Source organism: Phaseolus vulgaris, chromosome 2 (assembly GCF_000499845.2).
Source record: "Phaseolus vulgaris cultivar G19833 chromosome 2, P. vulgaris v2.0, whole genome shotgun sequence".
NCBI classification, from domain to species: Eukaryota; Viridiplantae; Streptophyta; class Magnoliopsida; order Fabales; family Fabaceae; genus Phaseolus; species Phaseolus vulgaris.
In genome coordinates, this window is record NC_023758.2 from 3,375,090 (window position 1) to 3,498,303 (window position 123,214).

A 123,214-nucleotide genomic window follows, 5' to 3' on the forward strand; every position below is an offset into this window, starting at 1 on the left:
GTGCATTTTAATACTTCATTCCTTATAAGAGGTAGCGTGTGTCTACGAATCAACCCGCATAAAGAAAATATTTTAAAAGTAAAATTCATTAATTATAAAAAAAATCATTTTTCCTACTGAAAAATTAAAATTTTATCTATGTTTTAATTCATTCAATTAAGATAAAATTATGAGTTCAAGTATGAGAGTAATTATTAAAAGACTTAATTAAAAATAATTAAAGTTTTGTTTTGCATCTATTTTCTCTCTAAAAATGTATCATATGATCTTATCAAAATTTTGGTAAAAAAATATTTTAATAAAGATAACTAATTTTCAAAAAAAATCTTTTATTAAAATCTTTTCTTTATATTAATTTTTTAATAAATTTTAAATTAAATTTTTACACTTAACAACTAAATTTATTTTCGGTGTTACGCGGAAAGTCCAACAAACCATTTTCTGTCCGGTCCACAATTTCAAAACATCGGAGACGAGTTATTTTCCTTAATAAAACGAATACATATACTATGAATACTTTCTATAAAAAAAATATATGCACCTTTACATTTTAAAAAATTAATTTTCAAATCACGTAAAATAATGTATTTTCCATTCATATTATAAAATTCTACACTATGTGTTTATTAATCTCGTAGTTTTATTATTAAGAATTTATAATTATTGCAAATCTAAAATAATTATTATTTAAACTGTGATGATTAACATAACTTATTAATAAAAAAACATTTTAGGAAACCGTGACTTATGGTTTTTCTGGATGATCATTAAATTGATTTACCAATATTGAGATTGTTTGTGCGTAAATAGAAGTGTGAAAAAGTGAAGAAAGTGTTAAATATAATTCTCCAGATTGAATGAAAAAAAATATTTATTTTTTTAATCTGGGAAATCGTCATTTCCTTCACTTGTTAAATATATAAAAAAATTATTTTATTCGACTTGACACCATGATCAACATGGATTTTATTTTGATCAACACCTAGTCTGACACCATGATTAACATAGATTTTATCTGGTTCCAACATCTACTTTGGCATCATGATCAACATGGATTTTCTTTGGACCAAACATCTAGTTTGGCACCACGATCAACATAAATTTTCTTTACCCAATTCTTACAAAATATATTTTAAAATAATTAATTTATAATCGTATAAATTCTCACTTCTAATCGAAACACGTGTGACCATATTTATTCTCCAATTTGTAACAAAATCTTACTAATTATTATATTAAATTATAATAATAATTTTCCAGTTTATTAATATGATATCAAATTAAGGCTTTCCTCTTTTTTTCTTTAAATATTTAATTATTACTTAAATTGTTTCAATCAACCTAATAAAAGGTAAAATAGGACGTTTATAAATTATTATCACAATAATATTTTATTAACTAAATTAATTTTTAATATTTTAAAATAGGGAATAAACAAAACATCAATGGCATAAACTTATAACAACAGAGTTGGACACCTAATCACAAAACATGATTTTCTATATATGAATTTGTTTGCACTTTATTTATGTTGATATTTTTTTTGAGTTTTAATTATCAAGAAAATTTCAGAATAATTTTATGTCGCATAGCATGAACAAATCATCAATAAATAATATATAAGAAACGTATAATGATGTGACCGTTTTACTATATTTAATATATTCACATGTTTTTCCATTAAGATGCGTCGGTAAAGGAAAAGTAATGATATGAGAAAGAAAATAATGAATATTTATTCACATCAAAATCAACACATATTGTACAAACTATACAAAATCAACCATTTCATAGTTTAATTTTAATAATGCAATACTTTACTAAAAAACAAATACTAAAGAACAAACAATGTTGCAAAAATATTGAAATTGATGACCACGTCACCCCACATCAAGATATTCTAACCTAGGGTTCTATTGAAAATTAAAACTAGCTTCCTTTAGCCAATTTTGAGTAGGTGTGCTCACAAAGAGCTTTAATCTTACATGATCGAATGATAGCTTAACTTGCACCGCAAAATCCTAATTAATTATCTAACCATATCACTAGGACTCCATATAGACTAATTATGAAGCTAAAAACACCACATGCAACCCATCTTAACCAAACAAACTTAAAAAATCAAACTAAAAGGAAAAAAGAACAAAAATGGACTTACTCTAATTAAGATTCTGATCAGACAGTCTTGTAGTGATAGTTGTTAGGAGTTTAATGACAGACTCCGATCTTTAATCTCATGAGAGGAGAAGAGAAACTCAGAGAGAAAATAAAGGAAGTAAAAAGAGATATTGTAGAGAGAATATGATTTTTTAAAAATAAAAACTGTTTAATTGAATTTTTTTATTTTTTATTTTTTACTTTAATAATAAAATATTTAAATAACATTTTTACTCTGAAATTATTTCTAAATCCTTCCATAATCCAAATATATAATTAATAACTTCATTGAAAAAACACTTTATTTTTCAAAAACTTCATTATAATTGAAAAATATTTACACTATTTTAAGGATCCCTCTAAGACATAAAAGGTTATATCCACTGTGATACTTTTAAAAATTAAAATGTATTAAAATTACAATAATAAAAATAATTAAAAATTATAAACTAAATATCTGTACATGAAATACTTAACTAGTTTTAATTATGATTTGGGAAGGAAGGAGCCTGAAATAATTAATGATAAATCATAACTATTTATAAATTCAACTATTCATTATTTCTCTTTCTCATATCTATTACTTTTCAAAACCTATGCTGCCTATACATTTGTTGAGTGCCTATCCTCTTTATTACATTTACTTACTCATTTGTGTTTAGAAAAGACTTTTAAATATTAAAGTGAAAGAGAATATTAAAATGTCATGCAAATACGGAAACGTCAGTGTTCATATAATGAGGACCAGAATGCACGAGCGATGCCAAAAAGGTCACTTTTTGTTCACTCTTTCACGCATATTTTCATTATTTTACGATTAATAATATTTTGTTTAGTATTTTTTAATACTATCTTATAAATATTAAAGTTTGAAGCTTGTTTTACTTAAAAACAAGATACGAATTTTGTTTTTATTGTCCTAAAAACGTTTGAGAGGATTAAAGAAATAAGATATATATATATATATATAAATTGTTTCCACCGTGAATTCTCTACAAAAGTTGCAGGGGTCGTTGATAGAAGATGAGATGACAACTAGTTTATCTTATAAAGAATAAAATAAAAATTTACACTTTATTTTATATATTTATATCTAAATCAATCACATTAATTAAGAGTTGTATAAATATATTTTTCAATGAATTAATAGAGATGGCTATTAATACAAGAAATAAGTCACCCCCTCACGCCGAGAGTGATAGTTAGAAGCTCGTGCGTGGGACGATAGCAGCCCGATAGCGGGTGGCATGATAATGCCAACAAATACTCGCTAGGATAGGCTCGAAAACATGCTCTGATACCATGTTAAGAAGTGGACTTTAAGCCTAACTCAACTCCATAAAACCGGCTCATAGGGTTGAGATCTGCACCCATTTATATATTATGAAATGCCCTTATCTCTAGTCGATGTGGGATCTCCAACATTGGGAAGAGTAGATGGCAGCAGGTCTGATAGTTTAATTTTGGCACGCCAGTTATAGAGAGTTCTGCTTCTGGACCAGTTTTGATTCTTTTCTTAGATCACATGCAAGCAGAGAAGAACTCAGTGTTTGACTGCACTTTTCAACTTCCTACCTTATCATCCTTACCGTACGTTAAAGAATCCACAGAGATTGTTGTTCAACAGGATAAGTAAGGATACATCAACTTTAGACGGGTCTTTTGCCATTTAAAAGTTACTTATTCCATGCATATTCCATGGAATAAAACCTTAAATTAAGGAGTATTTAGAATGTAAAATCCATCGTACACATTCTCTAGTTCTCCATAATTCAAAAGTGGTTGTCTTGGTTCAAAAGAATATTTGTTTTTTGGTTTGGTTCAAATGAATATTTGTTTTTTGGTTTGTTCTCTTTTTTCAAGTGGTGTCTCGAACTTTTGATTTGTATGACAATGATTTCTTGATATATCTTTTAGCTTAGGTGTTTATTTTTGTCAGTGATACTAGACGACGATGCAAGTATTATGATGAAGTGTCTTATACCTTTTATTTTGTATAAAAACTGGACCATCCTAAATAGTTTACATTTATTTATTTTTATTGCTGATAAAAAAAATTATATATTCAGAGCCTCGAACCAAACTTACTTTAGTGAAAATTATATTTGATTTGGTGTTAGTTTAAAATATAAATTTAGTTAATGTGATTAATGGGAAGGATGTGAGCATGTGTAAGATATTAACCTCTTAGAAAAGCACTATTAGTGTAGAAAAAAATGGTGATGAGAGAGTTCAGAGTGTGTATATAAGAAGAGGAAGCTCTCTCTCTCTCTCTTGTTCTTTCTTTCTTTATAGACCATGGACGCAGTGGAGTTGAGCAAATTGAAAGCAGGGAAAAGAAGCATCGTTAACAGCATTACCAAGACACTTCGCATTCTCCAACTCTGCGTCGCTCTCTTCTTCCTTACGTGGTTCTTCACGCGCCTCCCTTTAGCTCTGCGACTCTCCGCCGACTACCTCCGCAGTCCTCTCTTCGTCTTCGCGGTCTTCAACGCCATCATCGCCGCCCTCCTCGCCCAGTCCCGCCGATTCACCCAATCGAATTCCGATGATCCGGTGGCAGAGGCAGAGCACCGGCAGATCGCAACAGATTGGCGGAGTGTGTCTGAGGAAGAAGAGGGCGAGGATGGGAATAAGACGGCGGGACGAGAACTCCGGCGATCGGAGACGGAGAAGGGTTTGGAAAAGTGGTATCCGCAAGATAAGCTGACGAACGAGGAGTTCCGGCGCACGATAGAAGCGTTTATTGCAAAGCAAATGAGGTTGCTACGAGAAGAGTAGTCATAAAATGAAACATGAAATTGGCCTTTGAAACCAAAATCTCCATCACTGCACTAACCAATCAAATCAACTCTTGTGTCTATTCATTTCTTTCTTTTCTTCTTCTTACTTCTTACTTCTTACTGCTGTGTAAAAATAAATTTCATATTTTACAATTTGTATTACCATGTTTATAATCTTTTTTTAGTTTGAATAGAAGAGAGAAACGTGATTCTCTTTTATATTCTTTTAGCTGCATATCCCATGGTCTTCCCACCAATAACAATCATAAGAAGATAAAAAAGGATGGCAATGGGATCCTTTTAGTTCATAAAATATGGTTGAGTTTCACAATGTTGATTTTATTGGTAACGTATGATTACTATTTTAATTTAAAAATAGTATAATATATATAATATTATATTTAAATTTTGTTATAAAAAATTAAGAAATATTGTAATTTAAATAATATATGCATTTCAAGAAAGATAAAAACAACTATTAAATATTAAAAACTTATTATCGATTTTGTGAATATATTTTGAATTAATGATTAAGGATACTTTCTCCATACACCTTAATGTATTTTTTTCTTGCATTTCATATTTCAAAAAATACTTAAATTACAATTTGATATTTTTCATTGAATGTTTTTTCTGTCCGAATTAGCTCGTCAGTGGTAGAAGCTGGTTCATTGGCTTAAGCCAGTCATCTATCCAAAGAGCCTACCCTACTACGCCTCCTATAATAGATTCCGCTCCAAGCTTTCTTTCTTCATTTCTCTCTTTCATTAGATCATCACACAAACAACAAGTATTAAGGTAAGTTATTGAAATAAATGTTCGTCGTAACATATGTAAATGAAAGAAAAATATTATAATTAACAAATCCACGAACCAATTCAATACAAAATCATTCCATCAATACAAACATATCAATCAAAATAAGCCGCAAATGAGTCTATACCAAATGTTATTCAACAAATAAAATATCAATTGACACCATATGAAAGACATGTGTTAATTATGTTTCATCAGAAACTAACATTTGATCAAAACCAAGACTTAAATTTATAAGCAAACCTAAGAATAATAAAATAGGGTAAATTCATTACAATCCAAACTGCACATTTACATATGTCACAATGTGTAATAACTCCTTCATTAATTTCTCACCATGTAATAGCTTGTTAATAATACAACATATTTTTAATTATTTTCTTCAACTTATTAATAAGATAAAAATATTTGATCTTTAGAGTCAAATTGTAGTTGTTATAACTCTCAAGTCAATAATTATATAAAAGTAAGCTATAAGTATCTAAGAGAGAGAAAAAGATAATTTAAAGTAAATATTTTTGTTGGAAAAGTGCTTATATAGGTTTTTGTAGCTTTATATATTTAATAGGTTAATTTATGGAGTTGTAATTGAATACCATATTTGAGTTATAATAAAATATAATTGAAATGTTATGTTTAAGTTAATTAATATTAATTTATAAGATACTTAGATTATAGTATAAGTATGTTGTCCTTTATTAAGATGTTTGAAATATCTTTTCCATTTGATTAACTTTCCCCATATATTAATTGTTTCTTGATTAAAAAAAATTCTTTAACATTGAGAATGAGTCTAATGAGAACGAAAATCCAAATTATTATTTTTTTATTGTCTTGAGAATGTTGTAAATCACTAGAGATTATGACATTTCATTATATATAAGTGGATGCAAACCTCACTCTATCCTAGCTTGTTGGGCTTATTAGGTCACCCGCTATCGGGTCGTTATCGGACAATCCATAATATGTAATTTCACGCACGAGTTGTCACTCTCGACGTGAGGGGTGTGTTAGAGATTCCACATCAACTATAAATTAGAACATTTTATTGTATATAAGTGGGTACAAACCTCAATCTTATAAGTCGATTTTATGAAGTTGAATTAGACTTAAAGTTCACTTTTTAATAGAGTAATATTTTTATACTTAGAAAAATAAATTTACAGAAATGAAAGTATACAGAAGAAAAAAAAGACAAGAGTTTGGTTGAACCGTTCATTGGCTTGACAGTGTCAAATAAGTATTATAGTTCACCAAATATGAAAAAATAAGCAAATAATAAGTTTGTACGCAGAATTCCAAGGCTTTCGTTTTCAAGCAATGTCACTTCACAAGAACAATGCAAGTTGTAACAAATCGCAGACGGCAAAATCAACATAAAGAAAAGAAACATCAGGTAGGATTACACACGCCAACAGAACAAGAGACAAGTTTAGCCGAGGACGGTAAACAACCATACAAGAAAAGCTGTTAATAATTTCCCCATTTTTGTTTTTGTTTGGTTCACCTGAAATGATACATCTCTTAATATTGGAACACCAACGTTGTTGCTAACTTCACAAAACCTGTTAGTGCGATTTCAGAAGAAGCAGGTCCATGGTTAAGAAGACGGTGTTGAAGGTTGACATCACTTGTGTCAAATGCAAAAGGAAACTCCTCAAGACTGTGTCTTCCCTTCAAGGTAACCAACAACCCCAACACTAGTTCTTAATCTTTGTTTTATGGGGAATTTTAATTTTGATTCAATTTTAGGGGTGGATAAAATTGAAGCTGATGAAGGGAAGGGTACGTTGACCGTGACAGGGGATGCAGACCCATATGACATAATAGTTCGCATTAGGAAAGCTGGGAAACATGCTGAAGTTGTGAGTGTTGGGCCTCCCCCGGCCCCTCCGAAACAGGACCAGAAGAAGCCCGAAGAAAAAAAGCCCGATGAAAAGAAGAAGCCCGACCCAGTGAAGCAGGAGCAAAAACCGAATGAGCCCTACATGCAGATGCCATATTACTACCCGCCACACCAACCGGTAGTGGTATACATGAACAGATACGAGGAGCCCAATCCATCTTGCACTATATTGTAACAGAATGCTCAATTTTCAGCCAAAATCAGGACTGTTTCTTCCTGCACCTCCATACCTTCTTCTCTCACCTTCAGAAATTTTCGAATTTCCAAAATTATCCTTCTATAATATTTCGGATTACGTAATCCAGAGGTCATTTTTTAAATTTGTAATTAGCTTTCAGATTACATAATCTGGAAACCTTTTTTTTTTAGATACATGACTACTTTCTGTATGGCATAATTCAGAAGTCTTATTTAGCTTACAAATTATGTAATCTGAAAGTCTTTTTTTAAATGAGTTTCCGTATTACATAATCTGGAAACTAATCTATGAGGATGACACAAGAAGGATAAAAATGTATTTTCATGTTATGTATGGAGGTGACAGAAAAAAATATGGAAGTGAAGGAAGAAACAGTTAGGAGAGAAATAGAAAAGGCATAACCTGTGGGACAAAATTGAGAATTTGTTTGGGCTGATTTTGAAGAAGAATTATTATTGTTTTCATGTATGTTTTGCTAAGCTGCTATATATGGTGTTTTTGTCAACGATACATACAGAACAAATTAGTATGCAGAACACGAAGGGTAATAGTAGTTTTTACTTTCTACAATAACATTTAATTTTTAACTAATTTTGTTTCGCACCTTTTGCAACATTTCTTAAGTTGAAGTTTAATGTTTTTGTTCTTCTAACCCTCAAACCATAACATAATGGATTTTGTTCACGTCTTAATGAGTAAACAAATAACGAATGAAGACAGTGATTGATGTTAATAATATTTATTAATAAATTTTATTTTAAATAAAAAATATTCTTTAAAACATAATTTTAAATAAAAATTTGAACTTAATATATAATCCAAACAATTTTTTTTATAAAATATTAGAATTTTCTTTTTATAAAATATTAGAAAAAAAATAGTTTTCAAAAAACAAATTCAAATAAATTGCACCACTATAAGTTTAAACAAAATTAATCTCTACAAAATCAATTATAATTCCACAATTCTAAATAAAAATCCAAAATCTATAAAATTATATTCTAAAGAATTTATCCGTTGATTTTAAAAATATATTAAAACAAAAATCATTATAAAGGAGTAACAAATACTTGCAGGTACGACTACTATAATACCGTATTTACGTCGTAAATAAGTAGGTAGATAACTAAAGTACAAGTTTCCGTTACCATTGGAAATTTGATCCGCAGAAAGGTACATCTACAAATTCCCTAAGAAAGCCTATATTACTCCACTGCTGCATAAGAACTTACAACACAAAAGTAGTCAAAAGAAGTAACACTGGGTAAAATGAGAAGAGTAAAGCAGAAAGCACAAAGTTAAAAGGGTAAGTGAAAATATGATAAACTATTATAATGGTGCAAAATAGAGACAAGTAGATAAGGTGCTGGAAGACTCAGTCTTTATGATGTTAACTGCCTCAGATTGTACTTGGAAAGCTCCTTGTATTTCTCAATCACCCCGATCAAGCACACAGTCTGCCAAGTCAAAGAAAGAGGATCATTATGTCAAACTCAGAAAAACATACAAATTACTTACAATGAACAAACTCATATCCCTCTATATAAATCAATTTTAGAAATAAAAAATAATTAATCACTTTATTAACTAAATTAGATATTATTTTAAAGACTAAAACAATACAATTATTGGTATATAAAATAGTTTCTATTATTTATAAAGTATATAAATTAGTTTCTAAATTAGTATCTAATTAATTACTAATTAATTTTAATTTTAATTACTAATTAGTTTAGATTATAAAGTTGGTACTTAAAATCTAAGTATCTAATTAAATACCAATTTATAAACTAGTTTATAAATTTTATTAACAATAGAAACTAATTTAAATACCAATAATTTTTTTAATCTCTAAAGTAATATCTAATTTAATTAATATGATGACTAATTATTTTTTATTTTTAAATTTGATTTCTATTTATTAATTTTATTGTAGTAGTATTAAAACATAATTCACCATTCAAAGAAGAAATGCATTTGTAACATTTTGAGGTATATTATGCCCAAACTATGCAAGTGCTTTTAGGTGACACAAAACAAGACAAAATCAGAAAAACTGCCACAAGAGAAGCCAGAAATTGGTGGTTTACAGCACTAGTGAAAGTACAGGTACAAATTTTTATTTTCCAAATATAGAAATTTAGACAGTTTTTCAAGAAAGCCATTAAATTATGGTTTTACATCAACGTTAAGAGGACAATTTGATGGGGCCAATTAAGCAGCTAAATAAAACAGCAGTCAATTTGAAAAGAAAAATGTAAGACAATAATGTGGCCCGTCATGACATCCAGTTCACAATATTGCTGAAGCTAAGGGAGAAAAAAATGAAATTCATACTTTGACAATCTTTGGAGAGTTGTATACAGCTCCTAATATGATAGATTTAGAAATAAATATATATAATAAAAGATAAATTTATAATTAAATGATATGAGAAAATATTAAAATAGTAATATTTGGAGTTGTAATATGATTGTATAAAATATGGGATTGTCGATGTATCATTATCCAGAAAAAATGACGTGATGAGCACACAAGATAAGCAGAGATGACGACATACAATTTCACTTAAACTCCAGACAGAGCATGGCTTTCTTACCTTAGCAATTTCAACTACTATAGTTTTATCAGGATTTTTTAGGTCAACTTTATGGGGTTCAGGAACTGACTTCGCCACAGCATCAATGATTTCCATCCGGTCAACACCTGTGTTCGCCCGAGCCTCGTACAGTACAGCAAACTACATACAAAAAGGCATGTCAAATTATGTAGAAGAGACACTAACACAGATATTGATATAACACGGACACATTTATAAATTATATAAATTGACAATAAAGATTTATGTGTACAAGTATATTTCAATTTTTCTTTTGTAGCAGAAAGATGTTTCTCATTGCTGGTTCAAAAGAATTTGTTTCTTATTTTTGTAATCATAATAAAAATTTATACAATAAATGAGTTTTTAGAAAATTAATATATTTATCCTTTTAAAAATTGTGTTAGAACCATGCTAGAATTGTCAGAAATCTTATTTTTTGAATTGAACACTTCACCGATACGTGTCATATGAGTGTCGATGTTCGATACCATGTGTCCGACACGGACACACCATTTAAGAGACGTGTTTGAGCCTCATAGATGTCAAGTACTGACAGTAGAGCAAACAAAAGGACCCAACCAGACAAAGAATTGAGCATAAACTTAGTCAACATTTGTATCTTGTAGAGATATGCATATTAGTACATAAATGAGTAGTAAGTCTTCACTAATGAAATTAGTTTTCCAGAGTGCTTGAAAGCAGACTCCTTATGCAGACAGACATAAGAATTGGAATTAAGTTTAAAATAACAATTTCAAATGCAATTCTGACAAGTCATTCGGAATCATAAAATTGGATTAGATTGTATTCTATACACAGTCACCACTGTGATTTTTAATAATAATATCTCTCCATTGCTTCTGTAAAAAAAATTATCATCATTGCCATAATCGAACTTTTAATAGATACAAATAAATGGTTTTATTGTAGTAATAGCAGCAAGGAATGGTGGTGGTAAGCAGTATAATTAATATTGGAAACCATGAATGGGAGCAGGTAGCTTTTGCAACAGTGCCAACACTAAAAGACACAATATAGGCAGTGCTGATGGAGACAACAATGAGCGCAAGTGATATCACTGTGTTGTATCAATGTGAGAGATGAAAACAGTGGTAAGTAACAACATTGAACTTAAACAGCCATGTGCAGAGATTATATTTTTAACATTTGCTTCATGGGTCTGGGTTCAGAATTGTGAAGGATTTTATTTTGTTGTTTTGAAATCAAAACCAATCAGATTCCAATTCTAAAAATCACAACAAACATGAAAAATTACAATTTGATAGCCCTACATCTAACTTCAAATTAAGATCCCAAGGCACCCAAATGTAGCCCCACTTATTTCATTCACCAGAAATCAAAACGAAATACCGTTGCCCTTGCCCCCCTCTAACAACAACAAAAATCATCTTTATGGTGTTAAAGAAAATTTAAGCTCTTGAAAGCCAGATAACCAGTCATTTTATGGTGCGATTGATGAAGCACGGGTTTGTGTATAGAGTTTCAATAATTTTTTAAGGCAACAAAGCTAGCTTTGCAAGCTTGCAAATAAACATAACTGAGTGTAGAAGTAGGAGCATTAGATAAAAGAGGAATTGTAAAATGCACTATAACGTACCTAGTACCTACTCAGCTATATTAATTTCAAAATATTAACAATGACAACATTTGTGTAGTTTGGAATGCATGTTCAAAAGAAAATGCAATACAAGCTTAAACACTAACGCAGAGTATTACCTTGTGAGGATTTTGAGTTTCCACAGGGAAGTACTGTTCCACAAGAGGCTTCATTGCTCTTGATATTTCCTCCTTTGATGCGTAACATGAGACTTCAATTGGCAAAATTCTCAAAATAAACCTAAAAGTAGTGAACACTGCATTGGTGTTTTTCTGTGCTTATGCTATATATATATACGCATACACATACATAAAGAGAGACTACAAATATACCTAGACATATGTTTCTTTGTTGATGCTGCTGATGTCACTATCCGATGAACTATGTCCTTGGGGCTTCGGTCTCCATCTTTCTTCTTCATTTGAACAAACACCACACCATTACAACCCGAATCCAGCTTGACAAACCGTCTCTGTTGGGAGAAAAAAATCACCTTAGCAAAACACAAAAATTCACAATTGAAAGTTGTAACAAATCCTAGTGTCAGATGTCTGCCACAGTACCCTCAAATCATACTCCAACACCATGAACTGAAGAATTGAACTTAGTGTCTATCTGCAGTTTTAATTTACTCTTTCCTTCAACCAAAAAATAAACTCTACCGAGGAAAAATGATAAATATAAAAGCTGATCCTGATACTACTAAATAAAAAATGTCATAAGCAGTAATTTACTCTTGAAGTCAGTTTTAGCCACCAAAGCATCTTTTGTGTCATTTTTTTATTTTCAAAAGTTTATACAAAAACAGCAAAAACAATCAAAGTTATTTTCTTTGGAACAGTGACCAATACTTACACAAGATGGCTTTTTCTTAATTAAAAGCAAAATAAGAAATGAAAATAGAAGATATTTTCTAAAAATAAGCATGTCCCGGATACAGAAATCAGCATTAGTTGCACGAGTACCAGCATATGCTAATGAATGAGCCACTTGTGGAGAGAATTATGAGAAAAACTATCATTGTCAGATAGGCCACAAAAAATGATTGGGTGAACCCAGTAAATATAAGAACATAAGATCTGTGAGCCAAGTTTTCCACTCACAGAATAAAATATATGCAGAATTAGTCTTATCAAGTCACCTTATTTTTGTCTCCCAATTCTTTGAATTCTTCTTCAATTAACTTATCAATAGACTTCTCTTCGACATTTGTTTTGCTGCACTGTTTCACAGCTGGTAGTTCATCAGCTGCCGCCTCTGTAGTCTTAAGATTGTCAATGTCTCCTTTACCCTCACTATGTTTATCTAATGCCTGAGTGGGTGGTTCATCAACTTTACAAGGATCTGATTCTCCGCCAGTACCACCATCAAGACCAACTTTGTCATCATTAACAGTATCCAATTTGGGCTTTTTCTCCGCCTTTTCCTCATCCCCCTCGTGCCGCTCCTCCGCCTCAGCAGCATCATCATCATCATCATCATCATCATCATCCTCACTACTGGAAGAGTCAGAGTCTGCAAACGTGATCTTTTTATTTATAGGTTTGCTGGGTAATTCCTTTACACTTGAATGTTCCCCATCAACTAACTCTTCATAAAACTGCATGACAAACAAACAAAAGCATGATATTTGTATTTGAACCCTTGCACTAACGGAAATTTGCATTTGCATAAATGCCAAAACTAAAAGTTAGTGGATATTTGTATCTCCCTAAAATTGAAGGTAAAAACTCAAGTTCATAAAATTCGGTCCATAAACATCGTGTTTAATTTCGTAAGGTATTTGAACTGTGCGACTATAGATTAAGACATAGGTGTAAACTTTTCAATTTTAGAGAGCAGTACATTTCATAATATATAAATTGATACAAACTTTTTATCAGAGTTAGTCTTAAAATACACTTCATAATTGGTTATGAGATAATTATGAAATGTCGTAATCTCTATGAACATGAACAATTTGAATTGTAAAATTAGAACGGTTATGACGAGGAGAAAGGAAAAGGAAAGATGAAAATAAAACAGATATCATACGGAATCGAGAATATTGAGAGCTTCCCGAGAGGCTTGGTGTTCCCTTCCACCGTCACAAGTGATGAAAAACCCTTGCACGCCAGGCCGCAGAGGATACGAACCCTTCTTCACTGCTTTCTGAAAAAACTCATGAAAACAAACTCAGCCAAAAATTCTAGAAACTTCGAAATGCATAAACTACAGAAGAGAAGAGACGAGAAGACAAACGTTATAAGGAAGATAACGTCTTCTCTTTCTGCCGTTGACGGCGGCGGCGGCTGCATCGGAACTACCGTGGGGCGCCATTGCACACCAAAATACAAATTCGCAAAGCTAGGTAACGGTTCTGCGTCACTTTAATTTACGATTCACGCTCCATGAGGACAATAAATAGATTAAAAATATATTTCATATATTTATTATATTAAAAAAATAAAAAAAAATATATGATTAATGTATAAAATATTTAAAAATAATGTTTGTTTTTATCTGATAAATATATAAAATATTTTAAAAAATAATTTGAATAGAAAATAAAATATACTACAATGTGATCAACTGTATCTACTAAATCATGTAAATAAATAAATAAAAAGTGTTAAAGTATTTTTGGAAATAAAATAAGTAGAAAAATTAAGAAAACGTGAGAATTGAGCAAAGAAAAATGTATTAGGTTAGTGTAGTATTTATTTTTCCAAATATTTGTATGTATATATCTAATTTTGTGTTATTGTGATTGTACTAGCTGAATTAATACGTTAATCTAATTTTTATCTACCAATACTATTATGAATAAAAAATCGGATACAAAATTTGTGAGTACTCGATAATGTCACCTTAATAAATCTAATTTGATAAAGAGTTTTTATACATAATATGTGTTTAATAATGTGTGTTTAGATTGAGAAATAAATTTGTGAAAAAAGAGAAAGTAAATTTGTAGGATTAAAGAGATTATGTGACATTATTTGGATTAAGAGACGATAAAATATTTGTAAAAATAATTTATTAAAATTTATTAATGATATAATAGTTAAAAAAATTAAAAATTATTTTAAAAATAAAAAATATAAGTTACAAATTTATCATTCTTATTAAAAAAATATTTGAAATGAATGAATAAATTTCGTGATATATTTTTATTTTAAATTTAAATTAGTTAAATTTTTCTAATACATAATATCCAAAATTTCTTGTATTTTTTAATAAAAATTAAAAAATATAATACAAAATAATTTTATATTAAATTGGAATAAATTTTTTGGTATAATAGACTCAGTCTGTTCTTAGAATTCTTATGAATAGGTATAATCTATATATGTATCGTTTTTGTTAACATATGAGTTTTAGTCTAGTCCCTCCATATTTTTGTATTTTCTTTCTTTTTTCCTTTTTTTAATAATTTTTTTTTTCAAAGAAAAAGAAAAATTGGAATAAATTTATTAAATATATTAATAATTTATAAATATAATATTTATTATATATATGTTATTTTATATAACTATGTTTTTTTTATATTATAATTTTGTTTTATGAAATAAAAAAGTTATAAATGTGAAATTGCAATTACCGTGGGACTAAATGAAATTAATAACTCTTTTCATAGTAGATATTTACCACTTTAAGTTTTAAATAGGACACTCTCAATTTTTTTAGTTTTTTAATAAACATTCATATTTTTATGTTTTCAAAAAATCACACCAATATCCTTTATATTTTAATAAAATGAATCTTTCTTTCCTTATTTTATTTTAAAATATTATATTGATTAGTTTTAAATGAAAAAGTATAAAAACTTCAAAATATAAAAAAATATTTTTATAATAAAAATTGATTTAATTAAAAATATCATAAAAAATATGTTTTGACTTATAAATATATTAAAAGTTATATTCTAAGAAATGATTTTAATATAAAAAATAAATAAATGCTATAAAACATACTATTAAACTTATTATAATATTTACATATAATGTTGATATAAGTGTATTTGTAAGTAAGCACATCTCCCCCTTCCACTTTCTTTGTTTCACAACTAAAAATCTATTTTAATAAACTCAGTTCTATTTTCTCTATCTAACCACTCAAAATATGTACTCTATAACCTCATAAATAAATTAAAGCTTAAAATAACTGAAATTTAATTATTAGTTGTAAATCATTTGATACATGAAAAATAATTCAGAAATTCAGAAAGATGTTGCTTTACATGTATACCAGACCAACGTTATAGATGATATCTTCCAATATTGAGAACGAAAACTGTTAGGGTTGCCATGGACAACACCATTGAGGCTCTGTACTTGATAGTAAACTAGCAATTGTTAGAGATAACAGAAAAAACATTAGATTTAATATTTTTTAACAGAGAACAAGACAAGCAATTTCAATCTCCTTCCAAAGATTCAACTGACCAGAGATCAATGCCACAAACACTGCGTTAAAAAAAATAATAATCATATAAATGAACATAACTTGGTCAAAGAATAGACGAAACCTTTCTTTATACACAAATATTTAAAATAGGGAGAACAAATTTTGATTTACATGGCTATACGTGTGTGTGTGCCTATATATAAATATATATATATATACATATATATATATATAAAGATATAAATATATACATATATATATATAAATATGAAACAATTTATATATATTTATAGCGGTGTACCCTTTATCCACATTTAGGATGAATAGGAGGCAGCAAGGAATGCGGCCCCAATGCCGGATCCATCTTCAGTGACCTTTAGAACAACGTGCTTGGCAATATCTTCCCCCAATATTTCATCTAGAGCTTCACGCAAGTATTCCCTAAACAATGTGTATTTAGAATACAACCCCCCTTCAATTGCCACCACTGTTCTTTTCATTTTCGTATCACTTCTACTCCGGCCACCAGTGATGCCGCCACTCCCATCCCTACCAATCTTTTTCAAGATACCAACAATACCAGCAGCTGCCAATCGACCAGCTCTCCGAGTCACCACATCACACACCTTCACCACTATTTTTCTTGCCTTCAAAGGAACCTCTGGAATCTGAGACAGACACTCAAATACAACAAAAATTAGTATTACTATTACACTACAGCAGGCAAGGGCAAAACATAAGGTGCGTCGCTTCTTTACCTCAAATGTATCAGTGAGGATTCTTGCTACTTCTCTCAAGTCAGGCGAGTTATCCTCATGCATGGCAGCCATCAAAGGAGTCCTGAATTTCCATCGGGTCATAGTTTTAGTTCGAGATTTGGAGGAGAATGGACAAGACATGCCAATATGCTCACCATTCCAGAAATGGAGCAAAACACAGCATATCTTGACCATCTACATAACTTCTAACACTAAGCGAAATTTTTTTATCAGGCGATCACATCAGGATCAAATAAATGATTCCAAGTTCACTTAATAAATATATAGCAAATTCACTTTCCAGAAGCAATAGACGCTTGCTTGTCGTGTAATTAAAATCATGTAGTTACACAATCTTTACCAACATGAGGAAAAAGTAATGGACAAAAATAAATGGACAACCATCTTTAAGACATTAAAATTGGTTAATAGCAATCAAAATGAACTTGAACGGCTACTATAAAAACCAGACTTTAAAATAAATTAACGGATAGTACATTACACAAACAGAAAGAACTCGGTACTCACCTCAATATGAAAGGCACTGAAAGCTTTGGAGAAATAGGGCCAAACATATCGGACTCTAATGACATCCTGAGAATGACTCTCCTCACTAAGTCACCAAGATACATTCCAGATATCATTTTCTCAAAACCCTGTATCCAAATCTCCAATATTTTAGTCATGACAAATCAAACAACAGAAGTCATCTGATGCAGAACCTCACCTGATCATTTGGATTAGGGCTCTCAGCATCCAAATCAATGTCATACGATGTTCTTGGCAAGTGAGATGACCAAAAGTTCCCCCATTCCATATTGACAACCTAAAAACCGGAAGAGTTAAACTTGCAGAAATTACATAAGCAGCAAAAAACAGAAGTGAAAACAAGAAAGAGCAATACCATGCGTCCAGATGTCATAAGAAGACCTTGACACTTGATAATAGCATCAACTCGTTCCAAATAACAGGCATTTGTACCAGTACCAATTATAATTGCAGCAACTGTATCTGGATCGTGATAATGCCCAACTGCTAATGTTCCAACAGTATCATTAACCTGTTGAAAACAAACATAAAATTATGTTTCACATAATAATAGTAATAATAAATAAAGACACCAAGGCAGAAATTCATTAAACATACATCATACCCAGTTGTGTAATTATTAGACATTGTTCTGGGCAGTACATTTTGGAGTTGGAGGATAGGAAATATAACTGGGGGTTAAAAGAAAGTACTTCCTTACCAAGGCAGCTACCCGAACATCTAGGCCGTTCCGTGTCAAGGCTTCTTGCAAACATGCTGCAACATCTCTTCCTACCTGACAACCCACAGTTTTGTTCTTAATATAACATGGTTATATATTTACACACTGCTATTGTTAGATCTTGTGCAAATTGAGAAGATTCTTTACTTCTATTTTGTAACTGTTAAAGTGGGAAGCACAAACAGCCATTTAAAAAGAAAAAAACTAATTTGGCCTATACAGTTAAAAGGCTGCACTGCACTGAGATCTAAGTGACAGATAACCGAACAAGAATTAAATTCAACTACACAACTAACTAAATGCATTGGGCTTATAAATAATTTTTTTATATAAAGTACAGAACTAAACAAACTATTACCCCATTCAAAATCATGCATTTTTCTCTTAAACATACAAAAAGTACCATTAAAGTTAGTGATCTGTTTTATGAGGAATAATGATACAAGAATTAACCATCTAGCACAATATTCCCTAGGAGTATAAGCTTTTCTAATTCCCAAAAAAGAACTTCTTTAAAGTCACCAGACTAACCATATCTACAATGGAAAACCCTTTCGTCCATTTGATTAAAATGCCAGAGGAAACAGACATTTGCTTCACAGGAAACGAGAATGTAAATCCAAGTTCTCTTCTATCCTGTGAAATATTGGAACCCTCTCCTTCTTTAGCGATGAAATCCTTCAATGAAGATGCAATAAAATCAAAGAGATCCTGCAGGCAGAAAATCCAATCACTTACCTCTACTATATTAAAAGATCACACAAACACCACATAAGTCCAAAATTTTAGAGTTTCGATCATGTCACCTCGCTTGTGCTGGTCATTACATTGTAGGGAATGGGTTGTCGCTCTACTTCATGTTCCAAGTCTGAAGTTGGTTGACCACTTAATTGAACCCGCAAAACCCTAAAATTTGTACCCCCTAGATGAAGTGCATAATAGGTTCCTCTCTCGGTCCTGATAATAGAAATAGAAAAATATATAAATACATCACATTCATATTGAACAAAACATATCAAAGTGGAGACAAAAATTATAGAATCAAATCTATTTAACAAATACCACTCTGCATTCTGAACAAAATTATGCGCAGGCATGATAACTCGTATGCCTCGCATCATGTGCGATCTGAGCATTGTAACTCAGGTAAAAACAGATATAGATACGATCACAGCCAAAACATTTGGATTCTGTAACTCAATCTTGCGTGTTTTCGATTTACCTTGATTATTGACACAAATCATGTGTCAGAACATGGATTTTCAAAACCGTACAGTACACACTCGCAATGCATTTGGATGTTGCAAAAGAAAAGTTAAAGTTCAGCAGAAGCACCGGTTGAAAGAGGAATTTAATTAAAAAAAATGACAGTACTGTTAACCAGTCATGAGTCACAGATTGTCATATCATTGATTTTTACTATAAATATTCGAAAAATCATTCGAAATGTTATTTAAAACACTTTTAAGTTACAGCATATCAAATCAAACACATAAAAAAGAACGCCATTGTCATACTTAAAAGCAATAGATATAAATGCACACGGGTAGGAAATATGCACAAATCATAAGAGTGAAAGCACAAATAAACAGTAGCTTGATGTAATTAGACTACAACTACAAACACGGAATGACATAAAAGACAATAACAACAAAATGCTGAAAAATAGAAAGCGAAGAATCAAAAGAGGGGAAATGCACGTTGACTTCCAAAGAGAAGTGAATGGGGAGAACTTGACTCAATGGCACAGTTAGGGACAGTGAAGGGGCAATGCAATTTGAACCTAAAGAAGGAACAGAAGAAAAAGATTATTACCCATTAGGGAGATTATCGACGAATGTGAGAAGCATTTTGAGCTTGGAGCCACCTTCAGATGCCAAACCAGCGTGCATCTCCACAGCCATGGCATCCACCACTTGCCTCAACCTACCAACCCTAGTGTCGCACCCTTCCTCCAGTTCCCTCACCACATTCGCCACTTTCTTCCACTTCCTCCGGCTTTTCACTCTCCGCCCCACCACCACCGCCGCAACCGCGCACGTCGCCACAGCCACTGTCACCGCCACCCCCACGACCACTCTCCCCATCTCCCCCGATCAACCAAACTACATCCTACCCCACTCTCCCCCGATTGCTCACCACCACCACCAAACGCCGCCGTTTCACCATGCACGAAACGAAACTCTTACGAACCGCCGTCCTCAGACACGATTGCTCTCCGGCAAAGCCTTCCAAGTCGCCGGCGATTCAAGACGCGGTTGTTCTCCGGCGAAACACGCCGGAAAAAACCGTTGAGAAAAAGTGAGAGAGTGTGAGAGAGAGAGAGAGAGACGGCGGCTGGGTGCGCAGTGGTTTGGAATTAGGATGTGCTGGAATGGAAGAAGGACCTATATGGAAACTTTTATAACGTCTGCGTAAAGACAGATTTGCCCTCCAACTTCTTTCGATATTTCGGATTTGTCACGGTATCTCTTCGCGATCTTTTTACCGTTTATGACAGATTTTGAGGTTAATGACAACTTTGACTTCTGCTCTTCTTTTTCTCTCTTTCTCTTTCTCCCTTTTTTTCACCCTATCCAAATTAATACTCTTTATTTTTCTTTCTCTTTTTTACTTTTAAATTCTAATCAAAGCAAATAACTAAATAATACACAATAATTTTATACCTTTTAGTGTTTATTTTTACCCATTTAGTTACTTTAAATATATAATTCTATTTAAGTTTAAATGAGATTTAATTTCATATTAAGACACAAAAGATATTATAAAACTAATTTCTTAAATTTATGATCTGAGTTTGAATACTACTGTAAAAAATATAAATGTTATAATTATTTTCTTTTATTTTATTGAGATTTGAAAATACATTTTACTTGTTTTAAGAGTGAAATGAATTATAGCTTTTCTTTTGGACATTTTTTTACTAACTACCCACCTTAAAAGCATTTTTTTCAATCTTTCCATATTATTTATGTACACTTTCTATAATCCAATTCTTATTACTTTAAAAAAATTAATCCATTTTTTTTAACTCCAGGACAAAAAAGAATAATTATTAGTAAACTACCATGTAAGTTTCGGACAATATATATAGCATATAAATGCCATAGAATTTTTAAGTTAAAAAACAATCTCATTTTATAAAAAAAATACCATATAATAAAAAATGGTATCGGATAATGATAATATTTTAGTTTTATTATAATTATTCAATTAGTTTGGTTCTAAAATCCAATTAAATATCCTATTTTGGTGCATTTTTCTTTAATATATATTTTTTATGAATTTTATGTGATTCTGTACCATTACACATTTATCTCACTATTCCATTAAGCTTGAAAATTGTGTTACTCCATTTTTTTTTCTATCACTTGTCACTTTTTTTCATCACACACATTACATTTTTTTTCTTGAAGGTGATGGATTTTTTCCAATTCTAAACCCCTTTCATAATTCAGAATTTATTGTTCAAATAATTTTTTTAATGCCTATTTAAATATGAAAAGAAAATATTAGCGGTTGAAAATTAGAGATAATTATATTATGGTGTATTTTTCAGAATTTTCTATTTTTTATATTAATTACTGATTATATTTTTTTAAAGTTTTTTCAAATCCATTGCAAATTAAGTAATAGCAAAATTATTTATTTAATCTGTTGCACTTAAATTTCATTACCTCTAGTCTAGATGTAATCAAATTAAAATTTAGATTATTTAATTATAAGAATAAACTATATAATACCTATTTTTTTCAAAGAAATTAAACTACATTTTTTTCTGACAAAAAATGAGAATAATATTTTTTTTTACATTAAAAAAACACAGTACTTATCTAAGATGGTGAATTAGAGCGACACGTGTCAATCAAATTAAAGACCAAAAGTTAAAAAATAATGGGTATTTTGGTAATCTCACACACGACCAGCACATTGTTATAAAATGATCGTGGTTGAACGTTCAAAAGGGCAAGACTGTAATTTTTTAAATTTCCTCGTGGGACCCACCCATCACTTGGCACTGCACCAGTTTTTCCCTTTCACCCAACTCATTTTTAAAACTTTTTTAACCAAAATATTAATCACTGTGTATTTTTCTCGATAATTTTTTAAATTAAACTTTGCACACTGCATAGTAACTAACCAACCTCTCAAAAAAATATTTATAACTATTTTATTTATAATTAATTACATAATACATAATATTTAGATGCAGCTTTTTTTTTAAATATAAAAAAAATGAAAAATAAAAATAAAGAAGAGACAGAAACGGCGACGGTAGCTGCGTATTCAATCCGTACAGTAGCAGCTGGAATCCGCTAAGTCCAGCTGTGTGTGCTCACAGACGCACCAGGCCAAACCAACCAACCTCTATTTATTCACATTCTTCATCAAATAAATAAATAAATAAAATATTTATTTTAACTTTAAGTTATAGAGATATAGTATTTAGAATTAATCATTTTGTTTAAGATATTATTTACTTTATAATTTTTAATATCACGGTTTTTTCTTAAAAAATATTTAATAAATTAAAAAAATAATATATATTTAAACTGTTTTTGAACTCGACTTTTAAACTATGGGAACTATATTGATTTTAATTCTGAGAGATAATATTTAAAATCAATCATCTCATTTGATATATATTTTTTTTTAATTTTTGAGTTTCATCACGATTTTTCAATAATTTTTTTTTAATAAATTAAAGAAAAAATATATATTTAAACTATATCTAACTTGGATTCCTAAACTATGTGAATATATGTGAACTATTATTGGTTCTACCAGAAAATTGTGTATTATTTTATTTCATAATAATTAAAAAACTATTTTTTTAATACAACAAGTAGGTAAATAGTTAATTAAATAGTAAATTTATCATTTAAAGAGTTTTTTTTTATATAAAAAATATTTGAAGTTACTTGAGAGGGAGTGAGGAGATTTTTAGTTGTGAGAATGGGTGCAGTAATTGAAGAGGGAAGTTGGTAGAAGGAATGATCGTGACCGTACATTTATGAACTGTGTTTATGGAGCAACCAAATTGAAACCAGTTGACTTCATCGAGTGAATAAATAAAAATAAAAAATAAAAATATATTTTTGGAATCTTAATAACTTTTTAATTAATATAACACGTGCTAAAAATGAGTGTGGCCTACACCTAAAAAACAAAAACTTATTAGAGCTTGGGTGACCTGTGTCCCATGTGACAATGACAACAAACATCAACCTTTTTCTTCTACAATCACACTTCACACACTTACTACTATAATACTATCAACCTCCACATCACATTCCCAATAAATGTATATATTATATACTCATTAATACAACAACCATAGGCTTAATTAATACTAATCAAACCCATAACATTCAACAAATGGAAACAAGGTTTACCATGTTTTCTAACAATAAATTGCTTCCTTATTGGTTAGACTACTGAGGTGACGGTGCCAACGGATCTATTTTGTGTTTGATCTGTTTTGCGTAAGAAATATAAACTCATTTTATTGATTATGGTCAGTTTGTGTTGTTATTTTTAATTATTAATTCAAGTTGATTTTTTAGTGATGTGTTTAGGTCTTTAGTGTTTCCTTTTGTAATGAATAAACTACCTTTGAGATTCAAAACTATAAACTTTGAGTTTGGGTCATAACATGAAGTTTGGTGGAAGATGCATACACTATTTCTTCCTCACACCAAAGTATATTCATCCTTCTCTATGGTATGTTGTAAAAGTTTAAATGATCTATGATGTTTTTTTAATTGAAAAACATATTTTACACTGAATTTGAAATACCTTTTTTTATATTGTATAATTTAAATAAATGTATTTTTAAATTATATGATTCAAAATATATTTTTATATTCTGAAACACATTTTATACAAATGTAAAATATATTTAGATGGTGAAATATGAAATATATTTTTGAATTATTTATTATACAATCTCGAATATATATTTTTATTATGTAATTCATAATGCATGTTCATAATACATTTTTATATTATATAATTTAAAATGTTATCAATCTATTAACCGTTTAAACTATTTCTCAAACCTGTATATATGTAGAAAAAAATTGTACAAGAGTGTTAGTAAATGAATGAAATAGTATGTTGATAAGTAAAAATCTAATTTAAAAACAACTTTTTAATTTTTGTGCTTCCATAATTAGTACTATATTCTCGTATTTTTTAAAACAACTCAGTTTAACTTATTTGTGTCTCTTCCTTGTATTGGTTTTCTTATTTTTAGGTGTGTCGCACGAATTTTGGTGGTGACTTAAAGTTAATTAGCTTCGAATACGTACAAAAGGTATGAGTGAATAATATCAATGGATTTTTTTTAGTAGTTGTCGTGCAATGTTTTGGATCACTTGATCCAAAAATGATTTTTTCAAAAACATATTATGAAATATATTTAAAAAAACAAATATTTCGAATTGGATGATACATAATATGAATTTTGACTTTCAAGTATAACATTACAAGACAATGAGGTCACTTTATTTATATATATATATATATATATATATATATATTACAATATTTCATAACACTTAATCCATAGAGATATTATATGCTTTTTGGGTTAGGTGTTTTAGTATATAGTGTATACTTTCCAAAATGTGCAATAAAAAATGTTAAATATGTATTGACATTCTAGAACACATTGTTTGTTTTTAAGAATACATAATTCAAAATGTGAAATATGTACTTGGGATTAGTCAATCCATAGCACATTATTTGTTTTTTAGAACAAAAAATTTGGAATGTGAAATATGTTCCAATTGGGCAACATGGAAAGATGTTTTGGAATTAACAATCCAAAACATTCCATAAACATCCACACCCCCTTTTTGGATTATGTAATCCGAAAACATTACGAATTTAATTATTAAAGAGTTTTTAGATTAGCCAATTTGAAAGGTAAAAAAAAACTGACTACTTACAACCATTATTTGATGAAAAGAGGAAGAAGTTGTTGGAGAAGAGGATTGTCACTCAATAACGTTCCATAATAAAATTGTGTGCAAAAACGACAATGGAATGTAACAACAAAAAGTTGAACAATAAGGCATGTAACGAGGGAGAGACAAAATGAAAAAGAAAAAAAACATAAAATAGATGTGAAAATGATTAAGATTGAAGATTAAATTATAACTTAAGAATATTTTGTATTCGTAGAGTAAATGTGATAATCATGGACTAAAGGAATTAAAATGGCAAATTCTTAATGCATCTTCATACATTCCCCCTGCACCTCTGTATATATTTTTTAATTCCAAGAATACCATTCTGAGTATGGTGGAGAGTGTGATGTCTTCTTAATTTTCAAGTGGTGGTGGTTACTTGTGGTGACTGGTGGTGAACGTTGACAATTGAGATAAGATAAGTGGTGTTTTTTATGGTAACTGTGTTTTTGTTTGTTTATTTCCCCCCTTCCCTTTAATTAAAATTGTATTTCAAATTGTACCATTCGAAAACCATAAAACAAAAAAAAAACCAACGAGTTACAAAAATGGAATACAAAATTAATATTCTCACAAACTCTCTCACACATATCAAATGACGAATTTGCTCTATGAAACATGACGATTGGAGAAAAATGGAAGTTTGGAATTGCAACTGAAATTATTTTAAAAAGTGAAGTTATGCTTCATTTAAAATTATTTAAATTTTTAGAAAAAAATTAAAATTGATTTTTTAGAATTAATATATAAGTATGCAGTTAAAGATACAAAGATATGAAAAATTTGCCATTAAAAACCTTTAAAAAATTATGATTGATTTGATCCATCAAGACACCTTTATCTTAATATTGAACATGAGCAAGAACATAGACAAGCCTATTGAGGGCTTTACTTTTGGCACATCCCTATTTCTTTTTTCCATTCCCATTTCTCTAATTGAAATTTCTATTCTACTTATTCTTCCACTCCCTCTCATCTCCTTTTTTTTTCCTTTTACACCACACACTCATCACAATTCCTCACACCAGTTTTAGTTTGAAAAATAGCAAAACAAAGAAGTTGTAACATAGTTTTGCTCTCTTTTGACTTTGGTGGATGCATAAAAGTCTATAAGAAAAATTATAATTTATAATAAGAAAGTATTTTAAATATTCGCTCACATTAAAAAAATTAAAACTTAATCTTATCTTATCAGTTTAAGCTTTAAATTATTGTGTTATACCTTGAAAAATACATTTCCTTAAATTTTATTTTTTGATTAATTAAAATTAAGAATAATCGTAATGTAGAAAAAACAGTTGTTAGTTTACGATTATTCGAAGGAGTATGTTACTTGTCGTTAAAGGGAAAAGAGTTGCTACGACGCCGTTCTGTGTGTTCTCCCTCCCCGGTCAAGGCAAGCGTAGCGGTGTCGTTTTGCTGGTTCGGAATCGGAAATCGGAAACCGGAAATCGGAAATTGGAAGCGGAAGAAGAATAGTGTTGGTTACAGAATAAAGAAGGGAAGATGAGTAGGAACGATTCGAAGTACTTCTCCACCACCAAGAAGGGTGAAATCCCTGAGCTTAAAGAAGAGCTCAATTCTCAGTACAAGGTTTCTTCATTTTCATCGTTGCTCTTTCCGTTTCCACTTCTATTTCGTTGTCGTTTTTGGATCTGATTTCCATCTTCGCCACGCAATTTCATGCGTCTACATGAATTTATACAAATATTGATAGGCTAATCACTCTTTTGACTTCTCGTTTGAATGTTCACTCGCTGATCTATGGTAACGAAGCATCAATTCATTGGCAGTTGAAGTTTAGGACTCTGGTATACATATAGGGATTTTTAAAGTAGAGAAGAAATCTGAAAAAAATTAGACTATTTTTCATCTTTTTGGGAATTTGGTAGTTAACGTATGTAATGCCATCAACAATAACGAAGCGTTAGGGATTAGGCTGTTGGCTACATGGGTTAAAGGATGTCGTAAAGTTCTATCATGAATCGTGTTTATCGAAAAATAGTTGACCATTTAATCCTTCATCATGGTTTTGCTTTTGCCTCTAGCAATAGGACCATTCTTTATTTGATATGCTATTCTCAGTAGGACTTCTGCATGGCTACTTCTCACATGCACAAATCACCTAAGGCTAAGTTGTAGCAATTGTTTGTGTGGTGCTACCTCAACCTTTTATCTAAAGCATTAATTCCTAAATCCTATCTCGTTTAGTGTGTTTGGAACAGTCTTTGCAACACATTCATGTTTACTATTTCATGCTGAATTAGATGTGGAAGTTATACCGAATGGCTTCACTGTTGACTTGAAAAATTATGTCCCTGATGAGTGACTACTACTAGACACGCACTTAATATGCACTTGTTTAATGCATCATTGTTATATATTTGCTGCACTCTCTTTGGTTTATGCAGCTCAATATTTGACCACCTATGAGGCAATTTAGGTATAGTGTTACATTAGTGTCTCTTCTGTAACTTTTTATTTTCTTCAATTTAAGCACTGATCGTATGGTGGTGATCACTCATCACCATTTTAAATTCTCAGGCATGTTTTCTTGGACTTCTTTGTCTTACCTCTTTGCTGGCACCTCTTTTATTGATGTACCAGATATAATAGATGCAATAAAGTATGTGGATTGTGAAGCTTTTGTTTTTCTTCCATGTTTTGCAGGACAAAAGAAAAGATGCTGTCAAAAAAGTTATTGCAGCAATGACTGTTGGGAAGGATGTCTCATCATTGTTCACAGATGTAGTGAATTGCATGCAAACAGAAAATCTGGAGCTCAAAAAGTTAGTGTACTTATATCTGATAAATTATGCAAAGAGCCAGCCTGACCTAGCAATACTTGCTGTGAATACATTTGTAAAGGTAAAAACTGGAATAAATGCTATTTCCTCATGCTTTGTTGTTTATTACTTATTTTCTTATCCTTCACCATTGTTTATTTGTTGGCATTTTTTTTTTTACTATATGTTCGTTCTCTCTCCACCATCTTGTTATACCTATTTTTTATTATCACTTTATGAAGTTCTTTCCAAATCCACAAACACCAGTGTTGAGGATGTTGGTTTACCCAGGAGATGTGTATCTGAAAGTATAGCTTACTATTATATTGTAATATTTTGTACTCTTAAATCGAATTCTTCCCTTACTTTCCCTGATGGAAGTTATTCTGAAGTTGTAATGATGCATTTTTATCCTTTTTCATTTATAAAATACTGTCAGGATTCACAAGATCCAAATCCTTTGATTCGTGCCTTAGCTGTACGTACAATGGGCTGCATTCGTGTTGATAAAATTACTGAATATCTATGTGATCCCCTTCAAAGATGCCTGAAGGTAGGTACACGGCACTGTTACAACTTAGATGTTACAATTCCTGTAGTTCACAACAATGCCGAAGTTATTTTTTTGGTCCTTTTTGTTACTCATATTTTGTCTGATATATTTTGACAGGATGATGATCCATATGTTCGTAAGACAGCAGCTATTTGTGTTGCCAAACTTTATGACATAAATGCAGAGTTAGTTGAAGACCGGGGTTTTTTGGAATCCCTGAAGGATTTGATATCTGATAATAATCCAATGGTTGTTGCCAATGCTGTGGCAGCACTTGCTGAAATTCAGGAAAACAATAGTAGACCTATTTTTGAGATCTCTAGTCACACTCTGTCAAAGCTCCTCACTGCTTTAAATGAATGTACAGAGTAAGTTTGTTATATATTTTCTAACAAATAAAACTGGAAACTATACTGAATCCAGTTTTAACAAAACTCCCTTTATGATTTGTTCGTGTGGTTATTAATTTTTGTCATTTTGGCCTTTTGTTGTTCATCTATGGTTACATATTGGTTAACATAACATTACTTTTGCTTAACGTGCTAGATGGGGTCAGGTTTTCATATTGGATGCTCTTTCTAGATACAAGGCAGCTGATGCTCGTGAGGCCGAGAACATAGTAGAAAGAGTTACTCCTCGCTTACAGCATGCCAATTGTGCAGTTGTTCTATCAGCAGTTAAGGTGATTTTTTCCTTTTATACTGTTACCTCATGAATTTGTTGATACTTTGGAGATATTGTTGTCTTGGTTTACTAACTACTAATATTGACCATTAGATGATCCTTCTGCAAATGGAGCTTATCACCAGTACTGATGTGGTTCGGAATCTGTGCAAAAAGATGGCCCCTCCACTTGTGACCTTACTATCTGCAGAACCTGAGATACAATATGTAGCACTGCGGAATATCAATCTTATAGTACAAAGAAGACCGACAATTCTTGCTCATGAAATTAAGGTAATGATTTGAATATTATATGGTGAACTTGTTAGTGCCACAAGACCCATGGGCATTAGTGAAGAACTTTTCTGTCACATTTGGGAAGATGGGATGCTTATGGAGTGTATATTCTATCTGCAGGTGTTCTTCTGCAAGTACAATGATCCCATCTATGTAAAAATGGAAAAGTTAGAAATTATGATCAAACTTGCTTCAGACCGAAATATAGACCAGGTATTGTTTGCACATATTGTCAGTTCCTATTTTCCTCCCCCATCCCAAATTTATTTCATAGTTGGAGTTAATTTCTGTTGTTGTAGTGAGAACTTTGTGTTTTTGTAACCAGTTACCCTTTCACATGGATGAAACTCACAATATGAGCCATCAAACAATTTTATACTTTATACTTTAGATGTTTCCTTATTCTGGTAGTTTATTCCTGTGAACATAATATCTTCATTTATTGAAAAAGCAATTTGTTCTGTGACCTTTCACATGTATGAGATTCACTCTTTTTTTTTTTTTTTAATTTTTATATCATACTGTTTGCAGGTTTTATTAGAATTTAAGGAGTATGCTACTGAAGTTGATGTGGATTTTGTAAGAAAGGCTGTTCGAGCAATTGGTTGTTGTGCCATCAAATTGGAGAGAGCTGCTGAACGATGCATTAGTGTTTTGCTCGAGTTGATCAAGATAAAAGTAAATTACGTGGTTCAAGAGGCAATCATTGTTATCAAAGATATATTTAGAAGATATCCAAACACGTAATGTTATCATTTGCATTTATTTTTTGGGGAGAAGATAACATATTCAGAGATTACTATCTCACTTTAAAACTTTGATTGAACCTTTGTACTGCTTTGCAGTTATGAGTCCATAATTGCAACACTTTGCGAGAGCTTAGACACCTTGGATGAGCCAGAAGCAAAGGTACATTTTTCTGAGTTCCTTTGTAACTGTCATTATGCTCTTGCATAGGTGCTTATACATTCAAACCTTTTCCTGAGTCGATAGGCTTCAATGATCTGGATAATTGGTGAATATGCCGAAAGAATTGACAATGCTGATGAACTTCTTGAAAGTTTCTTGGAAAGTTTCCCGGAAGAACCTGCACAAGTCCAACTACAGTTGTTGACTGCTACTGTCAAACTTTTCCTTAAGAAGCCTACGGAGGGTCCACAACAGATGATTCAGGTCGTACCTCAAGATGCTTGTTTTATTCATATAGATATGATTAACGTGCCACTGTACAAAATGTTTTGATATTTCATGCTGGACATCTTGTGCTAAGTATGCAAATATATTCTTCTTCCCTCTTGTATTGAGTGACATACATATGCAATTTATAATTTTAATATCAATTGTCAGATATAATAAATAATTGTGTATATTCCTTGGCTTTAGCAACTTTTTAATTTTCTAATATAAAGTTCATAGCACGTATCTGTGTCATATTTCTATTTTGTAAATGTTTACAGATGGATAACTTGTCCTTAATTTCTACATTATTTATTTAATCCCTTGTTAAGATCCCACATTAGCTTAGTGTTTTGGCAAATTAATCCCTTATAATTACTTGCGCTAGCCTTTTTAATTAGCTTTTGGGTTTGAGATATGGTCATTTCATTCTTTATTCTAATATGACATGGACGGGCAAACGACCCCTTAAAATGGACTTGGAGTAACCCCCCCTTGCTTTTTGGGTTTAGATCCAGTCTATTCTCTATTAAAAAATATTTGAAAAGAGAGTTCGTTGTGTTATTAAAGAATGCAGATTTGAGATTATGTGTGGAAAATTTCAAAACTTATTGATTTTAGAAGATAAATCTGTCAATCTGTCTTTAGCTGTCCTGTCAAGACTAAAAATCCTCCCTTTTGTATTGTTTCATCTTTTCCAGCACAAAAGATTTTAATCAAGTATGATCTTTAGACTTGCATGCTAAGTTTCACTTAATTATGTATCTCTACAGGTTGTTTTGAACAATGCCACTGTGGAGACAGATAATCCTGATTTGCGAGATCGTGCATACATATATTGGCGTCTCCTTTCAACTGATCCTGAGGTTTTATTTCTTTCACTTGAATCTGAGTTTGTTTGTTTGCAATGATGTATAATAAAGTCAATAGTTGAGCTGCATATTCAGATGAAGGTTGTTTAGTCACCTAAATCATTAACTATTTATGGCGGACTGCTAAGTTTGAGCTATCATTCTGTGCTATCTCTCTAACCAAATTGAAATAATAGATTTTTTTACACCTTTTCTTAAGGGAGCTTTACATTTGATGAATCTAATCTGTTTTCTTCAGGCTGCTAAGGATGTTGTGTTAGCCGAGAAGCCCGTGATAACTGATGATTCAAACCAACTTGAATCTTCTCTACTTGATGACCTTCTTGCCAACATTGCTACACTATCCTCTGTTTACCACAAGCCTCCAGATGTCTTTGTAACTCGTGTACTATCTTCAGCTCAGAGAACAGAAGACGAAGACTATGTCGAGGGAAGTGAAACAGGGTTTTCTGAGTCACCTGCAAATCCTGCTAATGGTCCTGCATCATCACCATCTACTGCCAGGCAATCAGCACCTGCATCTGCAACTGGTGCACTAGCCACACCTCCATCTGTTGCACCTGTGCCAGATTTACTTGGTGATTTGATGGGCATGGATAATTCTATTGTTCCTGTTGATCAGCCAGCTACTCCTTCTGGGTGAGTGCATCTGGAATCATTAGCATATTTCTTTACAATCTAGTCTGATCAGTTGTGTATTTTACACATTGCATATAATTTGTTGTATGATTAACAGAATGTCACTTTTCGTATAACAATTGTGATTAATGATAAACTACGTTTCTCTGATATATTAAACATTAAAATTTTTGCGACATGAGTTCAACCTAGTTATCAAGATCCTGAGAAGTTTATGACACCTTAATTAACTCTGCGTGTGGAACCTTACCTAATTAGATCCCATGCTTTGGTTGCAGGCCTCCACTGCCTATTTTACTACCTGCTTCAACTGGTCAGGGGTTACAAATTAGTGCACAACTGACTAGACAAGATGGTCAAATATTTTATAGTTTGTTGTTTGAGAACAACACTCAGGTTACTCTTGATGGCTTCATGATTCAGTTTAACAAGAACACATTTGGTGTTGCAGCTGCTGAACCCCTGCAGGTTTGTTATTTGTATATATGGCTTTTATTTCAATATCTCTGTCAACCTATGTTTTAATAGATTATCCTTTTGTTCAGGTTCCACAGCTGCAACCTGGAATGTCAGCTAGGACACACCTCCCTATGGTTACATTACAGAATATGTCACAAGGTCCTCCTAGCTCACTTTTACAGGTTGCTGTAAAAAATAATCAACAACCTGTGTGGTATTTCAATGATAAATTCTTGTTGCATGTATTCTTTACGGAGGATGGTAGAATGGAACGTTCCAGTTTTCTAGAGGTATATCTTTCTCCCATTTGTTTGATCCTTTGACATAACTGCAATAGATTTGCAATTCACAACTCTATGACTTGTGATGCATACAATTTTCAATTTTTTTTGCATAGTTTCATGGACTTGATCAGTTTAGTCATCTGTGTTACACAGAAGGCCGTGTGCATTTGTGAAATCTTAAATAATTGTCAGTTTTGTTATTAATCCATAGAAATGGAGGATCTGATTGTTTACTGCGCTGCAGACATGGAGGTCCCTTCCTGATTCAAACGAGGTTTCCAAGGACTTCCCAGCCATTGTAATTGGCAGTGCAGAAGCAACTCTGGAACGACTGCCTGCATCAAACATGTTCTTTATTGCAAAGCGCAAGAATGGTAACCAGGACGTGTTTTACTTCTCAGCGAAACTCCCTAGAGGGATACCATTCTTGATTGAACTTACCACAGTGATTGGAAACCCTGGCGTCAAATGTGCAATCAAGTCTCCAAGCCCTGAAATGTCAGCACTTTTCTTCGAAGCCCTTGAGACTCTTCTCATGGGTTAAAGGGTTTTAAATTTTGCCTTTTCTTCTAATTTTGTTTATATATTGTTTTTTGTTAGCATATTTGATATACAGGTGTGTTATATCTTATATGGAAAGAAAAATTTCACTGACTCTTTTTGTAGTCCCTGGCTGTATTTCACTACTGCTATTCTTGTGATGCTTTTAGCTTTTTCTAGGGATTTCCATTTTTAGATTTTCATTGGAGATACGAGCAGTAAACAGGGGAGGGGGAGTGGTGGATGTGAAAAATCAAACCAATGCCGTCACACTCTCTAATGCTGGAAATTTTTCTATTGGCCCACTTTTGTTTATCAATATTGTTTATTGAAGGAATTATTAGCATTATTTGTTTGGATGAAAATTTTGCTAAGCAATTCATTAAATTAATTGCATTAGAGATGTTGTGATTACCCAGATAAATTGAGTGACATGGCCAAGCAAGAACATGGCTGAACAAAAGAAAATTCCAAGAACTTGCTAAAGCTATGATGGTGGTGGGGGGTTAATTGCATTAGGTTAAGTGTTGTAGATGCCAAATTACTGAAGATTTCCTCTCCAACTTGTATAGTTAGAGTTCCACTTGTTATGAAATAATGGGAGTCCACTTAAACTTAAATTGCAATTAGGTGACATTGTTTCCTCTGTACAATAATTCTGCTTGGCCTTTTAAAGTGGCAAAACCATGTTCATTTAAGTTGATTTTGATTTTCCATTTAAATCTCCATTCACTATCAATTGTACTAAATAAGTTTTAGGTTATATGATTAACTTTTTTCTGAATACCTAATATTTTTTAAAATTAAGTGTCTGATAAATTAAATATTTTTTGTTTTAAGTATGTTATATAAGTTTAATTATTTTGTATTTATATGTCATTATATGATTCAAAACATATAGATTATTATGATAAAAACATTGAAAGATAAAATAAAAATCTATAAATACTCACGAACTTGAATAAAATTAAATACTAAAAAAACATTTAACTTAAGAACTTAAATAGAAATGTTTACTCTATTAAGTATCCAATTTAAAAAAAAATATTTATTGAATAATTAAAGAAAAAAATAAAAATTATATATTAAGAATTTTGAATTTTATTTAAGATATTTTGTTCAGGGAAAGTACAATTTCATTAAAAATGCGCATTTTAAAACAAATACACCCCTAATCATTGACCTAAGTTGAAAAAAAATATCTACAATAGGACAAAAATACTTAGTAACACTATAAACCTTTCTAAATCTATATATAAGACGACACATACTTTTTGTGTTCTATTCTATAAAAAAGACACTCATCTTAAACTTCTATAATAGGATAACAAGCTTTCTTAAAAACCTCTCTAAATAATACTGCTTTTTGTGGTTTCTTCATACCCATACACTTCTTCTTTTGAGGTTTCCTCACACATGTTCACATTTCTAAATCTCCACAAATATAACAAATCTCTATTTTTTCATAAATAGGACAACACCTACTTCTTGTGTAGTGTCTCTTCACACACAAATTTATAAATTATTTTATAAATATTTGGAAGAAGATATTAAATCTTTTAAATATATGACAACTTAATAGTAAAAAGAATATTAATATAAAATAATAATAACAATAATATTCAAATATATGTTGTAGAGAATAAAAGTCCTTATATATTGGTTCTCTAATCTTGAGATTCTAAACATCAATTCATTTGCAAGTGAAACAGAGGTTTGAAGTTAACTTAATTGTGTAGTTAAGGAGAAAATGTAAATGTACAATATTTGCATAGATCCAAGGAGCAACACATGTTTTCAGGTCATTTGAAAAATTCATGTGGAATTACACAATTTAATGTAGTATGTTTGGTTGTTTGTGTGTATATAAACTTTCTGATAATAATAGATCTTTACACACCTAAAAAAATCAAACAATTTTCAGACTTCCTTTTCATTTGCTTGTTGTCATCCAAGCATATTTTCAGTAGTTAAAAATAGAAAAAAAAAACAAAATAAAAATAGAATGCAACCATGATATCTTCTGCATGTCAAAAGAAAAACTCTTCCAACATCCCAAAGAAATCCCAAGAACCAAGCTTCTCCAACTGCAATTCCAATGGTCTCAATCTCAAATCTCCCTTCATGTTGGTATAAAATGCATAAAAGATGAATACACCACCAAGCTTGACCTCATTCAATGAGTCAAACTGCAGTCAAGATTGTAGTCATGGACTAAAATTCAACTTTGGTTTTCCTTTTGCCTACTTGACAGACTAGCTTCAGAATCTTTGGAAGATGAGTTACCAAATGATCTCCAAACCCCTTTCCATTGTCTCCTATTGTCAGTTTGATCCATGGCATTATTTCTAGTGCTATTTCCTTGGTGTTTCTTTTGAGAATTTCTTATTTCTTCTTCAGAATCAAACTGTGATCGCTGCAAAAAAAGGGAATAATGAAGAAATAAATACTCTCTGTTGAATGTAACGGACTTAGCTCATAGATTATATTATTCTGTTATTATGTTATTGATTCTGTTATTATTCTCGTAGTTGGTTAGAGTTAGAGAGTAGCTAGCCACTCAGATGAAAATGCAGAAAATACCTTGGCAGGATCTGACAGGACTGCATATGCCTCTCCAATTATTTTGAAAAGCCTATCGGCATCTTTGCATACTTCTTCAACAATATCCTTCAATATCTGATCATCTCCATTGTCACTTCTTGCCAAAGATTGGACAGCCTACATGGTATTAAAATAGTTAAAATGATTTCTTATGTATGAGGAATTAACAAAGAGAAGAGACTAATCAAACAACCTTGTCTGGGTGATGTCTAAGTGCAGCTTTGTGATAGGCCTTCTTGAGTTCAGATGATGAAACGGAATGTTCAACTCCTCTGCCATCACAATCTGAATCAGCAGATGCCTTAAATGATGATAATATCGAGATAAATTTGCAAGAGACAAGGCTCTCTAGTTACAGCATGCTATTTCTTGCACAAAGAGTGATGACAAATCCTAACACAAAACTTGTTTAATTTATCAACCTAGAGAGTGAGTTTATGAAAATCTGATGCTCTGAAGTTCTGTCAATAATGAAGAAAGATTTCCCTACATTCTATTATCACAAACAGATGATTGAATCAACAAAAGAGAATGGGTTATACTGATTATTGAGATACTAAGTAATGGTAAATAAATACTTATTATTAGTAGAAGAACTTACAAAATGAGGTACACATCAAGATGTATCCCCTTTTTGGCTTCCTCCTCTATTTCAGAAAGCCAAATTTGGTTATGTTTCAAATCATTGGCATAGTTGACTGATCTATCAGAAATGCCATGCTGATTGCTATTATCCCCATTTCCTTGAATGAGAAGAGAGACAACTCTCCTTATATCTCTTGCTGCTTGGTCATAATCTCTGATCATCTCATATAAAGTTGCACGTCTGGAAAGTGCCTGGAAGAGTGTATATACATATACATTATCCTCATAAATCATTTTAACAAATGTGAAGATGAAGTACTAATCCAAACAAGTCATTTAGTTTCATGTAAAAGAGAATATTTGAAAAATGCTAAAAAAGAAATATTACAGTATACAAGGAAGATTGAGGAAGCTCTAATTTTTTAAAAGCTCTTATATAACTGATGAGAAAGCAATATCATTAACAATGACAAGTTTGTGAGGGCCTTTTCATTTTTGTTCCAAGGTAACCCTTGGTAGTTTTATCCTATGTGTCAATTTATCTCTCCTTGTGATATCATTTTTCTGATCTAAACAAAATTAGTTTCACTTGAAGATGTTGGAATAAGCTAAACTAACTCTTAAAACAATTAAAATCCTAAGCTAGTTATTTTGTGTTATTAGAATGTTTCTCTTTTCATTCTAGTTTGACAGTTATAAATAGCTGTACACTTTTGTTCAATACAGTCATGAATAATACATTTACAATTTCAATTTATATCAATTCCCAACAGAAGAAAGAAAACCTTGGAGTATCTTCCATCTAGAGCTATAGCCAGATTGCAATCTGCTATGGCATCAGTAATTTGACCTAGAGCTTTATATGCAGCTGCACGGTTACCAAAGCAGACAGCTGTAAATGGACGAGACTCCACAGTACTTGATAGAGCAGCTGTATAATGTTCAACAGCTTCCTCATGCTTTCCTGCCTGAAATGCTTCATTCCCAGCAGTCTACAGTTGAATACATTTTCATTAGACATATTATAAAAAAAATTCATGCTACAGTAAAAGCAAAAAACAAATCAACTACAGAAGACAAATGCTTTGAAGAAAACAATTTAGCACTATAGCTTATTATTAAGAAGTGAACTTGTTCCATATTAACCAACCTTATGATGCAAGAGCTCACGTACAGTTACAGCTAGTGGCATTAGGGACTCCAAAACCTTGCTTCCACTCCTGCAGGGACATTATCAAAGCTGATGTCCATATTAAAAATAGGTATCACCATCAAAATATGTCCATCTTTTCATTGCTTTACTTTTTGAGGATAGGCCGTAGGAGGGTGAATGGATCAGTTGTTAATAATACTTACTTGTTCATGGCAGATACCTTGTCCTCTTGTTCCTCCAGCAAAGAAAGACCCTCTTCAAGCTTTCCTAGGTGAAAGTAGGATTTAAGCATCATTGAGCACCTCCAAAGCCTGAAATAGAAGCCTTTTGAAAGCTGTGCACTGTCCAGATCTGTCACTATGCAATCAGCATCCAAAGGATATGAATTCTTCTCAGCAGAACCAAAGGTTTCATCACACAGCTGGGTCACTTCCTCATATCTACATAGCTGATAGTTAAAGCAAAAGTTATCCAACACGGGCTCACAAACAGCTTAACACTGACTTTGACAGTTTTAGTAAAGTGCCAGCATATTATAAGACAGAAATGCAGACCATAAAAAGAGCCTCTGCTTTCATTTGAAGCAAATTTTCAGAGTATGAACTTATCGCCAATGCCTCATTTATATGTTCCAATGCTTTTTCTGCATCTACAGCTGTTCTTCTTTGCAAAAGTTCTTCAGAATGATTGATTAATTCCGATACTTTCTGCCATCCATTAAAGATTGTTATCAGTTCAAGAAGAGAGAGGTGAACAAGAAAAGCTAATTATCAAACCTATCCACTATGAAATAACTATAAACTCTCAAACCTGTGTCTTTTGCAAGAGATCAGAAGCTTCCTCAACAATTTTTTTATCTAAACAAACATCAGTGCCTGACTGTCTGCACTTCTTGGAATACTTGGACGCATCTCCAACTTCTCCCAAAGCAAGGAAACAACTTAAAAATAAGGAAAAGAAACGAACTAAGGGGTAAATCATCTATTTTAATTACTAAATATTGAGCATTTTAGTTGACAAATGCAATGTGCTTAGACACACCACCATGTTTTATCCTACAACAAACCAGCATAAGACAATATTCACAATATCAGAGATGCATTATAGACTAAATAGAACATTTAGCCAAAAGTCCTCTCGAAATCTTATGAAACTTTCCATCACAGCCAGAACATCTTGAACATAAGGTTATAAAAACTAAAATATATGATCTACAACGTAATGGTTGGAATATAAGAACTAGATATGAATATCATTAAGCATGTTACTTACTTAGAAATATAACCATTTTGTATCTTTTTGGTTTTTCTCTTTCTAAGAATACATCAACTACGTAATTTTACTATTATAAGAAGGGCTTTACCCCAAGTCTTAATTACAGCTTAGAGTGGTACTTATTGATAGCTTATCAATAAAAGACAAGTTGCAGGAAGAATATGTTTTCCTCTTTCTGGTTGTTTTTCTGTTTCTCGACCATTATAATGCCAGCATATATCTAATGATTTCCTTTGGCACACATCATTAATATTCACATTGTCAAAACCCTAGTTGATGCTTCCTTCAATTTACCCTATAATAAAGAATACAACATCATAAATCATTAATCCTGAGGCTCTACTCAGCATGCAAACAGATACCAATCACCTATAGCCTGTAAATCACCATTACCCTCCATCAACCAAGCCCATTAAACCTTCAATCCAACTGTTTTCTACCCAAGATTCACACAAGAAAACACTGCTTTTAACATTTTATATCCATAAGCCTTATCCTACGGATTCCATACAACTTAAATCACTATCCACAAAGGTTAGAATCAAAATGGGACCTTACTTTGCAGCTCTAAGTCGCACCCTGAGGAAATTTGGATCAATTTCAGCAGCCAGCATACAATCTTCTATCCCATCTCTCATCCTACCAAGAGACATGCGTGTGGCAGCACGGTTGCTATAGCATAGCATCAACGCCCTGCGACATCTCTGAGATGCTTCTTCTTTAGAAGCACAGTTAACCCCTTGTGTGTAACAATCCTCAGCCACAGACAGATTCCCATTTTTATAGGCTTGGTTTCCTCTGTTACAAAGCATATCCAGTATCGTGAGTATGCTATCAAAATGAAAGTAACTACTGAAACTTTCTGTTTGCTTGCATCATGCAAGTCCCATTTTCCTGAGTGTTCACTTTCCAATAAATTCATTATGTAGTTTCTATTTGGTAAAAGTATTACAATACTAAGAACATCATAACCAAGTGATAGCAGGCAAACTAAAAATATACATGCAAACTAACCTGAGTCGCCACTTTTCACAGGCCTCTTCAGCTGCAATGGTTGAAGAAGAAATGGTAGCAAGTTCCTCCTTTATCCCTTGCACCTTATTCACCTCAGAACCCCTTGTTTTGGGATGAGGAGAAGATGCTTTAGCTTTCTGACCTTGCTCGGGTGTGAAAGGAGAGGAAGTTCCAAAATATGGTGAGCCAGTCATAGATGATAATGAAACAGGAGAGGAATTGTAAGTATCAAGATAACTTTGGCCAACTTTTGCCCAATTCATCATTTTGGGATGACGTTTCTGGCTAGGAGATTGCACTTCAGCAGAAAACGTGAACCCAACCCCACCATTATTTGTTATGCCCACTTCACCATTTGCAGACTGCAAGCTTCCACTTTCAATTTCATCATTTGGATCATCACCACCACAATTAGTATCCAAATCTTTACACTCTGAAGCATCCACCTTTGTCTCTCTCTCTGCACCTACATCTTCACTTTCATTCTTATTCAAAAACTGACGAATGCATGTGCTGTTGCCAATCCCATCCACACCAAAACCAGATGACTCATGGGATGTCACATAGTTTTTTTGTGACACATTCATCTTTGCCTTCAAAATAAAGTCATGTGCCTGGAAAGGGACGGAAAACTTCTGTTTTGCTCTACTTTTGTTCATCCTAGGGGTGCCACTTTGTTCCTTCTTTGCACTGAATTTGAATTTATCATGAGCATCACCGAAGAGATTATTTTTTAGCGGTGGTGTCTTAAACTCAGGGAACGATGACCCTGAAGAATTGCTTTGTTTGGATGTGAACACAAATCCATCATCTCTTTGGTTCTCTTCAATTTTCAAGTTGGTGATATCCTCCGATGCAAAGTTCAGTTTTTTCTCCATTTCAAAAACCGCCTCTGGGGGTCACAATCAAAGTTTCATTTCCAAAATTGAAACGATTGAAAAATGGAGAAGCGAATCGGTTCCATGATCCGCAGAGAGGTTATGGAGACTCACACCGGCAGGGTCATCGGAGCTCCGGCGAGGGTGAATTAACTGTGCCCAATTCCCTTAATCAAAGAGTTTTGGTGGCAATGACTCAGAAGAAAGAACAAATGAAAACTGGTATTAAGAGATTTTGCTAACCACCCATCGTAACAATGAAGATGAAAAGACCAAAAGTACAAATTTTTTCAACAGGGTATGTTCGGATGTTATTGTATCATAAAATCATTATTAATAGTATATATAATAATAATGATCTTAGAACCGTTAACCTAAAAATAAGCACTTTTGTGTCTGTATTCATTTTGTAGCCTATCTTTATGTAACGACATGTGAATTTATAAATAAAATGTAACGGAAATTTATAATTAATGAAACAGTGTAGTAATTTATACCAGTTGATGATGAATAAATATCTAAAAACGGGTTTACAGTTAAACTGAGAATTTTTAATTATATGATAGTATATTTTTAATACTAAGAAGACTACAAAATATAACTATGTTTTTTTATGAGTTCTTTTATTGATGAGTTTATTAATCATTTTTTTATAAGAATATATACTATTTCTTTCTTCAATCTTTGAGATGTATTTTAAGTATAAAATTGTGAAGGAAACACAGATCTTCAAATGGTGATTGATTCTATCTCTCGGACTAAGGTTGGAATACTGGTGACGTATGTGAGAATAATAAACTTTTCCTTGGAAGATTCCGAAAGAGTCAATATAGTTTCACATCGTTTAAGAGTCGAGGTCAAAAATAATTTGTATACTCCTTCCACCCTCAACCCCTTAAGACGCTTTTTTAATGACAAAACCAAAACTCAAAATCTCTAAAGTGGATAATATTTCGATTGCGGTGATCGATGATGTTATCTCAACGGACTTTAGAATAAAATATTAATATTTTAAGTATAAAAATATTAATATTAAAAAAAGTGTGAAAAATATTTTAAAATGAACAGAATATTTGTAGTATAATTTTTAAATGTTACTTTGAAAGATATCTCATCATCTAATTTTTTTTTTAGTTTAATTATCAAGTATTTTTTTTAATAAAATTGTCAATAAAAAATATTTAAAGCATTGAATAACAATTCAATATATCTTACAAATTTTGACAGATAAAATAAGTTTTTAAAAATTAAACCTATAAAAAAATAACTTAATTAAAAAATATAAACAAAATTTATGATAAGGGGAACTGTTACACTCCTTCCTATATTTGCTAGATCACTCTTTTATTATGAGTTGAAATAAATTATAATTATTAAGTGTGTGTATTGATTAGAGCATTTTATTTCAGTTTAACTACAAATTTTGAGTTTCATCAGCTTTAAATTTAAACAGTTTCTTCATGACTTTTTCTGAAAAAAGATTCATAAAATAAAATAAATTTATGTACAAATTAATTTGTGAAAATTCTCTTATACAGTTTTTTTTAAAATTTAAATTAATTATAACTTACAAATAATTAAAAAAAAGAGTTTATAGAGAAGTTATCCATAAGAATATAACTGTGCCAAAGGTTTTTTAAAAAAGTAATAGAATTATGTAAATTATAATAATTTTATTCAACTTAAATAGAATTATCTCGTATAAAATTATATTAGTTTGCATTGAAAATTTATTACAAATCACAAAAAAAAATCCATTCTTTGTTTTTTAAGTTATATTCTTTGTAAAATTAATAAATTTCAAATAATATATATTTTTTTGAAATACATTTATTAGCATTATTCCTTTGTGATAATTAAGTTTACAAAAATAGTAATTTGGAAAAGAAATTAAGCAAAGCTTCCATCAAAGCTTCTCTTACAAAAAGATGTTGGTGTTAAATATTTTTAACTTTATCATATTAATATGTCTATTGAATGTCATACCTTGTTATTTTTAATAGGATGAATATATCTTCAATTATAAACTTAAATATACATTTCTTATATTACGTAAATCGAGTAATTTGTTATTTTTTAAATCAAACAATATTAACAGTGTGATATTTTTAAAATATATTTTTTACAACTATATTCAAGTATAAAAAACATATGTTAATCGATTATGAAGAGATTTATTATTGATTATGAAAAAAATAGTATTATAATCAATCAACTACCATTCTATGGACATACAATTTCAAGATAAAGTTTATATTTACTTCATTTATTCCAAACTTTTTATGTATTTTTTTATAGGTTACTTTCTTTACTTTCTATTTCGGTAGGTTCAATATAGTTTTACATCCTTAGAGTTGAGAATGACAGTTTATATACTCCTTTCTCTTTTAATTTAATGAAACGTTTTTTAAGAACAAAATTGTGACGAAATACCGATCACCAAATTAGACAATAACTCATTTATGATAATTGATCATAACAATATTATCTCTTGACTTAAGTCGTTTCTCTTTTCTTACTTTTCAAAGAAGTGGCAATCGATTCGAATATACATGAGTACTAACACAAAGAATAAATAGACTAATGTTAGTGAAATTTTCTCTCTCAACTAATATCCAAGAATTTACCTATAAAGTATTTTATTTCAAGTGTTACTTGAACTTGTATCCATGATTCAAATAACAACAAGCTTAAATTTGATGCCAAAGTAACATGCATGAATTGTTAAAAGAGACCCAAAAAAAAGTTTTTACAAAATAAAATTTTGAATTGGAAAAAGTATTAGGAATAGCTTTTATAATGTATGATGCACTTTAAATAAGTGTCACAGGACAAAAAAGGGTTGGTGGAACAAAAGGGTACTTCCATCTTCTTTTTCTCACTTTCATTATATTATCACGTGTTTGTCTCCTTTTTAGGCTGCTTTTTAGTTTTTGGGTTTATACCTTTTTCACTTTCCATCATGTTTTTCTGATAAATATGATATCATTTTCATACCATTCACCATTTAAATATAAGGAAACACCAACACATATAATTCACATGGACCCATTATCATAATCATATCATATACTAATAATACACTTCAAATTTTAGGTCTTATGTCACTCACAATTGAAAAACACCAAACAAAATTCTAATCTTGCCTCAAAATATAGTTTATTGTGAAAATATAAATTCACATTATATACTTGATTGGTTAATTATTAAAATATATAAATTTTTTAAAAATGATCAAAATAGATAAATTATGGCAAGTTGGCATGATTTTGACAACTGAAAGTGAAATTGTGAAAAAGTGACTCGACTCCAGTTTAAATACATTAAAATTGTATCATCTTTACACGACTTAATCTTCAGAATATCAAAATTGAGTTAGTTTCACGCAATTTATCTATTTCAATAAAATTTTTTCAATTTTGTTCATTTCAATAATAATTATCAAATTACACTAATTTAATAAAAAAATTACTATTTCCTTAAAACAAATCTTGGGTAATGTTTTATCCCATCTTAAAGTAAAGATATTAAACACAAACACACTCAATTAGAACTCTTCCAATTCAGTAACCATTATCCATCATTGCAGCTTTATTTTCAACATTGATCATTTGACCCTTAAGTGAGTGTTTAAGCTTGACATAAAAGTAATTAAACATAATTAGGTTAGGTAAAGATAGATAGCCCACATGCAATTTCACTATCTATATTTACATGTGAATAAAAGTCCTGAATTAATTAATTAATCTACAACTAATTTATTTATTTATTTGGCGTGAATTAGAAAACCAATTTCCTGTAAATAAATTTTGCTGTGTTCTAATTTTATCTATTTCATATTTTATTTAGAAAATTTTAAGTGATGACATAACAAAAGTAATGTGTACACAAATGATGGAAAGATTTATTGGGCCATGATATCAAACACTTTCACATTTATTGGGCCCTACATATGATAAAAGTTTCACTCAAACATTGAGAGGCTCAAAGTTCAATTCTGAATAGAGTTATGAATTATCACTACAACAACAATTCAAATCTTTCTTGGGTAGAGAGGAAGATAATTAATTTGGTTTGTCATAGAAAAGGAGGATTAATTTTTGAAAATATTGAATTAATTTTATTATTTTTTATCATTTTTTATTTAATTGTTTTATGTATGATCAACTCAATCTAACATTTTTTTTTTTAAAGAAAATGTTTGTGCTGATAAACTTACTTAGGATTTATTCATAGAGATCAATCTCAACTTCCATATAATATTTTCTTAGAATTCTTTATGAATAGGTCTCGATTACGTATCGATTTTGTTAATATAAGAGTTTTGGTCTAGTCTCATATATTTACTTGTATTTCTTTTTTTCTTTCTTTTTTTAATAATTTTTTTTAAGTGATGACAGATGATTGTTGTTACTTGAAGTATCAGTTTAGCTTAGATGTCAAGTTTCTCAGTGATGCATGACATAAGAGCTTTTATAATAAAGTTTTTTTTTTGTCTAACTTTACAATTAAAATTTGTATTACCTAGTTTTACTCTACTAAACATTCAATTTTATTTTTTACTTGATAATTTCTTTTCCAACTTATTTTTCTTTTTCCTTTTTCCAAAACACACCATTAAAAAGTGCCACAACATTTTTTCTCAAAGCATTTTACACAAAAATGTTGAGCTTATTGTGAAAATGAATTGTTTTAAGTAATAATTAATTATCATCTATAACGTTTTATTAGAATATACGTAAAGCACAAAAAAGTAGTCATGATTTCGAGTAAATAGAAAAGAAATAGAAACAAAGTTTCTACTCATTAAAATGGCCAAATTAAAGACTTATACAGAGAGAAAAAAACATATACCCTAATGAATAAAAGATAAAAAAAATTTATATGTTTAAAAATACATGATGGAATATAGTCAAAATTATGATTAAATATGTTAATTCTCTAATTTTCGCCAAAATAATTGGTTTTAATCCTTTTTTTTTATCAAAGTACAAAAATCAAATAAATAAGTTATTTAACAAGAAGATTGAAAATAATTTTTACCAAAACCAAATGTAAAAATATATTTAACCATTAAAAATAACATTTTAAATAAAAATATAATTTTGTTTAGTATTAGAAATATTAAAATGAGTGAGAAGAGACATATTTGTATGAAAAATAATGCTTTGACAACTTTAAAAATTATATATATTTTTTTATACAATGAATTTAGATATAAATATATATAATAAAAAGTAAATTTATAATTAAATAATATGAAAAATATTAAAATAATAATATTTAGAGTTGTAAGTTGATTGTATTAAAAATATGAGTAATCTATATTTGAATAACTATTTTGTGAAGGAGTGATAATGCATAACTCATTTTTCTCTTAATATTTTATCAGTTTTATGATGTGAGTTCCAAAGGAATCAAGATCAAAGTGATGAGTGGGAGTAACATTTGAAGAAGTTAGTTTTGATGGAGTGATTTCCCTTCTGTTTTGCTGCACTGCAGCAGAGAAAAGAAATGAAAATGATGATGATGATTAGGGCAATTAGCAGTAAAATAAGATTGAACCCATGAAAGGGTTGCAGCAGAAGCTTTTAGAAAAGCTGCAATGCAAGGGTAAAACAAAATGAGCACTGCGTAGAAACTACCATAATTTAAGGGTATGGTAGGACAAACGGGCTCTGCCATCCATAAAACTGAAAGACTGAGAAACAAACATTTCAATGAGTTTGATGGTGAAAGGAGTGTAATGCTCACTGTACAATATTTTGTTCAATGTCTGTCAGCACCATGTGACAGCACAGGTGAACCCCTCTCTTTCTTATCCCCACCTCACATGTGGGTCTTCCACTCCCAATACCAGACAAATCCTATTTCTTTCCATTTCCAACTTCTCTCTTTCTTTCTTTAATACATTCCTAACTCATCTATAATGAAGCGGGACTATATAATATACATGGTTCGGATACTATTATTAAATGATGTGTTTATATTTATCGGATATTTGTAGAACACAAATCGGTGAAATGTCAAGTTCAACAAATATTGGTTGAATTTTTTACAATTCTAGTACATTTATAATACTATTTTAAAAAAAAATACATTAATTTTCTAAAACTCAAATTTATTATATGATTATAAAGGAACAAATCTTTTTGAACTAGTAATAAAATACATTTTTCTGTTAAAAAAAAGCTAAAAGATATAGACATAAATCTTTATTATTATAATATATAGATTCGTGTTTCCATATCTTATATTTTAAAGATTATATGTATTTCCATGTCCTATCAGTATGTGTTATATAAATATATACATACTAACTCTATCAAAAGGTTAACTAACTGACCATGTTCATTACCAAATCCATGCATTATTTTTCCTGATTATGATTAGTTGGTGACATAAGTGTTCTGTTGTTGTTATGATTATGATTAGTCTAAGAGGATGCACTAACTTTTAATCTGATATGACTTGCAATTTGTTATGGTGTAACTGTGCAGTTTTGTCAACAAAGAAACATGTCTTAAATATTGGATTGTGCAAGGCAAAGGAAACAAACAATGGCCCCTACTGGTGTTGAAGAAGTGAAAGGGACTAAAAGGAGTAGGTGTTAAATCTTGTGCATGAATTAGCTTGAGACCATTAATGGTAAATGATAGCCAATAATGAAGACTAATTTGTGGTCAGGGGCAGAGGGAGCACTTCTCCCAAACAGGGAAAAAATAGTAGAAAATAGGAACTAAATGGTAGACCAAGTTTTATACATGAAGCTAAAGTAAAACAACAGTACTTTCTTCTGCCTCAGTCTGGTGAAACATACACATCTATAGTAATTTATGTGGAGAGGAATAGGAGTACAACAGAAAAGGAAAGGAAGAAAAGAAAAACTAGTCTTATAAGCTAATATGTCTGTCCAAGTATGCAACATGTATGCCTGCTGTTAGTAGTATGTATTGATCATAGTGCTGATCTCATTTGGTTCTTCTCTAGAGGATCTAATCTTCTGATCTAGGTGTATTTCGCTATACATCTAGAAGATTCTTCTATAAGCTTCTATAAATCTGCAAAGAAACAAACCAGCAACCAGAGAAGAATCATGAGATGATGTTTACTTGTAAAGAACAAACCATTTTTCCAAGAGTGAGAAGGAAACCAAAAACATACCCTAATAAAAATTATCTCCAGCTGGCCATTTCTAATCTTATTACCTACAATTCCAAATCTTGAGTAACGGAAAGGAGCAAGAAAAATGACAACTTGTCAGAAGAATTCTGTCCACATTATCATGCAGGGAACTGACATTGAGAGAGCAATTAGCAGTACCTTGAATTGTAAGGAAAACTAACGGGAAGCCGAGTCGCTAGAGGAGGTTGTTGGTTCTAGCTTTTGTTGAAAAGATGAACTAGATGAAAAAACAGCACTGTTGTTGACCTCTGCCAATGTAGAGAAGTCAGCATGATAATCTCCAGCTGCTTTTGTTGGTGAAGCAAAGAGACTGTCAGGGAGTGCCTGCTCCACACTTCTCAAAGGCCAAGAGAGGATCATGAAAGAACACAATATCAGAAAATTTGAAATGAAAAATGAGGAATGCTGCCAAAAATGATGCACCACAATGCAATAGAAATAAGAGCTAAGACAAAGTAATGATGCTCATACCTACTACTAAGATCCAAGTTTTTGGTATTTCCACCATCCTTTATATTCCCGCTCTCAGAATCATCTAGCTCAACTTCTTTCTGCGACTGCTGCTGCTCAGATGCAATGCCTAAAGAATTGGTAGAAGTGAAGGTGCCACCATAGCCTGTCATTGAAACAACAAAGATGTAAACTGTCTATAATCTTGTTCATTAAACTGTCATAAGCTACCATCAATTGACTAACCCGCAATATCGCCTTTAATGCTATTAGGAGAAAGACCTGCATCATTAATGTGACCATGAAGTTGATGAGGCAAGACCAAAGGATTACCAACAGAAAGACTGCGTTGGTGATGGTGAATAGGATTATTCTTGAAGTCGGGAAGCTGTAGGTTCTTCAGCCCCCTTTCTTGAAGCTCAAGGACTTGCTGCCATTCAGCCTGCTCTTCCATTCTTCTTCTCAATAAGATATCATGTGGATTATACAACATCCTTGACCCTGCATAAAACAAAGTTGGTAATAATAAAATGAAATGAGCATGATAGACTCCTATGTGCAAAAACTTTTCTGGAAAGTTTGGGGAATTCAATGGAAAGGGAACATATATAGCAACTCTTTTAAGTACACTCTCAAAAAATTAAGTAGAATAAAAATGTCTCTTGATATTGGACTTAGGATCTAACTTACAAAACTGACATGTAAGGCAAGAATTGTCCAAGCCATATATAAGAACTATATATACCGAGTTGATGTAGAATCTCAAAACACCCTCTCACCTCTAGTCTAAACATCTAAAACAGAGACAGATGCAAGCGGTCCAATAACAACACCAGCTCCCATCTAAGAATAGACATCTAGAGCATAAAATACAGGTAACCCAATGAAAGTTCTACAAAAACTCTTAGAACATCTTTAAATTTGGGCCTAGAGACAACTCAATCCGACAAACTGACTTGTAAGGTAATGACTGCCGAAGCCTTGTAAGGATTACATTGGCCTCATATCAGTTCTATAGTTGATGTGGGGGTTTTACACATCCCAATAACTAAGACTGAACATCCAGACATAGACAAATAGGACGACCCGATAATGGATTTATGATAGACCCTTGTATAATCTTAGATTTTAGACTGTAGGACCCAACTCAACCCTACAAAACTAACTTAGAAGGTGAAAATGGTCTAAGCCTTGCAAGTGCTACATTGGCCCAATGATCCATGTCTAGTTGATGTAGGGTTTCAACAATGTCAATAGGAGAAATTTGATTACCAAGATGGAAATCATATGGTTCTTTAGAGCCAAATCCAGAAGGGCTCAAACATGGAGAAAGATCTCCTCTCTCTAATTGCTGTTGTGGATGTTGTCTCCTGCATAAAATAATCAAAACAGTATAAATTTAGGAATAGTAAGATACAAACAGAGTAAAAACATGATGCCCACTTACTTGTCAGGGACTTTTCCCTTCTCCTTGTAAGGCTTGACAAGTACGCGTGAATCACAGATGAAATGAGGATTCCCTTTGGATAATATGAGTCTCACTGTCTCGGGATAGACAAAGGTAACAAACCCAAACATCCGCTTTTGCTGATAAGGAATTCTCACGTCTTGAACAGGTCCAAATTTGCTACAAAAGAACAAAAGTAGCTATTCAATGAGCTCCCTCAATTTGGATCCAATAGCATGTGTGCAGCAATATGTACAGAAACAATAAGAACTTCCACATGCACAGCCACTACTGTGTTATATGCAATTGAAAATATTAACTTATAACGCAAAGTAATGTCAATTAGAGATTACAATTCCAACCATTACGAAGAAGTTAGCCACACCATTACAAAGACACTTAATCTAAAATAATAATAGAACAAAATATCACTTTTTAAACTGAAATCTTCTCCAGCCAGTTTCAAACCCTATACTATACACATGCCTGCATCTATCCTATTCCATCATTTAGCAATTACTATACCTTTCACATACAATATCTAGATTAAATCCTAAGTTTCAAAAACAAAAGTTGCCATGTATACCTTAGGATGGTGTGCACCATCAGGTGGATATCAGTATGCACAAAATTATAAGAAAGCAACTGTATAACTTTACATCACACATCAAACCTTTAAATCAATGTCATGCTCAAAAAACCCACTTCTTGGGCTTTTCTTTCAAACCCAGTATGATACATTACAACCTAATAAATTATGACAGATATTTCATACAATGAAAATAAAATTTAAATTCAATCATAAAAACACCTCACTTCATGTATAGCATCATAACACAGACTACACCAACCAAAGATGTAAATTTATAGTTTGAACAATACATACTATTTAGTAATTATCACGTTCGAGATTGTTTTATTTAGATATGGATTGACCAATGATGTAGATTATATCCTCTGACAAACCGATAGATAGTCATTGGTAAGCTGAAAAACTGCACAACTGTGTTGATCGAGACATGCATACACATCCTTGCGGTACTGATCATGACTTTTGATAAGTGATAACTATCAAGCTATGAACTTCCTTATTTGCCAAAGCTTCTTAACAAGAGAAACTGAGCCATTTTATCTTTAAGGGAAAACACATTGAAGTGATACCTGAAAATATGGGATTAACCCAGTCTCCTCATGGGAGACATACATCATGCCCTGGAAAGTTTATCGCCTATAAAAGACAAACTCTAAATGTTACACATACAACATAACTCGAAACTGAAATTCTAGATTCAGTAACATCATGACCAATGATTACTGAGTTTAAATTGGGAACTCAACATTACTGAAGAGCCAGGCCAGCAAAAGACTCTTAATCCCATGGCACACACAAATCAATCAAGGATCACAAATTCCACCACTCGGGTATAGGTATCAGCATCAGAGGCAACCAAAATCCATCTCTTTTGGAGCTTCCAACAAAAAACACACACTAAGGAGCTCAACCAAAAATATTTAAGATGTGCATCCAACGAAAACAGTGGAAAACCTGGATTAGTTAATAGCAACAGCAGAATCCTGCCACATTACACGTATGCAGTATAACATTTCACAACTTCACATTTTTCAATGGCACCACATTTGTGCATATGTTATAGCATATTCTACCTGAAGTACTCCGAGACATCTTCATCTTTGAAGGTACTTTCAGCAGGAAACGTCAAGTAAATCTGTCGGGAGGCCGAGTTGGGCTTATCCCCAGAAATTGGGGCTAAAAAGTCATTCCTTTCAGGCCTGTCCCAGCCAAAACTGCCGAATTCTTCCCCCATCATGAATGCTGCTGCTGCCCTGAAAAGCAGCACAAGAATGTACAACAGTTAAACATCACTTTACAGCTAGAAAGGCAAAACAAAATTAAACATAACTATAGAGGATTCCTTCTAAATTGTGCTAGACCTTTGGGATTCCTGCATCAAAAACTCATAGTACTTCTCACGTGCGGTTGCAGAACTTCCAGACCCCAATCTTTGAAGCTGTGGGACCTTGAACCTAACAAAATCTTCACGGTGTTGTTCCATCCCCTCAAGCTTACTCGGAGAGCCAACAGTGGCATCCAGTGAATCCGAGAAAGCAGCATGAAGAAACTTACAATTGGTGCCATTTTTACAAAAACCTCTAGCAAAGTAAAGGCACGGCTTGTATCCAAGTCCAGGGGCAGCTTCTTCACACCCAAAACCAACATCACTCGCCGAGTAACTCCTCCTGTGCAAATGCGAGTCCCCAGAGTGCCAATTCTGAGCCCCAACACCCAATTCAAGGCGTGGATCGACCAAATCCTCGTTCTTGGAGGAGTCATTGAGGAAGGGAAAGTACTCATTCACCTGCTGCTCATCAACAAAGTCACACTCCCCGTTGACACGCGGTGAGAGTGCTCGGATGTTATCGTACGAGAGTAAAGGAGTGGACTTTGGACTAATGGGGTTGTTGTTCGGGAAGTTCCAAGCGTGAGAGTGAGCAGAAGGCGAAGAAGGGTTTCTAGCAAAGTCAAAACCGTTGGTGGGTCCTGCTCTGGAAAAAGGGTTGGTGGAGGAACCAGTGATTCTTGCTATGGGGTTAAGAGGCGAAGGAGGAAGCGATGGAGAAGAAGGAGTGGAGAGTGAAAGACCCATGTGCGACTTCACCCTCAGAATGAGAGAGTGAAGCACATGGTCAGGGCTACAAGCCACACGAATGAGTTCAGAGTCTTCAAGGTTCATGAGAAGGTACCCCATGATTTTCGAAGCATTCTCAGGATCAAAATTTTTAATCTTTGAAAGAACCACATTCGTGGCTTCGCATGAACCCATCAGAAACGAAAGCTTGGAAAAAGGGTGTGAACAAGAAATGAAAAAAAATGCCAGAGGGTGGTGAATGAAGCTGCTGAGGAACAAGAACAAGAAGAAGAACAAGAAAAAGATGATGTTTTTGTTGTCTGTTACAACATACCTTAGCAGTAGCAGTAGGTTTTGGAGCCTAAGCATACGTTGAACAAACAACAGACTCACTCACTCACACACTCACTCTCACACTGTAATCTCTCTCCTATAGATTTCTCAGATCCACAACAGGAATGGATGGATAATCGTCAACAACATGAGTTACAAAATGCCTCAGGGTTTTCTTTAAAAAACAAAAAACAAAACAACTTTTTCAATTTTTTTTCATTTCAAACAAATGTTCCTAATAAATAAATACTCCATTTCACATAATGTTCTGCAAAAATAGAAGGCTTTCAACAGTTTCATGTATATCACATTAATTTAAATACGAATACGTGTAAATGAGAGAGCATAGAAACTTATCAAGAATTTCATTTGGAAAATAGTAATTGGTTTATCCATTTTTTAAGAAAATATTTTTGAATTATTCTAAACTTTTTACTCGTCAAAGGAAGATAACTGATATATTAACAGCAAAAACAAATCACTAAAAAGATGCTTCTTTTAAGGTACCCAGAAAATTGTTTTTTCAAATTTTTATGAGAATCAATTTGTTTATGAGTTCTATGTGGTGGGATTTTAAAAAGGAAGTGTAAATAAATAATATTGGAATATTAAACGTTATGATTTTCCACAAATAAATTTTGAAGGGTTTTTGTTTTGGAATAAATAGATCCCATGATTGAAAATGTGTAGTTATGAGAATTTAAAAGTGGTTTTAAGCTACAACCTATCAACCGTGTAATAGCTAAACACGCCATCGTACTAAAAAATGTTAACTCATTATAACTCACCTTTTTCTTTTGTTTTTTAGGTAAAATTATGTTTTTTTTCTTCTTTTATTTGTATAATAATGCCCCACTTTTTGCTACTGTTTTCAGTTTCTCTCCACAGATAAATTTAAAGTAATTAGCAACATTTCGTTAGAAAGTATACATTGAAAAATTATTAATGTTATAATTATTATTTAAATTATTAGTAGTTTATTTGAGTGAAGCTAAAGTTAAATATTTGAACTAACGTCTAAATTTATGTATTGTATATCAAAAAGTTTACATAAACTCAACCAAGTGGTTCAACTCAAACTCATTATGACCATTTCACCTAACATGCTAGTTTGATCTAATAAACCTGATTTTCTTTTTAAACGAAAATGATGTTAAGAGTTTATGTTGGGTATTCACAATATTTTTTTTTTTAAGTTTTTAATATTTTTGAAAAATCAAAATATGTGTTTGTTATTGCTGATTTTATAAAAAAAAAATGTACTGCCATCAAATTTAGGCTGAATTATGAGTCATTTTTATTAAATTTGATAATTTGAATTAATTTTAAGAGAAATAAAAAAAACAATTTTTTTGCAACCCAATAAAAAGTTTAATCCGTCATTAGTGAGAAATTAATCTATTTGACAATTTTTTATAGATTAATAATTGGACAAGCCCAAAACATGCTTCTTCCTAACCACAACGTGGTTACCCAAAAACAATAAGTTAATATTTGGAGGCTTAGCTCCTCTCTCAACTACTCCTTAAACTAATGAAATTCTATAATTAGTCTTTAGAACATTACATACAAATTTAATAGCCCCTTAAATATTAAAAAAAAAGTCTTCAAACTAATCCTCCCGGAATTAGAACAAAAAATCAAGCCATTTTTTTTTTACAAATATCTAATATTTTAAGAACTTACTTAACTTCATCACTTTAAATACTATATAAAAGAGTGATATGTTTGAAATCCACCATTTTTTTATTTTCTAGACGTTTATTAAGAGTTTAGTTAATAAATTTATTCAATAAAAACTTGTTTACTGTTTTACTAAATTGTTTCCACCAAGAATAAAATTTGTACATAGAAACTAGTTCATTTACTTCTCATGGAAAATTTTATCCAAACATATCTTAAATATCCCTTAAAAAATATTGCATTCTTTATCCTTATTTTAAGATTAAAAAACCAAAAGAAAATCTTGAATAAGAAACATTCCAATAGTTATTAGTTGAATAATCATCTATGTAACATAACACGAACACCGATAAAAATACATATCATAAATATATTAGTTGAATAATAATCTATGTAACATATAAATATGTATAATTTCTAGAAAGATAGAACATGAAAAATACATATCATAAATATATTAGTTGAATAATAATCTATGTAACATATAAATATGTATAATTTCTAGAAAGATAGAACATGAAGACATAATCTATTGTATAATTATAAATTATATAAATTGACAATAAAAACTTATATATTTTTTTTAACAGAATGTATGACAAAGAAACGTAATTTAAGATGCGTGTCAAAACCTGAGATAATAATATAGAAAGGAAGAAAAATGGTGTTAGAAAAACTAGAGTTCCGAGGTTTATGGAGAGTTGTAAGATTTGGTAGGAGAATTAGGAAAGGAAAAGAGAGGAAGGTGAAGACAGTGGCAATTGGTGGAATCGAGCATTTCACAATTAATAATTGCAAACCTTTCACTGAGTTAACATTTAGCATGCATGTGCCCTTTGACTAGTATTATTAACAAGTGTGCATCACACGCGGGTTTTATACTACTAAACGACAAACATTCACCAAACCCAAATATAGCTCTTCCATTTCTCTTTTAACTTTTTTAAGCCTTTAAACGTAACAAATACCAATACTCATGTAAATGCACGGACAGGTAAATACAAATGTATGAGAAAAATATTCATAAATTGAAAAAAGAGAGATTTGTAGCCCAAAAATAAAGGGAAAAAGGAGGCTCTGAGACACACTTTAAGATGGAACAGAAACAAGCTGCAAACGAAAAGAGACCCTACGTTCCTCAAACAGAATAACGTTACATGTGAGAAAAAGCATATCCAAAACACGTTACTATAATGAAACAAATGTATGTTAAACAGCATACACCATGATAAACTAGCTAAAAGTTTAAACCATTCAACAAGGGATGTATCAGATGAGAATCGTCAGCATCAAATATGTATTTTGCGTGACGGAAGCACAAGTATCAGAAAATTCCTCCACAGCCATAGAAATAAAACCAAGCTGCTCATTTAACGGTCCACACACATCAACACAAACATTTACTCAATACACATGTCAATATCTCCTCCGGGGGCTCCTGGAGCGCCGTTCACGAGGTGCTCTGCAAAATGATAAAGTTAAAATCATTCTTAAACACTGAAAAACTGTAGAATACAATTCCAGAAAACCTTAACCACATCACTAAGTTCTAGCTAGCCGAAGTTCTGTTCTGACCCGTGGTTTTAAAAACAATACAAGTATACAACGGGTGTTCGCATAAGGGGAAGAAACACAGCGTTAGTATCTGCTTAAGACAACTAAAAAGGGTAAGTTATTTTCATGTTGTAATAAACAAGTTGAAAATTGGAAAAAAATCTTTCACAGTTATCCACCGTCCAGGAAAATACACCATGTTTTCATTTTTTTTAGATCCTTTAGACAAGGAGAAACTTATATAATATCCATTTTCATTTCTGTTAAACCCAAGAAACAAAGATATGTTTTACAAACTTTTAAGAAGTGATTTCACATTGGCTTAAATAAATTCCACATTGGGAAATACCAAACCAAACAAAGTGACACTAAGACCAACACTGCATACACATGGGACTTTAATGCTGCAAAAACCAACACAATTCTGTGAAGATTTTATCATTAAACATGCATAATATAATCTTACCTAGCATTCTTTCTTCTGAGTGACTCATTAATAGGTCCACTGCTGAAGGCCCAGTCAACATAAATGGTTTGGGTAAGAAGCTCAGATCCATTCAAATTCTCTATTGCGTTTCGAGCTTCTTCAGCGCGCTCATATTCAATCAGTGCATAACCCTAAAATAAAAATGTCCATTAGTCCAGAAACCAAAACTTCCAAATGATAAGTTGCTGACAGAGAAATGTGATAAACAAAGTTATAGGAAGCAGGATAGCAAATTTGCATTCCTAATACTATTTTTTTTTATAAAAAAAATCAATGTTTGTACATAAAAAGCACAAATGGCATAAAATCTTGCAAGACAGGAATTAACCCTGCTTGGTGAAGAAATAACAATAACCTATACATGGTTAGAAAAAAATTGTATGTTTCTTCCTCAGATTCTTTCAAACTCAAGCCATGAAGATGTTATACTTGCAGTACCACCAAATTATAAGAAAATAATGGAGGGCCAGCCAAATCCAAATCATTTCCTATTAATGAGAAACATAGTAACATTCCACAGAGTAACAGTTCTGGGCCGATAATTAACCAGCAAGAGAAACAAAACAAATGCCAGTAGAAGGACAGACAAATGTGGTAAGCAAAGTTATGGGAAGAAAGAGAGAAAAATTGCGGTTTAAAAAGATTAATCAGCGCTGTATGTACATAAAATTACATATGGCAGCAAATCTTGCTAAGAAAATCAATAAACCCTTCTTATGATTTACAAAGAGTCTAAACAGAGACTTGTCTTTTTAATTAAATGAACTAGTTGAATGAAGGCACGGAGGTAAACAAGGATACAATGTAATAGAAATGATGGAGAAATGACAATAACCTACACATTGGTTAGGAAGAATTTGTATCTTTCTTCCTTCACATTCTGGCAAAGCAGAGACGTCAGGATGGTATTGATTTTATACTCAACACAACAACTCCAATTGGGGAGGGGAGCGGGGATTTGTAACTTGTTCCCACAAACAAAATTCAAACCAAGAGCCATCACAAACAAGCAAAATAGGAACCAAACTAAAAGAAACATAGTCAAATGACTCAGATCACCAAAATGGATCAGCGATAATACACCAGATAGAAAACAGCGACCACCAAGTAGATCAAACATTTATCAATTTCCACTTAGGTTATAACCATACATATATTTGTCATGGCGTCGAGATCAATTACAATAAAAAGAAAAGGTGCTAGTAGAAACGAAAGCAGACACAAATTTAAGTCAAAGTACAGTTAAATTTCTCCGTAACTCAAACAGTGACCAGATAGTACGAGTATCCAATGGATTATCCTAGTGACTACGAAGCTCAATAAAACAATAGTAAAGAAGGAACAAAGAAGAAGAAGAAGAAGAAGAAGAAGAAGAGAGAAACAATTACTTACTTTGACAAAACCAGTGCGGCGATCGAGATTCAAATGCAGGTTCTTAATCTCTCCGTATTCACCAAAGGCATTTTGCAAATCATCCTCCTGCGCTTCCTCGTGCACGCCGGTCACCAGAATGATCCATCCTTCAATGGCTGAACAAGAGAAAGAAAACATAAATAATTAAATTAATTAAAAAAAGTAAAACCCTAACCCTAAGAAGAGGGAGAGGGGACTGACATCTCTGAGGGCCAGGGCCACCCTCGGTGGTGAGGGAATCGAAATCGGAGCCGGAGAGGCGAGTGTTGCGGTTGGCGTCGGTGTCCTGACGGAAACCGCGACCCTTGGTCTTCTTAGGGGCGGTGAGAGAGGAGGTGGCCGCGGCGGTGATGGCGGATTTGAGCTTAGGGTGAGGCGGAGAAGCGTCGGCGTCGGGAGCGCCGTCCTCGTCCATCAAGTCATCGTCCTCGGGCTCGAAATCCAAGGCTTCTCCGTCGGCGGCGCCACCTTGCATTTCCGTCAACACAGTGAAATGGAATTCGAAATTAGTTGGAGCACGTTTCAGTGTGTGAAAGAGAGTGAGTGAAAGAGAACCCTTTTATGTCTCTTTGTCGATTGCAATGGTAAAATCCTTTGGGGTTTATCTAGGGCACACACCCTTATCTATATTATTTTTTTTTATTTTAAATTAATGTTTTTTTTACAAAAATAATTTTTAGATAAACCTAATGAATAAACTTTTTAATTATAGTTATAAATTTTGAAGATGAATTTTGCATTTTTCTTAATTTTTTTGTTTGTGTATTAAAATATAAAATAAAATGAAAATGAAAATTATGAGATGTCCAACAATAATAGGAATTAGTTGAACCTAACGTTTTAATATTAATTTAAGCATCTATGAGATGGGGTTACTAACTAAAATTAATTATTTATCCATACAAAAGTATAATTAATGTAAAAGATGTAGATATTTAAAAAATAGACCCTCCTTTGTGGGATATTTACTTTATCAGAATTAAATATCTTAAACTTATGATTTGACATTTGTACGTGATGTAATAGCAGATTTTACTAGTTGAAATATATTATAATATTATTTTTAAATTTAAACTTTAAATTTAATTATATATGAGTTTTATAAAATCTATATAAATATATTTTTCATGTTTTCTATGATTTTTTTATTTGTTATGTTGTTGTTTTTTTGTCGCGAAGTTCGTTTGAAACGGTGCTTGAACATTTGCAATTTTTTTAAATATATATTTGAATTTTGTTGTTAAGTTTAGTTGAAATTTTATGAAACTGTATATAAGTTAATGATTAAATATTAAAATTTGAATATCATGCATGATTCACGATTATTTTAAAATTATTGTCTTAAGAAATGTGATGAAAGTTGTAGATAAATTAAAATTTACAATGACAGTTGAGTTATAATTTTGGATTGTTGTTAAAAGCAATAAACTATGGTAGTTTTTCACAAAATCATTGTCAAAAATTAAAAAAAAATGATAAACGATAACAATTTGTTCTTAAAAATATCATTATTTTTATTATTTGAGGTCAAAATTTCATAATTTTTCTGTGTATAATTGTTTGTATATTGAATCGTTGAGTGAATATATTTATTTTGTTTTATTTAATATTGAATGTATAAACTGGTTTTATATTACATTAAATAATTTTTTTTCATTTTAAATTCAATATAAATATTATGTTGGATGAACATAAGCAACTTATTTTATCAATTTTCACAACACATTAAACTACATGATTTTACAATAATTTCTACACTTCATATTTTAAGTTTATTTTTCACTTATGAATTTTATGTTTTAAATTTATTGAGCCTTTACATTTACAATAGTTTTAAATATTTCATTTCACTATATTATTTCACAGTTATATATTATTGATTTATGCTTTCATATTGTTAACTGCAACTTGTTATTAAAAATGTCAATTACATATATTATTTAATTTCCGATGATACCTCATCAATGATAATTAGAAACCATCATCAAAATTTTGTTATTGTATGATACACTTTTGTTAATTAATCAGTATACGAAAATTTAGAAAATATATTAATAATAAAAAATTTAACATTGACAAAATATATCAATCTAAAATTTTAAAATAACAATGACGGTAATATTTTACCGCCTAAACTGTGATAAATATTTTCAAATTTTATTTCCTTTAAAGGTACTAATTTTTAATTATTATTTTTATTAGTTTTGCAAAAAATGTTATTGGAACTATGGTGATGCAATAAGAGAATCCAATGAATGGAACAAGTCTTATTTTTAAATTAAATTGAGTTGATTTAAATGAGTAAATTAAACAAATTAAATCATTAATAATCGCTCAGACTCCTCTTAAATGGCGTGTGTTCGACATCAGACACCGATACTTGTAAGACACAGTAGTAGTAAAGTGTCAAATTCAAAAAATATTTGTTGAATTTTGATAATTTTAACACGGTTCTAACACAATTTTAACAAATTTTAAAAAAAATAAATACATTAATTTTCTAAAAACTCAAACTTATTGTATAAATTTTTATTATGGTTATGAAAATAAGAAATAAATCTATAAAAATAAGGAACAAATATTTTTGAACCAACTATGAAAAACATCTTTATGCTAGAACAAATTTGAAACATATTTATACACATAAAATTTTATTGTCAATTTCTATAACTCACAATTATATAATATATAAATTTGGGTCTCTGTGAGGTAAATTTCCCATCTAGCACCATTTAGACTTTTATTTCCCTAACTAGCACCCTTTTGTTTTTATTTCCCTGTCTAGCATCCTTTTGTTTTTATTTCTCTATCTAGCACCCTTTTATTTTTTATTTCCCTATCTAGCACCATTTCAAAAATAAATGAATACATAATAATTTATTTATTTTTTGATAATTTTAATTTTGAATGTATTAAAAATTAAATATTTTTAATGTTTAAAATAGTTAGAAATATAATTAATGAATAAAGAAATGAGTTTTTATAAAATAAAATAAAAAAATTAAAATGTTTAGTTTAAAATTATTTTTTTAGAATGAAGAAAATAAAAAATTAAACCCTACAACAACATAAAAGTTTGTTGAATCTATAAACATAAATTACTATTTATTTTTATTATTATTGATAATGTAATCATGTTAATTTCAAGTAAAAAATACATGACATAATTACAAAAAAACCAAAGTCAATTATTATTAATTAATAGTGGATACACCGGTAATATTGAAGTGTCTATCCTAAATGCAAAATACTAAAAGAAAAACTAATGCAAATGTTACACTTAATGCTTAAAAATGAGAAGCAAAAAATGAAAAAAAAGTATAGAAAATAAAAACAGCAACAATAAAAAAAAAATGGTAGAAAAAAATAATAATTAAAAACATAAAAGATATAAAATAAAGGCAAAACAAATTAAGATAAATATAAAAATAAATCCAAATAAGATAAATATAAGAGATATAAAACGATATTAAATAAGTATATGTTGATCATAAAAATGAAAATAAATGAAATATAATAATTCATTTAATATTTTTTTCAATGGTACATTAAATAGTTTGTGCGAAATGAAACATAATTAATGACGAGAAGTGCACAATCCAGTAATGTTGGAACAAATTCTTTATGTGTGTCTTGATGTTTGACAATATGAACATTTTTTTTCCTATCATGTTGTTCTTTTATGTCCATATTAGTTCTTATTTAACTTTGTTTTTTTATAATTATGTCCTGTATTTTTTACTTGAAATTAACATAATTACATCATCAATAATAATAATAAAAATATTAATTTATGTTTATATATTCAACTTTTATGTTGTTGTAGAGTTTAATTTTTTATTTTATTCATTCTTAAAAAAATATTTTTTAAACTAAACATTTTAAATTTATTACTTTTTTATTTTTATTTTGTAAAAACACATTTCTTTATTCATTAATTATATTTCTAACTATTTTAAACATTAAAAATATTTATTTTTTAATGCATTCAAAATTAAAATTATAAAAAAAATAATAATTTATTTTTGAAATTGTGCTATATAGGGAAATAAAAAATAAAAGGGTGTTATATAGGGAAATAAAAACAAAAGAGTGTTAGACAGGAAAATAAAAACAAAAAGGTGCTAGTTAGGGAAATAAAAGTGTAAATGATGCTAGATAGGGAATTTACCCGTCTCCATGTCCTACATTTTAGAGATTATAAGTATTTTCGTGTGTCTATGTCCATGTTGTATTAGTGTTCGTGTTTTTACTGCATAGAATAATCCAATGATGTCGAAAAGTATCTTTAAAAAGTATATTTCTACAATTTCTTAGTTTGAAAAAAATACATTTATTATGAACCAGTCTTATTGAAAATAATTACATTTTTATTTAATTTTTTAATTATTTTGGAAGTGAAATAAAACTATCTGTTGTTATTTTGCACCTTGGATAATTACTTAAAACATAACCTGATATGATAGTTTATAAATATATTATTATTTCTATATAAAAAGGAAAAGTGTTATATAATTTATGTTTACCGAACCTATATTTAAATAATGTAAAGTGTTAGATAATTTATTTGTATCAACTTCGACTTTCTAGAAAACCAATTATAAAGTGTAACATTGAATTTGTAAAAAAAATTAATTAAGTTTTAAGTTTTTCCTAAATTTAAATATTTTTAATTACTTTTTTTATTTAATTTTTTTATTTTATTGAATGTTTAAAAAATGTATATTTTTCAAGAGCTTTTTAGTATTTGACTAGTTACCTTATTTGTGACTTAAAAAAGTGGTAGCATAATTTATTTATAAGATATGTATGTCTCTATCTTAATTTATAGTGACATTGGTAGCATATTTATATCTCTATCACATGGAAAATAATTAAAAAAATGTTCGATTGTATTTATTTATACCAATATACAACCATCATCAATTGAACTAAATTAAACATGTTTGATGATTTTTATATATGATGAGATAAAATCATTAAAAGAAAAACTAATGTTGTTTTCCTACAAAGAGACATAACTATATATAATAATAATAATAATAATAATATAAATTAGTTTATGTATATTCATAATATTAACATTTAACTATTAGTCGTATTTGTAGGAATATTTTGTTCTTAATCCTATAAAGATAGTAAAGGTTTTTTAAAATATTTTACTTTATTTACCATATTATCCATCATGCATCTAAAAAATTTGTTCCTATCCCAAATTACCCGTGATTAAATTGAAACAATTTCTTTATATATTTTTTGGTATTGAAAGTTTTGAAACGAAGCCAAAGTTGTAATACATTCACATATTAAATAATTATATGAATTTTTATAAAAAAATTTACTACTAATTAATAATTCACTCACTAATATGTTTTGAAATGTTCTTATTTGTTGTTAATATAAAATTTTCAACACAATCTTCTCATATCAAAATTCTCCAACTCGTGTATAAAATTATATATTATAGATATTCAATAGATGATCTGACTTAATAAATTTAACAAACATTTATTAAGATGTGTCTTAGATAACTCTGATATTATATTAAAAGAAGAAGTTTAAATATAACTTTATAAAACCTACTGTGAAGTTTGTCCATAAGTGATTATTTTATATATATATATATTAATTTCAGTTATTTAAATTTTTTTTCAGTATTATTTTGAATATACATAATATTTCTCTTAACCATGGTAACAGGGTTGTTGGAACATATTATTATGCAGCGAATTAAAATAATAAAGCGTGTAATTTCCGAAAAGAAAATAATATTTTATTAATGCATATGAACTTTATCTTATCATATCATACTCTATCACAACACTCAACAATTCGCTCTTCTTCTCTTTCTCTTATCTTTGACATGAATACTCTTTCATCCACGCTCCACAGCGCGTGCCCTCTCCTTCCGCGGCCACCGGCGCCGCCGTCTCCGTCTTCCAAATGCCACACAAGGCTTCACCGCGTCAAGGCTTCCATTGCCGTCGAGCCGCAAACCAAGGTTGCTCTCATCAGAATTGGCACCAGGGGAAGGTATTCCTTTTCCCCATTTTCCCTTTTTCGCAAACCCTATCTTCCAATTGGGCTTCGCTATATTTTCTAGGGTTCTTCTGTAAACGTGTAGCGAAGATTTTCATTTTCAGAGTCCTACCATGAAATTGGGTCGTTCTTATATGTTTTTTTCATGTGTAGAGCAGTCCACTAGCTCTGGCGCAAGCACATGAGACCAGAGACAAACTCATGGCGTCACACCCAGATTTAGCTGAAGAGGGGGCTATTCAGATTGTGATAATCAAGACAACAGGTGACAAGATCCTCTCACAACCACTTGCAGACATAGGTGGGAAAGGTTTGTTCACAAAAGAAATTGATGAAGCACTGTTAAACAGTGAAATCGACATTGCTGTTCATTCAATGAAGGATGTTCCCACTTACTTACCTGATAAAACAATTCTGCCATGTAACCTTCCGCGAGAGGATGTTAGAGATGCATTTATATCCTTGAGTGCTTCTTCGTTAGCTGATCTTCCCCCTGGAAGTGTTATTGGTACTGCTTCGCTACGAAGAAAGTCACAGATACTCCACAGATATCCATCTCTTAATGTAAGTTAGTGATCTTTTTACTCATTATAAAGAATTGTTATTTCCTACATTTGTTTTGCTTAATTAGCTTTTCTGACCGCAGGATGTTATGAAAGTTGTTGTTACATACATTAGCAATATAATGTAAAAAGATAGAAAATTATGGTTAATGGGAAGTCATTTGAAGTTTCAATATCTATTTTTAAGATAACATAGAAAAGCAGATTGACAAATGGTCGTGTTAGTATTGTGTACGGTGAAGCCTAATCACACCAGTTGAAAAGAAGCACTTTGTGCTTGTCCACATTTAAAAAAATAAAAGAAGTTAAATAATAGAAATGGGTAGCTTGCATAATGCAATTAGCTAATGGTAGTTTGAAGAGTGTAGTTATAGGGATAAAATAGAACACAAAAGTGTGTACGCCAAAATTGCACATACCTTTTATGTATTGTTATAGATATCAATTTTTTAAAATGCTTATGAAAGTATGTAAAGTGAACTTGTATCACTTCCTACATTAATATATATTTTACAGCTGATGTCAGTTATGCATTGTGATTTGTGATCAAATAATGTAATGTCATATTGAAATCATTTGTGGATGCTAGAATGTAGTAGATAATCATTAGTATGCCCATGTTAACACCTTGTTAACATGGCATGTTAATAATACCTTGTTGACTTGGACTAACAAATTATGGTTGTGACTACTAAGTAACAGGCAACATGTCATCCTTGTGAGCCTTACTCTAGGGTTATGATCATTGTCTGTGTCTTTAAAATTTAGCCTTTTTAGAAAGTTATAGTCTTTATTCTCTTGCAGATTCAAATGGGCATTTTTTGCTGTTTTTTTAAACATTTCCTTTTTTCTGTCCATGTTGTTTAATTGGTCTTGTGCTACTTCATTTATGAAATTTAATTTTCTAGATCTCTGATAAATTGTTCTGGAATTTTATGTCTCAGGTGCAAGAAAATTTCCGGGGCAATGTCCAAACAAGGTTAAGAAAACTCAGTGATGGGGTTGTCCAAGCTACACTATTAGCATTAGCTGGGCTCAAACGCTTAAGTATGACAGAAAATGTAACTTCAATCCTATCAATCGAGGATATGCTTCCAGCTGTTGCCCAAGGTGCTATTGGAATAGCCTGTAGAAGTAATGACGATAAAATGGTAAGTGATTAAAATTTAGTGCTCAATCTTATCAGACCTGCTGATTTTTAGGGGTAGGGCAGGGGTTAATAGTGCCATGTAAGATCATATGTGTGTGCATAATTAATTGCAACAAATTCATTCTCAAATCAGAAAAAGATTGATTTATATTAAGAATCAGAAGCATTTTAACTCAATTGGATAAAAATAATACATATTTACATTGCACCTTGCATTATTCACTCATTTCAGATTCTCCATATTTATGACTTTTGGTTGATTGATTTCATCAGGCAGAATACATTGCTTCGCTGAATCATGATGAAACAAGACTAGCAGTGGTCTGTGAAAGGGCCTTTCTTCAGACTTTGGATGGGTCTTGCAGAACTCCTATTGCAGGATATGCTTGCAGAAACGAGGATGGCAATTGTTTGTTTAGAGGATTGGTTGCTTCCCCGGATGGAACCAGTGGTAGGAACATCTACTCATATATTTGTGTTATTTGACTCTGCATAGTTTTTAATCCTTCACAAGTAACTTTTCTCTAAGCTTGCCTGCAATTTCCTCTGTGCAGTACTAGAGACCACCAGGGTTGGTCCATATGCTGTTGAAGATATGATTGAGATGGGTAAGGATGCTGGCAAGGAGCTTCTGTCTCGGGCAGGACCTAACTTCTTCAGTAGTTAATTAAGGTTTGATGGTCAACTTTCGGTAATTGCTTCCCTGGATGATCATTCTTTGACGTTTTGTAGCTTTAGAGTAGATTGATTGTTCAATTGAGTTTGGGAAAGTGGACCTTAGGGTCAAATTGTTGTATTTTGAGGATAGTGACAGATATTTAGGTAGTTTGTATAATTTCCACGATAGTGGACTTTCGAGAGTTCATGCTAAACAACACCCCGGGTGTTCCTCAAATTCTCCAATATTTTATATTTCCTTGTTTACAAGCCACTTTGAAATAAAATGGTTAACATGGAATTTGGCAACTGTAATTATATTGTTAAAAGAGTGAGGATATTTCTTCCACCACCTCCATATTTTCGTCTTAATATGCAAATTCTCCTTTTGACATTTTGAACTGTGTAATTCAAAAATTTAAAGTGTCTTTCAGATTGGATTGTCATTTTGGATTGTGTAATCCGCAAATTTAAAGTGTATTTCAGATTGTATATTTTGGATATCTTTTTTTTTTTTTATTGATTACACAATTCGAAAGTAATTTTTTTTCTTAAATAAGGTTTCTGAATTATATAACTTAGAAGTTTTTTTTTTCTTAAAAAAATAATTTTTAAATTGTACAATTCTAAATTAAAATTAATTTTTGGATTTAAAAATATGTGAACGGAAAAATGTAACTTTTATACTTCGGCTGACCAATTTTATTTATTTTAAAAATAAGTTATGCTCAATAATTTACAATGTGTACAAAATTTTACAATAATTTATACATTCTGCACAATCAATTGAGTTAAACCCTCTGCTGAATATGTTATTGAGAAGTCCTTAAAAATATAAGATGTTTTAAATTAAAAATTATATATTAAGCATATTAATGAAATCAGAAGCCTTTAAAATGGGCCAATATTTATGAATGATCAAAGTGATGAACTATTTTTAATAGGTAAAGAAATGAAATATTTTGAGATAGTGACAATTAAAAACAGTGCTAATTATCGAGATAAACTTGTAACTTTTGTTTGACAAGAAAGAAATGAAAATACTTTTGATGACAATAATTAAGTTTTGGTAAGATATTATAATTCTTATATCTACACATGTTCAATAAAACTTTTTTTCATAAACAATTATTCGCTTCCTTCTACGTTAAGCAAGCAATTATCTGGTTCCTTACACAATAAGCATGCAATTATAAAAAGTATTGAAATCCGCTATTTATTGTAATCCTAAAATAATTTTGGTGAGTATGAATTACATAACATAGCCAATCATCACCATACCAATGTCTTTGTTGTTGAACAACAAGCTCTTATCTACACATCACAACAACTAAAGACTAATGCTTTCATGCTAATTTTCCTACAACTAAAGACTAATGCTTTCATGCTAATTTTCCAGATCAATTGTGATTTGTATTCAATACCTCCACCTAAAATATCTATTTTATCTTTAATTTTCTGGATACATAAATAAGATAATTCTATATATTTAAATCCAGAACTGAGATATAACTTCTGGATACGACCATCCGCAGTCTTATTTGGACACACAAAAATATTTTCTAAACACTAAGATCTGAAAGTTTTTTTTTTCTCATTCTAGATAAAAAAATCCAAAAAAAAGTAACTTAAATTGATAGATGCATATCACAATTGTTCCACTGCAGGGAGAATTAGCCATGCTTTCATCCTATTCACCATTTTATAAAATCTTTAGATTAAAGACCCATTTGATAAACTTCGAAAATATAGTGTAATATTTTAGATTTTTTAAAACAGTATTGAATTAAAAAAAAATATTAGTATCAAGTTCAAACAAAATTGTGAAAGAACTTTTTTAGAATTTGTTTCTAAATATATTAATATACAATCAACTTTTTTCTATTACATCAATTTACAAAACTTTTTTCACTTTCTACTCTCTCCTTTAATCAAAAACATCATTTTTTTTTCACTTTCTTTCTCTTCTTTTCTTATCTTTTCCCCTTCCTCCTTCTTGAAACAAAGTCTGATTGAATGTAGAGGAGTGAGTTGTGAATGGTGATGTGTTCCATGGTATGTGTCTCGAACATTCATTTTAAATGGTATGTCCGTGTTGGATATATGTATTGAATATCGACACTCGTACGTCACTCATAGAATACGTGTCGGTGACGTGTCCAATTCAAAAAATATTTATTGAATTTTAAACAATTTTAAGATGATTATAATATAATTAAAAAAAAATACATTAATTTTTTAAAAATTCAAATTTATTATATAAATTTTTATTATAATTACATAAATAACGAAGAAACATTTTATGTTAAAAAAAATTGAAACATATATTTATGTAAATAAATCTTAAATCTTTATTATTCATGTCCTTTTTTCTTGGCGAATTGGTTCAAAAGAAAATTGGTGGCATTTTTGAGTGGCTAAAAGAACAACCCCTACTGATTCTGATAAGACATTTTGATGACTTTATAGTGATGGAGGCCAAAAGTAGAATAGCAGAGGAGACTATTTAAATGGAAGCACAACCACTGATCACAGTATTCATAAAGTAGCAGCTGCGTCATACCAACTTTTGGTCCGAATCAAGAATCTTAACAAATGTTTCACCACTATTCTTCACAGTGATGCACGTAAACCAAGATAATCATCAAAATATAAACGCCACAAACTTTGAAGTACATCACTATCAGTAATAGTAGTGTTCATTTTTCTTGTAAAATACATCCTTTTCTTAAAAAAATCATTAATACTTCATATGCATTGAATTCTAAAGATAAACAAACCAAGTATCTGAGTTCATGTTTTGATAGAAAGAGATATCGGTGGACATCAAATGAGAGTTATGAAATGGAAATAGCATAGCATGTATAAACGATTGAAAGGAAAGTCAATATTTGAAAAGTAATGAAAGCATCTGGTGAAAGACACTTCCACCACTTTGATATCAATAATTACCTCCAAAGCTGAGAAACTGAGGCCATGTATGTTCTGCCTATTATTTAGTGGTAGTGATGATTGTAGAGGTTGTTAATGATAAGATAAAATGAATTATGACTTTATTATGGGAATCATTAGAGTTACACACGCATCCGTAAGAGGATATTGAGACTAAAGATCGAGAAATCCAGTTGACCAAGTCTAATGAAATGAGAGTCCACAAGATACGTTCAAGTCCAAGCCTAAACCCAAACTAGAGGATTAGTAAGTCGAAAGCACAAACCAAAATAGAAGATCGAGAAGCGCTTCAGATGAAAGAAGTTGTTTCTAGGCCCGATAAGAATAGTAGTGGTTAACCTTCACTTTCTCTTCTCTTCTCGTCATGGTTACTTATCAAGTTCATATCTCACATAATAAATTCTCTTATTCTTGGGGACCATGACAACAGTATTTTCCATGAAGTTTGGTTATTTATGAGCAGATAATAGTGATATTCGAAGCTTTTAAGAAAATGGTCCATTTGGGGTGCATGGTACTTCAAAAAGAACAGAACTTGTCCTTAGAGCAACTTACAACACAAGTCTTTATATTTTAAGTGTGGCTTGGTTTATCTTTGCTCTTTGTGTGGCTTGGTTTCCAATGACAACATCACCATGTCAATATTCCATCTGATATATGCCATCGTACTCTTGTCTTTCACCTGCTTCTTTATAGTTGTGATTTGTGCTTCGTGGTGCCCATATCAAAATTTCCAACAAAGCAATCAACGATTTGAGCAGAAAACAGATAAGTTTTGGGTGTTCAGTGAACAAACAGAAAGATGGGTTGAGGCAAAACTGCCCTATGATCTCCTCTCTTGTGTTAACGGTGACTGTAGAAAAGTGGGGTCAATACTTCAGACTGAGAAACAAAAAGTGTTGGAGCTTGAAGACAAACTTGATGAGCAAAAGACAAGTGATGAAAATAAGGATAGTAAAATGGAATCAGAGGATGTGGTTCTGGTTCAGAGGAAGAAAATTTCCTTGACTAAAATATCTGAGACATCTGTGTGGGTCACTGGTGTAAGTGGGTCTATCTATGAGAGGTTTTGGAATGGAATGGAATGGGTGATTGTCTCTCATGACTTGCCTGTATCAGCAGGAAATGCCGTATCAGTTCTTGTCATCAATCAGACGATTCTTGCTCTATCAGAAGCAGGGAAATTATATCAGGTAATCATCCATAAAGTTAGAAGATACATGAATTGCTGTGTATGCAATGAAACCTTAAACACTGACACACCAAGCATTGAGCATATCAACTCTAATTTTGAGAAATTATTACGCAGAGAGGAACTATGTGGCCTTGGCTATGACTATCTCGTATCTACATTTTTTAATTTATGACAAAATTTTTGTAATGTGTGTCACATGAAATTAGCTACCCGTATCTTCAGACCATGTAATAATTTCTCCATTTTCAGATACATGTGCACTTGCATGTAATACTATGCAATTCAATCTAACACAACTTTATGCATAGCCTGTTATGTTAAGATTCAACTCTTGGATAAGTATTCAAATGTAATAAATGAAGGGATACTCTGTAATTTGTTGGAAATTGGAACTGCAACAATTGGCCTTGTCTCATGGATTTTGCTTTGCAGCTACGAGGGCAACACAGTGAAAGTTCAGAACCAGTTTGGGTTGACTTCACAGCTACTTGTCCTGAGAAAAATCTTTTGATAAAGTCTGGAGTTGCTTCACGTGATGGACAGTAAGTGAAATTTTACTTTCTGAGATCAAACATATACACCATGAGCATTGCTAAAGCATAGTCTGTTGTGTTGTTACATTGTGGAGCAGGAGAGCTTATTTCTGTACAAAGAATGGAACACTGGTAGAACTTGCTTGGGTTGAGCCCCCGAGGTAAAACTCAGTTTTGGTGAAAATATTAGTAACTAGAATGTTAAATTCTAAACTCTTTATCCTTTAATAAATGGATTCAAAGGTATTGCTAATTTTACCTCAATCTTGACAATATAGAACAGATGGATAAATCATGGTCAACCAGCTAGAGCAAATGTAGCTGCAATAGCAGATGCTGCTTCAAGAAGAGAAGTAGTATACGCCATAAGGTGAGTGGTTTGTGTGTGTATGTGTTGCTTGAGGCACATTTTGTCTGCATTTTTATTTACTTTTTTTTTTCTTTTCTTTCATAATTCCTTAATTCCTACAAGGTTTGATCCTGTAGAATCTGATCCATTTCATCATTGAACGAAAAGTAAGAACAAAATCAGATCAATTTTTCGATCAAAAGTACTATGTAAAATCCTTGGATTTTTCCTCTTTCTCTGGATAGGTAGAGCGTTTGAATCATATCACATTTCATGAAGGATCTCTAATGAGTGTCATGCCTTTAAATACAGTAGTAGAAGGCTTTGTTGCACTAAATAACTATAAAGGCTTAGAAAGCATTATAAGTCATTACTCTCTTTTGAGGTCATTTCTTTTAATGAGAATCAAAAAGCACTCTTAATCTTTGGCTTCTGACAAACTTAACAAATGATGTGGGGCTGTAGTTCTGCTGGAGATCTTTATGAATATGACAAAGTCAAAACCATCATGGAAGAGACACATATGGCAAGATAAAACATCACAAGCTGCTCCTCTGATGTCATCTAAAGGGTGCAGTTTCCAAGGATTGAGTGATGATCATTCAGAATCTCTGTTCCTTTTAACAAAGGTCTGTTTGTACAAGTATTTTATGAACGTTGTAATCATTTTCAGAAAAAAGTGCCACCAAGACTTCTTCTCTTAACAACATCATAAAATGTGAAAAATTCCCTCTTTAAATAGTTTGTCTAATGGAACTTGGTGGAAGAAAAAAGTGACCAAGGAGAAACTATATTGTTGTCAATTCTGTGTAAAGCTGAACCATTGTATCAAATATGATTTTTTTTTAAAAATCCAATGGCTTTTGCACATCACTTGAACATGCTTAGCTTGGCTTGTACAGGGGTAACATTGCTTTTTGATGAATTTATTCTTATCCATCTAGGAGGACACCATTTTCTAAAATACTTGGTTGATCATACAGGAAGGCACTTTGGTAGAGAGAAGGTTCCATCAAAGGAAGTGGAAATGGGTAGTTCATGGAAAACCTCAAGATCAAAATTTAACATCTATTACACCAGCTCTACAAGATGAATCAGCTGAAACATCCTCCACTTCCTTATTCTTCACTACATCATATGGATTTGTCTTTGAATATCAAATTTCAAAACAATTAGGTGAGTCATCTCATCTCATAATATGGATTTGTCTTTGAGTATCGAATTCCAAAACAATTAGATCAATCATCTCATCTCATAATATGGATTTGTCTTTGAATATCAAATTCCAAAACAATTAGGTGAGTCATCTCATCTGATAATGAAAAAAAAGTTTTACAGCCCATTAATTTAACAGTTCCAACAATGAATTTCCAGAAGTATGGAAAAGTCACCAGCATCCTCTCCATGCAAAAGCAGCAAGAGGCATAGCAGGCTTACAATTGTACATTGGCAGAATACTGTTTCCACTAGATGATGGAAGACTTGCAGAATTACATACTTTAGGAGTAGGTGGTGAAAGTTCAGGACCATCTCAGCCTCAAAACATCCGAAGGAAATCATCAACCAAATATGCTTGGTCAATACTAGATGTGCCAGAGAGTGAGGGATGGAATGCAGAATACTGCACACAAGAACGTGGCCTCAGAAACTGTCTCACTGGCATAAAAGATGAGTCAGAGGAATCAGTAGTAAGTTCTGTAACAGGTAGGACTGATTCATTATTTATCTCTGAGTACTTCAGGTGGTAGACTGATTCAATCTTCAGAAGAATACAATCATGTGCCAGATAACTGGATTAGTACTAACTTTCGCTTGAGATTGATAGATGTGGGGAAGTCATTTTTCTTAATAACAGATGATGGTTTGATTCTTGAATACATTTGCATTGAGAGTGCATGGATGTGGCTGAGGCATGAGAGCTTTACACCAATGAAAGGTATATTGAGTAACTACAATGGAAGCTTATTCATGGTTGATACAAGTGGGAGTTTGCTCCTTAGAGAAAGAAGAGGCAAGGAGATAGCATGGAGGAATTGCACAGCTCTGAGGAGAGGAAGAAATGTTAATGGAGGTCAACCTTGGGATGGATTACAAGGCCAAGAAAGGAAGGTTACAACTGAAGACACACTCTTCTTTGTGAGCAAAACTGGAAGACTAATGAAGTTAGTGGTAAGTAAACTCTAAAGAATAACTATTCACTCCACTTAAATTGCGTGTCCGTGATTCCTCTTAAATTGCGTGTTCGTGTCGGTGAAGTGTCCAATTCAAAAATATTTGTTGGATTTCTTATCATTCTAGCACGGTTTTAACACAATTTTAAAAAAGATAAATACATTAATTTTTTTAAAAACACAAATTTATTGTATAAATTTTTATTATGATTATAAGACACAAATATTTTTGAAACAGTCATGAAAAACATATTTCTGGTAAAAAATCTGAAACGTACTTATACATATAAATTTTTATAATCAATTTATATAATTTATAATTATATAATATATAGATCCGTATCTACGTCTTCTACATTTTAGAGATTATTCGTATCTTTGTGTGAATATCGTATTAGTGTGTTAGATAGAAGAATAGAAGAAAACGATGAAAATATTGATCCTGCAGCAGTATTACATAAGTGCATAGATTTATAAAAAAAAAAAACAAAGTTTATGTTTAATTTAATTTTTTTTTGCCAATCATATACATGGATAGAATTATTTGGGGATAAATTCCTCCGACATCAGAATCAATTACAGCACCAAAAGTTGCAATAACTGGTGAAGTAAATATTATACAAAATTTTCCCAGGTTTCTTCGAAGAAGTTGAAATGGAAAGATTGCAGAAACCCTCCAGATGCTAAGGTTGCATGTATACTAGACCAGGAATTGTTCAGAAAAAACATAGTATTTGTCATTGGAAGAAATGGTCACCTATATCAGTATAACAAAGTGACTGATTTGTGGCATGAGCATTACCATTCTCAGCATTTGGTTCTATCACAGTCTCCTGGAACAGTTATAAGACCATCATTGAAAACACTCTCAGGTTCCCTCTTCATGATTTCAATAGATGGTGGCCTTGTTGAGTATCAATGGAGCTCAGTGTATGGATGGAACTGGGTGGAACATGGAACACCCAATAGAGATGTAACACTTGTAGGTTCACCAGGTCCAAGCTTTGAAGGCAATCAATTACTTTTTACTGGTTCTGATGGAAAAGTATACCTTAGATACATGCACAAAAAGTCATGGAAGTGGAAGGACTGTGGTTTCCCTTATGTGGGAAATAAACTGGTTGAAATTGAAGCACGTTCACATGGAGGATTCCAAGAAGAGAAAGTAGATTGCAGTGATAAAGATTCTGCATCACACTTGAAGAAGGGCCAAACCAACTTTGGTGACATGAACATTAGATGTGACTCAAAGGTAAATATTGCAGTCCAAATTCATAATTTGTATAATGACTGACATGGAATTGAATGCTAAAAACAACACATCATAGCATGGTATTGATTGAGTCTGATACACACAGGTGGCACCTACAAGACCAATTCAATTTTCTAAAGGTTCTGTCATATTTGAGCTCAGAGATGGCAGGGTAAGAACTTGAATTCAATGAGATTTACAATTATCTGATGACAAATCATATTTTACAATATGGTCTGAATATAACATGTTAACCTCTTAAATATAACTTTCTTTTGCTCAATCCATTTGCTGTGAGTGTTAGCATTTTGTTGTATGATTTGAAATTAACATCTACCAATCTTCACTAAATTGCTGAAACCTTTCAACATATAGCAGCATTTCTATCTATTAAAAAGTACACTTCTAACTCAACCTTATATAAAATCAGTTTATAAAATTAGATTTTACTCAATTGTATGCTAGGAAGTGTTGATAATGGACTCATACCTCAAAAAGCTCATTAGAAAGACATTCAAACTCATATGACTAAAAGACATTCAAACTCAAATAACTATTTATGAATGTTTGTCTGTTTGTGAGAATTCTTGAAAAATCTTTCTGTTTTAGTTTTCTTTTAACCACCAATATCAGAGATAATGAATTTTTTTTCAGATTCTATCAAATGCCAAAGTTATTAACCATTATAATTATTATATTTTTGACAATATCTCTTATGACAGTTGGCAGAAATTGAATTGGTGGAGAAGAGAAAATGGGTGTGGTCTCAGATCATTGGCACTCCAGCTAGTCTTTGCTCAGAGAATTATTGGAGTACTGTACCATACAGCCTTTCTTGAATTTAATTCCAATGCATTATTGTTGTGAAAAGGTTCTACACTCACTCAATTATGCATTCTTACATTATAATAAAGAAATAGTTTTTTCCAAACACTTTTTCAAGTTATTCAAAACATGAGAAATAACCGATAAACTTAATTTATAATAGATTCGAAATAATAAATAATTTTGATATAATGTGAATTTTAAGTTTAACTTAATTTTATCAAATTATCTTATAAAATATGATTTATATTCATTTATATATTATAAAATATATTAATCATAGATTTGGATTTGTAACCAATAACCTCACAAGTTAGTTAACTAAGAAATTGTACACTATATATAACTTTACCTTTCTACACAAGTTATTTAAAAAAAAATCTAAAAAAACAAATTTATAGCAGAAGGTAATTCTCAAGTTAATGAGGGTAAAATTAATACATTGGTAATATTTAAAAAATTAGTAAAAGTAATTATTTTTGTTGGTGTATGTGATTTTATCTAAAGTGTCTTATTTTAAAGACAGATGATATTATTTATACACTTTTGATTATTAGGTATAATTGATATGAAGTCTTATATTCTATTAAATGAATTTCACATTATTTTTCTAATAATATAAAATATATTAAAAAAGACGTATTTGAAAATGTACTATTATACTCTCTCTTTAAAAACATTATTTTATGTTTTCTTGAGAATCGATTTCTCTAACCCAAGCAAGAGAAAAAAAAAAGCAAGGAATTACAGATGCTTGAGCTAGTTAATTTTAATTTCATGAAGTTTTTATATAATTTTGAAAATATTTTTTAAAGCCCAAATTGTAATTAACTTGCTAAATTAATATTGAAGACATTTCGAAATTTCTTGTAAATATATTAGGTAATTTTTAAAAGAAAACACAAATAGTTAGGAAATCAAATTACTTTAACGTTTATGTAATTTGAAAAGATTATGAGGTGAAAGACTAGGAAGAATTGTATGCAACTTTGGAAATAATTTTTGAAACCCAGTTCAGTTTGAACTATGAACTTGTAAAATATATTCCAGTGAACTAAATGGCAGTTTGGTGACTCTTTCTTCCGGCACAACTTCCCCCACTTCCATAAATTTTCGTATTTTCAAAAATATTCTTATGTAATATTCTTTTCAAAAATATTCTTATGTAATATTCTTATTACATAATCTGAAAGTCATTTTTTAAATTCGTAATTAATTTTCGAATTATATGATCCAGAAATCTTTTTTCATATGCATAATTAATTTCTGAATTATATAATTCAGAAGTCTTTTCTAGCTTTCAGATTGTGTAATCCAGAAGCATTTTTTTCAAATGCGTACTCGGATTATATAATCCAGAAACTACTACAAAATCTAGACTTCTGGATTATATAATCCATAATACCATTAATGAAATATGAAAATGACACAAGAAAGATAAAAAAATATTTTTATGTTTTGTATGAGATATCAAAAGAACATATGGAGGTGCAGGAAGAAACGGTCTAGTTTGTTTTAGACAATGCCAATGAATTAGCAGTTCAATCGAGTCAAAATTGATTGAGTGCAGAAAGCAATTGCCTTCCTTGCACCCCTACATTGCACTACAAAACAAAATTAAAAAAAAATGCAGACATAAATCCGAAAAGTCAACTTCACAATATCAATTTGAACCTACCTAATCATCTTTCAAAATTTTCAAAATTACCCTTTATTCTGAATTTGAAAATTTTAAAATACAATTCAAAAATCTCAAGTAAATTCATAATAAAAGAAACATTCGGTAAAAGAAAATCCAGAACAGAATCTAGAAATACACTCTGGAAAAGAATTTCCAGAATTCAAAAATATGTTCTGAAAATTCTGGAAGTATTTTTTATATACACCCTCATTTCATTTTAAGATCATTTTCTTCATTTCCCAGAGACATTTTTATCATTTTAGTGGAAAATTGGGTATAGGTTGAAATTGATATGGTGTGGAAAGAATTTTACAACTGAAAACAGTTTTATTTGGTTAAACATGTAGCCCAATTTGATTTGGCAGAGCTGGGCCGAATACTTTGTAAACCTTATATCCATCTCCTATCTCAAGACTGTTTCTTCCTGCACCTCCATATCTTCTTCTGGCACCTCCATACACAACATGAAAATACATTTTTATCCTTCTTGTACCACCCCATAAAATAACTTCTGAATTATGTAATGCGAAAATCTTTTTTCAAATGCGTTTCCAGATTACATAATCTGGAAGTATCCAGAAATATATGAAAAAAGACTTCCGAATTATATAATCCGGAAGCTAATTACAAATTTAAAAATTGACTTCCAGATTATATAATCCAAAATATTACATAAGAGCATTTTTGGAAATACGAAAATCTATGGAGGTGAGAGAAGAAGGTATGGAGTGCAGGAAGAAGCAGCCCTATCTCAAAGTCGCGTACACATAATTGCATTTTGTAGTAGAAAAACTCATAATACAAAATAGAAATGGAATGAAAAGGTTTGATTCAATCTATTCTCTTTAGTTTTGTTGACTCCATTGATCAACCTCCTAAGTGGTTCTTGGTTGGCATGTGCAACACGCTTACAAGATTAGCAATAGAAAGCATATATGGTGCAATTGACAATTATTTACTCCTTTTCTGCTGGGGATCTCAATTATTTTTTCTTTCTCTCTATATTTAATGTCAATATAATTAGACATGTTTCTAATAATTCTTTTTTAGTTTATTGAAGCTTTTGTAATTCTTGCTTCAGTTTACTTTCAATAACAAACAGATCAAGGCTTTTACTTAAGAGTTTTGTATGGTTACTTTCTAATTGTCTTAGTTCAATAACCCATACAATAAAGTGTGTTTAGATGAGACAATTTAAGAAATTGTGAATTTTAAATTCCTTGAAGTGAACGAATAATACTGATTATGAAGACTAAATTGTAATTTTAGATTAAAAAATACAAATGTACCTGACTTTCTACATAAATGCGATTTTGATCACCCAAATGCGATTTTGTTTGGTATTCGGTTGAAGAGACCATATATAACTCAATCTAAGTTGCCATTATCTTCTTGAATAAAAACTAATAGAATTAGCTATAATCATTACACAAGTCTTAGAAGAATGATTTGAAAAACTAGAAGACAATAACAAACAATCAGGCATACATTTGGAGAGCCAAAAAAGTTACAAAAACCATATAATATTATCTCAGTATTAGAAATTTCTATAACCGAAAAACAATTTAGATTCCATTACCCCATCTACTGTTTACAACGTCCTACATCTATCACATACAAGAAGAAACAAATCTCAAGTACAGGCTTTAAAAGTTCAGGCAACTTCATGTGCATGTGTGCATCTTTCCTATTTGTAATGCCCCTAAAAAGAAATTCTCCCAAAAACATGAAACCCTTGCTTCTCCCCCCAATTGGGAACATTGGAACTCACTTCTCAGTTTCAACGGGTATACAAGCACAAGCTTAGAAGATGAACGGTGATAAGTCAAAAAATCATTAACTAATTTAATTTTGGTTATTGGAAGATACTTTTTTTTTCCTCTTATGTTTGGGCTTGACGGCATCCTTCAGAGTCTTACCTTCATTGCTCTGCCCACCGGTTAGAGACTTGTCAATTGGAGAAAAATCTGTCTTAATTTCCTGTGGTGGTTCCTTGGGCTTAGTCTCACTTCTTGAATCCTTTCGTTTAATAGGAACTGATGGTCCTGCATATCATACAGCTATTCTAATGAGTGGAGGCACTCAGGCACCATTAGACCACACACACGAGTAATTGACAGACACCAACTTATAATTTGAAATGGATAATGAATCCTGATAAGAAAAAAGCCTAAATAAAAGCAACAGAAGAAAGCTAATTTCATAATTGAAGATGAAAGAGCAGCTATTACCCCGTGAAGCCAGAGAAGCTTTTAGAAGATCTGAATCGACAGCCTCTGAGTATGGATCCCTGAGGAAGTGAAGGAACAACGGTGTAAAGATATAACATGCAATTTTATTAAATTTAAAAGAATAAGTGTTACTTATTATGTCCTTAACATAGAGAAAATTCAGAATGGAAGGATCTCAAAATGGTAACTGTTCTCACCGAATCTCTCATCAAAAGCCTAGAAATATTTTTTCTATACGTTACAATGATCAATTGACGAAAGCATTAAAGTGTTTAGTTCTCCTTCCAAAGTATAACATGCCTTATAAGAAGCAATAGCTCAACCATAAAATCGAACTAACCGAACAGTACAGTAACCTTATGATTTTAAGGAGAGAAAAGTTAATTTGCTATGAAACTCTTTAAATTCATGCAGCTCGGAGTCAGCAAGATTGAAATCAAATATAATTGTTGCCTCATTGACCCCAAAATGATATTGTTGTACCAAGACTCAATTAGTTGAGGAAGTTAATTATTTTTTCTATCTTTTCATAAATTGATTCATTTAGTTTGATCTTGTTGAGCAGTGAAAAACTATCAAACTTCATCCTTGTGGTTTGCTACTTTGCTTTATCATAGAGTTCAACTACTTTTGCTCAAAGTGTATTAATATTAATTTTTATATCAGAGATAAACTCTTACTGGTTTAGTCTATAAGTGGAATCCATGAAACATAAACTCTCAAATTTGACACCTTACTCTGCAACTTGTAATAGTGATTACTAGTTTCATTTTCTTTTGTATACAATGATTATAAACAAATTTCAAAACCAAAAACGAACAAAAAGAAAAGTATTAGTTTTTGGACTAGCTGATAACATACCAACTTGAAGATCCACCGGTGAAATTCTTCGAGTCTCCATCCTTACTATGTTCTTGTCCTGAAGGTGTGGCTTCACATTCCATAGAATTTTCCTCTTCTTTCAGCTTCAAATTTTCCAAACCGCTACCATCCTCATCACCAACTAATTGATTTTGTTTTTCACCTATTCCAGCAGAAGCACCACATACATCCACAACAACAGACGAAGAGTGCCGCTTAATCTTCCTTAACGCCCTTTCATTGTTGTGTATTTCTACCTAATCAGAGAACACAAACAAAAAAACAATTTACCAAACACATAGACTACAAAATTGATATGACACTCAAACAAGTGAAGCAATATACAGTGAAGAAAAGAGAACTCACAGCATCCTTAATCTTAGTTGTAATATCAATAGCTTTATCATGAGCAAGTTTCAAGCAATGCATGATAAATCTATGAGAGACACCCTCTCCCCCAGCCTTCTGAATCGCACAAACGTCGCCGTTTGAATTAAGCGTCGCAGTCATGCGTCCCGTCATCACACACTCTTCTTCATGCGTAGGATCTATCACCTACACACATAAACCCTAAACCCTAACTAAAAGCTCCAAAACCGAAATCATGCAAAAAGAAAAAAACGGAAGAATCCTTACAAGGAGATTTTCATTGCTGAAAAATCCAAACGTAACAGCAATCGGGAGATGATGTATAATCAACGGAATCGGATCGCGCTCTTCGGGAGGATGCACCACCACTTCCTGGCCGTCTTCTCCGGCCAGCGAGCATTCCGGCCGTCGGAACGTCAACAGAGAAGCCAGCGCCGCGATATTGGCAGCGTCAACGAGATTTCCGGCATTGTCGAGGATGTGGATATCAACGCGAATGGCCCAAACGAGTTTGCCGGAGAGGACACAGAGCGACTCGGTGTCGATGGCACGGCTTTCGCGCAGGCCGCGGTCGACGACGCGGCCAAGCTCGACGGCGGACTCGGCCGGGCGACCGGGCTCGAAGGAGGGGTCGGCCATGGGAGAGAACTCGGTGAAGATGGAGAGGGAGCCCTCGTTGGGCCTGTCTTTGTAGGGCCTAACGAGTTGGGCTGTGACGAAGGTGATGACGTGGGTGTGGCCCAAATGGACCTCCGCGGAGCCGTCTTGCTTGGCGAGGTTGATGGTGAGCTTGCGGTGGTCGGAGGGGCGGCGGCCGTCGACACGGAGGTCGGACAGAAGAGCCGCTTCGATGAATTTGTTGTCGTTGAGAGGCATTCGCCAACTGTTTGCTAGCCTCTGCTCCATCTTCACTGCCTCTGCTTCGCAATGTTTGGGTTTTAGGTCAAAACTATTCTTATTACTTCAATATCACTCTCTGTAACTGGGTTTATATTATGTTATTTCAATCTAAATATATTTTTTTTCTTTTAATAAGTATTTTACGAGATATATATTCTTTTATTTAATTTTAAATGTATTTTTGGTTTAAATATTTTTTATATTTTACTAGTGGAAACAATCTGTATTTTTTTATTTTTATCATATATATATATATATATATTTATGTTTAATATTTCAATTCATATTTTTTTTAAAAGTAAAAAACCAAATAATAAGAAATAACAATTAAACCAAAATAATAAAAAGGATAGCATAAAAATATAAAAAAAAAGTTGTTTCATACAGTGAGAAGTGTTTTAATCTTGATAAACTGCTTTATTTCATGTTTTTGACAAACTATTTTACATTTGTTTTTTTACAAAATAACAGTATATTAATTTTTAAAAATGAAAATGGAAAGCAGTTTTCAATTAATTACAATAATAATTAGTTATTTAAAAAATATTTAAAAAATAAGAAATAACTCAAATATTTAAAATAAAATATTAATAAAGATAAAATAAAATAAAAATTGTATATATCAAGTTATAATAGAAATTTCAAAAAGTATAAATTATAGTTAAATACTTTAAATAATGATATAATATTAGTAGCATAATAAGTATACATTTAATATATTAATATATTAATGAAGACGGTAATGGTAGTCACATTTAACTTTTATTATATGAATATTTTAAAGGTATAGAGTTTTCATGATATTTTAATTTTTATATATTTTATCTTTAACTATTTACTATTTTAATCTTAATTTCACTATCATTTTATTGTTTTTTTTCCATATATACAATTTTATATCAATTTCACTTCCTAAATATATTTATATCAATTTGATTTTAAACTTAGTTGACTATTTGATTAAACAACTCTACCTCAACTAGAGCTCAACCTTAAATTGAATTAAGGTTGATAATTCTACTTAATGACTTTGGCATGATTAAAGTTTAGTCTTAGACTGATGTTAACCATTCTAATGAATGATTATAGTTTGATTAAAGTCCAGCCTCATACTGAACTAAGTTTAACTATTCAACTGAACTTCTCTAGTTCGACTAGAGATCAATCTTAGGTTGAACTTAGCTCGGCCAGAGTCCAGTAAAAAAATAACTATTAAATATGAGAAGACATGATCTTTTGTTTCTAGGTGCTTGGAATGACAAGCTCTCGAGGAGTTTAAGAACCTGCAGAAGATCGTTTAGCCTTTTCACACTACTCGACTCGAGACTGAGGTCCCATGTCCCATTAATTAGCCTAATCTCTTACTAAAAGGGAATGAAACTTATCTAAAAAGTAGATAATAAAACTTACTAATAAAAAATCAATAAAACTACCTAAAATTTTAACTAAAAATAAAGAAATATTTGCATGTTGTACTTAAAATTAGTCAAAAAAATATATATAAACTTTAAAGATTAGATAATATTAATTAAGATGGAGGATAACAAACAACTAACTAAGTCTTATAAAATACATTTCTCACTAAATAAATTTTCTAAATATCATAGTTTGAGACTAGTTAAGCTTTGAATCAGAACAATAATCAATAATTTTAAAACTTCATTTCACATTGTAAAATGTTAAAATTTATATTAAGGTATTTTAATTTTGTTGCCCGACATTTAAAACTGCAGAAAAAAGAAAGAAAAGGAAAAAATTGTCCAAGAGACTATTACACGTAAATTACCAAAATCAGGAATTCATTTACATGAAAATAGATTGTATAACGTGTTTTTGTGTGCAATTAGTGATTTGTGACATTGCATAACGTGATTATTAATAGAGTTGAAGTTTGTTTATCTTGGCATATATTATTAGTAATGGATCTGTGTGTCATTATCTGATAGAAGCCTGCACCAATAAGAACAGCACAGATGAAAATATACCTTTGCCTCATCAATAATGAATCGTTAAGAATGCATGGTACATGTTTGGTTTATTGCCATTAGAAACAACCCAGTTTCTTTTCCTTAAAGATTTTACATTGCAGGCCCTTTTGAGCATAATGGTATGGTTTTACGGATTGGCCTTTTTGACGCTACGGAAAACATCTTGCATTAATTTCTCATGCTCTTTAAGCATATCATCAAGGTTTCCACCCGGACGCATCAATGGTCCAGAGCAGTGTATCCTATTTTTCTTCGGCATAGGACCCTGAAATAACAACACAACAGGTATATCAAAAACTGTTATGTGCCTATTATGATTAAAAAATTAGTTTATTGGAGTGTGGAGTGTATGTTTTGTAGTGTTAAGATATCAGCACCCAGAATGTAAACCCTAGAGAAAAGTTGACTAACTACTTTTGCTTTGTTTTTAACATTCACAACACTTTCCAATCTTAAATCTTAAGGTTGTATGTGTACTACTTTACTATCAAATGGTAGATTTTGTTGGAGATCTCACATCAACTAAAGATTAAAGTATTTCACAGTCTGTATGTGGGAGGCAAATCTCATCTTATAAACCGGTTTTATAAACTTAAAGTCTATTTTTTAATATGGTATCAAAATCATTTCGAACCTATTCTAGCAAGAATTTGTTGGACTTATCAGATCATCCGTTATCGGATCACCCATAAATATATAATCTTAGGTGCAAACCTCACCTTAGGCAATCTGCTATCGAACCACTCATAAATATATAATCTGAGGTACAAAACTCACCTTATAAACTAGTTTTATAAGATTGAGGCTTAAAGTCTACTTCTTAATCTCTGGTTATTTAAAAGGTTGGAAACCAGAAATGATGTAATGAAGAGAAGGTAGGTTGTTGTTTACCATGCTGGATTCACGAGCAGACGAGCCTGGTTCCTTTTTGACGGAAGAGGTACATAAATTTGCTGTTGCTTGATTCAAATGAGACCTCTGATTGGTCAAATATGATTCTGGTCTCTTACACACTGAGGATGATCCTGCTACACTGTTGTGCATCATGGTAGTAGCATGCGTGTAGCCACCATGTACACTTACTATGCCTCCACCATTTTCATTGGGTTCCCCATTCTCCTGGCATAAATATTTTTGACGGTACATTGAAGTATTTGGTTTCCTCTGCCAATGTTCAAGTATTCATGACTGTCAGAATCAAATAAGGTGTTGGACTATGAGGCTTGAAAACACCTCTTAAATTTAAATGGTGTGTTCGTATCAAACATACCCGCATAGATATATTTCCATGAGCATTGTACTGTGGTGAACCCAATGCCTTGGTATCTCCTGCTCCCCTAAGAACAGATGCTGGTGCACGTCCTCTAACAGCTTCCTGGTTTTTCCTGATTGAAAACAAAAGGTGAAGTTCTATGAATGTGAATATGGCACTTTTAACCACAACATTAAATGGTACCAACACAACGTTCAATGTAAAATCTTTAATGGGATGCAAATGTTTTAACACAGTCTTGGCTTCCACTAAAACATGTATCTCCATCATAGAGTTCGGTCACTGTTCTCATATAGTTGTGCTACTTTCATTTTTTTTTGCTGGGAGGAGATCTTTAGCTCTACCATGTTTCCACCAAGGAAAATGGTACTAATGAATAACGTGAAAAAAATTATCATGACTATCAAATCTAGTTAGCAAGAGAAGGATGTAAATTATGTATTTCTGTGACATAACATGAAAAAAAGTCAGTGAGACTGTTAATTAATCACTCAATCAGAATTCAGTATCTTCAATATCTTGGGTATTAAAACATATAATACCTTGTAGCTTCCTTGTCTCGACGCTTGGAATCAAACTCCTTGCTTGGTGAAAACTTTGGTAAACTTGAGGGATCACAAGGTAAGGGATTTGTAGTGAAGAACTAGCAAATATCCAACATGAACAGTAATATGGTAAGTAGGATACCCAAAAACACTGATAGTAAATAGAACATCGTCACTTTGAAAAACTAGTCAGAAAAGCCTAAAAGAATGTAAGGGGGAAATAATGACAGTTGGGACTCTTAAAATTCTAAACTTTTAACCGTTCTCAGTGATGATTCTTAAAAGAAAAATGTTACTTTGACAAAAGTAGATTGAAATGTAATAGTTTACAACTGTGATTTGATCAATACAATTTCAAACTTGTTCTATTTCAGTATAAAATTGTTTCTCTTTCCGATTGTAATATGGTGGATGGTTGTCAATATATCATCACTCTTCAAAAAAAAGTGAAATGTTAAAGTAACTTTACTCTTAGCTGTCACATGTTTTCATTTAAAATGCACTAAAAGCACTTATAACAGCATAAAAACAAAATTAATTTCCATGTAAAGTATGTTAAAAAAAGAATAAAAGGCTTCAGAGAATTACCTCACTTTCCAGTGCAGAAGTTGCTGATCCTCGACCTTCTGGTTCTATTGTTAGGAGCTTATCAACAAGAGCCAATGCCGGGGGAGAAAGATTTTTAAATGTTTCAGACACTTGGCGGTTGTAAGGGTGTTGTGGCTTAAAACTTGTTGCATGAGGAAGTTTTGTTTTCTGCCAATAGTCTTCAGATGGCGAACCACAAAGTTTAAAAATTTTGTGCATTTGTTCCACCTGCGTATATTAAATCATTCTCAAAGTTAAATTGCAATTCCTTGTCTGTGCTTAGTAGTAATAGAAATTCTCTGTTTATTATTCTCTTTTGTTTACTTGGTTAGCGAACCTTCTACCTCAATGGGTCTTGTTCTTAGAGTGTAATCTATACATATGAAGCTCTAACACTCATTTTAAATGGTGTGTCTGTGCCGGACACATGTATCGGACATTGACTCTCGTAGGACACATATCGTGAAGTGTCAAATTTAAAAAATATTTGCTGGATTTCTAACAATTCTAGCACGAGTCTAACACAATTTTAAAAAGGAAAAATACATTAATTTTCTAAAAACTCAAATTTATTGTATAAATTTTATTATGATTATAAAAATAAGGAACAAATCCTTTTGAACTAGTTATAAAAAACATTTTTCAACTAAAAAAAAACTAAAACATACTTAGTGCACATAAATCTTTATTGTCAATTTATATAATTCATAATTATATAATATATAGATCCGTGTCTCGTGTCCTACATTTTAGAGATTATACGTATCTTTGTATTCGTGTCCGTGTCATATCAGTGTGTGCTACATTATACTTTGATTTGACTTGAATATATGAACTAAAACACAGGCTCAATTGACAATAGACAAAATTTAGAAAAACGGCACCATTTTAGTATAAGAGCTAATTATGAACATTGGTTCATGAAACCAACCTCTGTTCTTCCAGGCATGATCGGCTTCCCCGCTAGCAATTCGGCTAGAATGCAACCAACACTCCACAAGTCAATTGCATCTCCATACTCTGTAGCACCCAGCAAAAGCTCAGGTGCTCTATACCACAGAGTCACAACACGGCTAGTCAATGGCTGCTTTTTTTCAGGTTCATATACTGTTGAAAGACCAAAATCTCCTATTTTGAGATTTCCATTGTTGTCAACCAAAAGATTTGAACCCTTGATGTCACGGTGCAACACACCACGACTGTGGCAATGCTCAAGCCCACGAAGCAGCTGCTGCATAAAACATTTTATCTGCAAAGCCAACAAGTAAATAATTGGATAACATACAGCTAAAAAAACTACCACTGAATGTATTCCCTTTATACCTATTCACCATTCTGTCAATAGCCAATTTAGCTATAAACTCAAGGTAAAATGTCTGTGACCAGAATCCACTCAAGGTAATCATTACTAAATCCCAGAAATTTGTTCAAAAATAGTAGCTATTTAAGAGTACTTTTAATTAAGTCTTAACATGTAAGGCATGTACCTGTGGTTCAGTTAACTTCAAGCCATGTGTAGTTGCTAGCCCAGCAAGGTCATGTTCCATGTATTCAAAAACAAGGTACAAACTGGTGGATGTTCTTGAGGTGACAAGACCCTCAAGCTTCATGACATTAGGATGGTCAAGTTGACGCATAATATAGATTTCTCTTGCCATGAACCGAACACTTTCCATATCTGCACTTGAAAACCGAACCTTCTTCAAAGCCACAATTTTACCTGTCTCAAGGTCACGAGCTTTATGCACAGTACTATAAGCCCCTTGTCCAACCTGCACACACAGCATTCACTTGCATGTAAATTGTTTGAGACATTTTCAGAGAAAAGGGGTGGCATGAAGTAGTGATATTTTGAAACTAACTTGGTCTAATTTTTCAAAAGAGTCTGCCCTTCGAGGCACCCACCCTTTGATGGCTTCTGCTGCCACTGAAGATAACCAAACAGGCCATCCCAAATCAACTTGTCCTCCTGCAATATGCTGCACGCTAAGTATTCTGCTCATCATTGGCAATTTTTCATCTACACCAGAACTCACTGTCATACACTTCTGGTGCTGGATTTTTGTGGCATCTAAGTGGTTGCTTTTATCATCTGAGGCCACTTTGGCAGTTCCTCTGATTGATTGTGATGATGAATGAATCATTCGGGGCACCGAACCATCCCTGCTATTACTAATATCTAACTGTGCAGTTGAGACAGAAGGAGCAACCAGTTGTACTGAAGACTTGTTCGATTCCTTTTCTTTCTCTTTCTCTTTCTCATATTCATCAACTCTGTATTTGTTTGAGGAGTCTTTTGAGCAGATGCACCCCATGTTCTTACAAAAGGGGTGTTGCTTTGTTTATCCAATAACCAAATCAATCAACAAATCACTCCCTTTTTGTGAAACTTGTTAAACAACTGGGTACACTTGTATTTTCTTGGGAACCCAGAAGCTCCCACCCTTCTAATTCCTTTAGTCAAGTAGCCATTTACCGTGAAAACTTGTATTGGGTACCCTTTATTATTGAGAACAAAGACGATCATGCCAGTGGAAAACCCACCAACAAAATCAATGTTGCAATGTGTCTATCAACAAGAATTCATGAAGAACGAATACAAAGTTTTTTGCATTGGATTCCCAGATTGTAGAATCTTAACAAGGACTCAAATACCAAATGGCTTGAGATTTTGAAAATCAATCACTGTAAATGAATGAACAGAAATGTATAATAACCACGGAAGAACAAACAAAGAAAGGATTCCCCAATCAGAGGGTTGATGATTCAACTGAAAAGGAGGTAGATGAAAGAGAATGAAGGAAAAGAGCTCAAATTCCTTGACCTTTGACGGGTGAAAAGGATAAAACCGTGTGGAGAATTTGCTGCAATGAAAAGAGAAGGGCACAACAACATTAACAACAACAATGCAGGATGATTTTCTTGGTTTTTTGTTGAAATGGAAAGAAAAAGAAAATGTTTTTGATTGTTGTTATGTTGTGTACAGAGGAAAAGCTGAAGGGAGGGAAGGACATTAAGGGAAAATTGAAAAAAGAAAAAAGAGTTTATTTGATAATGGGAAAAATGGTTGGAGAGATGGAAACAGAGATGAGGGATTTGCGGGTTCTGTGCGAGAAATGCGAATCACCCAACAAAATCTTAATTTCACAAACAGTTAAACTAACGTTAATACCAATTAACGATAATAACTGCCGCGGTTTAAATATTTTTTTTACAAAATATATATATATATATATATATTTCAAAGAAATTAAAAGCTGGTGTATGATACTTGTTCTCCTCTTTTCATTGTAGAGAAAAGTATATAGAAACAATTAACTCTTCCTCTAATCTGTTCGGCTTCTCGATCTCATTTCGGTTTGAACTGGTTCTTGGGTGTATGATATGGACTCTCACTTGTTGAATTTGGCCAAATTCAACTTTCAATTTCTCGTAACACTTGTTAGGATAAGTTTTAAATGACTATGATATATTACAAAATGAACTTTAAGTCTAACTCAACCTCATAAAACCGGCTCATAAAATCGGGTTATGGAATGAGGCTTGCATTCACCTATATATAATAAAATATTTTCATTTTTATTCTATGTGAGATATAAAAAAAAATAACTAGTAAAAGAATAAAAATTTGATTGAATTTAAATTACCATTCTTGTAACTCATTTATTTTTCCAACTCTTGTGTTTTGTGAGTGGAGTAGACCTTGTAAATACAGTGAGTATGCATTTTGCTCTGCAAAAGCTACAGATACATCACTTTTCAGAAGTTTCAGATATCTGCCTCCTTTTTTCAGCTTAATTAGACCAATGAGTTTATTAGGCGGATTCTAGTTAAGAAGCAAACAATTAAAGCTAAGGATATCATTTTCTAAATTTAATATTGCAAAACCGATTAGAGATAAAAAAAATATTTTATAATATATAAGTAAGTGTAAATAAGTTTTAATTCTTTTTTAATATGATATTATAATTATTTATATTTCATTCTGAAAATTTGTTGAGTTTATTACGTTATATATATAAATTCTAAATAATTCATAAAATGAAGTTTATATACTATAGAAATACTTGTTCCACTGCACTTACGAAATAATTCTACTAAATCTAAGTGAAAAACAATTTATATTTTCACATACACTTTTCTTTCTTAATCTATTGACAAATTTTAAGGAGAAAATGACTTGGATGATTGATGTTAGTTTTGTCCTCTATAAGCACTTTATTTCATAAACTACCCATTATGCTTGTATATTGTTAACATGGTTTTGTGACATTATAGCCTTGAAGGATTAATATAAAGGATATTTTTAACGTTAAGCAACAAAGATTTATGGTGTTTTTTAAGAAGCTTTCATGGAAAACATAGAAATTGGATTATAAAAATATAACAGTGTTTAAGAAGAAAGGGTTTTGATGGACAAAAGAAAGGTTTTGAATTTGGCAAATCTAGTGCAACTCTGCATCACCCACAAAGATCTTTCAGCCGGCAAGCTTCTTCATGCTCGACTTTTCCGTCTCTGTCTTTTCTCTGACACCTTTCTCTCCAACCACTTCATCGAATTTTATTCAAAGTGCGATGAAATTGCCTCTGCCCACTACGTGTTCGACAATATACCTCACAAAAACATATTTTCCTGGAACGCCATTTTGGCCGCTTATTGCAAAACCCGCAACTTGCAAGACGCATGCCGTCTGTTCCTGCAAATGCCTCAGACGAACACCGTCTCACTGAACACCTTAATCAGCACTATGGTCCGGTGTGGCTATGAACGCCAGGCACTGGACACCTACGATTCGATCATGCTGGAAGGAGTTAAACCATCGCACATAACGTTTGCTACCGTTTTTAGTGCTTGTGGTACTTTGTTGGATGTGAACTATGGCAGGAGAAATCATGGGTTTGTGGTTAAGGTCGGTCTTGAAAGTAATATATATGTCGTTAATGCTCTTTTGTGCATGTATTCTAAGTGTGGGCTTAATGTAGATGCGCTTCGTGTTTTTAGGGACATTCCTGAGCCTAATGAGGTTACTTTCACAACCATGATAGGGGGATTAGCTCAGACAGATAAAGTCAACGAAGCTTTGGAATTGTTTAGACTAATGTTGAGAAAAGGGGTTCCTCTTGATTCTGTCTCCTTGTCCAGCATATTGGGTGTGAGTGCGAAAGGGGAAAGGGACATTGGTCTCTACCATGGTCTCTCAAGTAATGCACAAGGAAAACAAATTCATACACTATCAATTAAACTGGGATTTGAGAGAGACCTCCATTTATGCAACTCTTTGCTTGATATGTATGCGAAAATTGGGGATATGGACAGTGCTGAGACGGTTTTTGTTAATTTGAATCAACACAGTAATGTTTCTTGGAATATAATGATAGCTGGGTACGGGAACAGATGTAACAGTGAGAAAGCTGCAGAGTATCTTCAGAGAATGCAGTATGATGGATATAAACCAGATGATGTTACTTATATTAATATGCTGACAGCGTGTGTCAAGTCTGGGGACTTAAGAACCGGGCGTCTAATATTTGACTGCATGCCATGCCCAAATTTGACTTCATGGAATGCTATACTCTCAGTCTATAATCAGAACGGAGACCATAGAGAGGCAATTGAACTGTTTCGAAAAATGCAGTTTCAATGTCAACATCCTGATCGGACTACTTTGGCCCTTATTCTCAGTTCATGTGCTGAATTGGGACTTCTTGAGGCTGGAAAAGAGGTTCATGCTGCGTCTCAAAAGTTTGGATTTTATGATGATGTCTATGTTGCCAGTAGCCTTATTAATGTGTACTCCAAGTGTGGGAAAATGGAGTTGTGTAAGCATGTGTTCAGTAAACTGCCTGAAGTAGATATTGTATGTTGGAACTCAATGTTAGCAGGATTCTCAATCAATGCTCTTGAACAAGATGCCATTTCTTTCTTCAAACAGATGCGACGACTTGGCTTCTTCCCATCTGAGTTTTCTTTTGCTACCATAGTGAGCTCTTGTGCAAAACTTTCTTCCTTGTTTCAAGGTCAACTGTTTCATGCTCAGATCATAAAAGATGGTTTTCTAGATGACATATTTGTGGGGAGTTCTCTAATAGAAATGTATTGTAAATGTGGAGATATACATGGGGCCAGATGTTTTTTTGATGTGATGCCTGGTAAAAATACCGTTACATGGAATGAAATGATACACGGTTATGCACAGAATGGAGATGGTCACAGTGCTCTATGCCTTTATAATGACATGATTTCATCTGGTGAGAAACCTGATGATATTACTTTTGTTGCTGTTTTAACTGCTTGTAGCCACTCGTCTTTGGTTGATGAAGGACTTGAAATATTCAATGCCATGCTGCAAAAATTTGGAGTCGTGCCAAAGTTGGATCATTATACTTGCATCATAGATTGTCTGAGTCGAGCAGGGAGATTCCATGAAGTAGAAGTCTTTCTAGATACCATGCCATGTAAAGATGATGCAGTTGTATGGGAGGTTGTGTTAAGCTCATGCCGTATTCATGCTAACTTAACCTTAGCGAAAAGAGCTGCTGAGGAACTGTATCGACTGGACCCACAAAATTCTGCCTCTTATGTGCTTCTTGCCAACACGTACTCTTCTTTGGGAAGATGGGATGATGCACGTGTTGTAAGGGATCTGATGAGTGATAAAAAGGTCCGTAAGGATCCCGGTTATAGCAGAAGTATGTGCAAGAATGATACACAAATCATTCTAGAAAACGAACAATAATCTCATTATGATGGTCGTTGAAATCAAACCACCTCTGCAGAGACCTTGATTATTTCAACAAAAGGGAGCTCTAATTATGGAGCGAAACCATAATTATAATGGTGAACTGAAGTGTGCCCTGTGAAGGTGGCAAATACGAATATTAACAGGGGTAGATAGGTGAAGTGGTGGTGGTTCGATTTTTGTCATCTTGTCTTTTTGTAAGCCACATACATGTGCGCCACATAAGAGATTGTGTGATTTCAGAAATTAGGTGACTAGTAGGTGTAGGATAAGGTGGTAGAATGTGGAGGGATGAGCCAAGCATGAAGTTAGTATCAACAAGAGATCTGATGGAGTGGATTCTCTCTGGGCAGTGCTGTCCAGGTGTGATATCAATCCAAAATAGTTGCCAGTCAACTGCTTGGGCAGTTCGAGGAGTTGCTTCGAGGATGAGTTAATCGAGGTATTGGTCCAAATGCGACATCATCATCTAGTATTTTCAAATGCCTTCTTGTTTACTTTATACTGGACCTTCTTGAACCAAGAGGGTATTGTTAGTATGATTTATCATGTTATTGCTCAAATATAAAGTTGTTAACACCAAGACTAGTCACTAGCGACATGCATATGCATTTGGATTGTCATATCCTAATAATGCTTGTGAAATATATTCTGATCTCATTGAATGTATGGCTGAATCTTTAAATTGACCGAACTACTTTCATGATGTATGGCATAATCTGTCCCTTGATTTCTGTTATTGCATGCGAGAATATTGATGTGTTTCTATTTATCTTATTGTATGATTGAGTGTAGACTTCTCAGTCTTTGTTTATAGCCTGAGGCATGGGCTCCTGAGGAGGAACCTAGTGATTTTTTCACTTTTTCAAAGGAGGAGCCTCCATGCGTGGAACTCAAGGGAAATATTTTATAGGTGTAGATTAGAGTATGATCAGCTTGTGGTAGGTAGAGTCTTTGTGTTATAACTGTCATTCCTTTCTTTTTATTATGCTATGGGATTGTACATTGGCTTCTTTAGATGAATGGATGGAATCACTTATTTTAATATAGATGTATATGCTTTACACTTTGTTGAATACTTTCCATGAGGATATATAAGAGAAACTTCTCCACAAACTTTTCTATAAGAAGAAAAATAAAATAAAATAAAGGTCCAGGAGCAACCAACAGATGGAAACCAGAGTGGGGCAATGCAATCTGTCTCAAAATGAAGAGGGGCAAACCCATCAAGGGGAGTGCGCCATGTTACATCAAGGATCCTCACTCAATGAAGAGTGTGCGGTGAGGTGATGTTCAGGGGCAATACTGTGATCAGTGGATATCTGGAGTTGAAGGAAAACAAGATGCATATAAAGGAGGATGGTTTATGAGTGGTGACTTGGGAGTGAAGCATCTTGATGGATACATAGAGCTTAAGGATCGTTCTAAGGACATAATTGTGGTGGAGAAAATATCTGCACTATTGAATTGGAAGCAGTGTTTTTTAGTCATCCAGCAGTTTATGAAGCCGCTGTTGTTAGGGTCAGCTTGTGCATTTTGAAGCTGAACAAGGGGTGCAGTGCTACAGAAGAGGAGATAATACAGTTTTGTCAGAATCTTTTGCCTTCTTTTATTGCTCCTCGAACTGTGGTGTTTTCTGATCTGCCAAAAACTTCTGGAAAGACACATAAATATGTTCTGAGGGAGAAGGCAAACACCATGGGAAGATTGTATAAGATCTTCTAAAATGTTTCTAAGCCCGTGTTTAGATGGAGGTGGGAGAGCGAGGAAGTGCGAAATAGGAAACTGAATGTTTCTTCTGAGTTGCAGAGAAAGGAGAAGGGGGAAGAGAGAAACTCAGAGTATAAAATGACTTATAAACCCTTAATTTTATTCACTATTCCACATTTATATTTTTTTAAAACTATATTACACATATAATAAAACATAAAAAATTAATTATAATAATAAAAAGTATATTAATATTGATAATATGAATATTTAAATATTAAAATAACAATAATATTTAGAATTAATTTATAAAATAATAATATTAATTAAAACAAAATTTTGAAATAATAATAATGAATATATTAAATAAATTAATAATAATTAAATCAATTTATTATATAATAATAATATTATTAATTATTATTTTTACTTACATAAAATATTTAATAATATTATTAAAAATAAATAAAATATTTATAATAAAAATAATAGAATTATTTATATAAATAATTTGTTTATATATAATAATAATATTATTATTAATTATAAAAAATAACAAATAAATTTATTAATATTTTAAAATATAAGAGTGAATTTGTAAAAATCATAAGAAACTTGTATTTTTTCTTTTCTAAAATAATTATTCAAAGAGAATAATATATAAAATTTTAATTAAATCAATTTTACATAAAAGTATTTTTAAAGATAAAAATAAATTTGTAAATTTATAATTTATATCTTTAAAAATAATTCAAAATACTTTATTAATCATCGCATCACTCACAAACTTCAACAAACTTTCCAAACACATAACTTTAACATATTCAATCCAAATACCTTCAACTTTCTTCGCACTTTCTTCTAAAATCTTAACACTTCCACTCCTCAACTTTTGACTCCTCACACCCTTTAATCCAAACAAAGCCTAAGTTTGTTTTCATGTTGTTAGTTTCAGTTCTATATACAATAAAATATGTCTATCTATTTGTATGAATAGAAAGTTATTAGTAAAAAAACCTCAATTCAATGATCTTATCTTTTTATCTCAACTTGAAGACTGACTGGCTTTATAAACTACCTAAAAAGAATTAATGTAATTTCCAGGATGTTCAATAATTAAATGATAAAAAACCCAACTGATCAAATTTAAAAATTAAATAATAATAAGTAATTAAATCTAGAGACTAAAATATTAATAAATAATTAAATGTGATAAGATTTAGAAACTAAAATAACAACAAAGCTTAAATTAAAGAACTAACTGAATTTATAAGAATATAACTTATATTATAAAAAGATAAAAATGGCAAATAAGTGGGTAACATTGAAAAATTCATTCATGCAATTTAAAGAAACTGTTTATCCTTACCTGGACACTCGTCTTAAATGACGTGTCGGTGTCAGATACTCGTATCGGATACCGACACTCTTATGATATTTGTAGAACATGTATCCGTGTCCAATTCAACAAATATTTATTGAATTTTTGATAATTATAATATGGTTTTATCATAATTTAAAAAAAAAATTATATTAATTATATAAATTTTTATTATGATTAAAAAACAAATATTTTTTAATCAGTCAAAAACAAATATCAATCCATCATCCTTATACAGACGGTGAAAAGCTAGCGTGAAACTTGTTATTATACTTTCACCCACCGTCATCCAAACCAAGTGGTCTTATTCATAAACATTCTGGTGGTTGTTTGTTGCAGAAGAGATAATGGAGGGAAGTCTCCGCTGCTCTGCCAACTACGTTCCGCTCACTCCGATCACCTTCTTGGAGCGCGCCGCCGTCGTCTACCGACACAGATTTTCTCTCGTCTTCGGCGACGTTACCTACACGTGGCAACAGACCCACCAGCGCTGCATCAAACTCGCTTCTTCCATTTCTCAACTCGGTGTCGGTCTTTCTCCCCGCGATGTGGTTTGTTTCTTTCGCTCCTACCCTTTTCCTCAATTTCACTCTTTTCTTCTTCACACTCCCCATTAGCCATGTACTCATTATTGGATTGGATAAAAAAGTCAAACTTTGTTATGTTTTTTTGCTTTTTTATTTGTTTGTTTTGATTCGTTTGGTTGTAGTGGAACATGTTGTGTATCGAACTAGTTTTTTATTGCTTGAGGTTGTTACGAGTTTGATCAGGTTGCTGTGTTGGCCCCTAATGTTCCAGCTATGTATGAGCTACATTTTGCTGTTCCCATGTCGGGTGCTGTTCTCTGCACTCTAAATACCCGTCACGATTCTGCAATGGTTTCATTGTTGCTAAAACATTCTGGGGCTAAACTTATTTTCGTTGATTATCAATTACTTGATATTGCTCAAGGGGCACTTCAAATCCTGTCAAAAACCACCACCAACCTTCCCCAGTTGGTCTTAATTTTGGAGTGTGGTGATGGATCACCTTCCCATGCTAGCAACAATGTATCCCCTTCTGGAACCTTGATGTATGAGGATCTTGTAGAAAGAGGGAACCTTGAATTCGAGGTGAGGAGGCCAAAAGATGAATGGGATCCAATCTCACTCAATTACACTTCAGGAACTACTTCCAACCCAAAGGGTGTGATCTATAGTCACAGAGGTGCCTATCTTAATGCTCTGGCTACTGTTCTGCTTAACGACATGAGGTCTATGCCGGTGTATCTATGGTGTGTTCCCATGTTTCATTGCAATGGTTGGTGCCTCCCTTGGGGTGTTGCTGTTCAGGGTGGCACAAATGTCTGCCAAAGAAATGTGACTGCTGAAGGGATATTTGACAATATTTTCAGGCACAAGGTCACCCACACGGCCGGTGCACCAACAGTGTTAAACATGATAATCAATTCACCACCTGAAGTCCGGAAGCCGCTTCCCGGAAAGGTGGATATGATGACGGGTGGTGCGCCGCCTCCGCCGGATGTGATCTTCCGGATGGAAGAGCTGGGATTTGCTGTGACTCATTCCTATGGTTTGACAGAAACTTATGGTCCAGGGACAATTTGTACATGGAAACCTGAATGGAACAATCTGTCTCGAGCTGCACAAGCAAAACTCAAGGCCAGACAAGGAGTTGCCCATGTTGGATTGGAAGATCTGGATGTTAAAGATCCCAAAACAATGAAGAGTGTGCCAGCTGATGCAAAAACAATTGGTGAGGTAATGTTCAGGGGCAACACTGTGATGAATGGATATCTGAAAGATTTGAAAGCAACACAAGAGGCATTTAAAGGTGGCTGGTTTTGGAGTGGTGATTTGGGAGTAAAGCACCCTGATGGATACATAGAGCTTAAGGATCGATCAAAGGACATCATCATCTCTGGGGGAGAAAACATTAGCACAATTGAGTTGGAAGGAGTGATTTTTAGTCATCCAGCAGTTCTTGAGGCAGCTGTTGTTGGGAGACCTGATGATTATTGGGGAGAGACACCTTGTGCATTTGTCAAACTCAAGGAGGGCTGCACTGCTACAGCAGAGGAGATAATCCAATTCTGCAGGAATCGTTTGCCTCATTTTATGACTCCTCGAACTGTGCTGTTTGCTGATGATCTGCCAAAGACATCAACTGGGAAGATACAGAAATTTGGTCTGAGGGAGAAGGCAAGGGCCTTGGGAAGCTTGACCAAGAACACTAGCCGTTTATAAGAAGACACCATAACTCTGAAATTTGAATGTGATGTTTCTTAATGTTTTGTGCTTTCAGGTTGTGATGTTCCATTATATATAAAATAAAATCTTCCTATTTGTATGATATAAATTTATGCAATGCTGTAACAAAGATAAGATACTTATGACAAGTCCAATGAACAGAAGTTTGAGTCGATTTATAAAAAAAAAATATAGTATAAACTCCCCAATTAAACCTTCAGGTTTTTGTTAATTAGATTTACAAAAAAAATTATCAAATTAATTTTCGTGTGGTACATATTGGCCTTCCATAAATACAAATGTGGTGCAGTATTAACATGCCATGTCATTTAGGTTAAATAAATTTTATAAATCTTAACCAAAAATAATACAAATGCTATTCTCATTTTACATGAGCATACTTTGACTTTTAATAGGAGTATTTGATTTCGCTGTGCATAGGATTCTGTCTCCGTGCTCCCTCCCTAGTTATCTATACTTGGTATCTACTTCTGTGTGCCCACCACCTATTCGACAAAAATCCCAACCAATCAAGGTAACTTTTTCACTCCTTAAATACTCACATAACCAGATTCTTTTTCCTTATAACAATGTGCATAAATGCAAATGGTGTGAAAGTGTCAAGTTGAACAATTTCATTTTTGAGTGGATAACCTTCCTTTTCTGACCCTTTTAGTTTCATTTTTCTTTGTTTCAAAAGGACAACGCAAATTACATCAGCTGAGAAACAGCAAGACTACTTACTTTTCATTTGTAAGTGTAACTATGTACACTATAGACATCAAAGTCAAAAAACATCACTGTAGTTGAAACCTTGACCACTATAATCTTCCTTCTTCTCTTTCGTTGCTGACGGCTAGGGAAAGTTTTACTTCATTTCCCCACCTAAAGATAATCTTCAATGGAAACGTTCAAGCTAACTCTTTCTGTACAATCTTCACCACTTCCATTCCAAGTCCCAGAATCATCACCCTCCAAACCATCCCACCAAAACTCATCAGAATCATCACCACCTGCTCTAACAGCAACCTCCATTTTCTTCTCACTCTCCTCACTTTGTGCCACCCCAGATGAAACTCTTCCCTCAGAAATGTTTCTGGCGTCAACATCCATTCCAACATCCGAAGCCACCTTCTGAACAGACCTCGGAGACATCTCCCTCAGCTGACCACTGTAGGAAGACAAGGTCTCGGGTAAGTTAAGTTTGTCCAACGAAGAAGGCCTCCTCAGACAGTACACGGCGACGTCGTGAGCCACCGCCGCCGCCTCCGGCGTGGCGTAGGTTCCCAGCCAGAGACGCTCTTGCGTCCCCGGAACACGAATCTCCGACACCCACTTGCCCCATTTGCGCCGGCGAACACCCTTGAACTTGTTTTCCCTGCTTGAACTTGTTGCATTCAAAGCTGAAGTCTTACTCATCTGGGTAACTGAGATTATGGTGTTTGTGTTGAGTTTGTTGAATACTATGAGAGAAGAGATAGATGGTAAGGTTTATATAGGGTTGAAGAATTTGAGAGTCAGAGATTGAAAGAACCAATATCGTAAGAGGTCGGTGGAAGAATCCAAAGTCAAAAATTTCTAAGTCAAAGTAAAAAAAAAGAGCAGAAGCAATGGAAAAAAAAGTCTGTGCATGCAAGAACTTTTTTCATTGAATACACTGTTTTAATTTCCAACTTTCTTTTTTTAGTTATTGTACTGCATAGGACGACAAAGTTGATAGGTTCTGAAAAATCGAGATGGATTGTCTATTCTAATAATTTAATTTGTTTAGAATCATCTTTTGTATAATTTGTCATCTGTACGAATCAAGTGCAAGATGTAACCGATTGCATAATTCACATAACTTATAAATTTAGATTTTTTTTTTGTATTTTTATATTTTCTTCCTGTAGTCTCATATTTTAAAATTATTCATTTCAAATTTTACAATCTAAAATACAAATTTGTATTATAGATTGTGTAATCTAAATATTGTATAATCCGAAATCTAAATTTTAACTTCTAGATTCTATAATTCTTGAAATATCTGAATTACATATTCCGAAATTAAGAAAAAAACATTCTCAAATTTTTATTTATATTTTATTACGCATGTGTCGTGAAAATAATAATGTGAAATCATTTAGCTAATTCATCTAAATAAAAAAAAAGTTAAATTTATTCAAAATTTATATTTAATTTATAAAAATAATTTCTTATACAGGTTGGCCCACATACCTAAAACCAACCCTTATGTGAGATAGGTCGAACCAATTCAACCCACATTTTACGAACCAAATACAAGATGGATCTATACAAAATGTGTCACTCTGTATTACCAATTTTAATTTATTAAAAATTTAATTTAATTTTTCCATTTGATTAAAAAAATTACTTTTTATGTAGATTGGCCTAGGAACCCAAGACCAACCCTTCCTCAAGGCCAAATCGAATCAGTCCAACTCACATTTTACGAACCAAATACAAATGTATCAGTCTCTAATACTATCCTTATCTATATTGGTGTCAAATTAATAGGATTAATCAGGACATATGTATTATTAATCTAAACTCATTAACTCGAAAAACTAACAATATCCTCAAAATAGATTAACTTGCGATCATACTTAAATGTACATTTAATACAATATTTATTAGTTCTGAATATCAAGACTTTAATGTCGAAAAATAAATTATAAGTAGTTGGAAAGTATTGTTAATATATTTTTTATCATAATTTGCGTAATTTTAATAAAAGTATTTATTTGTTATTGACCTGTTAATATATTTTATTTAAACTCGTCATCATTTTGTGTGTGTTGGAAACGAGTCTTCCACTTACTAAAATATGTCACATGCGGAATTTGATTCAAATTGCTGAGTCTTTGCTTTAGAAGGCCACGCGCATCTGAGAGGAGTGAAATTCACACAATTACTTGGAAGCAAGTGTGGCGCGTGAGATGAGTCGGTGTGATGATTAGCACGTGGACAGTAAGAAGTAACGTGATGATATGAAGTTTGATTAATGGCATTTAAGTTCCTTAGACCACTTCTTCTTATGGAATAAACACGTGCCGACTTCAAAATATTTAATAATAATAATAATAAATATATTTACATCCACGACATTATTTCTAACATTTTCAAGTTATGAAACTCGGACACTCCTCTTAAATAGCGTATTTATGTTGGAAACATGTATCGAACACTAACACTCATAGGACACGTATCAATAAAGTACTCAATTCAAAAAGTATTTGTTGAATTTCTGACAATTCTAGTACGAGTCTAACACAATTTTTAAGAGAAGGAATACCTTAATTTTCAAAATTTAAAATTTATTTGTAAAATTTTTATTATGATTATAAAAAAGGAACAAATCCTTTTGAATCCGTCATGAAAAACATCTTTATGCTCCAAAGAAAAACTGAAACATACCTAGTGAGATAATTTTTTATTGTCAATTTATATAATTCATAATTATATAATATATAAATCTATGTCCCTATGTCCTATACGTATCTTTGTGTCTGTGTTATATCAGTGTCCATGCTACATAGTTTTCCAGCCATCTAACTAGTTACTACTTTATCACAATATAATTTTAAAAGTAATGTAAGCGATTCGATTGATGGGATTTGGTATAATACTTAAGAAGATTTTGTAATCGAGTATTCTGGAGTTAAAGAATTTAAGACAAAATACCAAATGAAAGTAGATCAATTTTTTTTCATTATCGAAGAAGTGCATATTTTACCAGAATTTTCTTCCATAATGGTACGGAACAATGTATGGATTCATGGGTCTACGTGTCTATATAGATCCTCTTCATGGATGTCATTCGTTGGTTATTGGGGGCATCCCGAAAACGTCCGGGTAAAATTAGTTGATTTTTTTTTTGTTTTTATTCTAACTTAAAAGACTATTTGTTAAGTATGTATAATAATTTTTATCTTAATTATAAGAATGGGATCTTTTAAGAATTTTTTTATTATAAGATGGTCTTCATTTAAGATTGTGATACCAAATGCAAGTTATGCATGTCCATATGTGGTTGATTTGGTATAGTTGTGAAAGTTAAGGAAACGATGGTGAGAAATGGTGTGTGGTCCAAGACGTTAAAGAAAGTTAGGTTCTCCAACTAGACCCACTTGTGTTAAGAAAATACTCCAATAATTCATTTGGGGTTCATTCATTTAAGAGACAACAACTTCACATCTAAATATAATATAATATCATATTTAATTTTTATTGTAGCATAAATATTAAAATCATTATAATATATAAACATAAATAATAAGTAAATATTTACAACTATATTATATTACAATGAAATGATTACTTAAAACAAATAACAAAATAAAATAAATTTAAAATTTATTAATATATTTTTTATATTAAAAAATAAATAATTAAATTTAAACTTTAATATATATTATATACAACTGAATTAAATTTCTCATTGCTCTCAATTTAAAAACTCCACTTTCTAAATTCAAATCCGACATGAAAAAGTGGAAATTTGTTCTTTTGTTTTCATTAACAACAATGGTAATGGAAACAACATACAACCAGATGACTACGTGTCTTCTGCTAAATAAATGGGAAATGCCTTCAAATAAACTCTGACTTTATCTGCATTTAATTTTTTACATTAGCTAAATATAAGTATCTTTTATATTGAAAATGTAAATTTAGAAAAAGTATAAAATACTCTTTACAAATTAACTTATATAGACTAATTTTAACTTTATTTTTTTTAAAAAAAGTAAGAAAAATGTTACAAAAATTAGTTCTCATAAATCAAAAATTGTAAAAGAATATCTTAAAAAGTCAACCTTAATCTATTTGAAGACATTTGTGTGAAGAGAATAGTGGTTGAAGAGTTCAACTTGGGTTCCAAAACTAATGAATCTAAAAACAAATATCTGAAGCACATTACACGTTTTGGTGGACGCAAAAAAGTGAAAATTTATCGTTTTATGATTAGATATGACCAACTATTTCGAATCCAAATCAGCAATTTGTGTCCATTTTGACAACAAAATAGAACTCCTTTCCTGCCTTAAAAAATCTTTCATAAAAATATCACTTTTCTTCAAACACATGGTAGCCATTTGTTTGATCAAGAAAATTAGCAAGTGCTGTTTAAAAATATTATAGATGAATCTCTTTTTTACAAACTTATTAACTACGAAATTATGTAGTGCAGACACTAACACTAATACACACTAATACGAGATGAAGATATATATAATTTCTAAAATGTAAAATATGTAGACACGAATCTATATATTATATAATTATAAATTATTTAAATTAACAATAAAAATTTATCTACATATATATATATATATTTTTTCTTCTTATAACAGAAAGATATTTCTCATGACTGGTTCAAAATGATTTGTTTCTTATTTTTATAATCATAATAAAAATTTATACAATAAATTTGAATTTAGAAAATTAATATATTTCTCATTTTTAAAAATGTGTTAGAATTGTCAGAAATTCAACAAATATTTTTTGAATTGAACACTTCAATAATACATATCTTACGAGTGTAATACAAATGTCGATATCCGATACATGTGTCTGACACAGACACACCATTTAAAAGACGTGTTCGAGCTTTATAGCTACGAAACCTTGAAGCCATAATGAATTCTATTAAGTGAAGAGATATTAAAAAGAATTCTCTCAATCAAAATAACAATACTTCTTTTTCATAATGGTTATATATTACATCTGTAACACAACACAACTCTTAGAAGAGTTCTTTTCTCTGGGATTTAAGCTTGAATAATGCACAGACCAACTTTCCCAGGGCTAAAATTCAACTTTTTACTTCAAAGAAAGGGAATGACAAGGATCAAATTCTAAGGACCCTTTCTTTTAAGATTTTTTCTTTTGTTTTTCTTGTTTCTATCACAAAATTGTCACATTATTTTCAACATATTTCCCCATTTGAAATTTTTGTACAGAAAACACTGAAAACAACTTTCTAACTCTCATTCCTATACACATCTTCTATAGTAGAAAACAAATTAAAAAGTAATATAGTCCTTTTGTAGTTAAAAGTGAATTTTTTTGTTGGTGAATAAAAGGCATCAGTTCCAAAAGCTTACACAGTTGGGTCAAAACACATGAATGGGTTGAGTTATATTTTATGGCTAATTCTCCTGCTGATCAATAGTGATTTGCACCCAACACTGTACAGAACTCTATTTTACCCTTACTCTTGTGGATATCTATATCCACAACATAAATAAGATAGTTATGGATATGCAAATCTGGAACTGAGATGTGTCTTTCGGATATGACATCTGCAGCACAGGAATGCTTTCTAGACGCTAAGATCCAGAAGCTTTTTTTTCATCCTGAATGTGAAAATCCGGAAAAAAATGACAAGGACAATTTGGGATTTAAAAAAAATGATGGATGCATATCAGAATTAATCTGGTGCAGGAGAATTAGCCATATTCTGTCTCTATCACAAACCAAAGAAGCACTTGATGATGATCCACTATCCCCAGAGAAGAAATGCAGTGGTTGAGCATCCTACTTGAAAAAAGCCATTAACAAAAAGGGAGAAGAAGACCATATTTTGGAATGTCACTGACAATTATGACCTTTAAAAATGTGTATGGTATACAGAGAGTAACATCAAAACACAAAACAAAAAGTTGTACATTTACCAAGATCTAAACTCACAATATACAACACTAGACAGAGGACATACAAAATGGAAATGTCAATTCTGCTGAGGATGAGATGAATATTTTCATAGCTGATATAACACAGATGATGTCTAATTGAAAGCATTAGAAGCTGAGTATAAGAAGTCCAAGAAACCTGTTCCCTTTAAAAGACCCTTACCTGTTAAAAGCTCAAAATCCAACAACAGGAGGAAACCAATAACAGCTGCTCTACCGTTTATTATTTCGTTCTTCCCAGTAAAACCAAATCCCTCTTGTTCTTCATCAATAACCATTTTAACCTAACCATGTCACACAACTAGTCAATAAGTGAAAATGACAGCCATGTAGTGTAATAGCATCGGTGCAGATTAATTATCAGTTTGTTATATACAGTACCAGAAAATCATTAAATAAAAACCAATTTTAGAGACTAAAAAAGTTATTAGTATCTAAATTAGTTTCTATTATTGATAAATAGTTTTTAAATTGATATCTAATTAGCTACCTAAGTTTTTAGATTCTAAAGTTGGTATCTAAAACCTTAGTATCTAATTAGATACCGATTTAGAAATTATTTATCATTAAATAGTATCTAATTTTGTCAATATAGTAACTAATTATTTATGGTTTCTAAAACTGGTTTCTATTGAATGATTTTCTTATAATGACAGTTGTTACCTCTTCAACATTGACATCACTTGCTGTTACACCAGGTTGAGCTTTCCCACTGAAGACAATTTCAGCAGAAGCATCGGATTTGCCACTTCTCAGGCTGATATAGATATTTTGTTCATCTGTTTTCACAGGATAGGTAAAGAGTTTCCTCAAAGAGGGTGTGAGAACTCTCAGAACAGGGTTTTTTGGATACCATTCTTTGATATCTCCGGTTCGCAGATCAAATGTGCTATCAGTTGTTGGACAAACTATGCACCCATCCTGCATAATATTTGTAAGAGATCATCTCATTATCAGTCAAGCAAGACTAATAATGAACACATTCATCGTAGGATTTTTAAATACGGTAAATCATTAACCATTTAACTCAACAGCCAATTGATTCAAAATAATGCTAAAAGAGATTTCTTTTATGTCCCAAAACAGATTAACACAACACATTGGAAACAAAAAAAGACACTCCTCTTAAATAGCGTGTCCGTGTTGGACACACGTATCAGACTCAGACACTCGTAGGACACGTATCGGTGAAGTGTCCAATTCAAAAAATATTTGTTGAATTTCTGACAATTTTAGCACGGTTTTAACACAATTTTAAAAAGAAGAAATACATTAATTTTCTAAAAACTCAAACTTATTGTATAAATTTATTATGATTATAGGAATAAGGAACAAATCATTTTGAACCAGCCATGAAAAACATCTTTCTGCTAAAAAAAAATCCGAAACATATTTGAGTACATAAATCTTTATAATTCATAATTATAATATATATATATATATATAGATCCGTCCCCGTGTTCTCCGTGTCCGTGTCAGTGTCTGTGCTACATGTCATCTCATGTTTCATTATAAAGGTTAAACTATTCATTTGGTCCCTATAATTGCCATACTTTTAAGCTTTAGTCCCTGTATGAGGAACTATAATTTTTAGTCTCTGAACAGTTACTTTTAGCAGTGAATTTTTTTTATCAATTTTTCCGATGTTAGTAGGGGAAATCAGGACTTAACTTCTATGAAGCTTGGTTACATACTATATAAACCTGGTTACACAGATACGATAAGACACAAATATGGGACAAATAAACTTTCTCAAGTTTAAAAAATATTTTGTATAGATGCAAAATAGTGATAAAGAGATATTGACCCTTTCTCATTAATTCATAACTATGATGATCCCAATTTACACAAAGAAAATTGTGATCATAAAAAATTAATTTTCTTTTTACCTTTGAAACCCTAAACCCTTAATTTTAAAACCTGTACCATAACACATCAACATTTACAAAAAGAGTTTCTTATAAGATCTAGGTTTTAAATTTAAGAGTCTTGCATTGGAGATGCCTTATGATCATCCAGAACTAAACAAACATAACTTCTAAGTTTAGTTCATCAACCAATTTAAGAAGCTCAACACCATATCTCCACTAATGTTCCACAACCTTGTCTCATTATTTATACAATAATATCCTTCAACCTTGTCCACAAATCTAATATTCAGTCCTTTTTCTCATGACATAAGTACGAATATGATTGTTCAAGAAGCTTTAAGGCAAGATTTTCAGATACCATTCAATTCAAACCATATCTTAGAAAGAAAAACTTGGATACCTATTTGGAAATATTTGAGGAGAATCAGTATTAGACATGGGTACTACTTTTCCAATTTTGAAGTCATCGAACTTCAAAGATTGACTTTCATTCATGTGCAAGAACTAAAACTTACAATTTTGTCCTATAAAGACTAAAACTTAAATTTTTTTCTCGAATAATAACAAACAACTTAATATGGGAGGATAACTATAAGGACCAAGTCAATAGTTATAACCTGGAATATGTTACATGTAAAATAGAATCTTTAGTTTCTAGGGTTAATTGGTGAGTGATGCTGACACCATTTTTCCTCTTTCACAGGGAGAATGGGAAAGCAGATACAAAAATCCTGAAAAATGTAGTTTGATGAATCAATTTGGAGACAGCATAATTTCCACATTCAACATGATCACATGAGATATTACTAATACCACATCTCTACAATAGCTTTATTCTCCAATTCATGAACACTCTGTTAAGTCTAACTCAACCTCATAAAACCGGTTTATAAAGTTTATAAAGTGAGGTTTGCACCAACTAATATACTATAAAATGCTCTAATTTATAGTCGATGTAGAATCTTAAACACACTTATTCACATTGAGAGTGACAAATCGTGTGTGGGACAATATAATACGGATTGTCCGATACCGACCTCTGATAAGTCTAACAAACAATCACGAGGATAAAATCAAAATTACTCTGATGGATTTAAGCCTAACTCAAACTTATACCACAGGCTTATATTATAAGGGGAATTTTACACCCACTTATATACTATATACTATGAAATTTCCTAATCTTTTGTTACATCTACAAAACACCTTCTGATAAAAAATAAAAAAAAATGGATGGATTAGGAAGTGAAAGTGACCTGGGTGAGCTTGGCATTGAGCAAGCCTTCAGTGTAGGCGCCTTCAGCAGGAGACCTATTCTCAATGGCAAAGATTTGGTCTTTGTACCACAGCAGCAGTATGGTATCCGCGTCCTGAATGATCACGCGCCGCTCCCCCCTCGGCAGCGCCGCCAGCGGCACCACCGGAACCCAGTTGTCACCGGACGCCGATGACTCTTCGGCGACGGAAACTTGGGCCGCTTTACATTTGAGTGAAGGAGTGCAAGAGGGGTAACTGTAACTGTAACGGTAACGGTAACGGCGACAGAGTAGAGCGTGGCGGCGGTAGAGAAGGGGCGGTTTGGGAGGGGCGGGGAGACGGAGAATGTGGGTTTTGGAGCATGAAAGGGGGAAAGGGTTTGCAGCCATGGATTTTGGGTTTGGAGAGAGAAAGTGAAGTGTGGTGCAACATCATCATCATCAACATCATTGCATTTGCATGTGTGGATAAGAGAGGATCATGAAGTGAGTTTATTAGCCACATCTCTTTTCTCTAAACTAATTGCACACCATACTTTATAACTCAAAAACCTTAATCCATGCTTATTTCATTATTATTTCTTTTGCTGGATTTCACATTACAACTTTTAGTGTAATTATATTTCTAGAAATTTAAAAAATTTAAGTTCCATTTTTAGTTTTTTTTCCCTCTGTTATTGCAATAAAGGCTCTTCATTTATCTTCTAATACATTACATTTGTTAGTATCCTTCTATAATTTAAGAAGAATATTTTTTATTCTAAAACATTAGATTTGTTAGTATCTTTATCATTTTGTTTAGTAAAAAATAATGTTTTTAGTCAACTTGTTCTTATGTTTTGATCAGGTCATTTCTTCTTCTTATCTCTCTTTCATATATTTTCATTCTTACCCATATTATTAAATTAATTATAATCTTTGCACTCATTGTTCAAAATCAAAAGGAAAGGAGATTTTTCATTATTTTAAAAGAATGACATGAAGATCGTTTTCACCTTATTATTGGGTTCGACTTATGATCTCACAGTTTTCAGATTCAGACATAAGTCAATGAGACTGATAAGTTCAAGAAGTAATCAATTTTGAGATATATCCTAAATATTGACGGAAACCTATACCATTGTACTCGGTCCATGACCTCACAAATATATTTTCAATAATAACATAAATTATATAATTATAATAAATACTTAAAATTAAAATAAATAGCAACTAAAACTTATCTCCTTATATTAACTTATTCAACTTGACTCAAACTTACTAGTTTAAATTTTTTTGGAATTAAATTGACCAGGTCCAAAAGAATGTGAGTATAAACTCTCAAGACAAAAGCTAATATAAGAAGTGACTAATAAGAAATTTGAGGAGAGAAACTTTCATAAATCACATATTCTATCACCTCACTTATTTCCTTTCCAAAGTACATCATTAATTCTAACTTAGCCAATCCAAGGACAAAATATATCTTATTCCTTCAATCAGTCTCCACCCAAATGTTTAAGTGCTTCAAAGATTTAAATTAATTCATTGACAATGACCTAGATAAGGGAAACAATGTATTAGGGCATTTTTATCAGTTTTTTAGGTCAGTTTATGGCACGGGACCACTCTGTAATTATTGTACTCTTTTTTTCTCTTCTTGATGTTAGCTATAACACCAATCTTAATCCATAGCACGAACACATCCTTTTTTTTCACTAACAAGTAACAAAAGCTGTTAGAGAAATCCTAGGTGGATTGCATTTGGAAAAGTTTTTTTTTTTTTTTTTATCTTACAGAAAAATGCTTATTTATAAATATTTAAGACAATTTATAAAAAAAAAGTTTGTTATCTGCTCAGAAAATGTAGAGTGGTCCTTAAGTTGAGATTGGTATAAGTGTAGAAGAGATATTTTGGTTTATGATGGTGGTTGATGATGATCACTTCCTACAGCTACACCACACAATTTGATATTGATGCAGAGCCCTCAATCACAATCATATATACATACATACATCAATATCATTTTAATCAAACATAAATGTAAAAGATATTTTCTTCCCTGATTAAATACTTTTGGCCATTTTGGAAAAGGGAAACAACCCAAGAAAATAGAATAATTTATATCCCAAGAAACAAACCAGAATCAACCACTAAATAAGAGCAAGCTATTATATCAGTGGAGAATTCAAAATATAAATGTTATTTCTGACTAATAATAGTAATGATTAAATGTGTTTCTACTTAGGTTAGGCTGATATAAACTATTGAAATTAGTTTTTTATTTAATTCAAACTTTAGATTTTTTAGTATTTTTTAGTGTTTATAGTAATTAAATTATTAAAATAAATCTTTACTAATATTTTTTTTATAATATTCATTTAATCAATAAGTCAACATGAATATTCTAAGATCCTAATACAATAACATTGAAGATTTATTTGTCAATTAAAAAAAAACTAAAAAACACATTTCAATAAATTTTTACTATAAATATTTAGAAGGTCTAAAATTTGGATTAAGGACGAAAACTAATTTTTATGTAAAAGTAATACACGTAAAACATATTTAACCCTTATTATTATTAAAAAAAAAATCTTTACTATTTCCTTTAATACCAAAAAATAAAAGTGTGGTAAAGTATAGTGACACATCATTAAATGTTTAAATTATGGTAGCAAATTATTGTGGTTAAGAAAATGTTTTGTTTGAAGAGAGATTTTTCTAAATTGTGGGTGGATAAGTTTGTCTTGGATAGATGAAATTAGTCTCTCTAAAAATGATGATGGGTAAAATTAAGCATCAATAAGAAATGGCAATTGGATGGTAGCAGTAACCTAAGGTCATGCATGTCCATTATTTTGATGGTATCATCATATACACACACCCCACATGCATCTATGCCTATAAATACGTCCACAAGATGTTGATTTTGTTGTAAGAAGAGCATTGTTTTTTGATGATCTCTTCTTCCACACCAACATAATAAAATTTTGTTCCTGAATTTGTTATTGCAACTGGTGCACACAGAAACTAAGGTTGGAGTTAATCTCTGGTGCAGTTGAAGAGTGAAAAAAAGGGCTAGCATGGACAGCTTGGAAGAGCAAGTGTTTATGTTCATTGATGAACAATATTATCATTACCATTCCAATTTTTCCAATGAATCAGAGCTTCAAGTGGAGGAGGATCTATGGTGGCAAGACAACAGCGATTCTGATGATTCATCCCAGAGGACTTTGTATTGGGAATCTCAGGTCGCACTGCTTCAGGTACATACATATACACACAGACACCATTTTTCAACATTCATTAAGAAACTGTGTCTGGTTTAGTTGCTAGTTTGATCAAATCCAAATACCCTTTTGGCCAAATTGATTTTAACATAGGTTGAAGATCCACATCAATAGAGAGTAAGAAATTTTATATTATATAAGTGAGTGTAAATCTCACCTTTTAAACCGATTTTATGAGATTGAATTAAGTTTAAAATTCACTTCTTAATATGGTATTAGGGTCATTTTGAACCTATTATAGTGATTGTTGTTTGGCTTATTAGGACACCTGTTATTGGACCATCCTATAATATATTGTTTCACACTCGAACTGTCGATCTCGATGTGAAGGGGTTGTGTACTATATATAAGATATGGAATGAAATTGTTTTCAATCTTCATCATCAACAAATATATTCATTCTGATTAGCAATATGATTGGTCTGGTTTTCAGCTGAGTAGCTGCATAAACTAATCTCAGAAAAAAAGTAACAGAAATTATTGGTTTTGTCTGATACTGAGAATATTGGTAGAAAGAATATTCTTTAACAAAGGTCGTGATCAATGGCAACTTGCTAAAGTTGTACCACATATTAATTGTGGCCATTCACTATATTTCTCCTTTTATCTGTTTTAAATAAAATTCATATTACACCAATTGTTTGATACTTTTAAAGTATCGAATATTCCTTTGAAGTTTAAACTTATATGATATGAAAATTATTATATAGGTATGTTTATTTAATTTGTATATAGGTAGATTTATTTGACATAACTAGTTGAAAATTGAGTTGATAGCTAAAAAAATCTTATAATTAAAAATTACTTGAGGAATAACTGCTTAATTTTACTAATTTTATGAAAGGTTTTTTAAAATATGTGATTACTTTCCTAAAAATGATCTCTACCACAAATGATTTATTTTTTTGAAACAAGATGTTTACTTGATTGAATCAACGTGTGATACATTATTTTAAAATCTAGAAAACAAAAGGGGGTGGGGGCATTTGAAACACAATTGTCATATTTGTCTAATAGTGTGTTTTTGCAATTGTGTCTAGAATGAAGTATGAAAGTTAGGATGATGTTTAAATAGTAGAGGTCTATGATTGCAGTGTGTTAAAAATGGAAAGTGTTTTCAATTTGTGTAATGATTTTTTATAAGAAAAAGTAAAATGATTTGATTTTGTTTAGGAAATTTTGGAGCATTACAGTCAAAGTGGCTCAAAATTGAGACGAGAGGTTGGTCGAATCATAGAAGAGGTGAAGGGTTCAGATTTCTGCAGCTGCTATAAGGCTAACTTTTTAGATTGCAGCACCTGTTTGAGAAGAGAAATTGTTACTAAGCTCAGAGATAGAGGATTCACTACAAACCTTTGTGTTTCAAAATGGGAAACCACAAAAAAGTTTCCAGGAGGTATATGTAATTAATAGTTGATTAGCATAAGATTATATATCTATGTTCCAAATTTGAATGTTATTTAGAAACAAAGCTTATTTAATGAAATATATTGTATGCATTAGGGTGTCATGAATATATTGAAGTGTTTGCAAATACATCATCAAAGAAGAATCAGATTCGTATCCTGATCGAATTGGAGTTGAGAGAACAGTTTCAGATTGCAAAAGCGAGTGAAAATTACCAGGATCTGGTGTCGTGTTTGCCTGAATTTTATATTGGAAAACCAGAGTTCTTGACTGCCATTATTCGAGTGATGTGCAATGCTGCAAAGAAATCAATGAAGGAGAAGAAAATGCACGTGGGTCCGTGGAGGAAGAGTAGTTTCATGAAAATGAAGTGGGCAGAGTTCAATCAAACATTAAACAATAAATCATTTGGTACACATACCACTCAATCTTACCTTGGAATTTCAGGAGCTCATACACCTGTGGTGGTAACCTGAATTTGAAAAAATATTCAATTCCATTACTGAATTTTGATCTTAGAGAATTCTTTAGTAGTAGGAGTTGATGCCCAAGTGGAGCAGTGTATCATTAGATCATCCATTTCAGTGTTCTTTACTTTAGGTACAAGATTATGATGTAATATAATTATCTAGCAATAGAATATATCATATAGTAATATTTTGTGATTCTCCTCTTGAGGTGTTTATTCCGCAAAACTTTTAATCAAATTCTTCAAAGAAATAACTAATTTAATTTACTTTTTATTCAGCTTTACTATACAAAAATGTATATTTCATTCTATCATATTACCTTTAAGATCTCTTTACAGTTTTTATTTTAATACAAGAATATTATGAGGCTCATGCTTTAATTAATGTTTTATTAATTGTTAGTAAAATATATATTTTCAAAATAAATAAAAAAATATTTTTTAATTCTTATTCTTATGATCCAAGAAACATTTTTACTTCTATGATCAAGATCTTCAATTTTCTTATATGAAAGTATATTCAAATAAATCATATTAGACCTTTATGTACAATCTTTTGATCACACGTCCTAAAAGTCAGAAATTTTAAGGACTTTCGAAATTGTAATCTATTATTAAAATTATTTGAATTACGTGATTTAAGTGTTAATCTTAACATGTGTTTCAAAGTCAAAGTATTTTAATAAAAACTAAATTAAATAAACTATAAATTATAGACCATATATGAAAACGATCAACCTATAAATAAATATATTTCATATTAAGGCAATAGAATCTTTGAAATAACGTGTAACACGAAAAGTTGAAGTGGTGTACAAGGAAATCTTTGCAATGCTGAGGAGTGGAGACAACCAACCTACTATTGCAAATAAGAGTTTTTCAATACTCTTTAAATGATGAAATTTTCAGTAATAAGTTTAACATTTTTAAACAAAGTTACAAGAATAGAATATGTATTGATGTCATAAAATAATAAATTATGAATGGTGAGTTCGTAGACAGATAACAAAGCTTTCTTGAAAATCTTAACAGGAAATGAATAAGAGTGTAAGTAATGCTATATTTCTGACATAAGACAACCACTAAACTTTAAAATCAAATGACCAAAATTTAAAAGTACGTCTCCTGTCACAGCAATCATTAGAACCTGATTGAAGTACATTTTCTCTTGATTCAGCAGTGGAAGACAAGTAAATCTAAACTCATTTTTCACAATCTATAATTCTACGCTCATCTTCGAAAGTGGATATTTACAACTGAAGGCTGCAAGAACAAAGTCTGTTGAACGGAGAGGGCAAGGGGCAAAATTGGATGAAAAAGGAATGAAGAGATCTTTTTTGCACGACCATCCATACAACCAGCTTCAGGACCTAATTAATGAAGTTTGTTGAGTTCATGTTCAGAAAGCAGATGAAAATTGAGTGGAAAATTACCCATGCATTTCACTCTATCACGCTTCATCCAAATGAGAAAACCCACATCCCATCCCTTGTTTTACTTTCGAAAGTGAGGGAGCCTCGTCATTTTTAAGTTTAGACAGCAATAAAAGGTTGAACAAGAGAAAAAGCGCACCTGGTTTGATCTTAAATTTGAGAGAATATGGATACCTCCTCAAAATGAACTTGATTGGATGGTCAGTAGACTGCCTATGTCGATCAGTTGCAGAAATCAGCTGCAATGATGGGCAAGAATTAAAAATACACGTGAAAAAACGTAAATTTGTGTGGACTATAAAGGAGAGAAACAAAAGTTATTTAAACGACTGAGAATTTTTTTCATCCATTATTTAGCACATCTTGCAGATAGTTGCGCATGTTCGTATGTTTAATGCGAGTATACAAACAACCCCCTATTACATGGGGTAACAACGACAAGCATGTCAAATTTTCTTCCCTCCAATCCCCTTTTTCCCACATAAATTAACCATAGAAAATCATTCTTGCAAAAGAAAAGTAATTCAAAGTAAAATCTACACCTCCCGGTCAGCCGTTTTTTTCAATAAATTTGGAATCTCTACATCAGTAATCAGCCTTTAGAATCTATATTCCAATAACTATATGACTTTTAAGATACTAGGAGGCAATATCGGTTTTGCAAAGGTTGCCGCCATCTCCACCAAAAGAAACTAAGCTTCAAATTTCTTTCCACATGTCTAAAAGCCTTAACATTGACAAAATGGGCATTCAACATGATACCTTACAGAACAGGATAAAAAGACAGGCCCTAAGCAACAACTCCAACTGATGTTTCTCCAAAGGTGGACCTCAGTGTGATTCCCCATTCCAACTAAATATTAATTATTAATGCTCATCTAACAGCTGGAACTCCACTTTCACAAGTATATACCCAACTTTGTCCCAAATATATAAATTTAATTAAAAAGAATTCTGGTCACTGCATGGAAAATAGAGAAGCAAACAAACATCTATAGTAAACCTTGTCATCAAACCGGAAAAGAGATTGGTCAAAGTAAGGAGAAGGACTCTGAGACTGACAGCTGAAAGGCAAAGAAGCAAGCATCTTCTTCACAAACTGCAAAACAACAAATATATATATATATATATATATATATATATATTCAGAACTCCTTAGCTTTCCGTTAGTCCGGGAAGGGAGGGACAGAGGGTGAGAGTGATTAGTAGGATACAACCAACAAAACCTCACTACCTGCGAAGGGTTGCTTGCCTTATCTTTTATGCTCCGTAGCTGTTCCCGTGCATGGATATTGTTTGAATGAGAAGATATGAAATTCATATACATTAAATTCCTTGATGTTGCGTGGAAGTGGTCACAGAACTGGTCAAACAACAGATAAAGCTCATCTGCTGAATTCTGGTAAGATGTAAAACTGAGTCACTAAAAACTCCAACAGACCAGCGCATAGGAACCCAAAAAGAAATAGAACCAGATGAAAAACAAATGTACCTGATAAAATGATACGATTTCAGTTGTATCCATGTTATATACAGCAACAAAAGCAGGGTGGTGATCAGCATTTCGTGCCACCTGAGGCATGAAAGCATGAAAGATTAACACAGTTGTCATATTACTTCGATAGAGCATAATGATTCCACTCAAATCTCCAGGTTGTAATTTTCTGAAATGTTTAATCAGATAAACGCCTAAACATGAGCCATGGCCCATTTTATACTATCTATACCAAATTGTAATATGCAAAAAATCATTCTTGGAGTCAAAGAGTTCAAAGGAAAAGGAACAAAGAGAACTCACCCCTCCATCTACACTACCAAACTTGATTAGCAAATGGTGTCGGTCCAAGAATTGTACCTGCCCACAAGTTGAATAGATGTAATATTACATTCTTTAGCAAATGTTCTTGAGATGATAAAGCTGTGACAAAGTCATTTAAGATGCATAAAATGTGTCAAAGACCCTACCTTCCAGATAATCAAATCAACATAATCTTGAAAGTGGAAGTAAAATTTCTTCCTAAGCCCTTGAATCCTCTGGTAGATGAGAGGGGAATAATAAAAAAATTAATTTCTACATTGTAAAAAAAATTGGAAAGATACGGAGCTCAGGTCGTATACACACAACAGCCAAAGTCGTGTACACCCACAACTTCAAAACACAGAAATCAAAGACAGAAAAAATTACAAAACAGTAATTAGGAAAAATGGAAGGGGTAAACATTTAAAAAGGTACATATATGTTTGCCTACACACTCATACACAAAGAATCGTTTCTTTTGTCATTATAAAAAGGCATTGCTGCAATATGTAGGCCTGGCATTTCACATTTTAGAATATTTCCTTATCCATATGCGTACTCATGCTTGAAAATGTCCTAATAGTGATGGGATACGTAGAAATGCAGACAACGGAAAATTAGGGAGAAGGAATAGTAAAAGTGTTTATAGTCTAGGAATCATTAAGCATACAGGTGGTTAATAAAGTCAATAGGTTGTTATTCAGTAACCACTCTTGGAACATGAGTAACTGGTTGTCTGGTTAACTATTCTTGAAATGGAAATAATTTTACCAACAATCCTTCATTGTAATTTCTCCTTTTAAATTAATGCAAGATGTGAGTGTGCAATAATAATGACTGTGTTGGACAACAATTAAACAAAGGTCACGTGTTCCTATTCCTGCACATTTATATGCCTGTGAAGACACAGAAATTTGGATGTAGAGCAACAAACAATGTTCAAAGGGAAGTGACAGCATATAAGACGCGAGATCTTTAAAGCAATTGCTATGAAGAGCAAAAGGAAAGAATTTCAGCATAAGATGGGGAGGGGGATAACCTTCAAATATAATATAAGAACTGTACACATCAAGCATAGAATAGTAGCTATATAAAGTACAGAAGGAGAATATTGTACAGCAATAAAAAGAAAATTTAGAAGACCAACCAATGTCTCATCTCTTTCTTCATTCCATAGTCCCTGGAATATGAATGAAAGCAATCGCTGTTTTATTCCACTCAGAAAAGAATTCTCCGGATTAGTCTGGCCTTGAGGCATGTGATTATCAACGTGGTTTCCAGGAAACTGGTGCTGTTTATTTTTGTCAAAAAATGCCATGCCCTGTTAGAATGATTGGTGATTGGCCTATATTTTTTAGTTTAGCTCTTTACATATGCCACAAAACCTTCAGAATTATCAATATTGAGCCTGAATGGCCTCATAATTTATAAAGGATGATTGGGATGTAGAGACAATTAATGATGATCACAAAATTATTAACTTGAACCACTGAAACAGAATTGAAAATAATTCCCAAGATGTTACCTATCCCGGTGATTTTAAAAGAAAATCAACTGTAAAAGCAGAAAATGACAGCCCAGTGTACAAGGACAAGAGCTCTCACCCAGAGTGGTGTCTAGGAAGGGTAAAAGTACGCAGCCTTAACCCTACAAGCAGATATGTTGCTTCTAGGATTGGACCCTATGACCTCTAAGTCATAAGCCAGCATAACGCCAAGTCATGCCCTTGAATTGTATAAGTACCCTTAAAATAACTATTTTAGTTAAAGGGAGGACCACTATTGAGGTGTAGGGGAGGCCAACGGAAAGCCCCAAGAGAAGGGAGGGGGTAAGGGAATGAAAAATGGGGTGGACTCAACTGTGAAGTTTGAACCCATGCATTCTTGTAGCATGTCCCAGTTCCACTAACTGATCTTGTAAGAATATTTAATTAGAAATAAATGTTATGACATTTTTCTTTTTCTCAAAATCCATGACAATCTATGCAATGGTATGCTCAACAAAACCATTAAAATAAAGTCAATACCAAAAGCTTACTGACCTGAGCATTTGAACTGAGAAAAAGCTCATCATCTTCACGGCAGAATTCCCCAATAGCCCGTACATAAACAAGGTTGCCAGAATCTCTAATTTGAAGAACATGTATAGTTTGATAGCGAAGTGATACAATTGCCAATAGGTCATCATACAAGAAGACACCCATATTATGGGCTAAATTAACATAGTCGTTACAGAAGACCTTCTTGTCCAAGATCTCTCCATCTTCCAGTCTATTTCAACAGGTGAGAAATGAGGAAAGCATATAAACCCAGATTGATCAGAGTATGATTTGTCTTGTTATTTTGAAGATAACAACAAAATCGAATATAAAGAATGATGAGTACGCACCTCAAGAGGTGGAAAGTTATCTTCTCAATTGAAGGAACACCATGGACAGCTCCTCCAACAGCAGGTGCCTCATGATGACCTTGGGCCGTTGAAGTAGCAAACAGTCCAAATTGCTTGCTCTCCAAGTAAAGAAAGAAATCTTTACATATAAGTTCATTGCAAGAAGCAAGTGGTACACAGTACAGTTGAGTGAAAAAACTGTCAAATCTTTTAGCTCTAGGTGGCAAATCATGTTTATCGCAATCTTCATCTTTGCATGAAAACGAAAGCCATCTCGGCCTATAAACGATCAGCTCCTGATGATTTCTGCTGAAACTTACAAGGTACTGTCCATCATCGGTGAATTTACGAAACCAATGGTCTGGGCACTCAACCTCATAAACTGTGTAACTTGGTACCAAATTTTCGTAGAAACGCCGAGCATGATGAACCTGCAAGAATTAAATTACACCTGCAAAAATTAAATTCAATTCAGGTTCCTTCAACAGAGGAACAAGACAACAAATTCATAAATTTCGCACTAAGCTAGTTTGTCCATCAGATAAAGTGGAAGCAAATTTTCCAAATTGGCACATCATATATATCTTTTGCATTTCAAACTTCCACCTTAAAACATCAGGTTATACTTGACACTGATTAACACAACTGGAATCAAATAAACTGTCCAACCTCTCTAAATACAAAAAAAAAAAGTAACAAAGAAAAACCTTGTTTATCTTCCCTCACTCATGTTATAGTTCACCAGGTATGTTCACATTTCTTACAATTAAAACTTACAACCCAATCATTGTGCAATTTCTTCTTAACACTCCCTTCAGCAAAAAAATAACAAGGGACAATACCTGTCTCCGAAGTACTTACAAAAATAATGTAGCTCAGTATAATAAACCAAACAGCGGTTAAAGAAGACAACACTTGTAATAATTCTCAGAAAAAACAACAATAAATATTATTGGTAGTGAGTGAGAGAAATTACACTAGTGCCAGGAGCAGGAGTGCGAATTTGACGATTAAAAATCCTCGCCACAATATTGCTGCTTCTGTACATTAAAGCGTGTCCACAAACCGGAAAGGTTCACCCTGGAAACCAAGAATAATGAAATTTTCATATCAGAGTAGTTATCTCTATAAAATTATTATTTTTAATATCATTTCATGAAAGTTTTATTAAAAAAATATGGTCACAGCCTGCGTATTCAAATCAAAATTATCCAAAACAAGTCAATGACAAAGTATGTAAAACAAGACGACTAACTTATACATTTGAACGCGGAAATGCTTGATTTATAAAAAATGAAATAGGAAGATAAAATCTATCAAACTTCTCCAAAATATTCTAATCAAGTCACGCCCTTCAACTTCTGAAAAATTAGCCGAGTGTTTCTAAAAAAAATTGAGATGAATGAGTTGATTTCAACTTACGACAAAAGACTGATTTGTTTTACCTCCTTATTTTCTGCCCTACATGTGTTTGTTGAGAAGCTCCTAAGAAAAGCAGGATTAGAAAAGGCCAATCTAAGTCATCTAGAGTGTGTGAAACATGTGTTAAGAGTGCTAAAAATTATACAGGCCATAGTTTAGGGTTGAGGAACCTCAAACCGAATCCTAGAGTGCGTTGTAACCGCAACTATCATTCTTTCGCTAATATAAATTGAAGACGCTATCATCACCTAAATCCTAACATCAGCATACACTATTCAGTTTCAACCGTAGGTGGATCTTAACGAAACGAAACCTAACTGCAGTTCAGAATTCAGATTCAACAGTCAACTCACCCTAGTTCAAAACTCGATAACATTTTCACACATTCAGCAAAGAAGTTGAACGGATAAAGCGAGTTAAATTAGCGTTCGGAAAATTGAACCTAGAATAAGAATCGGAATGAGAGAGCATTAGAGATTGCGCGGCGGAAGAAAGAGCTTACCGGTGGCCACAGTGAGAAGCGCCGTGAACGGAAGAGAAGAGAAAAGAGTAGAATCGAGAGAGAATGAGAGTGAGAATTTTGTGTTGTGTTGAGTTTGTTGAGGTTTTGAAGGGTTGGGTTTGGGTAAATACAAAGTGAGTTTGAAGATGCCACGTCAACTGCATGCGTTCATCTCTATTTATTTCCCTTTTGCGCTTCCTTTGCAACTTGCAAAGATGATTAAGCACCACAATTATCCTTTCATTCCTTTTTCTTTCTTTCTCCATTTTTTAGGATAAGGTGCACCACAAAATGGTATCGTGTGAATAATAATAATTTTATTCTGTGGAAAGGGAATATGATATAATGATAACAATAAATGAATTTAATTGAATATGGATCGACATTTTTCCTTTAATTTTTGTTCTGCATAAAATCGTAGTAAGATGCCAATTGCAGTTATAAATAAACCATTACTAATACTTAAAAAGGATTCTATGGAAAAAAAAAAACATGCAGTGTAATAAGGAGTATTTAAAGTATTTAGCAGGATCCTATGCATGATATTTTATGAATATTCATACATATTATGGAGAACTTTTTCATTTTACAGACTATTATTCTTTTTAGTGATTTTTCATTATTATTTTTAATTTAAATATTATTAGATAGTGTTAAAATCATTATTTTGTCACGATTTTATTCTTTTAATGAGTAAAACTGAAAGAAATGTATAAACTAATATTAACCTCGATTTTCGATTTCCAAATGAGAGAGTACATACCAGAACTTTTAGATTATTAAAATAATTGTATTTTTAATAAATTTCAAATTAATAATAAAGAATGCATTACAACAAACAAGTGTATAAGAGATAATTATATTATTCACTTCTTTGTATATAATAAAATATAAAAATGATTTGCATGACAGTACAAATGGTGTTATTATTGATAGTACATAGAATGTGGCCTTGTGTTGACACCTCCATGAATAACATGATCAGTCAGCAAGGTACAAGACGAAGCCGACAATAATGACACGGGATTTTATAAATGAATCAGGCTACAAATTACAATGACTTGGGAAAAGCTTGTGCTTTGCATGAAAATCCACACTACCATGAATGATGGGCATTAAATATTTTTGTTTGTTGATTAGTCTAAGAATAAAAAGTTGAGTTATGTCTAAGGGTAAAGAAACACATTTCCTTTGCATCATTTGCATAACAATCTCCTGTTATTTTAGAAAATCCTACCACATTTTTATTTCAATCTTTTTACGGAATTTTTAAACAAAAAATTTGCATAAAAGGACTACAACATTGTTTTAATTTTAAGGATTAAAAAATTGCTTTATAAAAAAAAATGTTTATCTCAAATTTAAAATGCTAAACATATTTAAGTAGTAGAGAATTACCTGCAGACAAAGCACATCAACGCTACTTGGAGATTAAGGATATAAAACTTGATAGCTATGTTAATACAACACAAAAATATTATCCTTAATCTTGATAGCTATGTTAATACAACACAAAAATATGTATAATATATAAAATATAGAACAAGTACACAAATCTATGTACAAATATATTTCAATTTTTTAGCATAAAAATGTTTCTTATAATGGTTTAAAAAAATTTGTTCTTTATTTTTGTAATTATAATAAAAATTTATACTATAAATTTAATTTTTAGAAAATTACTGTATTTTTCATTTTTAAAATTGTGTTAGACTCATATTAAAATTGTCAGAAATATAACAAATATTTTTTGAATTGAACATTTAATCGATACGTGCCTTATAAGTGTCGTACGAATATCCTTGTACGAATATCAACGACTAATACGTGACGAACACACCATTTAAAATACTTGTTCGAGCCTTATAACTTGGGGAAGGAGATTTATTGAATAAGGTATCGATAAAAAAAACATTACGGTGATGTACAAGAAGAATAAGTGAAAAAAATAAAGATCATATACAAAAGGGATAACTAGAAAAAAAAATTTGGAAAGAAGGAATAGCATCAAACTTGGAAGGCAATCCCATCTCAGCTCGTATAAA

At 31.9% G+C, this 123,214-nt stretch overlaps 19 protein-coding genes across 29 annotated transcripts in view; 8 read left to right on the forward strand and 11 right to left on the reverse strand.

Annotated features, from left to right (window-relative positions):
* The first annotated feature begins 4,455 nt into the window (after window positions 1-4,455).
* Window positions 4,456-4,938, forward strand: LOC137809869 (uncharacterized). The gene has a single exon (XM_068610930.1). The coding sequence runs from the start codon at window positions 4,456-4,458 to the stop codon at window positions 4,936-4,938; it is 483 nt and encodes a 160-aa protein (XP_068467031.1).
* Window positions 4,939-7,052: 2,114 nt separating this feature from the next.
* LOC137809590 (heavy metal-associated isoprenylated plant protein 43-like) lies at window positions 7,053-8,397 on the forward strand. Of its 2 annotated transcripts, XM_068610704.1 has the most exons (3): window positions 7,053-7,201; window positions 7,340-7,437; window positions 7,509-8,397. In XM_068610704.1, the coding sequence occupies exons 2-3, from the start codon at window positions 7,353-7,355 to the stop codon at window positions 7,835-7,837; spliced, it is 414 nt and encodes a 137-aa protein (XP_068466805.1). In that variant the 5' UTR covers window positions 7,053-7,201; window positions 7,340-7,352; the 3' UTR covers window positions 7,838-8,397. The 2 variants fall into 2 exon arrangements, with proteins under 2 accessions (XP_068466805.1, XP_068466804.1); XM_068610703.1 differs by having other exon boundaries at window positions 7,054-7,437.
* Window positions 8,398-8,984: 587 nt separating this feature from the next.
* Window positions 8,985-14,482, reverse strand: LOC137810260 (uncharacterized protein C25H2.10c). The gene is made up of 7 exons (XM_068611435.1): window positions 14,323-14,482; window positions 14,116-14,232; window positions 13,223-13,681; window positions 12,414-12,553; window positions 12,201-12,321; window positions 10,461-10,601; window positions 8,985-9,318 (listed from the first exon to the last, which is right to left on the reverse strand). The coding sequence occupies exons 1-7, from the start codon at window positions 14,398-14,400 to the stop codon at window positions 9,244-9,246; spliced, it is 1,131 nt and encodes a 376-aa protein (XP_068467536.1). The 5' UTR covers window positions 14,401-14,482; the 3' UTR covers window positions 8,985-9,243.
* Window positions 14,483-16,534: 2,052 nt separating this feature from the next.
* On the reverse strand, window positions 16,535-20,864 carry LOC137810259 (hexokinase-3-like). Its single transcript, XM_068611434.1, has 9 exons — window positions 20,314-20,864; window positions 19,305-19,455; window positions 19,030-19,209; window positions 18,478-18,552; window positions 18,133-18,288; window positions 17,956-18,054; window positions 17,757-17,884; window positions 17,229-17,310; window positions 16,535-17,138 (listed from the first exon to the last, which is right to left on the reverse strand). The coding sequence occupies exons 1-9, from the start codon at window positions 20,583-20,585 to the stop codon at window positions 16,785-16,787; spliced, it is 1,497 nt and encodes a 498-aa protein (XP_068467535.1). The 5' UTR covers window positions 20,586-20,864; the 3' UTR covers window positions 16,535-16,784.
* Window positions 20,865-26,495: 5,631 nt separating this feature from the next.
* Window positions 26,496-33,858, forward strand: LOC137810262 (beta-adaptin-like protein C). Its single transcript, XM_068611437.1, has 15 exons — window positions 26,496-27,068; window positions 28,146-28,343; window positions 28,701-28,814; window positions 28,932-29,182; window positions 29,361-29,496; window positions 29,592-29,771; window positions 29,895-29,987; window positions 30,306-30,517; window positions 30,620-30,683; window positions 30,768-30,947; window positions 31,724-31,816; window positions 32,061-32,461; window positions 32,740-32,929; window positions 33,007-33,210; window positions 33,449-33,858. The coding sequence occupies exons 1-15, from the start codon at window positions 26,982-26,984 to the stop codon at window positions 33,746-33,748; spliced, it is 2,703 nt and encodes a 900-aa protein (XP_068467538.1). The 5' UTR covers window positions 26,496-26,981; the 3' UTR covers window positions 33,749-33,858.
* Window positions 33,859-35,516: 1,658 nt separating this feature from the next.
* Window positions 35,517-41,664, reverse strand: LOC137810261 (uncharacterized). Of its 2 annotated transcripts, none has more exons than XR_011080860.1 (11): window positions 40,376-41,571; window positions 39,920-40,159; window positions 38,897-39,026; window positions 38,641-38,793; window positions 38,290-38,534; window positions 38,084-38,153; window positions 37,719-37,925; window positions 36,950-37,185; window positions 36,542-36,633; window positions 36,328-36,465; window positions 35,517-36,160 (listed from the first exon to the last, which is right to left on the reverse strand). XR_011080860.1 is itself a non-coding variant. In XM_068611436.1 (11 exons), exons 1-11 carry the CDS (start codon window positions 41,251-41,253, stop codon window positions 35,966-35,968), a joined length of 2,571 nt encoding a protein of 856 aa, XP_068467537.1. In that variant the 5' UTR covers window positions 41,254-41,664; the 3' UTR covers window positions 35,517-35,965. The 2 variants fall into 2 exon arrangements, 1 of the variants encoding a protein (XP_068467537.1); XM_068611436.1 differs by having other exon boundaries at window positions 36,542-36,620; window positions 40,376-41,664.
* Window positions 41,665-47,976: 6,312 nt separating this feature from the next.
* LOC137810263 (zinc finger CCCH domain-containing protein 55) lies at window positions 47,977-54,024 on the reverse strand. Its single transcript, XM_068611438.1, has 9 exons — window positions 52,289-54,024; window positions 52,001-52,180; window positions 50,336-50,515; window positions 50,161-50,258; window positions 49,135-49,389; window positions 48,910-49,054; window positions 48,577-48,772; window positions 48,418-48,475; window positions 47,977-48,314 (listed from the first exon to the last, which is right to left on the reverse strand). The coding sequence occupies exons 1-7, from the start codon at window positions 53,350-53,352 to the stop codon at window positions 48,595-48,597; spliced, it is 2,100 nt and encodes a 699-aa protein (XP_068467539.1). The 5' UTR covers window positions 53,353-54,024; the 3' UTR covers window positions 47,977-48,314; window positions 48,418-48,475; window positions 48,577-48,594.
* A 2,086-nt stretch (window positions 54,025-56,110) lies between these two features.
* LOC137810265 (RNA-binding protein Y14) lies at window positions 56,111-59,046 on the reverse strand. The gene is made up of 4 exons (XM_068611439.1): window positions 58,655-59,046; window positions 58,433-58,569; window positions 57,020-57,171; window positions 56,111-56,461 (listed from the first exon to the last, which is right to left on the reverse strand). The coding sequence occupies exons 1-4, from the start codon at window positions 58,926-58,928 to the stop codon at window positions 56,416-56,418; spliced, it is 609 nt and encodes a 202-aa protein (XP_068467540.1). The 5' UTR covers window positions 58,929-59,046; the 3' UTR covers window positions 56,111-56,415.
* A 5,205-nt stretch (window positions 59,047-64,251) lies between these two features.
* LOC137810266 (porphobilinogen deaminase, chloroplastic-like) lies at window positions 64,252-67,177 on the forward strand. Its single transcript, XM_068611440.1, has 5 exons — window positions 64,252-64,486; window positions 64,651-65,056; window positions 66,000-66,206; window positions 66,479-66,656; window positions 66,760-67,177. Exons 1-5 carry the CDS (start codon window positions 64,317-64,319, stop codon window positions 66,870-66,872), a joined length of 1,074 nt encoding a protein of 357 aa, XP_068467541.1. The 5' UTR covers window positions 64,252-64,316; the 3' UTR covers window positions 66,873-67,177.
* A 2,480-nt stretch (window positions 67,178-69,657) lies between these two features.
* Window positions 69,658-76,184, forward strand: LOC137810267 (uncharacterized). 6 transcript variants are annotated; one of them, XM_068611446.1, is made up of 7 exons: window positions 69,658-71,007; window positions 71,442-71,551; window positions 71,641-71,703; window positions 71,821-71,912; window positions 72,357-72,520; window positions 72,875-73,067; window positions 73,266-74,060. In XM_068611446.1, exons 1-4 carry the CDS (start codon window positions 70,450-70,452, stop codon window positions 71,831-71,833), a joined length of 744 nt encoding a protein of 247 aa, XP_068467547.1. In that variant the 5' UTR covers window positions 69,658-70,449; the 3' UTR covers window positions 71,834-71,912; window positions 72,357-72,520; window positions 72,875-73,067; window positions 73,266-74,060. The 6 variants fall into 6 exon arrangements, with proteins under 6 accessions (XP_068467547.1, XP_068467545.1, XP_068467544.1 ...); XM_068611444.1 differs by having other exon boundaries at window positions 71,826-71,912; window positions 73,266-74,057; XM_068611443.1 differs by lacking the exon at window positions 73,266-74,060 and having other exon boundaries at window positions 71,638-71,703; window positions 71,826-71,912.
* A 3,143-nt stretch (window positions 76,185-79,327) lies between these two features.
* Window positions 79,328-82,250, reverse strand: LOC137810268 (exosome complex component RRP45A-like). Of its 2 annotated transcripts, none has more exons than XR_011080861.1 (5): window positions 81,549-82,250; window positions 81,279-81,467; window positions 80,913-81,165; window positions 80,052-80,110; window positions 79,328-79,865 (listed from the first exon to the last, which is right to left on the reverse strand). XR_011080861.1 is itself a non-coding variant. In XM_068611447.1 (5 exons), exons 1-5 carry the CDS (start codon window positions 82,185-82,187, stop codon window positions 79,666-79,668), a joined length of 1,344 nt encoding a protein of 447 aa, XP_068467548.1. In that variant the 5' UTR covers window positions 82,188-82,244; the 3' UTR covers window positions 79,328-79,665. The 2 variants fall into 2 exon arrangements, 1 of the variants encoding a protein (XP_068467548.1); XM_068611447.1 differs by having other exon boundaries at window positions 80,913-81,169; window positions 81,549-82,244.
* Window positions 82,251-84,155: 1,905 nt separating this feature from the next.
* On the reverse strand, window positions 84,156-89,559 carry LOC137810272 (probable serine/threonine-protein kinase At1g09600). Its single transcript, XM_068611451.1, has 8 exons — window positions 88,438-89,559; window positions 88,063-88,347; window positions 87,507-87,824; window positions 86,576-86,803; window positions 85,985-86,085; window positions 85,440-85,554; window positions 85,061-85,333; window positions 84,156-84,434 (listed from the first exon to the last, which is right to left on the reverse strand). Exons 1-8 carry the CDS (start codon window positions 88,888-88,890, stop codon window positions 84,297-84,299), a joined length of 1,911 nt encoding a protein of 636 aa, XP_068467552.1. The 5' UTR covers window positions 88,891-89,559; the 3' UTR covers window positions 84,156-84,296.
* A 1,305-nt stretch (window positions 89,560-90,864) lies between these two features.
* On the forward strand, window positions 90,865-94,384 carry LOC137810273 (pentatricopeptide repeat-containing protein At4g20770). Of its 2 annotated transcripts, XR_011080862.1 has the most exons (2): window positions 90,865-93,757; window positions 94,111-94,384. XR_011080862.1 is itself a non-coding variant. In XM_068611452.1 (1 exon), exon 1 carries the CDS (start codon window positions 90,988-90,990, stop codon window positions 93,310-93,312), a length of 2,325 nt encoding a protein of 774 aa, XP_068467553.1. In that variant the 5' UTR covers window positions 90,865-90,987; the 3' UTR covers window positions 93,313-93,984. The 2 variants fall into 2 exon arrangements, 1 of the variants encoding a protein (XP_068467553.1); XM_068611452.1 differs by lacking the exon at window positions 94,111-94,384 and having other exon boundaries at window positions 90,865-93,984.
* A 2,273-nt stretch (window positions 94,385-96,657) lies between these two features.
* Window positions 96,658-98,804, forward strand: LOC137810274 (butanoate--CoA ligase AAE1-like). The gene is made up of 2 exons (XM_068611453.1): window positions 96,658-96,957; window positions 97,177-98,804. Exons 1-2 carry the CDS (start codon window positions 96,754-96,756, stop codon window positions 98,650-98,652), a joined length of 1,680 nt encoding a protein of 559 aa, XP_068467554.1. The 5' UTR covers window positions 96,658-96,753; the 3' UTR covers window positions 98,653-98,804.
* A 463-nt stretch (window positions 98,805-99,267) lies between these two features.
* LOC137810276 (ethylene-responsive transcription factor ERF020-like) lies at window positions 99,268-100,313 on the reverse strand. Its single transcript, XM_068611456.1, has one exon. It carries the CDS (start codon window positions 100,072-100,074, stop codon window positions 99,541-99,543), a length of 534 nt encoding a protein of 177 aa, XP_068467557.1. The 5' UTR covers window positions 100,075-100,313; the 3' UTR covers window positions 99,268-99,540.
* Window positions 100,314-105,239: 4,926 nt separating this feature from the next.
* Window positions 105,240-108,985, reverse strand: LOC137810275 (uncharacterized). The gene is made up of 3 exons (XM_068611455.1): window positions 108,478-108,985; window positions 106,014-106,271; window positions 105,240-105,634 (listed from the first exon to the last, which is right to left on the reverse strand). Exons 1-3 carry the CDS (start codon window positions 108,865-108,867, stop codon window positions 105,446-105,448), a joined length of 837 nt encoding a protein of 278 aa, XP_068467556.1. The 5' UTR covers window positions 108,868-108,985; the 3' UTR covers window positions 105,240-105,445.
* A 2,165-nt stretch (window positions 108,986-111,150) lies between these two features.
* On the forward strand, window positions 111,151-113,814 carry LOC137810277 (uncharacterized). Its single transcript, XM_068611457.1, has 3 exons — window positions 111,151-111,726; window positions 112,924-113,146; window positions 113,254-113,814. The coding sequence occupies exons 1-3, from the start codon at window positions 111,544-111,546 to the stop codon at window positions 113,631-113,633; spliced, it is 786 nt and encodes a 261-aa protein (XP_068467558.1). The 5' UTR covers window positions 111,151-111,543; the 3' UTR covers window positions 113,634-113,814.
* Window positions 113,815-114,562: 748 nt separating this feature from the next.
* LOC137810269 (light-mediated development protein DET1) lies at window positions 114,563-121,322 on the reverse strand. Of its 2 annotated transcripts, none has more exons than XM_068611449.1 (12): window positions 121,170-121,322; window positions 120,222-120,325; window positions 119,246-119,676; window positions 118,899-119,127; window positions 118,005-118,148; window positions 117,025-117,093; window positions 116,858-116,914; window positions 116,552-116,632; window positions 116,294-116,458; window positions 116,063-116,158; window positions 115,199-115,298; window positions 114,563-114,996 (listed from the first exon to the last, which is right to left on the reverse strand). In XM_068611449.1, the coding sequence occupies exons 2-12, from the start codon at window positions 120,291-120,293 to the stop codon at window positions 114,857-114,859; spliced, it is 1,584 nt and encodes a 527-aa protein (XP_068467550.1). In that variant the 5' UTR covers window positions 120,294-120,325; window positions 121,170-121,322; the 3' UTR covers window positions 114,563-114,856. The 2 variants fall into 2 exon arrangements, with proteins under 2 accessions (XP_068467550.1, XP_068467549.1); XM_068611448.1 differs by having other exon boundaries at window positions 118,005-118,178.
* Window positions 121,323-123,039: 1,717 nt separating this feature from the next.
* The window catches only part of LOC137810270 (uncharacterized), a 9,258-nt gene continuing 9,083 nt past the window's right edge, over window positions 123,040-123,214 (reverse strand). The window contains exon 13 of the mRNA XM_068611450.1: window positions 123,040-123,214. This exon is cut by the window's right edge and continues 99 nt beyond it. The gene's annotated coding sequence lies outside the window, so the exon portion shown is untranslated.

Coding starts and splice junctions, on each gene's coding strand:
- LOC137809869 (XM_068610930.1), top strand. CDS start 4,456: ATGGACGCAGTGGAGTTGAGCAAATTGAAAGCAGGGAAAAGAAGCATC.
- LOC137809590 (XM_068610704.1), top strand. CDS start 7,353: ATGGTTAAGAAGACGGTGTTGAAGGTTGACATCACTTGTGTCAAATGC. Junction 7,438..7,508: donor GACTGTGTCTTCCCTTCAAG/GTAACCAACAAC, acceptor ATTCAATTTTAG/GGGTGGATAAAATTGAAGCT.
- LOC137810260 (XM_068611435.1), bottom strand. CDS start 14,400: ATGGCGCCCCACGGTAGTTCCGATGCAGCCGCCGCCGCCGTCAACGGC. Junction 14,233..14,322: donor GACGTTATCTTCCTTATAAC/GTTTGTCTTCTC, acceptor GAGTTTTTTCAG/AAAGCAGTGAAGAAGGGTTC. Junction 13,682..14,115: donor CTCTCAATATTCTCGATTCC/GTATGATATCTG, acceptor TTTGTCATGCAG/TTTTATGAAGAGTTAGTTGA.
- LOC137810259 (XM_068611434.1), bottom strand. CDS start 20,585: ATGGGGAGAGTGGTCGTGGGGGTGGCGGTGACAGTGGCTGTGGCGACG. Junction 19,456..20,313: donor GTCGATAATCTCCCTAATGG/GTAATAATCTTT, acceptor TTCTATTATCAG/GACCGAGAGAGGAACCTATT. Junction 18,553..19,029: donor GGTTTTCCATTGTAGATATG/GTTAGTCTGGTG, acceptor GTGGGTTGTCAG/GTAGGAAGAGATGTTGCAGC.
- LOC137810262 (XM_068611437.1), top strand. CDS start 26,982: ATGAGTAGGAACGATTCGAAGTACTTCTCCACCACCAAGAAGGGTGAA. Junction 27,069..28,145: donor AGCTCAATTCTCAGTACAAG/GTTTCTTCATTT, acceptor CATGTTTTGCAG/GACAAAAGAAAAGATGCTGT. Junction 33,211..33,448: donor AACGTTCCAGTTTTCTAGAG/GTATATCTTTCT, acceptor ACTGCGCTGCAG/ACATGGAGGTCCCTTCCTGA.
- LOC137810261 (XM_068611436.1), bottom strand. CDS start 41,253: ATGGAGAAAAAACTGAACTTTGCATCGGAGGATATCACCAACTTGAAA. Junction 38,535..38,640: donor AAGCAGAGGCTCTTTTTATG/GTCTGCATTTCT, acceptor TTTAACTATCAG/CTATGTAGATATGAGGAAGT. Junction 36,161..36,327: donor TCCTGTCAGATCCTGCCAAG/GTATTTTCTGCA, acceptor CTTTTTTTGCAG/CGATCACAGTTTGATTCTGA.
- LOC137810263 (XM_068611438.1), bottom strand. CDS start 53,352: ATGCTTAGGCTCCAAAACCTACTGCTACTGCTAAGGTATGTTGTAACA. Junction 50,516..52,000: donor GATGTCTCGGAGTACTTCAG/GTAGAATATGCT, acceptor GTTCTTTTGTAG/CAAATTTGGACCTGTTCAAG. Junction 49,055..49,134: donor CATTAAAGGCGATATTGCGG/GTTAGTCAATTG, acceptor TTTCAATGACAG/GCTATGGTGGCACCTTCACT.
- LOC137810265 (XM_068611439.1), bottom strand. CDS start 58,928: ATGCAAGGTGGCGCCGCCGACGGAGAAGCCTTGGATTTCGAGCCCGAG. Junction 57,172..58,432: donor GCCGCACTGGTTTTGTCAAA/GTAAGTAATTGT, acceptor TTTTTATTTTAG/GGTTATGCACTGATTGAATA. Junction 56,462..57,019: donor CTCAGAAGAAAGAATGCTAG/GTAAGATTATAT, acceptor ATCATTTTGCAG/AGCACCTCGTGAACGGCGCT.
- LOC137810266 (XM_068611440.1), top strand. CDS start 64,317: ATGAATACTCTTTCATCCACGCTCCACAGCGCGTGCCCTCTCCTTCCG. Junction 64,487..64,650: donor AGAATTGGCACCAGGGGAAG/GTATTCCTTTTC, acceptor TGTGTAGAGCAG/TCCACTAGCTCTGGCGCAAG. Junction 65,057..65,999: donor ACAGATATCCATCTCTTAAT/GTAAGTTAGTGA, acceptor TTTATGTCTCAG/GTGCAAGAAAATTTCCGGGG.
- LOC137810267 (XM_068611442.1), top strand. CDS start 73,791: ATGTGGCTGAGGCATGAGAGCTTTACACCAATGAAAGGTATATTGAGT. Junction 74,061..74,696: donor GAAGACTAATGAAGTTAGTG/GTAAGTAAACTC, acceptor AAATTTTCCCAG/GTTTCTTCGAAGAAGTTGAA. Junction 75,487..76,036: donor TTGAGCTCAGAGATGGCAGG/GTAAGAACTTGA, acceptor CTCTTATGACAG/TTGGCAGAAATTGAATTGGT.
- LOC137810268 (XM_068611447.1), bottom strand. CDS start 82,187: ATGGAGCAGAGGCTAGCAAACAGTTGGCGAATGCCTCTCAACGACAAC. Junction 81,468..81,548: donor TCAGCAATGAAAATCTCCTT/GTAAGGATTCTT, acceptor TTATGTGTGTAG/GTGATAGATCCTACGCATGA. Junction 81,170..81,278: donor CAACTAAGATTAAGGATGCT/GTGAGTTCTCTT, acceptor TTCTCTGATTAG/GTAGAAATACACAACAATGA.
- LOC137810272 (XM_068611451.1), bottom strand. CDS start 88,890: ATGGGGTGCATCTGCTCAAAAGACTCCTCAAACAAATACAGAGTTGAT. Junction 85,334..85,439: donor ATGGAAATATATCTATGCGG/GTATGTTTGATA, acceptor GAACATTGGCAG/AGGAAACCAAATACTTCAAT. Junction 84,435..85,060: donor CTGCTCGTGAATCCAGCATG/GTAAACAACAAC, acceptor TTGTTATTTCAG/GGTCCTATGCCGAAGAAAAA.
- LOC137810273 (XM_068611452.1), top strand. CDS start 90,988: ATGGACAAAAGAAAGGTTTTGAATTTGGCAAATCTAGTGCAACTCTGC.
- LOC137810274 (XM_068611453.1), top strand. CDS start 96,754: ATGGAGGGAAGTCTCCGCTGCTCTGCCAACTACGTTCCGCTCACTCCG. Junction 96,958..97,176: donor GTCTTTCTCCCCGCGATGTG/GTTTGTTTCTTT, acceptor GAGTTTGATCAG/GTTGCTGTGTTGGCCCCTAA.
- LOC137810276 (XM_068611456.1), bottom strand. CDS start 100,074: ATGAGTAAGACTTCAGCTTTGAATGCAACAAGTTCAAGCAGGGAAAAC.
- LOC137810275 (XM_068611455.1), bottom strand. CDS start 108,867: ATGGCTGCAAACCCTTTCCCCCTTTCATGCTCCAAAACCCACATTCTC. Junction 106,272..108,477: donor TCAATGCCAAGCTCACCCAG/GTCACTTTCACT, acceptor AATATTATGCAG/GATGGGTGCATAGTTTGTCC. Junction 105,635..106,013: donor GTGATGTCAATGTTGAAGAG/GTAACAACTGTC, acceptor TGACATGGTTAG/GTTAAAATGGTTATTGATGA.
- LOC137810277 (XM_068611457.1), top strand. CDS start 111,544: ATGGACAGCTTGGAAGAGCAAGTGTTTATGTTCATTGATGAACAATAT. Junction 111,727..112,923: donor CTCAGGTCGCACTGCTTCAG/GTACATACATAT, acceptor GATTTTGTTTAG/GAAATTTTGGAGCATTACAG. Junction 113,147..113,253: donor CACAAAAAAGTTTCCAGGAG/GTATATGTAATT, acceptor TGTATGCATTAG/GGTGTCATGAATATATTGAA.
- LOC137810269 (XM_068611448.1), bottom strand. CDS start 120,293: ATGTACAGAAGCAGCAATATTGTGGCGAGGATTTTTAATCGTCAAATT. Junction 119,677..120,221: donor CTCCTGCTCCTGGCACTAGT/GTAATTTCTCTC, acceptor TAATTCTTGCAG/GTTCATCATGCTCGGCGTTT. Junction 116,633..116,857: donor TTGGTAGTGTAGATGGAGGG/GTGAGTTCTCTT, acceptor TTCATGCCTCAG/GTGGCACGAAATGCTGATCA.